The 144,179-nt window shown below is 35.4% G+C and overlaps 8 protein-coding genes and 1 non-coding gene across 12 annotated transcripts; 6 read left to right on the forward strand and 3 right to left on the reverse strand.

Moving 5' to 3' along the window:
- Positions 1-19,303: 19,303 nt before the first annotated feature.
- On the forward strand, positions 19,304-23,846 carry LOC145085996 (uncharacterized). The gene is made up of 11 exons (XM_079023705.1): positions 19,304-19,733; positions 20,472-20,529; positions 20,622-20,732; positions 20,872-21,009; positions 21,132-21,201; positions 21,282-21,337; positions 22,135-22,260; positions 22,483-22,622; positions 22,762-22,834; positions 23,123-23,197; positions 23,335-23,846. The coding sequence occupies exons 1-11, from the start codon at positions 19,585-19,587 to the stop codon at positions 23,641-23,643; spliced, it is 1,305 nt and encodes a 434-aa protein (XP_078879831.1). The 5' UTR covers positions 19,304-19,584; the 3' UTR covers positions 23,644-23,846.
- Positions 23,847-32,473: 8,627 nt separating this feature from the next.
- Positions 32,474-34,915, forward strand: LOC145085997 (DHHA1 domain protein). The gene is made up of 8 exons (XM_079023707.1): positions 32,474-32,665; positions 32,768-32,961; positions 33,375-33,473; positions 33,632-33,971; positions 34,046-34,180; positions 34,295-34,377; positions 34,479-34,584; positions 34,670-34,915. The coding sequence occupies exons 2-8, from the start codon at positions 32,822-32,824 to the stop codon at positions 34,778-34,780; spliced, it is 1,014 nt and encodes a 337-aa protein (XP_078879833.1). The 5' UTR covers positions 32,474-32,665; positions 32,768-32,821; the 3' UTR covers positions 34,781-34,915.
- An 18,081-nt stretch (positions 34,916-52,996) lies between these two features.
- On the forward strand, positions 52,997-60,016 carry LOC145085998 (pre-rRNA-processing TSR1-like protein). Its single transcript, XM_079023708.1, has 21 exons — positions 52,997-53,195; positions 53,920-53,996; positions 54,162-54,239; positions 54,334-54,465; positions 54,810-54,860; positions 54,964-55,107; positions 55,210-55,332; positions 55,616-55,693; positions 55,807-55,893; positions 55,999-56,121; positions 56,238-56,321; positions 56,881-56,979; positions 57,055-57,261; positions 57,723-57,798; positions 58,061-58,164; positions 58,246-58,505; positions 58,631-58,717; positions 58,840-59,070; positions 59,186-59,264; positions 59,338-59,401; positions 59,540-60,016. The coding sequence occupies exons 1-21, from the start codon at positions 53,102-53,104 to the stop codon at positions 59,653-59,655; spliced, it is 2,394 nt and encodes a 797-aa protein (XP_078879834.1). The 5' UTR covers positions 52,997-53,101; the 3' UTR covers positions 59,656-60,016.
- Positions 60,017-62,421: 2,405 nt separating this feature from the next.
- LOC145085999 (Tetratricopeptide repeat (TPR)-like superfamily protein) lies at positions 62,422-69,644 on the forward strand. Of its 2 annotated transcripts, XM_079023710.1 has the most exons (15): positions 62,422-62,631; positions 62,727-62,775; positions 63,030-63,096; positions 63,607-63,779; positions 64,190-64,297; positions 64,436-64,618; positions 64,857-65,348; positions 65,846-65,941; positions 66,056-66,229; positions 66,306-66,533; positions 66,738-66,869; positions 67,435-67,623; positions 67,720-67,839; positions 68,881-69,289; positions 69,376-69,644. In XM_079023710.1, exons 1-14 carry the CDS (start codon positions 62,612-62,614, stop codon positions 69,271-69,273), a joined length of 2,424 nt encoding a protein of 807 aa, XP_078879836.1. In that variant the 5' UTR covers positions 62,422-62,611; the 3' UTR covers positions 69,274-69,289; positions 69,376-69,644. The 2 variants fall into 2 exon arrangements, with proteins under 2 accessions (XP_078879836.1, XP_078879835.1); XM_079023709.1 differs by having other exon boundaries at positions 68,881-69,644.
- A 7,101-nt stretch (positions 69,645-76,745) lies between these two features.
- LOC145086000 (disease resistance protein Roq1-like) lies at positions 76,746-81,144 on the forward strand. Of its 3 annotated transcripts, XR_013700268.1 has the most exons (7): positions 76,746-77,079; positions 77,151-77,644; positions 77,885-78,977; positions 79,078-79,380; positions 79,454-80,484; positions 80,581-80,646; positions 80,726-81,144. XR_013700268.1 is itself a non-coding variant. In XM_079023711.1 (4 exons), the coding sequence occupies exons 1-4, from the start codon at positions 77,172-77,174 to the stop codon at positions 80,336-80,338; spliced, it is 2,754 nt and encodes a 917-aa protein (XP_078879837.1). In that variant the 5' UTR covers positions 76,746-77,171; the 3' UTR covers positions 80,339-81,144. The 3 variants fall into 3 exon arrangements, 1 of the variants encoding a protein (XP_078879837.1); XR_013700267.1 differs by having other exon boundaries at positions 76,746-77,644; XM_079023711.1 differs by having other exon boundaries at positions 76,746-77,644; positions 79,454-81,144.
- Positions 81,145-83,184: 2,040 nt separating this feature from the next.
- LOC145086001 (Vacuolar ATPase assembly integral membrane protein VMA21-like domain-containing protein) lies at positions 83,185-85,078 on the reverse strand. The gene is made up of 3 exons (XM_079023712.1): positions 84,755-85,078; positions 83,905-84,014; positions 83,185-83,699 (listed from the first exon to the last, which is right to left on the reverse strand). Exons 2-3 carry the CDS (start codon positions 83,999-84,001, stop codon positions 83,455-83,457), a joined length of 342 nt encoding a protein of 113 aa, XP_078879838.1. The 5' UTR covers positions 84,002-84,014; positions 84,755-85,078; the 3' UTR covers positions 83,185-83,454.
- Positions 85,079-87,890: 2,812 nt separating this feature from the next.
- Positions 87,891-89,141, reverse strand: LOC145089036 (disease resistance protein RUN1-like). Its single transcript, XM_079027535.1, has one exon. The coding sequence runs from the start codon at positions 89,139-89,141 to the stop codon at positions 87,891-87,893; it is 1,251 nt and encodes a 416-aa protein (XP_078883661.1).
- Positions 89,142-91,681: 2,540 nt separating this feature from the next.
- On the reverse strand, positions 91,682-96,298 carry LOC145086003 (uncharacterized). Its single transcript, XM_079023713.1, has 7 exons — positions 95,903-96,298; positions 94,788-94,874; positions 94,449-94,529; positions 93,580-93,717; positions 93,156-93,374; positions 92,363-92,455; positions 91,682-92,086 (listed from the first exon to the last, which is right to left on the reverse strand). Exons 1-7 carry the CDS (start codon positions 96,137-96,139, stop codon positions 91,925-91,927), a joined length of 1,017 nt encoding a protein of 338 aa, XP_078879839.1. The 5' UTR covers positions 96,140-96,298; the 3' UTR covers positions 91,682-91,924.
- A 9,982-nt stretch (positions 96,299-106,280) lies between these two features.
- Positions 106,281-106,387, forward strand: LOC145091116 (small nucleolar RNA R71). The gene has a single exon (XR_013702004.1). It is a non-coding gene; the product is annotated as a small nucleolar RNA R71 (small nucleolar RNA).
- The last annotated feature ends 37,792 nt before the right edge of the window (positions 106,388-144,179 follow it).

Here is a 144,179-nt window from a genome sequence, read left to right on the forward strand (position 1 = left end):
TTGCAGGGCACCAGATTATCATGGGGCTAGGGACCCCATTGCTAGCAGCAAGTGGTTGGCCGAGGTGGCCAACGCTTTTCGTTCGAGCAGGTGTCCCGAGGGGGACAAGGTCAGACTTGCCTCCTGTCTTCTGAAGGACAGAGCGAGGGATTGGTGGGAGGAGGTTGGACATTCCATTGGTGATGATGTCACGTTGGACGCGATGACATGGAGTGATTTCTCGGCCAGGTTCAGGGCTGAGTTTTCACCAATTATTGAGGTGCAACAGTTGGCACGGGAGTTTTAGGATTTGACACAGACTACTGAGACTGTGGCGGAGATCACTGCCAAGTTTAGAGAGAGGGCTCTTCTTGTTCCGCAGTATGTCGCGGATGAGGAGATGAAAAAGGCCTGGTATCATGAGATGTTGAGGGCTGACATCAGGGAGTTCGTGAGCAGGTCCGGCTGTAAGACGCTAGAAGACATGATTTCTCGGGTTAGGGAAAGGGAGATCGATTTGGAGCAGATCCGGAAGAGGAAGCCGGATGAAGTTCAGGTAGCTACAGGTTCGGGCAAAAGGCCCAAGGGGTCATATTCGAGATCAAGGGATTTTCAAAGCCGCAGCCGATGCCGGAAGTATGGCAGGACACACGAGGGAGCATGCAGGAGTGGTAGTGGTGGAGATTATGGCTGCTTCAAGTGTGGTCGGATTGGTCATTTTAGCAGAGATTGTACTACAACAACCACTTAGGGATCAGATCTGATATGTTTTCACTGCAGTCAGTGGGGCCACAAGAAGGCCCAATGTCCGAGTTTGCTTTCAGCAGTATGGGTGATAGCACCTACCCCTGCGACTTTGAGGATCACCGACGGCCGTCAGGGCCGCGCGGAGGCGCCTGCAGTGAGAAGCAGGGCTTTTCAGTTATCTACAGTGGAGCCGCGAGCAGCACCGGATGTTGTAGGTGCGTATCTTTTTCTATCCTGATAAATTTTATTCTTACATACATTTTATGGTACTGCATTGATGTTAGTAAGTGGATACTTTGGAGTATTATATTGCTTGTCTATGAGTGAGTTATATGCCATCTGCATGCCATGGATGATAGAGTAGCAGTCCGAAGATGGTTCCCTTAGGTCAGGTTTTCTGGATGCAGTCACTGTAGCAAATGCAATTGGGGATGGAGAGGTGCTCAGTTAGTGACAGTTTTGGTTTAGGTTTGGTAATATCTAGTTGGAGCAGCAGCAGAGGTAAACGTTGGGTGACAGTAGATCGACCCTTCAAATGATAGGAAGGATTGGGAATCCTTTTCAAGCTATGAACCATAAGGGATTAGCATGATTAAAGTGGGGGAGAACCCTTCAAGTATTCAGAGGCGGTAGCATGCTAAACTCAGAAGGATTAGCGACCTCTAAGAAGGAAGCGAAAGCAAACCAAGGGGTTGAGTGGGTTCAGGAGTACAGGAGTTGGGAATTTGGGGAAACTTCCCAACGTTGGGTTCATGTATTTGGGATTAGTAGACGATTGGGTTGGAAAACCAAGTTGAGGATTTTTCGACAGGACGCGGGTATAGCAAGGAAGTAAGACCACAAGGTGGTCGTAGCATGTGATGACTGAGGGCTAGTCGAAGGATCATTAGTAGGACTCGAGTGAGTCAGGGTTCCCTCATAATAGTATTTAGTGGTAGAGGCAGCATGGAGGGGGTAGCAGGATTGCAAGATAGCCGCAGCTTTCCCCGGCAGGGAGTTAGTGAGGGAAGTGATGTAAGACTGTGGGTAGGTCGTAGCATTCATTAGCAGTTTAGTTCGTGGAGTGTGGGCGGAGGCCCGTATCTCCTAGTTAGCGATAGGGATCAGGAAAGGCTAAGTCGTTGAGGTTTAGTATGGAGTTGGCCTGCATAGCCCTTGATAGGTGAGGCCACTCCAGTATGGTTTGGGTGAGACCTGTGGGCGAGGCCCATATGTTAGCAACAATATAGGTGAGACCTGGGAGCAGGATTGCTCAGTAGTATGGTTTGGGTGAGACCCGTGGGCGAGGCCTGTGCGGCATTAGTTACGCAGGTGAGACTAGAGGGGAGGACCGCTCTAGGATATAGTCGGGTGAGACCCATGGGCGAGGCCCGTGAGATTATAGCAGCATAGGTGGGACCTGGTAGGGACCTTAGGGTCAAGATAGGGGATCGAGGATCCCAAGACTTGTAGCGCTAGAGTGGCAGGATAGATAGAGCAATTTAGATAGCCGAAGTTTCTTCGAAAGTTGTTGGGAGCGACTAAGAGATTGTGCTAGTTGTAGTGACCGGTGAGTATCCGGTAATTCAGTTATCGGCAGAATCTGTAGAGGGACCAGGGTGGTCTCGGTCCATTCAGAAGGCAAATGAGAAACGACATGACTTTAAGGCAGGGAAGTGATGATAAGAGAAGTATGGTATGAGACAGCTGGTTGACCGAGGAGTGCTACGCCTCTCGCAGCAGGGTTGAATAATCTTAGAGGGAAGTATTTGACCCTGTTGTGCAGCTCTCGTATGAGTCTAACCGTTGCAGGGATGAATCTTTTACTCGAAGGATTATCTGATCCATTCGCTGGGATGGGTACTCAGCACTAAGTTATAGTAGTAAGAAGTATTCAGTATGTATCGGCAGTAGTGACCAGCACCGGGAGTGACTGGAGTAATGGATACCGCGAAGGATATGTCCTTCATAGTGATGGAGGAAATGATTAGTTATGGAACGTTGCCTTGGGAAGGCCAGTAAACGCGCAAGGAAAAAGGGGGTGAACCCCTAGGGTGTCCAACAGAGGTACTCGGGGAGTACCGGAAGGATTGTCAGTTGAGTAAGTTGTGTTCTCAGGATTAACGGGATCAGAGTGCACATGAGGATTGTTATTTACAAGGACTAGTGATAGTCTGAATGACTGGGCGGAAGGTCAATGGGAGTGGTCAGCAGGAGTTAGATTCATCGGGCAGGAAGGTTGAAAGTAGATTGCAGGACAGTTGGCCGTAGCGGACTTCGAGGACAAAGTCTAGTTTAAGTGGGGGAGAGTTGTAACACCCAGAATCAGGAAGACCAAGAAAAGAAAGGAAAATCTCTAAGTCAAGAGTCAACTCGTTGAGTCCAGGGAGGAAATCGACGAGTCGGAGCGGGATCCGGGGCATAGAGTAAGTGACCGACTCGGCGAGTTTGGTCTGGACGAGAAAAACCCTATTCTCGGGGGTTGTTCCATATTTAAAGAACATTACATCCCTTCCCCAACCTCTTTACTCTCCTTTTGAGATCCAGAAACCCTAAATCGTGAGTGAGAGCCCTTGGAAGCAAATTGGGACCTAGATAAGGGGGTTTTGTGAAGAGATATTGAAGATCAGGAAGCTTGGAGCAAGGGGCTTTGCAGAGATTTGGATTATTCTTCAGTGGGAGGTCATCATTGAGGTAATAAGTTGTTGCTTTGGCTTTATTGCAATTAGATCTATCTTATGTTTGAGATTTGGGGCATTTTAGGCATGATTGAGATCTATGTCGAGTTAGAGGCCTAGATCTGAGGTTGCTACCTTAGATCTAGACATGTGATGGTCCAGAAGGTCATAAAGCTTATGTCAATAAGTTGTTGGTGAAGCCCCTTTGTCATAAACCCTAGCCCTAGAGTGCTTTGGGCCTATAGCTCGTTGGTTTCACGTAAAGTTTGTCACTTTACGTGAGGGTTAGACTATAGAAGAGTGGATCTATGGATTGGAGCCCCTACATGGCTCAAAAAGCCACTGTATGGATTGAGATCTGAAGAGACTCGGCGAGTCACATGGGTGTACTCGGCGAGTTTTATGAACATGAGCATGGAATCGGCGAGTTGGAAGAACAACTCGGCGAGTCTGTTGAAGATTGCCAAGGACTCTACAAGTCTGTTCTTGGACTCGATGAGTCAGGTCGCAAAACCCCCCAACCTCTTCTGGTTAAGACGCAGATCAGTGAGTTGAGTGGTGACTCAGTGAGTTGGACAGGATGGGACTCAGAGATCGTTGAACTCGACCAGTCTTGGGGTGACTCGGCGAGTTGGGTCCTATTTTGAGAGTTTCTGAGTTTAAGAACTCGGCGAGTCTATGGGTTGACTCGGCGAGTCAAGTCAACTGGAAGGTTGACTTTGACCAGGACTTTGACCAGAGTTGGCTTAGTTTGACTTCTAGAGTTCAGTTTGGAACTAAGTGTTATATTGATATTAGTAGCTCGGGGAGCTAGTGGAGCAGCGGTTCAGAGAGTTGCGGACAGCAACCAGAGGGTTATCAGCAAAGTTCAGCAGTGCAGGTGTTTTCCCTTTGTGTGAATGGGTCTGCGGCCACAATGCCGGCCCATGTAGTTATGAGTAAGAAGACCCGGGGGTTAGCCCTAGGCACAGTATACTAGTATGGTATTCCGGACCAAGGTCCAATGACAGCGGGCGAGTGCCCCAGGAATGGTGTCACACCCCCAAAACCGATGAACGACAGAAACGTTCTGGGGTGGAGGACGTCAGGTATAGTATCACAACAATGCAAAGTAGTAAACAAGCAACAACATCATCCACTGCATTAATAGTATAATTTCATACAAGTGTGTTCTGTCAAGTTATATAGACACAAAAAATTATATACATCAAAATAAAAGAGGAGTCTTGAACGAGCTCCTTCTTCTCAAAACCCGGCACCTGTACCTGTCTACTGGCGACCTGAAAATACAAGTTATTTTGAAAGCGAGTATCAGCTTTAAAGCTGGTGAGATCATAAGTATATTAGTGTATGTGTTTGTATGAAATCATTTGTAAGATGTTTGTATAAGTTTTGTGAAGTTTGTATTTGTTTGAACTCACCTAGAAAACCCTATGTTTTCTACTAAAACTAGCCTTCTACCAAGGCATCTAGTATATGAGTGTTTCTCATGTAAGAGTGTGTATTTTCCCAACTCCGACTCTCATTACCCAAAAATATAGTTTTTACATTACCGTGCATCGTGTGCATATTCACGAAGTGAATGTAATGGGGAAATATTATAGTACTATAGTGTTTTATTAAGTAACTACTGCTGCACTAACTACCTTAAGCAATTGTAAATTTTAAGGTAACATGTGATCGGCCTGTATCTTGCTACCGACTCAATAGTAAAACGACAATGTAAGATGCCGTAAAAATGACGTTTGACACCCGTAGACTTGCAAGTCCCACTGTAGCGAGCAACAAGGTGTAGGATAATCAATCCAGTATAGATCTATACACAAACTCATACGCTCCCCAATTAAGGAGATTCTGATACAAAAACAGTCATGACAGGTAGTGCCATGCCCTGTTTAATGGCTCGCATAACTGTGTGAATGTATATGTAATGTATATGTGTGCTAGCTGTATTGTGTGTTCTTTCTCTGTCTAGCCTGAATGTTTGTTTCTCGTCATAGTGTCTATTGTTTGTTTCTCATCATAGTGTTAACATGTTTGTATACCCTTGCTACCCAAGGGCATTGTATCTCTTGACTCATGTATGAACTGACTCATCGTAGGTTTCATTGTTCTAGTAATAATATTAGTATCTTCCTAAACTACTCCTATAGTAGTTTACTAGCAATGTATGATCATGTTTGTGTACCCTTGCTACCCAAAGGTATAGAACTAATTGAAGGAACTTTTATGACTATATATGTATACATGATATACAACTAATATTTAAACAACCTTCGAACGGATAACCGATGCCCTAAAGCCACATCTAAACAAGGAAAAGGAATTAAAGCGAGCTGGCCTTCCTAAGGTGCTGTTTGTTTTTTCGAAGCGAAAATTCATTAAGTCTGCGGACCACCTCTGCAATCCTCTGTAGCAGAAGAGGTGGAACAAACGGCTGCAACCTATAATAAGAAGCATGTTTGTTTTTTAACATCTGCAGATTGCTACAGTAAACTGAAATTTAAATAAACTAATTTTATAAACTGAAAATAGTTCTCAACACCGAAATTTAATAATTCTAGTTTTAAAATATTGAAATAATAATAAAAAGAACATGTAAAAAACAAAAATATAAAACTTTTTTTCTTAAAAAAACTTTAAAAAATGTAAAAGAAGCTAATAGTTTTATTCTAGAAAAAAAAAACTAATTTTAAAAAACATTAAAAAAGAAAATAATAAAAAAATTAAGAAAGTATTGCAAACATTGTCTACAAAGTTCGTAAAAAATTACACACGTTAAAAAAGATGCAACTAAAATTGAAAAATTAATAAAACGGTAAAAAAATTAAAAAAATCATGTTAAAAAAACGTGGAAATTATAAAAATAAATTGTGTCACATCCGTAAATAAAAATTTAAGAAAATCAAAGTTAAAAAAAAAATTTTAAAAAAAGTTATACAAAAAATCTTAAAAAAACACTTAGAAAAAATGAAAGTTGAAGAGGTTAGAAGAGGCAAGTCAAGTGTTGCGCCACGCAGCACACGCGCAAAGGTTTTGTAGTCTGAAGTCTTCCAAAAAACAAACTGCTGCGAGAGGGAAAATGTTGCGCGTGTGCTGCGTCGCGCAGCAATAAGTGGTTTGAAGAGGTTTTTATAGAAAAACAAACAGCACCTACGTCTTTTAAACATCGCTTATATAACTATACATACATAGACATGCATTTGACAATATATAAGTATGAAAGAGTTTAAGTAAGAGTATTTGATAAGTAAAAGAGTTTGATTAACAGTTTGAACAGTAAGAAAATCAGTGGTTTTATAGTTATTAATCACATGTGATTGATGTAATAACTATAAGTATTCAACTTGTATTCCCCCCTCCCCCCATAAAAGTATTTAAAAACGTTTAAATCATTGATTAGGGGTATGAACTTACCTGTAGTGAGTGGTTCTGATGATAATGTTGGATCGGTTGCTAAGTGCCAAGTGGTTACTTGAGTACACACGCGAATCCTATTTAGCATATATTGATACATATATGAATATAATTAGTGCTATGAACAACTAATTATTGAATTGGGACCACCTTAAGGACTAGTAAACACTTATATTGAAGTGTTACAACCATATATGATTGTACGAAGGGTTATAAGGCTATACAAGAGAGTGTATGGCCAAAATACACACTATATGTGTGTGTGCGGCCAGGTGTGCTGCCAGCACGTGTATATGGCCATGTGTACGGCCAGAAGGCGTGTGCTGCCAGAACACATGGTGTTCTTGGTGAAAGATGTTACCTTTCCGGATGATACTTGAGAGGATTTTCGGGTCCTTGCTTTGTAGAAGTGTAAGAAATGATCAAAATGACCAAGGATAATATATATAGGAGGGTGAGTGCGGCTGGAGGGGTGTGCGGTTGGCCTGTGTGCGGCCGCACACACCTGGTTTGGTGTTTTTGGCCCGATTTTTCGATGCTACACCCAATCTAACCCATCCTCCGACACGTATCTCAATTATACTAAGCTTTAAGCACTCTTTTAGACCCAAAACTTCATTATAAAATAGCAAAATGAAGCTAACTTTGATAAAAATGAAGAATGTAAGCTAGAAATTTCGGGTTGTCACAAATGGTTTATATGATAGTTTATACGTGTTGTCTGTGTGATACATGTATGTGCCTGGTAGGGAGGTGAGTATGGGCGAGGTACCGTATCTCACCAATAGCAGAGTATGGACGGTGTTCCATATCTCCTTAGCAGCAGAGCAGGGGCGAGGCCCAAGTTAGGAAAGGAGTGAGTGGGGGTTGGGCCCGTATCTCACTATCAGAAGGAGTGTGGACGGGGTTCCACGACTCATCAGTAGCAGGACAAGGGCGAGGCCCAAGGTAGGCGAGGCCTTAGAACAAGATTCGGTAGTGTATGTTTAGTTATGTGTTGTAGTATGTTTATGTGTTAGTATATGTTAACGGGCGGGGCCCAGAGACAGGAGAGGCCTAAGAGAAACATATTTGTATCCGAGCGGGGCTCAAAGCCAGGCGGGGCCGTTGTAGCGGGCGAGGCCCGAGGTAGTGGGTGAGGCCCAAAGTAGTGGGCGTGGCCCAATATATGCAGTATGTGATTATGCAGGGTATGTGGTAGGTTGGGGAACTCACTAAGCTCTGTGCTTACAGTTTCCAGTTTTGGTTTCAGGTACTTCCGGTAGCGGAGGGAAGAGCTCGGGACGATCGCATGGCACACACCATAGTTAGTCAGCCTGGGATGTTTTAGTCTGATAATAAGAACATGTTTTGGAATTGATACTCCGAACTTATGTTATGACTTATAATATGGTTTTATAAATATGGTTTTAGTAATGTTTTAAAGGAAATTTTTAGTCGTGATTTTTGGGTCGTTACACCCGGATGTAAATGTCGGCCAACCTTTCGGCCGAAATACTTTCCTGAATCGGAATGAAATGGGCACTCTTGGTCAATCGATCAACGATGACCCAAATCGAATCCACCCCTCGCGCGGTCCTGGGAAGCTTCGTAACGAAGTCCATAGTAATATCATCCCACTTCCATAGCGGGATATCCAACAACTGGACCTTGTCGTGAGGTCTCTGGTGCTCAGCCTTGACCTTCCTGCAGGTCAGGCACCTCTCCACAAACCAAGCTATGTCCTTCTTCATGCAGGGCCACCAATAATCGAGTCGAAGATCCCTATACATCTTCGTCGCCCCAGGATGGATGGAGAACCTGCATTTGTGCGCCTCTGCCATCAGTACCTGGTGCACACCTCCATGATACGGGACCCACACCCTACGGTGAAGAGTCAACAATCCCTGACTATCATAGTCAAAGGAGGAAACCTGGCCCACAATTCGCTCGCTCTTCTAATGTTCCTCCTTTATGGCCTCTTGTTGGGCTTCCCGAATCTGCTCCAACAACGGAGTTACAACTGTCATCCTCAGACAAATGTCCCTGATCGGCGCTGCCTTGCGGCTAAGCGCATCGGCCACGACATTGGCCTTCCCCGGGTGGTAGAGGATCTCGCAATCATAATCCTTTACCACATCAAGCCACCGACGCTGCCTCATATTCAGATTTGGCTGGTCCATGAGATACCTCAGGCTCTTGTGGTTCGTGTAAATGGTACAAAGAACCCCATAGAGGTAATGGCGCCAAATATTGAGGGCGAAAACAACAGCCCCCAGATCCAAATCATGTGTCGGTTAATTCGCCTCATGAGGCTTCAACTACCTCGAAGCGTAAGCTATAACATACCCTCTCTGCATCAATATCGCGCCCAAACCTGAGATGGACGCATCGCAGTATACCACAAAGTCCTCCATGCCCTCTGGCAGGGCTAAGATTGGCGCCTCGCACAACCTCTGTCTCAACGTCTCAAATGTAGCCTGCTGCTCAGCCCCCCAGCGAAAAACCACAGATTTCCTTGTCAACCTGGTCAGGGGCACGACTATCTTAGAGAAGTCCCGATAGTCTATACACATCCGATGCGACCCGTCCTTCTTCTTCACAAACAAAATCGGGGCTCCCCAAGGTGAACTGCTCGGTCTAATGAATCCCTTGTCTAACAGCTCTTGCAGCTATGTAGACAACTCCTGCATCTCAAGAGGAGCCAACCGATATGATGCCTTGGCTATCGGAGCCGCACTAGGGACTAGGTCGATCCTGAACTCTACCTGCCTCTCTGGAGGTATCCCATGCAGCTCTTCAGGGAATACATCCGCAAACTCTCGCACCATGGGCACATCGCCCACCGCCGCCTTACCCGCCTCTCGAGTATCCATAACATAGGCGACAAATCCTGCGCAACCTTGTTAGAGGTAACGCCTAGCTCTCTCTGCTTAACATAAAGTTGGTCCTCGTTGTGGCCTCTCGCCCTGAATCACCAGCTCTCCCCCACTTGGGGTCCTGATCCGCACCAATTGTTGCGCGCAGTTAATCACTACCACATTAGGGCTTAGCCAATCCATACCAATAATAACCTTGTTCCCCGCAAAGGTATGGGAACCAGGTCTACCAGGTAACGCTCCTCGAACAACCTCAATACACAATATCGGTAGACATTTGATGCTCGTACTGACCGGTCGTCCGCAATCTCGACCTCCAAAGGGCAATCCAGCATGTCCGAAGACTCAGGAAACTTCTTGCCAAGCGCAAGAGAGACAAACGATCGGGTAGCACCCGAATCAAACAATACCTGAACTGGGATACCGTTCACATGGAATGATCCTAACAAAACACCTACATAACATATCAAAATCATCGCGACATAACATAAAAGCATAAGAAAGAAATCGTACCCGTCACCACATCGGTTGCAGCGCGTGCCTCCTCGGTTGTCAACTGAAATGCTCGGCTCCGTACCAATGGAGCCTCTACCTTGGCCTTCTGGCTATCCGTCACCCGTGCCGACGCTGGGGTCGGCACTGCCGCTGGCGCTGCTGCTGTCGCTGCTGACAATCTAGGGCAGTTGGCCTTTTTATGGCCCCTCTGATTGCAATGAAAGCAAATCATGTCTGATATCTGAACCGTGGGGGCAGGGGCAGTACAATCCCTGCCAAAATGTCCAATATGGTCGCACTTATAGTAGCCGGAACCCGGCCCAGTGCAGCAAACTCCCTCATGTGACCGACTGCACCTTCCACAGCGGTCCCACCCCTGCTGGCCCTTCGACCTTGTGTCGAATCCCTTGGGTTTCTTCCCTGAAACCCCCGCAACCTGCGCAGTCTCTGACTTCCTCTTCCTAATGTGCTCCAAATCGAGCTCCCTTTCCCGCGCCCTGGCAATCACGGACTCCAGGGTCGGGCAGGCTGAATAGCTGACATGCTCCTGGATATCAGCTCTCAACATATCATGGTAGCGGGTCTTCCGCATCTCCTCATCCCCTACATACTGAGGTACCAACAATGCTCTCTCTCGGAACTTGGTGGTGATCTCCGCCACAGTCTTCGTAGTCTGTCTCATATCCAAAAACTCTCTGGCCAGCTGCTGAAGCTCCACAGCTGGTGCAAACTCAGCCCTGAATCTGGTCACAAAATTTGACCAAGTCATAGCCTCGATGGCTAGGGCTCCCAACGAATCACCAACTAACTCCCACCAATCTTTGGCTATATCCTTCAGACATCCCGCAGCAAAGCGGACTTCGACCCTTCCGGGCAGAAGCTTGTCAACTGCACATACTCAATGTCTGTGATCCATCTCCTAGCAACAATGGGGTCCTTCACCCCATGAAAATCCGGCGCACCACTCCCTCTAAAGTCCTTAAAGGATAATGTGCGCGTACCCGCTTGGCCAGACGCCAAGTCACTCCTGAATGATCGTAGGCGATCCTCCATCAACTCGATAATCCCCTCCTTGATCAACCCGAAAATAACCGGGGTCGACTCAAGGATACCTCCTGCTCCATGTCGTGTAACCACCATACTGAAAACAAACACACAATCGTCAGGATCATACATACTCTTAAGAGGTCTTACACACTCTCCAAGTTTCATGGTTCCATCTCGGCCCTCCCTGGCTTGAGTACGGATCCTCTGCTTCCAGTAGTACGGGCTCATACTACCTTCCACATCTATTTGTACTTTCCTCAAGGATTGCCTCAACTTCGCCAAATCCCTCGACCAATATCTCTTTCCAACTAATCTCATCCTAGGCTTTCCTAGGGCACTCTCCGACCTACTCTCCGCCATCAGCTGCACTAGGAGTCCCTACCACCCTTCACTAACTAGCTTGCAGATACTGTTACATATCCGCTCACTAGTTAGTTAAAGTTAGTCAGGACCCCTATAACACAAAGCAAGCAGCATTCGTGCATTGAGTAACCACATCAAGCATAACCTAACCAGGCTATCCTACTGCTGACTAGATTGTCCTACATATAACTCATATAACAGGCATTCAAGGCATCCTCCTAGATCCTTAGCCCTAGTCTAGCATGCAGTTCTCAGAATCATATATCACATGTCATAACATAACAAGTATGGGTATCTTGGGGAAAACTTACTTGAGCTCGGCCGGTTGCACGCATCACACGCCTTGTTCTTTATCAAATTCCTTAACTTAAAATTTAGAAAACCGTTTCTTTGTGAAAAATCTTTTAATCCCTCGGTTTGAGTCCAGACACCCTTGAGGGTGTGTCCGAATCCCTCAAACCAGGGCTCCGATACCAACTTGTAACATCCCAAAAAAATCGAGATCAAAAATTTCATTTTAAATTAAGTAATTCATAACATAATTTTCCAAACATTGCCAATGTCATATCAATTTATAAAAACCATAACAACGTGTCTGAAAACCATATCATCGAAAGTAACAAAAACAGAGTACAATCCCAGAAAACGCCATGCGTAAATCATGTGTGTGATTCGCTGCTACACCGCCGGCTCCTTCCCCTTTGACAAAGAGGTACCTGAAACCACAACCAAAATCTGTAAGCACAAATCTTAGTGAGTTCCCCCATCACACCGCATACCATATAATATCGCCGGTATCTTTCAACCGGTAACTACCATCGGTATCTTTCAACCGATAACTATCATCGATATCTTTCAACCGGTAACCGTCATCGGTATCTTTCAACCGGTAACCGCCATCGGTATCTTTCAACCGGTAACCGCCATCGGTATCTTTCAACCGGTAATTGGGGACTATTTCACCCCTACCACTAGCATACAATAGCAAGATATAAACATACAGTCAGTCATATCGGGGTACTGACCTACCCATTGGTCCTAACGACCTATGCAAGGGAAAAACTATTCTCTGTCACTACCACTAACACAGATCTCATATTATGCAAGCATATCTCATGACCAAGTCACATAACCAAACCAAGATAATTATCACAAAGACAATTATCTACTAAATACACCTGTTGGTGGGTCGGCATTGTGGCCTTAGACCCACCCCTACTGGAAGGTAACTCACCTCGATGTCGTGTAGCGTCTGAACTGTCCTCGGCGTGAAGGTCGGATCCCCTCGACTCCTCAATCCCTACACGACAATCCTCAAGTCATCAAACAGAACATACGACCCTAACCAGGGTCAATACCATAACCAGACAAAGTCAACCTTGGTCAAAGTCAACATCCAGTTTGACCTTACTCGCAGAGTTGGCCCGCCAACTCGCCGAGTCCATACTCCACTAATCCGATACAACCTCGACTCCGCTCTTCGAGTCTAGCAAGAACTTCGACGAGTTCCTCTTCCTTTAAACTATCGGGACCATCTTCATCTGACTCGCCGAGTTCTTCCTTGAACTCGGCGAGTTCATCCCCTTCATAAGAACATGCCCAGTCTACAACTCGCCGAGTTGTATGAACAACTCGTCGAGTCAATCTTCAAAGGTTGGGAGATTGCCTTGGACTCGCCGAGTCTGTTCATACACTCGTCGAGCCCCATGATTCTTAGGTCCTTTTTCGCGTCTAAACATCTACAGGACTTTCCTCCCTAACAACTAGTCTATTCACATAATGGATTTGGTGGTCATTACTGATGGGTTTTGGACATAAGAACTTTCCCTATGTGCACATACAACCCTATAGTTTGGATCTAGGTTCACTAATTGAACATGCAACATATCCAAGACTTTCATGGCTAGATCTAATGTAAACAAACAATTAAAACATATGAAAACGGATCTAGAATGATACCTTGAGTTACTTGCTTGAAAACCTTCTTCTTCTTGGAGCTTAGAGTCACAAATGTCACTCCTCTAATGGCTTACAAACACCAACTAGCAAGAAGATGATTTGAGAGAGATGAGGAAGAGGGAAATCGGCTCTATAGTTACTCCAATCACAAGGTTGGCTGATTTCCTCAACCCTATGGGTCTATTTATACTGTGAGCTCCTAGGGTTTCACCCTTAAACCCTAATTGGATAACTTAGCCTCAAAGCAATCCAAATCCCTTCCTAGATAAGGCCTTGGACGATTTCTAGGTGATCCATATCCCTAAAATCGTCCAACCCTAAATCCATAAGGATTATCAGCTCAAAATACAACTTTCACACATTTGACAGTTTATACCACTTTATTCAATTAATCTCTTTAAGTCACCAAATTAATTCCTAATTAATTTATGACTTATATTAATCAAATAATATAATTATCCTTTTAACATATTATTCTTATAATACATTAATAATAATATCTCTTCTCTCTAAATCATCCTATCAAGTTGCTATGGTGAAGGCAACCCAAAAGGACCATGCACAACCGGGTCAAGTACTTACCAAATATAGTTACAGCCTTAGACACTAATCCAACAATTACACCTCGACTCGCCGAGTCCCAAGAACAACTTGGCGAGTCCATCCTTGACCATTACTATGCAGTCGATTTAAATGGGTCTTAACACACCTAAACCATAGATCTGGCCTCCTAATGTCCATTTTATACGTAAAGTTCCAAATTCGGTGCACATGCATGGGGTTTTTAGCTTAAAAATCCATAAAAGGTGATCTACAATGTGCATGAGGCTCTTTGGCACCTTTATGCCATGACTCCCCTCCAATAACTCAGCTCTGAAAGTAGAACTCCATGAATCACTTCACAAATTCGGAAATGGCTTAAAAAGCCCTAAATGCACCCAAAATCTAATCCCTAAAGATGAACAACCAAAAGAAAGACCAAAATAAGGAGCATTTACCTTGATTGAGCTTAAGATGGAATAAAATCTCTGGATCTACAAGCCCCAACTCGAATTCCCAAGCTTCCCCCTTCCTTCCAAGCCTCACAACCACCCAAAAGCACCAAAAATAGCCTTAGATCACTCAAAGCAGCTAGGGTTTTGATAAGAGGTGTTCTGGGAGCATAAGGGGCAATGGAGGCTGCAATAAGTCATTTAAATAGGGTGCAAACCCTCGAATTTAGGGTTTCCCTCAAACAACACCTACTCATCGAGTCAGTCTCCCGACCCGTCAAGTAGGTCACTTAAAATGCCTGCGGATCACGACCCTATTCGACGAGTTGGGCCACCAACTCGTCGAGTCCCAGAGAAATACAAAAATGTTTAAATTAAATGCGTACCGGGAATGAGGTGCTACAATATTCTACATATAACAAATAATTTAGTGGATCATTATTTTTTTTTAAATGTATAATATTAATTCTTTTTTAATTTTTTTGGTTCTACCTCAAAGTATTCAGAATACGCAAAAGCATTGCATCCCATTGTCGAAAATCGTCAGGACCACCGCTAATCACCTTCATCGGAGTTCCGACGGAAACACTAACAACCTATTTCACCCAACGCCACTATCCAGTAGCCACTTGCGACAACCTCTTCACAATCCGTCGAAATCCTTTATATTTGCCACTAAGTCGATCGTTTTCCACCAGAACCATCACTATTTGAACCACCAAGAAGTCCAACTCAAACACCCCTATCATTTCCTCCATTTGTTGCCTTTTACTAGCTTACGCCACAAAATCATACTACCTGGTTTGTTCCTCCATTCATTGCCTTCCACAACCTATGCATAATCTTATAACATCGAAGTTTCAAGTCTGTCATTTTCTGTTACAATCAATATTGTGTTTAGGAGGTCCGATCCAAACACCGATGGTCAGTTCCTTCATTCGTTACTTTCTATCACCTTGCGCCGCCACATCATCTTGTCATAAATCGTCGATCGTTGCCTACAATCCGTCATTCTCAACTAAAACCACATTAATTGACTACCCATACTGCCGTCAATGGTGACAATGTTAGATATAGGGTTTTCAAACCATCAGATCTACCGCTAGATCTTTTCAGGTAGTGCAGGCTTAATGTAACGACCCAATTTTCACGATTAAAAATTTCATTTTTGATTAAGTGATTTGCACAACATTTGTATCAAAATATCAACCGATCATATCATTTAATAAAAGCATGTCTTGTATCTGAAAACCGAATCGTAAAAACATAATAATGTCAGAGTACAAATCCCAGAATAACTCATAGTGCGGAAAACAAAGGGTGTGCGTATGATGTGTCGCTACCGCGCCAGCTCCTTCCCCTTCGTTGAAGAGGTACCTGAAACCAAAACTGTAAACTGTAAGCACGACGCTTAGTGAGTTCCCCCATCGTACCACATACCATACAATCACATAGCATACATACTGCCGGACAATTTTGGGGTACCCGACCTACCCGGTACGGCCATTCTGGGGTGCCGACCTACCCGTGTCAAGCCATTCTGGGGTGCCGACCTACCCATGTCAAGCCATTCTGGTGTGCTGACCTACCCATGTCAAGCCATTCTGGGGTGCTGACCTACCCGTCGGTCCTAACAACCGACCCTCGGGGACTAATCCACCCCTACTGCTGCTATCCCATATATCATAACATAAACATACTATCAGACATATCTGGGGTGTCCGAACTACCCTTCGGTCCTAACAACCGAACTTGGGGACTATTCCCCTCCTACTACCACTATCACATATAAGATATCATGTCAGCATATAAACATATCATCACATACTGTCAGACATATATGGGGTGTCCGAACTACCCTTCGGTCCTAACAACCGAACTCTACTACTATCACATATAACATATCATGTTAGCATATAACATATTAGGCAGTAGCAAAACTAGATGATATCACAAAGATAATCATGTAACATACAACTCCTACTGGTGAGCCGACATTGTGGCTGTAGACCCACCGCTACTGGAAGGTAACTCACCTTGTAGTAGCCGCTGATCTGTACGGAAATCCTTTGACTGCTGCCGCTGCTGCTCCGGAAATCCTCCGGCTATAATTCCCACAAAACACTTAGTCATACACCACTAACTGTTCTTAGGGTAAAATGACCATTTTACCCCTGACCAAGTCAAAGTCAAAGTCAACTTCCAGTTGACCTGACTCGTCGAGTTGGCTCGCCAACTCACCAAGTCCATATCCTTCCATTTGTCCTTATACCCGTCTCTACTCGTCGAGTTAGGCGATAACTCGACGAGTTTTCCTTCTAATTGAACATCGATTGAATCTTCATCTGACTCGCCGAGTTGTATGAACAACTCGTCAAGTTCAACTTCAACTGATACTCAGGTCCTGTCCTTGACTCGCCGAGTTGTATGAACAACTCGTCGAGTTCATCTTCATCCTCAAGAAGATTGCCTTGGACTCGCCGAGTCTGCTCGTGCACTCGCCGAGTTCCATGAATTTCCAGAACAATGGCTTAGTCCAGAATGTTTGGTCACTCCCCGGGACCCCCTAAAACCTTTCCACACTCAACTGGGTCCTTTTGACCCTCAACTGATATGGGACAGAAACCTTGGACTCGCTGAGTCCAAGAATGGACTCGCCGAGTCGGTCACATCCTCTCACTAAATCTTCGATTTATGATGTACAACCCTTGATCAAAAGATAGATCTATGCTTCTACAATCGATCTAGCACGTAAAGTTACAACCTTTACGTGCTTGCATGGGACTTTGAGCTCAAAAGGTCCTAAAACAAGCTCTTTCAATGCATGGGGCCTTCTTTGAGTGCAAGAGCCACTACTTTCTGCCTTGTAACCCCTCTAAGGACCTAGATCTGAAACATCAACCCCCTAACCATGCTTGCAATCATGGTTGGTGACCAAAATCGATTAGAAAAGCCCTAGAACTCCACAAAATGGGATCTATCAAAAGAATAAACAAGGTATAGACTTTATACCTTTTGTAGACTGCAAATGATGCTCAAAATCGGATCCTTCTAGCCTCCTCTTGATCCTTCAAGCTTTTCCTTCCTTCCTTGGATCACAAAAGCACCAAAATCACTCCAAATGCCTTGGATTGCTTCAATAACGGCTAGGGTTTGCTATGGGGGTCTTCTGGGAGCAAATGGGACGAAGGAGGCCGAGTTAAGGTGTTTAAATAGGGTGCAAACCCTCGGGTTAGGGTTTTTGTCCAGACAGGGCCTACTCGCCGAGTCCGGGACCCGACTCGTCGAGTCCACTGCTTAAACCCTGTGTCTCATCCCGCTTCTACTCGGCGAGTTGGTCCTTCAACTCGCCGAGTCCAAGGCCAAAATGCAAAACATTTTAAAGAATTAATAAAAGAATACGTACCAAGAACCAGATGCTACACTTAAAGCTTCGATGTTATAAGGTTGTGCATGGGTTGTGGAAGGCAAAGAATGGAGGAACTAACCAGGTAGTATGATTTTGTGGCTTAAGCTAGTAAAAGGCAACAAATGGGGGAACTGATAGGGGTGTTTGGGTTAGACTTCTTGGTGGTTCAAATAGTGATGGTTCTAGTGGAAAACGATCAGTTTAGTGGCAAATATAAAAGATTATGACGGATTGTGAAGAGATTGTTGCAGAGTGGCTATTGGATAGCAGTGTTGGGTGAAACATGTTGGTATTGTTTCCGTTGGACCTCCGATGAAGGTGATTAGCGGTGGTCCCGATCATTTTCGACATTGTGATGCGTTGCTTTTGCGTATTCCGAAGACTTTGTGGTAGAACCAATAAATTAAAAGAATTAATATTATACATTTAAAAAAAAATTAACGATCCACTAAAATATTATTTATTATATATAGAATATAATAAATTAAATGTAATAATACAATTAAAAAAATCTAATAAATACATTTTTTAAATAAGCCAATAAAAAATTTTAAAAAATAATTAAAAGAAATTAATAATATAATATTTATTAATATATAAATATTATATATTAAAAATAAAATTAACCGGTGTGGTAATCAGATAAAAATTAATCTAATAAAAACAAAATTGAAAAAAAAAATAATGTATAATAGTTCAATAAAATTAAAAAGACATAAGGATTAATATATAATAATTCAATAAATTTAACAAGAAGAATTGCATAAATGGTCCTTGTAATTTGGTAAAAAAAGATAACTTTAAAAATGGTCATTAAGGGTAAAATTATTATTTAAAAAAATCAACAACCAAATGTTAAGGCGAAATAGAGACCAAAACCACAGCTAAACTACTAAATAAAGACATTTTTTGCTAATAAATTTATTTTTAGACTTTACCCAAAGAAATTGGCAAACCACATGGACCATTTTTACAATTTTGACTCATTATAAATTAGGAAAGGGGTTAGGGTGTTTTTGGGTCTAAAAAATATAAATTAATAAAAAAAAATTAAAAAAAAAAATTATTAAGAGCAAAATAGTTATTTTATAATATAATATATTAACGTTTAGAATTAACTTTAAAAAATATAGATCGAACGTATAATTTAACATTTGAACCACGAAGGAATCTTATAATTTATTGGTTTGATTACATTACTCCATTTCCCACTTTTAAATATCATTTTAAAAATTATTAAATATTTACTCCGTCTTAATATTTCAATTAATCAGCCCATAATAACCTAGTAAAACATAGGAGTATCTTTCATTATTGATTTGGACGACAGTATATGGATTAAATAATACTACTTAACAACCCGGAGTAAATGAGAAAGAAACAAAACGCGTGTAACTAGGAAAGCCCACCCGATAAGTCACTTTGTCTGTTTTTCTCTCTCTAAGATCCCATCGCCATCGCCATCTTGCTCTGCAACTTATTTGTTGATTTCGTCGCTCCCCACACAATAACAACTTCGCAAAGTTTACAAGAAAAAAATATACAAATCTATTAGGAAGCTGACAGATGTCTGGAAGTCTTTGATTTAATTGCTAATAGCTATTCAAAGTTCCAATTGAGATCGGAATGAGAAGATTACACTGTTATTTTTGCTGATTCAGATGGCGTTCAACCTTCATCATAGTCGTCATTTCATTACTTTATCCTATCTGTTTTTTTTGTTATGCTCTTGTTTCTCGAGCATTTTCTGTAGCAGCGATAATGATTTCCCTCCTGTTACGCCTATCAATCGTGATCTCTACCGCACTAGGTAAACTCAGTAGTCTCTAAATACTTCTAGATTTGATATTGATTTCACTCGTTTCCGTGTTGTAATCTGTCTAATTTGATTTCGTGGTGCTGAATTTATTTTTATCTCATTTTCTATAACTTTTTGTTTGATTATAGAGGGATGTGATCTCATCCTAAAAACGGTAGTCAGGGATCTGTTTTGTAACCGTTAGAAAGTGTTAAAATAGAGGCAATTTGATCTGTATGTCAAAATGGTTTATGCGACTTAAAGATTTTGGGAGAATTTATTTGATAATTGGTTACTTACATCAGAAATTGGAAATTATTGGTATTAAAATGCACATTTTACATGTGTTGTTTCAGCTTCCCAATATAGATCTATTTTGTCATACCCTGTTCATGGATTACTCTCGTAAACAAGGCAAAGTAAGCAAACCAAGAACAATACATTAAGTTAATGCACTAGTATTACTGATTAGAGTGCTTACAAGAAGAGAAAACTGCATAAGTATAGAATAATTAGTTGATTACAAATTAAAATGGAAGGATCTATATCTATACATGAGGTGGTGTTCTTGCAATAACATAAATAAACACTATTTTTTGATCATTTACAATCACACAACTTGTACTTTTAGATCCTTCTAGCATCTTCTTATTCTCTCTTGAAAGTTCTTGATTCACATAGAACTTTCTGGAATTTTGAGTCAACCTTCGTGTTTATAAACCTTTTCATCTTGTTGCTTCTTTTTTTTAGTGACGCCTTAATGGAAGAGATAGAAGCATTGGTTAACCGACACCAAGATAGACTCCATGTAGGTGTACTTTGGATCTTTCTTTTTTTTTCTTTGTCCCCTGCTATCTGTTGTATATATTATGCTCATTTGATTCCATAATTTTTCAACAGATGGAGACGTTTCAAAGTACAAATAAAGGCTACCATGCTGAACTAAATGTAGTTACATATTGCCGGAATAGAACAGCCATTGAAGACAAATCAAAGTTTAGAATACTTCTTGTGAGTTCTTTCTTTCTCTTCAAACTGTTGCATCAAACGAAAGGAAAAAAATTGAAGAAAGTAATTTTTTTTTTTGCCATGTATTGTCTCATATTGTGATATTGCTGATTTTTTTGACAGATGATTACTTGTCTTCCAGAGTTTTGGGCAGCATGCACGGGAGCTTATTACAACCGAGCTTGCATTAAGGATCCTTTCCATCTTAAGTGAAGAGCAATTTTTACCTAAAATGGATCCACTGTTGCTGAACAAGACCCTTGAGAAGATTGTTATAAAGGTCATCTCTTTCATATTATATGCTTCTTAAAGTTATCTCTTTATCATTACATGAAAAGAAAACATACAAAATTATGATCAAATTAAGCTCATGATATTAACACACATATAGCAATCTCTCAGGTGGTGCCAATGGAAAATCTAAATGGACGCAAAAAAGTCGAAGCAGGAGATGTTTGTGAGAGAAGAAATGGTCTCATTTTTTTTTTAAATTTCCTTACTTGAAAATAAATGTGATATTTCTTGATTTCATGACTGTTTGTTTCTTTGCAGGAAGAGGAGTTGATCTCAATCGGAATTGGAGTGTAGATTGGGGGAAAAAAGAGAAGGTTAGTGACTAAAAAGAGGGAAAATACGTGTAACTTTCCCTCTTTTATAGCTACTTAACTATTTTCTATAGTGATCAAAACATTTCACTTTTTTCAACCCTTTACAATAACTATTTCCCTGGTTTTGATTTCAGGTTAAAATACAAAAAAGAACCTTCTTTCACTATTTTATCAATTCAGCCATTGAACTATTACTTTTTATCGATTAAGCCACTTAACTATTTTCTGTTGTGATAAAAATATAATACCTTTTATATTGTATTAAAAAAAATCCTGTTATTAGGGGATCATACCTATATATAGAAAAAGCACAACATACTTTCACCATTTTATCGATTTAGAGACTCAACTATATTTTTTATCGATTTAGCCACAGAACTATATGATAATAAGACTAAATTACAGAATTGGTCCATGTGGTTGGCATGATTTTGCAGTTTTAGTCCTAGTTTCTCGATTTTTTTCAAAAACGGTCCCTATTTCAGGTTTGGATTTCGCATTCAATCCCGGGCTCTGTTACCATTTAACCAGCTTCTGTTATCTACATATGAAATGATATTTTGTACTTTAACCTTTTTGAGAAAAATGTTTTTTTTAATGTTAAAAAAAAAATAAGTATAGAAAAGGGTTAAGTTACCAATAAAATGGTGAAAGTAGGTGGCTTTTTTTAGATTGTTTTGTTCTCCATCTCTACATTTTGTATAGCAATAATACCAGTTTTGTAGTTATGTTATGTAAATGTTACATATAACATACCTTGGCTTGTTGTTTATTATTATTATTATTATATGTTTCAGGACTTTGATCCTTATGAAGAGAATCCTGGAATTGGCCCATTTAGTGAACCTGAAGCTCAGCTAATGCGAAAGCTCTCAACATCATTTGAACCACACATTTGGGTCAATGTACATTCTGGAATGGAGGTGAGCACTAATCTTTGTTTTTCTTCCCAAAATACCCCTCATTACCCGCTTTTTGTTTCTGCAATTACTTATTTTGATGCCTTTAAATCTTTCGATGTTGCATACTATTACAAGATTAATTCCATTCCATGTCCAAAATTAATTGTTAATCAGTCATTCATTCATTGTTTTTTTACATAAATATATTTCCATATGATTAGTTTTATATTTAACTTTTTGTAGGCTCTTTTTATGCCATATGATCACAAAAACACAACTCCATCTGGAGTCGAATCACAGAAAATGAGATTGATGCTTGAAACATTAAACCACCTTCATTGTGGAGATCGTTGTGTGGTTGGATCTGGTGGTGGATCTGTTGGGTAAGTATTATTATTATTATTTATAATATATCTTCACTGTAAATTCAAATATATAGATTTTTTCAAAAAAAAAAAAATTAAATACAATGTTGTAGTAGGATGATGTTAATTTTATACAGAAATAAATGCATTTAAACAGGTATCTGGCACATGGTACAACTACGGATTACATGTTTGATGTGGCAAAGGTCCCCATGGCTTTCACCTTCGAGGTTTGTATATAAAAATAAAAATAAAAACATTTTGTTTTTTTTGCAATTTTGCTGTTTAACCATTTATATGTTTTTTCAATCAAACCATAAAAGTTCCATTCAGTTTAACCATTTTTTGACATGATATAACAGGTCATAATGGTTAATTTGGAAAAATGTTTGAAACTTTTATGGTTTGAATGGAAAAAATCCAAGTATTAGGGGTTAAACTGCAAAACTGCCCAAAATATAATGGTTTTCCTGTAAATTTCCCTCCCTTATTTTCAACTGAATTTGTTAATTTGGCAGATTTATGGAGATGAAAAAGCATCTTCAAGAGATTGCTTTAAAATGTTCAACCCTGTGGATCATCCCACATTTAATGTAAGTGAAATAAATTTAATCATATCCATTTTCTATTCTTTTCAATGGATAGCACATTACTTTGGATACAATTTTCAAACTATAATTTTTTAATGCTATTTCAAATTACTAAAAATCTACATTTTTTTTTACTCCAGAGAGTTCTGAACGAATGGTCAGCCACATTCTTTACAATGTTCAACATGGGAGCACATCAAATGAAAGATCCACAAGAGTCCACCCCATTTAACATGGACCATTTGATCTCAATAGATGATTATTTAAACGGATATTTAATCGAGAGAAAAAATAGATATGGTGAAAAGAAGGAATTTCTGGACCTTGGTTTGCAAGAAATCCGAACATATTTCAGGCTCTTTTTGCTATCTTCGGTTATGTTGATGTTCATGTTTTGTTCTAGAATTGCAAAGAGTAATAGATCACATTTGCCTTCAATTTCTCTATGAAATTGAATAAAAAGGTGTGTATTGTTTTAGTTATTTGTTACGAGTTTTCTCATTGATTCAAGGTTTTTAGGTTTTTTTTTAATGTAACGTGGAGATTGGGTTGGTATATTAGTGTGATTTTGTGTAACATTATTGACATGTCATGAACGATGATTTGTTTGTTATTTATTTGTGCACTAATAGAAAAATGAAGGTTTTTGTCTTTTTGATATGTATCCCATTTTTGCATTTTATAAGTTGATGGGGTTGGATGTATGATCAATGTAGATGAGGCAACCATATGTGTCTAATGCCACTGCAACTCCGTATATACTTTGTATGTGCGGTAGTGCTCTTTTTGTAGCTTAATTGATTTGTTGGAGATAAAAAGGTAAAATGGTCATTTATCTTTGTAATACTTGATAGGAAGAACATGGCTTTAGTTTAATAAGTTGTAAGCAATATATTGATGTTTTTAATGCAAAATAACAAATTAATTGAGATGGTTTGGAAAAGAAGGGTTTTTTTTTTTTGGTAAATGGCACAAAAAAACACTGTATTTACACAGAAATTCGATTTTGATACCATGTTTTTTTTTGTGTCAATTTTGACACTATGTTATTGATTTTTTACTAAATGTAACCATATGACTGGTTGCCTTTAGGTAAACCGGTTTGAATATTGGTGAGTCTGCCATTTGCTTATGTGGCATACACGTAAGATCCTACATGGCAGTTGAGCCTTTATAAAAGATCCCTAACGGCTTCAACACTTTAGAACCCTAGATCGATCTTCACTTTTTCTTCACTTTTTCATCTCAGTTATTCACGAGGATTGTGCAATGGTGTCTTCGTCTCGATCAGCTAGATCAACGAGTGGGGTAAACAAGTCAAACAATGGTCCCTCTAGGACGTGCTACTGTGGAGTAATTGCCCCCTTGAAGATATCAACGAGTGAGAAGAATCCTGGAAGAAGATACTTTGGGTGCAGGTACTGGCCCGATGAAGTTGAAGATTGTGGCTACTTTGAATGGTATGACGGTGAAGTAAGTCCATGGTATAAGGAACTTCTGTTTGAAGTTATGGCAAAGAAGAAAAAAAAGCACTGGACAGGAAAAAGGGAACCCTCATCATGGTGAAATAAGTTTGATGGATCTTGTTAGGGTTGTGATTGGTTTGCTTGTTATTTTAGTAGTCATGGTAGGGATTTTGATGTGGATGGTGTACAAGGGTTAAGTAGGAAGAGGTTGTGGTAGGTCTTTAAGTATGAATTAATGCCAATTAAGGTCTAGTGTTGACCATTTTTGTGTCTGGATGTATTGATGTACCACCTTTACGTTTATATGTTCCAATGTTGACCAATATTGATATATATGGTGAAGTGTATATGTTTGTGATTGTGAATTGGAAGTTTAATGCTAGTGGACCAAACTACCCTTTAGTTATGGAAGTATGATGTTATATGTTGGAAGTAGACCAAACTACCCTTTACTTATGGAAGTATGATGCTATATGTTGGAAGTGGACCAAACTACCCTTTAATTATGGAAGTATGATGGTATATGTTAGAAGTGGACCAAACTACTCTTTACTTATTGAACAAACCAGTAAGCAAAAAAGAAAGGACCTAAATACCCTTACCTTATGTAACTGTTGGGATTATAAAAGATAAAAATGATTTACCATAAACACTATACCAACACTACCCTTTACTTATGTAACAAAAACACCATAACAAGGATAACACTTACAAAAGATAATTGACCATTTTGGCTTATTTACCCATCCCATTTACAAAAGGGTAGTAATGTTTGGGTATACAATATACAAAAGATAATTACAGTCAAAGGGGATTACTTAAGGGTCCATTACTTAATACAAAAAAGGATAACACAAATCATGCCCATCAACCCCTAACCTTCTGCACCCTAATCTACTCCAAATAAACAGGGTTCAACCTACTTCGACCTGGTCCAACAACCTTCTTTCCAACAGCCTTCATTTCAGTCTGAATTTTAGTAATTCTCTCTGAAGGCCTCCTTGTTCTCATCAACCTTTGGGATGGTGGTGTCTCAGCAATGCCTTCATCCTCTGTTTCTGGTACAATGTCAACTTCAGCCAAAACTTCAACATGTGGAACTTCTTCTTGCACAGTTTCAAGAACAGGTGGAACTTCAGCCAAAACTTCAACATCTAAATCTTCTTCATATAGTAGATGATACACCTCATCCTCTGAGTATCATGATGCAAGCAAATCTGTAGCATGTGCATCCCCCTTCAAATCCTGTACCAACATAACATCTTTCAGCCCTTCATCATGTGGAACTTCTTCTTGCACAGTTTCATGTATCCCTTTAACAGATTGAGATGCCTTTGCTTTACCCTGTTAATAAAATAGTAAGTGTTACCAATAGTAGACACTAAATATTTGACTTTGAAAATCATAAAGCTTACCTTTTTTTTACTGTTACACCTTGCATGTCCATCCATTTGCCCATCCATTTCCTGAGTTTGTTGACTCTTTTGACTTGTGGATGCTGTTGTTTTTTTCATTGTCACATCCCTAGTCATTGGCCTACTCTTTCTTTTCTTTTCGTTTGGAGGTTGGGGCTTAGTTGGATTCTTGCAGGTTCTTTTGTTATGTCCTTCCTCCCAACAGTTCTGGCATATCTTTTTACCTCCAATAGACTTTATCTTCCTGTACTCTCCATCCTTCTCTGTGACATGTTTCCTTTTTCTGGTTTTAGGTCTTCCTGGCATCCTCCTTGCAGGTGGTGGTAGTGGCTTGGCATATGGTGTCCTGGCCCATATTTTACTACCATTTAGAGGCCTGATATTTCCTTTGTAAGTCTCTGCAAACTTTTCTTTGGAAAACCATGAGCTGATCAGTGTTTCAGGTTGTTGTTGTGTGTGGTTCATAGCTGCATGTGCATGGATACATGGAATCCCAGATATTTCCCATATTCTACAAGTGCATAATTGTTCTCCTAAGTCCACCTGAAAAGACTCAAATCCTAGTCTCACTTCAAATACATTTATGTCACTAGCTACAACACTCCACAACCTGTAATTCATGCTATACATGTTAGTGAATAATCTTAATGAATACTGAATAATTATAGTCAATAATGTTACCTCATATCTGTACACCAGTCATCCAACTTTGTCAATATTGTAGGGCATACATCTCCCCTCCATGTTAAATGTATTGTAGACATCCTATAAAACCTCTCCATAACATACATTCTGAGCTCCTCCAACATAGTAAGAAGTGGCTTAGTCCTTGCCTCCAGAATTACTAAATTGAAGCTCTCTGATATACCATTTTCTACTGCTTCACATGCTCTACCTTCCTTATAAAATGCTCCGCTCCAACTCTCTAGGTTCCTTGCCATGAGATGGTCATAAGCACCCCCATTCATTTCTTTGATTTCCTCCATTGTCTCGAGAAAAGATGACTCTGTGGTTGACATTGAAGTTGCCCAAAAATGTCTCTTGTAATCAATCCCATTGTACACCTTTTTAAAGTTGACATACACATGTCTGGCACACTGCCTATGCTCAACTAATGGTAACTTCTCCTTTACAACCTCTACTAAGCCCTACATTCATACAAAAAAACTATTAAGATACAAAAAAGACTAACCGTATATAAAAGAGTAAACAAACAAAAAAGAGTAAACATACCTTATGCTGATCAGAAATAACTGCCAGCCCTTCACCTAACTCTAAGCCAAGGTCTTCCACAAGCAACTTAATAAACCACTCCCAGTTGTCCTTGTTTTCAACATCAACCGCATCCTAGGCTATTGGATATACCCAGTTATTCCCATCCCTACCTATTGCAGTGAGTAACTCCCCTTTGCTTGCCCTTTTAGAAAACAACCATCTAGTCCAATGACTCTCCTGCAACCCCTAATCCACCCATCCTTTATAGCCTTAAAACATACATAGAATCTTTTAAAAACACTGCTACCATCTTCTTTGATATCAGCTCCAACCTTTGCTGTACTACTAGGGTTTGATCTGATGATCTCTCCTCCATATTCCCATATACGAACATAATGCTCTGATAACTTTCCAGTTAAAATCTCCTGTGCTTTCCTCTTAGCCCTATAGCATTGTCCCTTAGATACAATGCATAAAAATTTCTTCTTAATTTCTTCTTTCATCTCCCTGGCTTTCATTTTTGGTCTAACACACAATTTTTTCAAGAACTGTTTGGCTATCCAGTCAGGATTAACCAATGTGGCATGCTTGTACTCCCTAACACAAGTATGTTTATTATTAAGTCCCTTAATTTGAAATGTTTTCTCTTTGTTCATCCAGTCAGGATTAACCACAGTTTGAAGGTACATCTTTTGACTTTATTGTCTAAACCACATTTTGCTTGAAGCCTTGTACTAGAAGATTTGGTCACCTTAATTGGATAACCATTGTGAACTGCATAGTTAATCAGGCAGAACCTTAACTTAGTCTGATTAGCATACTTTTCACCTAAATGTGGTTTCATTTTCTTCCACTGAACAGAAGGGTCATGAACACTATATTTGGTTGGTTTTTGATCAACCTCATCCTCGTCATCTTCAATTTCATTATTAGAATGACCTTCTCTAATGACTTCATCATCAACATTTTCCCTCTTATTGTAAACAGAAACATTGCAGAAATCATAAAGAAAGGCATCAAAAGGTACCTTCAACTGTGGAAAAATGGTGTCTTCATTTGCATCATAGTCACCAAATTCTTTATCGACAACAAATGCCCTTTCTGATTCACTCTCCGATTCCGACTCTAATTCACTTTCTTCAAAATCAGAGTCGTAATATGGTCCCTTTTCCATTTCATCAAACGGTTGTGCTCTCCTTATCTTACGTCGTGGGTTCCTCATGGTAAGCTTTCACCTTTCTTCGAAGTTACAGACGGTAGAAACCCTAGTTAACGAGGGTAGAAACTTTTTCTCCTTTTTTTTTGCGTAGGATAATAAATGAGGGGATGAGGGGGATGACATGTTAAATTAGGGGAAAGGGGGTGACATGGACGATGCCACGAAGACGTATTAAGGGCAAGTAACCGGTTAACCGACTCTAGTAGGTCATATGGTTACATTTAGTAAAAAATCAATAACACAATGTCAAAATTGACACAAAAAAACACGGTGTCAAAATCGAATTTCTGTGTAAATACAGTGTTTTTTGTGTCATTCACCTTTTTTTTTCACTAAACTCTTTATAATTTGAATTTAGTTCTCCAAGTTTGTACTGATCTCCTCAAATGTTTTTATATCACTTGTCTTGACGCCCATCTTCCAATTTTGAAATTTCAACATATTTTGGGCTTTTTCGATTCATATGGTCGTAAATTTTTTTATATATATTAAACAACGAGCCTAGAAAGTAAAATATGTTAAAATTTTCTTTTGTTACTTTGATTTGCATGCAAATTGAAAGAAAGAAAAAGACTTTATTCTTCAGATCAATTGCTTCATACGATATATATATATATATATATATATATATATATATATATATATATATATATATATATATATATATATATATATAGGTTCAGGTTCATTTGAGACCATTCTAATTTTGTGAGACCGTGAGACGAAATCTAAAAATAATTTTAAAATGTAAAATAAATGGAAAAATCCAAAAATTCTTTTTTTAAATATTATTTTCGGAACTTGAATTAACTAAAAAAATAAAAATAAATAAAAATAAAAATAAATAAAAAATAATCCCGTTTTTTTTTTGAAAAATATGTGAAATATTCTAATTACACTGACATATTCTAAAAAATAATTTTAAAATACAAAATAAATGGAAAAATCTAAAAATTCTTTTTTTAAATATTATTTTCGGAACTTGAATTAACTAAAAAAAATAAAAAATAATTAAAAAAAAATGAAAAAAATCCCGTTTTTTTTTTTTTGAAAAATATGTGAAATATTCTAATAGAATATTACACTGTACATATTCTAAAAAATAATTTTAAAATGCAAAATAAATGGAAAAATCCAAAAATTCTTTTTTTAAATCCAAAAATAATTTTATTTATTTTTATTTTTTTAGTTAATTCAAGTTTCGAAAATAATATTTAAAAAAAGAATTTTTGGATTTTTCCATTTATTTTGCATTTTAAAATTATTTTTTAGAATATGTACAGTATAAAATTCTATTAGAATATTTCACGTATTTTTCAAAAAAAAAGGGATTTTTTTTATTTTATTTTATTTAGTTAATTCAAGTTCCGAAAATAATATTTAAAAAAAGAATTTTTAGATTTTTCCATTTATTTTGCATTTTAAAATTATTTTTTACAATATGTCAGTGTAATATTCTATTAGAATATTTCACGTATTTTTCAAAAAAAAAAAGGGTTTTTTTTATATTTTTTTTATTTAATTCAAGTTCCGAAAATAATATTTAAAAAAGAATTTTTGGATTTTTCCATTTATTTTGCATTTTAAAATTATTTTTAGATTTGGTCTCACGGTTTCACAAAATTAGAATGGTCTCAAATGAACCTGAATATATATATATATATATATATATATATATATATATATATATATATATATATAGAGAGAGAGAGAGAGAGAGAGAGATTTTTCTTGAAAAGTTTATATGGTTTTTAATTTTCAGTTTTCAGTTTTAGCTCTTAGCTAGACTAATTCTTACTAATTCTTATTACATAATAAATGGTAGTGCCATCAATTTGTTTAACGTGATCTTGATATAGATTAATTCTTGATGCATAATGAAATGCTAACATGGTTTTTTTCGTTGAATGAAACAATATTAATTAAGTTGATGGTGCAAATATTATTTGTCAAGTCGTTTAGTATGCTAAAAGGCTTCTAGCCCAACGGTATTAGGTGTTGTCTTCTCTCTTTGAGGTCAAGGGTTCAAGTCCTTTTGTAGACATAAGTGAAATTAAGGAGTAATTTAGGAGTAGATTAGATTTGTCGCTCAAAAAAACAAAACTATATTTTGAATTTGGGAGGTACGAAATGCATCTCACACTACCAAAATTACTTGTCTTCCTCATATAATATTATGGTTTCAGTTTTGCAGACTTCTACTTTTTCTTTATGTTGTTTTATCTGTAATTTATTGTTTTGAAAAGACAAAACAAGTATTTTGTGTTTTCTATGTCAAATTTTACCTAAAATCAATATGATAATTATTTTTTGAATTATGCTAAATCTGATTTCATATCACCTCTGAGATCGAAATTACAAATTTTAAAAATTAATATATACACTCTAAAAGTATCCAAGCCCATTTGATATTCTTTACCTTGTTATATACATTAACATTTACCAAATATTTGACATTGTTTCCAAAATCACATTATTTATAATGTCTTTTCCTTTTGGTCATTATAGCTTTCAAAGAGACAATGACCCTGAGAAAAAATTACAAAAATAAATTTTGTTTGTTTATTATTTTTTGAATTCACATCCGTGGTACCCCACCCACCTTTTAAAATTTTCATTTTTATCCTTTTTTTAATATTTTTTCCCCAAATTTGGTCCAAAGTTAAATTTCCAATTTTATTTTTATATGTTTTCTAAACTTAGTTTGTTTTGAAAAATAATTTTGTCAACTTCTTTTACAACTATGTTTTTTACAAAATTGTTTTTTTTTTTACAAAATTACTATTTTTATATATTTGATTTTATGTATATCCTTATTTAGATTTTTCTTTTTTCAAAGTTTTTTTTTTTCAAATTCGGTTCTATTTTTTTGACATATTCGTTTTCATGTATGTAGGTTGTAAAAAAGTATAAAGATTGGTTTCTTTTAAACATTTATAGGTGGAGATAAGACTATTGAGCGCATTGTTGGGCCGAATCGGACGACTAATGATTAGCTCTTTCAGAGAAGATGAGCTTGTATAGGAAACTATGAAGACTTATAATCAAGGCATCTGTCTGGTATTGAAGTAATATAGGGTCTAGCTCCCTTTTTAGTGGTAGTGCTTTCTAGTCAATACTCACCTTATTTGTATTCTCCTTTTTAATTACAACATGTGTAACTAGTATATGCTTAATGCTCTTAAGAACTTTATATCTACATCCACTACTTGAGTATTCATTCATGGTTGACCCTTTCCCATCTTTATGTGTAAATTTTATTGGTCTATTCTTTTAGACATTGAACACTTTATCTTTCATCATGAGTTTTATGTGCAGAAATCTTATGCATGGATACTCCAAATGTAAGCACGATGACAAAACTTTCACTTTTATACATTTATTTGTATTTTTTTTTCTTTTGTTAGAGGTCTTCTATGGTCTATGGAAGCAGAATCTCAATCTTACAGTGTGAAATGATAACCATCATACATCCCCCTTACATTGTTTGGATGGAGATAGAGTAATGTTGTTTGTTGTTATTGTAGTTACTCGTAATCCTACTTCAAATTATGTTGTGATATAGTTAGTGGAATTTTCAAAATACAATTTTATAATTGTATGTGTTTGTGGTTAGGTATGATTGCATATGATATAGTTTTGACTTTGTCGGTGTATGGTTGTGTATGTGAGCGACAAAAATAGGAGGTGTATCGATATTTTGTTTTTACAACACATTCTTTATATCTTTCCAACAAATATCAGAAGATGTAGATACAATACCTCTCGACGTTTGAATGATGATGAGCAAACTTATGTTTATTAAATCATTGATATTGTTAACTGTTAAGTAAATGCTTGAAAATGTTTTTTAACAAATTACACATTATTACACATATACCTGTTATTAACACTTAAATCTACATCCATGCAACCAAACCCTAAAAAAAATAGAAAGTGAGTGTTCGGTTTATAAATCCCACTCTCAAAAGAAAAGAACAAAAAAAAATCCTAAGTGCACCACGTGTGTAACACGTCACTACTTCTATTCAAACCCTAGTTCTTCTTTGCCTTAATCTCCGGCCCCAAATCCCAACTGTATAATCTCAAAATTGAAACCCTAAAATTGTTCGTCTCATCAATTTCAACTTACAGGCGTAGCTCTTCTTCGTTCACGGTAGCGTTTAATCAACCCTATTATTCAATTTCGATTGTTTGATCATATTTCATACACGTGAGTTATAATTTTAATCCTTTTGGATTACTTGGATTCATCCAGAATGCTTGTGATTATGTGACTGTAAACGTTAAGAGAACAATATCTATCGATAGAATGGCGTTGAAGCAAACAGCAGTGCTCTACCATTATCCATGTCCTGATGGTGCATTTGCTGCTTTGGCAGCTCATATTTACTTCACTGCTTCCTCTGTTCCAGCTCTCTTCTTTCCCAACACTGTTTATTCCCCAATCAAGTAATTTCTCAATTACTTTTTCTTGCTTTACAGAAAACAATGGGACTAACTGAAAAAGATGCAATCAACTGTGTTCCAATTTCTAATTTGGTTGCCATAGGTTTGAAAATCAATAAAAAAATGTTTGGAATTTGCTAAAAGTTTGATTTTGGGTAATTTGGGCTAAGGTGGCAGCATTTTTTGCATCTTATTAGCACCTAGAGTTCAACATGAAACTTTTTGCAAAGTTCAAATTTTTATGGTTTTAGTGATTTCATGAACTTTAATCACCAAATTAGCAATTATGACAAAGTTAGCTGTCATTATTTGAATTTGATTCAAAACCAGTGATATATTTCTAAACTATGCCTGACTTTAGTCAATTGATTATCTTATTCTCATTCTAATTTCCCAAGTTGTAATAATCATATCAGAGTCGAAGACCTTCCTCTTGATCAAATCGGTGATGCTTATCTCCTTGATTTTGTTGGGCCTCCGGGTTTTGTTCAGCAACTCTCTCCCAAAGTTGACCGGTTTGTTTCCCATTTCTATGGCTTTCTCTATTAAGTCCATTTTTCTACATTAAGTCAAAATGCAAATGAGGTTGTAATGAAGATAGATCTACCAGTCTAAACATATGCTTATGTCTGTAATTCTGTATCATTCATGTCTTTTGTTTTAATTTGTGTAGTGTGATAATATTAGATCATCATAAAACAGCACTCAAGATGCTTGATGAAGGTGAATTTTCCTATAAGAATGTGACAAAAGTGATAGATATGGGAAGGAGTGGGGCCACCATTGCGTATGATTATTTCAAGGAAAAAACCCTAGCTCTAAAAAATGGAAACAGTTTGAGTAATCATGAATTGGGTGTTCATAATTTTGAAAGCTCTCGAAGGATATTTGAATATATTGAAGATGCAGATCTATGGAGGTGGCGTCTTGACAACAGCAAAGCTTTCAGCAGTGGTCTTAAAGATATGAACTTTGAATTCAACATAAGATTGAACCCCTTGTTATTTCAGCAGGTAAATCTTTATAAATGGGGATGTATTTTAAATTTTTTAAATACTAAAGGTTACTATTGGTTTTTTATTTGTAGTTGCTATCTTTGGATCTGGAACATGTTATAAATCAAGGCAATCAGAGTTTATCACAGAAGCAAACTTTGATAGATGAAGTTCTTGAGCAATCATATGAGATTGTTCTTGATGATGGAGCATCTGGACATTGTCTGGTAAATTTCACTTATAAATCTTTAAGTTTATTCTGTTCTTTTTTTGTAATTGTTTTTGAAGAGATAAAAAGGCTATTCTGATTCTAATGACTAATGCTATTCCATTCCTGTCAGGCTGTTAATGCTGATTCCGTTTCCGATCTAAGAAGTGAACTTGGCCACCAATTAGCTGAAAAAAGCCGGAATCAGAACTTAAGGTTTGTCATACCTCCATTATTGACAAGATTTTTAGGGTTATTTTCAAGAGTGAAGGTGGGAAAAAGGAATTACAATTCTTGTCCCATTTATTTTGGTGTAGGGGGATAGGTGCAGTGGTTTACAGAGTACCGGAGCTTAAAGATGATGAAATTTTAAAAATAAGCCTAAGAAGTATAGAAGATGAAGATACAACAGTTATATCACAGGTTTTGTTCTTCTTCATTCAATTCCTTATTTGTGAACATTGTGAGTTTTGAAACTGAAGATAAAACCCTTTTTTAATTTTTGCAGAAACATGGAGGTGGTGGCCATCGAAATGCAAGTTCATTCATGCTAAAATGTGGGGAATTTGAGCAATGGAAGGTAGGATCTAATGACTCTTGGGATGTAAAGCAAAAATAGTTAGCAAGCTTAACAAAAAATGGTGGTAGATTAATGTATTTTATTTATTTTTAGTGGTTTTGAATAATCTTACATGTTAAATTAATGGTAGTAAGTTAATGTAAACTGATCTATATTAGACAAAAATATTAAATATGTTTTTACTAACGAAATAATCATTTGAACTTGCCCAAGATTGCTTATTATGTTTAGCATTTTTGTAGTATGTTGGAGTGATCCTTTGTTGTGAAGGTAGACTAGTTTTTTTTTTCTTGTAATATTTATTTCTTTACTAATTTATAACCCGTGGGAACCACGGTTACAAAATGAATTAAATTTTTATAGTAAAAACTCAAAATTACTAATCAATTATTTTAAATAAATTATTAATTAAGAGATTTTTTTAGTTATATAAATTTTAATCATTGATTGAAATATGTGAAATTATATCACTTTATAATTTGTATTAATTTTATTTTAATTTTTATTCCAATGTTATTAATTTAATTTAATTAGAGTGGAAATTTAAAATTTAAAATTTAAATTGGAGAATCGATAGGTTGACAAGTGACATACATTAATTATAAACATAATATGGTGACACGTGTCAAAAAGAGAATAAAATATGCATTAATTAGGAGGCATAATAAAGTGACACATATCAAAAGAAGAATAAAACTATTCTTTTATTAGAATAGAGAAGAGATTAGGATAGTTTTGATGATGAGGATACGGAGGGTATTTACGTCTTTTGAAAAAAATGCAATATGGAAGCAAAAAAATATGTCCATGTCCTACCTTATTTCACCATTGTTTTTAATAGAGAAAAAAAAATCAAATTTTGTTGTATTAACATTGAACTTAGTCCATATGAATAAATGGGAAATCCGAAAATTATATCTTGCATTTGAAAGTGAGGTTTAACCCTCAATTTATATACAAAATGATTACCTAAACATGAAACTAGATAAAAGCTACTTCAAAAACTAATAAAACCATTTACTGCTTATATCTTAACACTCCCTCTCAAGTTGGAGCATCAATAATGTCCGACTTGACTGTGAGAGTCTTGAAGTTGAAGTTAGAAAATGATTTGGACCAACTACAACTGAAACAAAAATCTTGATGTGGAATGTCATCGAAGCAGAAACGTATATATGAGTTGAAATCTGGTATAGGAAACAATAAAGCAAAGCATATAAAAGAACTCATGCAAAACTTCTAGTGAGATCTAGAACTGGAGACAGTAACGACAGCAAGATCTGAGGGCAAGCAAGCGGGAAGAAAGGGTTTCAGGAGAACAAATTTGGAATTCTAATGAAGTCGGTGTCGGAGGGTGCTAAGGTTTTGGCCAGATGTCGACAACCATGGCCAGGCGAATAAGGGGAGCTAGAGCACGACTCGACAAACATTTTATGGTGCTGAAGGTTTCAAGAACGAGAGTCCAAAGGTAACTCCAAAGCCAACAAGGGTGCCGACTTGGTCAAGACTAATGGGTAACTCCAGAGCTAACTAGGGTACCGACTAGGTCAAGACTAATGTCTAGTTCCCAAGTTTTAGCAAAGAAAATAAAAAGAAAGGGAGAGAGAAGATGAGAAATGAAAGTGCAATAAAATTGTAATAAAATTGTATTTTGTGTTTCTGAGTTTGAGAGAATTGAAAGGAAAGTTAAACATTTTGTTAATTTCTCTTTAAATCCTTCCAGATTGGAAGGAACGTTATGAGGGAAAGTTTTCCTTTCATTTCTTTCCACTTCTTTCATTTAATGAAACTTAGGAACACCAATGTCTTTTACTATCTTCTCACTTTCATCAGTTTTCCTTCTGTTCCCTCGTTAAGTTGAACTTAGGGACAAGGTGTTTCATACCATGTCAATAAACTAGAAATCTAAAAATCATATCTTGGATTTGATAGTGAGGTTTAACTAACAAATTATATACAAAAAAGGACTACCTACATAAGAAAATAGATAAAAGCTACATCAAGAACTAATAAAACCATATATTATTTGTATCTTAAAACTCCCCTTAAGTTGGAGTGATAGTTTGTTTTGTTTACTTCTTTTTATAGTTTATTTTAGCATATTTCATTCATAATTTAGATAATTTTCATGCATATTTTCCGTTTTGTTATTTTATGACTATTTCGGGTACTTTCGAACCTTGTGAGCATGATTGCAGGCTTTCGGGTCTAGCGGAGCGGGAGTGTTCGGGACGTATGGAAATTGATGGGAGTTGGTAGACAACAAGGATCTTAGGCTTGATGGGTAGTGGAGATGATGCATGGAGCGAGCTTGATGATTATTTGAAGGCTTGGAGAGAAATAAACTTTAAATTTGCAAGATGCGGGAGTATATTCAAGCGTGCATAGATTATTAATCGGGCGAGTTTACAAGCTGTGAATCATTTGGAGAAGCCAAATTGGGCTTAAACTGAAGAAAACTTGAAGAAAAATGGGCTAGGAGCTGATTGGACTCGAACTGGGCCAAGTGGGCTAAGCTATGGAGGCCCAAAACCTCAAAGATGCTACATCCAGGGACCACCCGCGCAACAGCACGCGGGTCGCGCAACCTCCTGCAGGGGCAGTTTCGGAAATTCTTCTTTTGAGCTATTTAAGGAAGGTTGGTGCCCATCTTTTGCATACTCTTGGACATCCGATTTTTGGAGATTCTCTCTGGAGTTTTGAAGACTTTTGAAGGCCAAGAACACCTTAAGAACATCATCTTTTTACCTCTTGATTCTTGCTTAATGTTTGGTACAATCTTCTCTAACTTTGTTTCTTTGGGTTTAGCCATGCTTGGCTAAACTAATCTTGGTTGACTTTTGGTTAATCCTTTGAACTTTTGTTGAATGTTGAAGAATCCATGAACATGTTCTCAAATCTTTATGCGAATGTTTTGTGTTTTAACATCTTATCACTACTTGTATGTTTTAGTTCATGAGTTTAAATGTGTTTGTGGTGATTAGTTGGCTAATTTCTTGATTAAGTAAAGGATCCTCAAATTAGCAAGCAACAAATGATTTTTGTGTTGTTTTTGCTTCACACGATCATAAAAACATTTCCTCCAACATGGTGGTGAAAGCATTTGACCCCTCTTGGATTTGGTGACTTTTTGGTTCTTAATGCTAGTTGACTTTCACTAATTACATGCTTAATGGAAATTGTGACTTTAACTAAGGAAATTGTTATGATCTTCTCTAACCATTTTAACAATTAAGAAAAGTCTAAGTAATCTCAAGCTTCTTGGATTACTATAGCCAATTTAAGGATTTAAATCAAGTATTGCACCATTGGATTCTAATGATATGTTCTTCAAAAGTCAAAATGAGGAAACCTTAAGTCAACCATCCTTCTTTTATTGATTTACATCAAATCTTGTTTTTGTTAAATTGTCAATTTAAATCATAGTTTAATTCTAGTTTGTTTCAAGTACTTCAAAACACCAAAACCCCCATTTTTAATTTATTGTCATTTAGCAAGTATTTTCACAAAAAGATCTTTCATAGAGTTATAAATTGAACCAATCTCCGTGGATTCGATCCCTTTACCACTATCACTATTCTAGTGTGTAATATTTAGGGTTAATAATGTTCAGCTTAATTATGAAAGTCTTGAAGCGGAGGCTAGAAAATGGCCAAGAGTTACTAGTAGTAACTAAACAAGAATCTTGGTATGCAATGAGACCGAAAAAGGAACATATACAAAAATTGGAATTTGGTACAGGAAACTAGATAAAAGGTGAACTTAGGGACAATATGTTTCGTACCATGTCAATAAACTAGAAATCTGAAAATCATATCTTGCATTTGATAGTGAGGTTTAACCAACAATTTATATACAAAAGGACTACCTACACAAGAAACTAGATAAAAGCTATATCAAAAACTAATAAAACCATATATTATTTGTATCTTAAAACTCCCCTTAAGTTGGAGCATCAATAATGTTCAACTTGATTATGAAAGTCTTGAAGCGGAGGCTAGAAAATGGCCAAGAGTTACTAGTAGTAACTGAAACATAAACAAGAATCTTGGTATGCAATGAGACCGAAAACGGAACATATACAAAAATTGGAATTTGGTATAGGAAACGAGAATGCAACGCATATAGAAGAACTCAGACAGACTTTTAGTGAGATATGAAACTTAAAGCAGCGACAATGACAATATGTGATGGAACAAACATGCGAGATGAAGGGGTTTCAAGAGAGCATATATGGACAATCAATAGAGCATATATGGACAATCAAGAGACCATAAAGGGTGAAATAGACCCAATATAACCTTTTGCTGACATATGAGTTGAAATAGACACGCGGGTGAAATTGACCCGATACAACCTTGAGCTGACATATATGTATGGTATGCGGTATTTTGGGAAACTCATTAAGCTTTGTGCTCATGGTTTTGTGGTTTAATCATTTTCAAGTACTTCGAGTTTTAAAAAGAAGAGTCTGGCTTGATCGCACTGCATCCCCTGAAGATTTATTCCACAATGATTATTTAAGATTTTACTATGATGTTTTGAGAATACTTTTACTTTAATCGTCTTTTGAGATAATGTATGAATGGTTTGGACTTATTTAAAATAAAAATTTTACTCGGTATTTTTGGGATGTTACATATATGCATGTGTCTTGTATTTGTTCTTCTATTTGCATCTGCTTATTCACCCTATTATCTCCCTTGTACACATTCATGTATTCATATGATAGAGGTCATTAATATGAAATAGTTTCTCCTAGGGATGTCAAAAAGTCGTGTGGGACCCCGATCCCACATTGGGGATATTTGTTAAAATAATCGGGACGGGGGCAGGGGCAAGGTTAATCCCCATTTTATTTTGGGGGGGGGGGGCAGGGACAGGGATAGGCAGTCTCATCCCGAACCCCCATGGGGGCCCGTTAATATTATATATATATATATATATATATATATATATATATATATATGTGTGTGTGTGTGTGTGTGTGTGAATAGGATCAATTGAGAACACCAAAAAGGTTGAGAACGCGATAACAGATCCGAATCATCTACAAATTTAAATCTAAGGTTATTATCAAATGGACCATTTATGTCAATTCAAAACTATTGGCATTAAAGTATAACTTTAAAATGTTAAGAAGGGCATATTAGTAATTGCAACTTTAGCTAATCCTACAATTTCTCACTCTCTACCGATTTACTTCCCATTTCCCGTATTTCTCTTCATCTCTCTATATACTTAGGGTTTCTTCAATAAAATAACATCATCTGCACACCAACATTTTCGTCCACCATCATAATCAAACATCGGAACCACGAAAGTCGCATTCAACACTGATTAAGAGCTACGAACGAAGATGATTGTGAAGAAGGCGATGACGGGGCTATCACCGTGATTAAAGCAATGAATCTCTTTTATATTTCTCACCCTTTTTTTTACAATATTTTCATTGATGTTTCCAACAAAACTTGCAACTCAATTTCAAGATCTGGAAGTCGATCTCGTGTAACTCAATCCTCGCTCAACTGTTTTCTTTGTACCTACAAACTCGATTTCAATCAAGATTGGACGGGTCTCTATTTTTCTTGAGATTACTTGAGGTGCGTATGATGCTCAGACATGTGAACCTCTTAGAGTGGTTGCTAGAGGATCTACAAGTCAAAGTCAAAGGAAGATATAAAGAGTAAGAAGGAAATATGGTATGTGGTTGCGTTATTCTCCTTCCAATGAGGTAAACTTCCATTTTTCCTTTACTGCCTATAATATTATAATAGAAGAAAGAATTAGTGATTAGACATTGTTGAATAAAAAATAATTATAATGATAAATGTTGGAATGCTAGCATTAGGTTCTTAAATGATTTCATATTGTATATATTTAAAAAAAAAAAAAAAAGTTGGACCACTGCAATTTAGAAAAATCTATATAGGTTACGGCTATTGAAATATTTATAATGACCAAGATTATATGATGATTTAATTAATATCTTATAAATATTAAGAGAGGAAAGATGATGAAATTATTAGCGATTAATTTTCTAAAATTCTTAGATATCTTGTTTTTTTTTGTTTCTACGGTGATTATTAATTTCTCATAATGATTTCTGAAATGTTTAATCATTTATGACTATAATTATTGAATTTATTTATTATGATTAATCATTCATGATTATAAGTATTAAATTTATTTCTTATGTTTAATCATACATGATTACAAGTATTGAGTTTATTTATTTGCTATTATAACTTGCATTTATGTTTTAATTTTTGTAGGTTTCGCGACAACAAAAGAGCTCAAGTTCATATAAAGGCAATACGTTTCAAGTCAAAAGATTGAACGCAAGAGCAATACATTTTAAGTCAAAAGCTTGGATGTGAAAAAAAGGGACCGTGAAAATCGTTTGTGTGTTTTTGATTGTAACATGCCACTGGTTTAGATGGTCATCTCCAGATGTTATAACGATTTTTTTTCTCTTTTACCATTGTACTTTTCATTTATAATTACAATTGCACTGTCTACATTGTAACGTCCGTAAATCCGGACTAGTCAATTTAGAGACGATAAACGTCAAATATGACTTTTTGATGGAAGAGTGATTAGAATGAATAAGCATAACCAAGTTGTAGTATATGTCACAAGGTTTCCGTGCATATAAAGAACGCCGAAATCCGAGTTATAACGAAGAAGTTATGACCTGTCGAAGTTTCGCGACAGAACCGGCACGACACAGCGCGATGTAAATAGTGATTAGTGAATTTACATTAGAGCGATATTTGGCCTTAACGATCTAAATGAAAGTCGTATAATACGTTAAACCGAGAGCGTGCATGAAAAGAACGCCCAAATCTGACTTCGTATGAGGAAGTTATGATTTTTCGAAGTTTCGGCTTAGCAGTGTACAACCCGAAATTCAAATATTAGATCGAGCGATATTTAGCCAAAATAATATAAATGAGAATTGAAGATCTCATCGATAGTAGTACAATGACGGAAAGACAGACGAAAACGGACGTCAGACGAAGGAGTTATAAGTTTATAACGGAGTTTTCCTGTCCCGTCCTACTAAAAATAATATAATAAAAATAAAGTCAAAATTAGCTGACGGAGTCTAAATGAAAGTTATAGATCTTGTCTTTACCTATGCATGGATATAAAGAACGTCGAAAACGGAGCTCGTATGCGAAAGTTATGAAACTCTGAAGTTCAGGGCGTGAACCCCAAGGTTGTGTCAGAGCTCACGAGGTGAACATATGTAGTTCACGAGGTGAGCATTAGTGGCTCACGAGGTGAACAGATGATGGACGTCTTCCAGGGCAAGTGTCCATGATGAACGCAATGACGTATCGAGCTCACGAGGTGGGCATATGTAGCTCACGAGGTGAATATTAAATATTCACGAGGTGAACCCAGAAAATTCACCCTATAAATAGAAATCAATGGTCAACCGAGTTTGGTTGCTCATCTCTTACTCTCCCACTCCCGATACCCTCTCTAAGCCCTATTTTAACCTCCTGAAGCCCCGATATCATCCCGAGACCCGAAGCGAGTCCCGAATCCCCGAAGATCCCAAGGAGAAATGAGTTTCCGAGTCGAAGCTTTGCGTGCGAGGAGCTAGGTATTTGAAGATATTCTAGTTTCACTGAAGAGCTATTACTCTTAGAGCCGTAGTGTTGTCCGATCATCTTTTGATCAAGTGAGTGTATAGTCCCTTTCATAACACGATTTTAATACAAGTATTGAATGTATTAAGTATATGTTTTGTGTGAGTGTATAGTCCCTTTCATAAACACGATTTTAATACAAGTATTGTTTGAATGTATTAAGTATATGTTTGGTGTGAGTGTGTGGTTACTTTCTTCTAACACACACACACACACACATATATATATATATATATATATATATATATATATATATATGAAGTATTTGCTATGAAATACGTGCTATGTGTTTATACATTGTTTGTTTACTTGAGATGGATGCTGAATGAATGTTTTATACGAGTTTTTAAATAGTTTTAAACTGTATATGTAATTTATATCAACAAATATGTTGGGTAGAACATGGGTAGATGAAATAGTTGGTGTGTGATGAAATAATGTGATAAGAGATAGGTGAGGATATAATGGTGATGATAATTAGGTGATGATAGATAGGTGATGAGTTATGAGTCCAGGCGATGTTGTGGCTGCGTATTCATGCGATGATAGTCTAACCCTTATTATGAATTACAAGTCCAGGCGATGTTGTGACTGCGTATTCATGCGATGATAGTCTAACCCTTATTATGAATTACGAATCTAGGTGATGTTGTGGCTGCGTATTCATGCAATGATAGTCTAACCCTTATAATGATTTACAAGTCCAGACGATGTTGTGGCTGCGAAATCATGCGATGACACCCTAATCCTTACTAGACACATATTGAGGGAGTGATCCCCGAATTAGTATTGTCTATGCAATGTAGGCGATGATCCTTAGGAAAAGTTCTTAGGAACAAACATATAAGGAAATAAGATGTAAGGAGATAAGAGGTAAATATGATATAGGAGATGACCCTTAGGATAATATCTTTAGGAAAGATTAAATGAAGATAATGGGGATGGGTAATTGGGTTGATTGTTTGATGATTAAAACTAATATAATATTTTATTGTGGGTTGAAAACCCTATATGCTCACCAGGCTCTCAAGCCTGACCCACTAAATTTTCTTTGCATTACAGGTAATGACACAAGAGTATAGGTTGGTTGACTTGATGAGAGATTATGGATTATAGACCAGTAGTTATAAATAACTGTTGACAAATAATATCTTTTTTTTATTCATTCATGTTTATACCTTTAATCATTTTACCATTTAATTTAAACTTAACCAATCTAACAAATTATGGTTATCCGTGTTTATACCATTATACTCAACCTACCAATAAATCTAAAATCTTTTATGAGTAAACCATGCTTATACCTTTAAACACATTTATACACTATTATATACTTTCAATTCCTTATTCATTGTCATTCCTTTATAAATGCATATTCATCTGTGATTAACACTTTCATATACTTACATGGCTACACGTTAACACTTCTAATTATATAATCTTATATGATTAACTGATGTTTATACATTTATACTCAACATACCACTTTTAAAAACTACTTATTAATCATTTAAAAAAAACACAAATGATTAATTGACCCATGTATATACGATTATACACAACATACCACTTTAATATACTCACCCATACACCGTATTCATTAAGATTAACCCATGAATATACCATTACATACAACAAATAAAAGTAATACATACTCGTTTTTCATTAACCAATGCATACACCATTAACCACTTTCTATTCCATATTCATTTATAAATAACCAATGTTTATACTACTATACTAAACCTATCAAAAATCCTAATAATTATTTATGATTAACCCATATGTATACATTTAAACACATTCCTAAAAATATATATTTTCAATTCCTTACTCGTTGACAAGTAAATCATGTACATACTATTACTCACAACTAACTGCATCTTCATATTGTCGTTGATTTATGAATAGCAAACTGCATACAAATATCAAAGTTAATTAGATACCAAAACACCATTATGTTACTCTTTAATTAAAAAAAACAATTACCAAAAACCAAAGGTCACTAATTCTTTTTGAATTTACTATTCCTTATTCATTTATGCTTCTTCTCGTTCAATTCTTGTTCTACAACTTAAGCACTTCGGTATTCGTTAATGATTCATGACTTATAATTAACTATTCATAGACGATTAAAGTAAAAATACCCCATCAACTTTTATCGTAAAAAGAACATATGACATTCATTCTTCATTTTTATTACTAATTCATAAATGATTACACCAAAAAAAAATCTCTTTTTTTCCAACATAAAATCGGAGTAAACAAAATCAAAGTAAAAAAATATCAAATTTCTTTTTCCTTAACAAAGTCCAATATATGAGTAAGCAAAAATATAATCAATTTAACCTATCATGATCACATTCATATTCTTAAGATACTAAAAATTAATAACTTATTTTAATTATCCGATTCACTGTATTGTACCCTTCCATTGATTTTCCAATTACACGCTCTCATTATTACTATCACCATTATTTTTCATTTGCATTATGAATTACAAAAATCCAAATCATGAAGAGTGACTTGATCGAGAGCACTTCAGTCCCTAATTTTACTTCTATGGTGATCGTTTAATGTAAATCCCTTGTCGAGGGATTACTGGTTCAATCGTGAAGACTACTTAATCGATTTTCTGCTTCAATTTCGATCATGCTATGTAACCGTGTTTTGTTTTTGTTTGTTTTTTTTCTTTTGATCATGATTAATGGAATTATGGAAAGTGGTTGTTAGGACCCCATGATTATAGGCATAAAATAATCACCAAATGTTATTTATTAATTAGTATTAAAATGACATAATTACTAATACACTCTTATAAAATGATTGGTCCATAATTGTTCTTGCATTCTCAACCTTTTAAGTGTTCTCAATTGATCATTTCTCTCTCTCTCTCTCTCTCTCTCTCTCTCTCTTTATATATATATATATATATATATATATATATATATATATACACACACACTAGTCGTTTACCCGCGCAAAGCGACGGGTACGGATCAACAAAATGACATAAAAAATTTGTTAAACAAAATGATGAACAGATAGAGATTTCTTATACCTAGGCTAGGATTAAATGTAAGATATTTTTGGGCTTATTCGATTTTAATAGAAAGAAAAACAAAGGATGAGGTAGTGAGCATGAGAGAGAACCAAAGTTTTGCGGTCAATGGCAAGGCATTCATGATAGACGAATGCTAGATCAATGCGCCTCTTCCAGTTTATATGAAATGTTTTATAACGTGTACATCGTATTAGACCGATTCAAATGGATATGAAGAACACTTGGTCAAACTTTGACCCATTCAAAATCTTATCATCATCTTATTTGACTTTTTTATTATTATTGACAGATTCAGTATTTAGCGATTCAATTGGATATGAGGAACATTTGGTCAAAGTTTGACCCATTCAAAATCTTATCATCATCATCTTATTTGACTTTTTCATAAATGTTGACCGAATAAGATTTAGTATGTGACATCCCCAAAATCACGGCCTATAAGGCCGGTTTTGTTAATACTTTATTTCAAAATCAGAGTAATCTTTTAATAAAAGAGTTGCGGAATTTGTCCCAAAGCAATATTATGATAAAGATTTATCAAAAGCATTTCCTTAGAAATGTATTTCATTAAAAGACTCGGGATGCCATGTTCGATACAATACATAAGTATAAACAATACAGTATAAGCCTTACTACATTATTTCATATCTACAGGCCTATATCCGTAATCCCTCGTCCAAAACATCACATCTATGCTCATGCACCACTACCTGTAATACAAGAAACTGAGTGGGTCAAACTTGGGAGCCTGGTGAGCACATAGGGTTTTCAACCCACAATAAATAATTTTATTAACTTTATCAAACCAATCAAACCCGATTACCCATTCCCGTTATCCTCACTTTACGTCCCTAAGACATCTAACACAAGGGACCTAGTCTAAGGACTATCATCGGGATGGACACTACTGGTAAGGGGATTCCTCAGCAATAAATGTCCTTAAGGCAACCATGTGGGAGATGGAGTACATCTGTTGAGCACACAGTTCAAATAAACACACAGTTCGAATAAACACCTACAGGTTGCGAGCCTGCTAGTGTTCCACTGGACTGTCTAGAATAGTCTGTGGTCGTCATTTATACTCCGCTAGATGACTAGATGATCAATAACATCTATAATAAGGCCTCTCATTATTTTATTTTGTCACACAGCAACTAATACATCTACCCATGTTTTACCCCCAACATTTTCGTAGATATAAAATACATATACAGTTTAAATCATTGAAAACATGTATAAAAATGTTCATCCAGCATAGATAGCAAGTATTCAGATAGTATGCACACATAGCACATAATTTATATAAAATACTTCATATCTATGTGTAAGCTGAAAGTAACTATGCACTCACCTGAAAGGTGGTGACTCAGCACTCGGACAGCGCTTGGGTACTCTCAAACGATTTTCCTTCGATAAAACCTAGTACCAATACCACTAGGGTTTAGTCTAACGATAACCGCGATTAATTAATAGTCTAGCTATTATTATTATATAAGCATTAAACGATACTTATATAACCCATAATAATTGCCCAAGTACTTATTATAAGGTTCTAATAACATTACTATATTTAAACGTAAGCTAAACTAAAGATAGGTTAGGCGTAGCTTACTTACAACGGGTTTTCTCGAAAATCGGGCTTCACTGGAGCAGCGTTCCCGAGCCGAAAGACTCTTTTCTCGGGACTTCGGGAGCCTCGGGGCTTCCTTCGGGTGCTAGGGGGTTTACCTAGGCTTTTAGGGGGGTTAGGGGGCTAGAGAGAGAGTCTAAAGAAAGAAAGAATACTTTAGGAAGGTGTGAAGAATGAGGGAACCCGACACCTCTATTTATAGGGGTGCTGACTGACCTACTCGCCGAGTAAGAGGGCCTACTCGCCGAGTTGGTGCATGTGGCAAACTTCTGGTGGTGCCACGTGTCCAATTCTAGTGGTGCCACGTCACCCCTTATCGCGTATCAGCCTTCAAACTTAGAAAAATCATAACTCTCGCATACGAGCTCCGTTTTCGACGTTCTTTATATCCACGCGTAGGTAAAATCAAGATCTACAACTTTCGTTTAGACTATGTTGGTGAATTCTAGACCGATCTTAAATTTAACAGTAGGAGGCGTTTAGACTGTTAAATGACCGCGAAGAATTCGTAACTCCTTTGTAACGACCCAAAATTCAAGACCAAAAATTTCTTTCAATAAAACATTACTTTAAGCAAAGTCATCATTCCAAAACATAATCTGAGTATAAGTTTTCAAAACACATGTTCATTATCAGAGTAAACATTCCCAAGCTGTCTAATCTACGGTGTGTGCCATGCGATCACCCCGAGCTCTTCCCTCCGCTACCGGAAGTACCTGAAACCAAAACTGAAAACCGTAAGCACGAAGCTTAGTGAGTTCCCCACCCTACCACATACCATGCATAGCACATAATGCACATACTGGGCCACGCCCGCTATCTTGGGCCTCGCCCCCTACCTCGGGCCTCGCCCGATACAACGGCCCCGCCACTCCAGGCCCCGCCTGGCTTCGAGCCCCGCTCGGTTACAGATCTGTTTCCCTTAGGCCTCGCCTGTCACAGGGCCTCGCACGCTAACATATAATAGCACATATTCATACTGCAAAACATAAGCTAAAACATATACAATGGATCATGTCCTAAGGCCTCGCCTATCCCGGGCCTCGCCCTTGTCCTGCTACTGACGAGACATGGAACCCCGCCCATGCTCCTACTGATAGTGAGATATGGGTCCAGCCCACACTCACTCCTTCCCTAACTTGGGCCTCGCCCTTACTTTGCTGCTAATGATATGTGGAACACCATCCACACTCTGCTATTGGTGAGATACGGGACCTCGCCCACACTCACCTCCCTACCAAGCACATACATGTATCACACAAACAACAAGTATAAATTATCATATAAACAAATCCTTGGGCACCCGCCCGCTATCATTGGACCTCGTCCTAAATATCATACTAGCATACTGTGCCTAGGGCTAACCCTCGGGTCTTCTACTCATAGCTACATGGGCCGGCATTGTGGCCTTAGACCTATTCACACAAAGGGAAACTCACATGCACCGGCTGAACTTGCTGATGATCCCACTAGCTGCTGCCCGGCAACTCTCTGAACTCCTGCTCCACTCGCTCCCCGAGCTACCAATATCAATGCAACACTGAGTGTAACTGACCCCCGAAAGACTACCAAGTCAATTCTGGTCTAAGTCAAAGTCTTGGTCAAAGTCAACCTTTCCAGGTCAACCCTACTCGCTGAGTCCACTTACTGACTCGCCGAGTTCATATACTCAGGGTCCTTCCATTCGCGACATGACTTGCCGAGTCCAACGATTTCCGAGTCCTGACCTATCCAACACGCTGAGTCTCCATCCGACTCACTGATTCGAGTCTCAACTCGAAGGGTTTGGGGCTTCGCGACCTGACTCGCCTAGTCCAAGAGCAGACTCGCCGAGTACCAGGCAATCTTCATCCAACTCGCCGAGTTGTTCTTCCAACTCGCCGAGTTCATGCCCAACTTCATCCAACTCGACGAGTTGTTCATCCCACTCGTCGAGTTCCTCATCATCTTCATGCTACTCGTCGAGTCCACTCAAAGGACTCGTCGAGTCCATTCAGATCTCCAACATGCAGAGGGCTTTTGAGTCATGCAGGGACTCCAAACCATAGATCCATACTTCCAAAGCTCAATCCCCATGTAAAGTTGCAAACTTTACGTATAACTAAAGAGATCTAGGCTCAAAACATACTAGGGTTTGGTTTAAGGACAAAAGGGCTTCACCGACTACTCATCTCCTGATGCTTTATGACATATTGGACCATCCCAACAATAGATCTGAAGTGGCAACAACATATCTAAGCCCCTAACTCGATTTGGGTCTCAATCAACCATAAAACCCCCAAATCTCATGAAAAATAGATCTAGATGCAAAGAAGGGAAAATGGTAGCTTAATACCTCCAAGATGAACACAAACTGAAGTAGATCTCGGGTATACACCTCTCCTTTGAAGCAACCTTCTTGATCTTCAAGTTCCTTTCCAAAGTTTCCTTCCTCCAAATCTATTTCTCTCAAATGATGGAAGCTCACACGAAATATAGGGTTTACAAGTTCTCTGGGATGATATGGGGGCTGAGGGAGGGACATAACACCCTTTATATAGGATACAACTCCCGGAATTTGGGTTTTCCTCGCACAGACCAGACTCGCCGAGTCGGTCACTTACTCCTCGACCCGGATCCCGCTCGGACTCGCCGAGTCCTTCCTTGGACTCGCAGAGTCGACCCCTAAAGTTAGGGTTTTCTTTCCTTTCTTGGTTTTCAAAACTTTGGGTGTTAAATCCTTCATATGAACTCCGTTTTCGTCCATCTTTTTACCTTTGAGTTCCTATTAATGAGATCTTCAACTCTCATTTAGTTCGCGTAAGCCAAAAACCGCTCGAATTAAAATTCGAGTTTCGGGCCGTGCACTGCTAAGCCGAATCTTAGAAAAATCATAACTTCCTCATACGAAGTCAGATTTGGGCGTTCTTTTTATCGACGCTCTTAGTTTAACATATTCTACAACTTTTTTTAGATTGTTAGGCTAAATCTCGCTCTATCGTAAATTCACTATTTACGCTTCCCGGTGTCGTGCCGGTTTTGCCGTAAAACTTCGACGGGTCATAACTTCTTCGTTATAACTCGGATTTCGGCGTTCTTTATATGTATGGAAACCTCGTGACATATACTACAACTTGGTTAAAATTATTTATTCTAAATAATCTTTTGTCGAAAAGTCATTTTCGACCCCTATTGCCTCTAAATTGACTAGCCCGGATTTGCGGGCGTTACATAGTATTTACCGATTCAACTGGATATGGGGAACACTTGGTCAAACTTTGACCCATTCAAAATCTTATCATCATCATCTTATTTAGCTTTTTCATAAATGTTGACCGGATAAGATTTAGTATTTACCGATTCAATTGGATATGAGGAACACTTGGTCAAAATTTGACCCATTCAAAATCTTATCATCATCATCATCTTATTTGACTTTTTCATATTTAACCCATTTAATTTGAAGATAAGCTTAGAAGACCTATTCAAAATCTGTTTTTGACCGGATAAGATTTATTATTCTCCGATGCATAAAATTATTGTATATGATGCTTAAAAGCTTGCACCTCTTAAAATTCAGCAAAATCTTGTAAATGTTTTTTATCATCATCTTATTTGACTTTTTTCATTATTATTGACAGATTCAGTATTTAGTGATTCAATTGGATATGAGGAACACTTTGTCAAAGTTTGACCCATTCAAAATCTTATCATCATCATCTTATTTGATTTTTTCATAAATGTTGACCGGATAAGATTTAGTATTACCGATTCAATTGGATATGAGGAACACTTGGTCAAAGTTTGACCCATTCAAAATCTTATCATCATCATCTTATTTGACTTTTTCATAAATGTTGACCGGATAAGATTTAGTATTTACCGATTTAATTGGATATGAGGAACACTTGGTCAAACTTTGACCCATTCAAAATCTTATCATCATCATCTTATTTGACTTTTTCATATTTAACCCATTCAATTTGAAGATAAGCTTAGAAGACCTATTCAAAATCTGTCTTTGACTGAATAAAATTTATTATTCTCCGATGCATAAAATTATTGTATATGATGCTTAAAAGCTTGTACCTCTTAAAATTCAGCAAAATCTTGTAAATGCTTTTTAAGGTATATATATATATATATATATATATATATATATATATATATATATATATATATATATATATATATATATATATCAATGATTTTGGGTTTCCAAAAATCAACAAAAAAATTATGTTTTTAATTTGTTAGTATAACGTTTTTGAGATGCGATAACATTTTTATTTTTAACATTTAAAATTATGTTATAAATAACTATTTTTAACCCAAAAAACAACTTATTTTAGCCCAATAAAAAATATCCCAAAATCAATCAGGTGATAATCTAGGAATTCGGGGTCAAGGCTGGGGAGGCTCGAAATTTTGGGGGCGAGGGAATAGAGAAATTTCGGGGGTGGGGCGGAGGATGCAATGTTCGTCCCGTTTGCTCCCGTTAATATTGTTAGGTGACATTTGGTTCGCAAAATGTTTTTGATGGAATTGGAATTTGTTAATGAATTGAAATCTGTCAGGAATTGCAATCCAATTCTATATTCCGTTTGGTTGGCAGAAATGAAATTTAAATCCAATTCCATATTATGTATGGTTGGCAAAAACTGGACTGAAATAATATAAAATAACAAGAATTCCTTTTTTCTTTTTTTTACTTTGTTTTATAACTTATATGTAAAAGTGTATTATATAAATTATAAAATTAGTAAATGATGGTGATGGTGCCAATGATGTTGATGGTGGAAATAGTGGTGATGATGACAACAAAGGTGATGGTGGGTAGTGGCGGATGTGATGACGGTGATGGTGGTAGTAATTGTGATGGTGATGGTGGCAGTCATAAGTAGTGGCGGAGGTGGTGGATGGTGTAGTGATAGAGGTGGAAATGGTGGTGGAGGTGATGATGGTGGTGGTGGTAGTGATGTTATGGTCATGGTGATGAGTGGTGGTGGCAGTGATGGTATGGTCATGGTGATGAGTGGTGGTAGAGGTGGAAGGTAGTGTGGTGGTAGAGGTGGTGGAGGTGGAGATTGATGGTGATAGTGGTGGTGTTGGGTGGTTCTGACGGTGGTGGGTGGTGGGTGTGTAGCGGGTGGTAACAATGGTGATGTGTGGTGGTCGTGGCGGAGGTGGTGGGTAGCGGTGGTAGTGGTCGACAGTAGTAGAGGAGACGATACTAGTGGGTGGATAGTGGTGGTAACGGAGGTACCGGTGGTGGTGATTGTGGGTGGTGGTGGTGGGTGGTGGAGGAGGTGGCGGTGGTGGCGATAATAGAGAAATTTCATATGTAGTGTTAAAAGTAAAATGGGTAATATGGTAACACTCAACATTCTCATTTGAAATGAATTTTAATTCATTAAGTTTTTGGATGAATTTTATTTTCCCTCATTGGAAGGAAAATTTGATTCATTTAGGAATCCAACTCCTTTCGAAAGCCTGAACAAAACAAAGGAGAGTGATGAAATTAGATTCCAATTTCATCTAATTCCAATGGATTCCAACAAACCAAACGACACATTAGTTTCTCCACCGCCTCATATTTTTTTTTAGAGATACATAATTATCAACATCGATATATCTCTCATTTATCCTATTATAATGGAATTATGGGTTGTTGAAGTCTATTCATACTTATTAAATACAGAACTGTCGGTCGAAATATTTCTCATTAAATCATTCCATTTTTATAAACTTGTAGTTACACTTTTTTTTTTTTTTTTTTTTTTTTTTTTTTTTTTTTTGTAAATATACTATTATATATGTAAAAGAAGAAAACAACTCGAGACCGGTAAGTTCTGCGGGCTAATTGATGTGGGTCTTAGCCCGGCCCATCCTATAAATACTTATACGAACATGCTTTCCGTCTCTAAAATCCCAGTTAGGGTTTATTGCCCCCCTTCACTTATTTCTTAGTTCGAAGTTCGAACAAGACAAACACCCAGACGTGTTCTTCAGCAGGAGCAACAATGGCGGGTGGTTCTCGAGCTCAAGTCAATAAGTCGCATAAGACTCGTTTTGCTTCGAAATCCTCTCGCAATGTTCACAAAACATCCGTCAAAGGTTCGAAGTTTTTTCGCACCTATTTGTGTCTTATTAATTTGCTTTTTTGATACAACACACCTAAATATGGAATTACTGCAAGATGTTAAATAATTAAGTGTTTGTTTGAAACATTACTACCCCCTTGGTTGCAAATATAAACGAGCTACACTATTGATTTCGGAATTTGGAATGTTGTTTCGGTGTGCATAAAAGTAGAGCTATACTTTGAAATTGGTTCATTCATCTTTAGAAAGTTGATTGTGATTTTGAAACTTCAAAATATTATATGAATTTTTCTAACGTTGTAACAAGTTTTACACTAGGAATGGTTGTGGTAGCATCCAAGTCCGGGTAGCTACTGTAATGTACCAAGTTCGATAGGCATATTTCATAATCTAGCTCTTTGAACCTCATCTAGCTCTCTTTTCTGGACCACCTGTTACTAAATTTAATAGCGTTTTGTTGAAAGTTATTGGAAACTAGCAAGTAAGGCTTATAAGGAGCTCACTTTCTCACAATCTTGGCTGTATTGAGATAGGATGCTACATTTGTTTAAAGTTGTAACAACATCCATATCAACATTGCATTTGGAAACTACATTTGACACTAAGAGTATGTGTAGCTTTGTTCGTTGGAGCAAATCTGCAAATGCAATATGATCTTAGAATAAGGATTAAGGAATTGTGTGTATTATTGAAATATTTATTCACCACATGTTTTTGATTATTTGACTGGATATTAGATAAAAGCAAGATCAACAAGCCTGATCGCAATGCCATGAAGGGAGCTCGGGCTGCTCGATTACAACGTAACAAAATGGTAATTTGATTATCTTACTGGAACTTGCCATATATTAATGTTCCTTTTTGAATTGTATCATAAAGAATGACTTAATAAAGAAAGTCTGGGAAATTACGCTTTACCCATTAATTTCTGACTTTTTACATATTTGCCCCCATTGATCGTTTGGTTTGAATGATGTAGATGAGAGAGCAGAAGAGAGCTGCCCTTTTGAAAGAGAAAAGAACTACAAGTGCAACAACTAGTGCTCCTCGTGTTATTGTGAGTATTTTCCATGTTGAATTTACTTTATCGACCTTGTGCAACTTTATTTATTTTGGCATTGAGTTTTCCCATCTGTTTTTATACATTTCAGGTTTTATTTGGTCTATCTGCTTCTACAAATGTAAGCTCACTAGCAGGAGATCTTTCTGCATTATTGTCAAATGAGAATAATACAACTCAATTTCCAGCAGTTGCATCATCCGAGTACAGGCTAAGAGCAACGGTAGGTCCCACATTAAGTTACCTCCTCATTTAGCCCTATCATGATATTAAGTTTTTAAATTTTGAATGTTTTAACATTTGAATGGATGATAAACAATATAAGATACAAATAAATAAAAGTACTCTGCTATTTCTTGCATTTAGCTTTATCTTGATATTAGGCCTTATAAACCATCTGAATGGATGATAGGACTTATAAAACCCGAAAGTTTTAACATCTGGGTGAATGATGGGCCTTATAAAACTTTGAGGTTCTTTAAGTTATTTGATTGATGAAGGCTACATTGAGCTTTAAAGGTGAAAGTTTAGGTGTATAAGTGTATCTTAATTTTCTTGTTTCTATAGGTTGTAGAAGCACCTCATGGTGATCTTATGGCATGCATGGAAATGGCCAAGGTACTTCAATTTCATTGGTTGAAACATAATCATTTTATTCCTTTTCTTTTTTTGGTTAATTTATATTGATGTCCAAGTAACAAATTGTCAAATTCAATCATAGGTTGCAGATTTGATTGTTTTTGTGGCTTCTGGTAACTGTTCAAGTGAAAAAGATAGTTCCAATTATTACATGGATGAATTCGGCTCTCAATGTCTATCTGTTTTTAGAGTTCTTGGTTTACCAAGTTCTGCTGTTTTCATTAGAGTGAGTATCTATGAAAATTCTTTGTCTCTTAAAGGTAAGTATTTAGTTTTTATTGACAGTGGAATAACTTTTTTTTTTTTTTTTGTATATCCATCACTGCAGAATTTACCTTCTGATTTAAAAAAAAGAAATGATATTAAGAAGACATGCATTTCTAGCCTTTCTTCTGAATTCCCTGAAGATTGCAAGTTTTACCCTGCAGACACAAAAGATGACTTACACAAGGTATGTCCCCCAAATCCCAATGAACAACTTAGGGGCTGTTTTTTTTTCAAACCATTTGAATGAGCCTAAGTTACTATTTTACCCTTACATATCAAACCACATTTCACAATATTCATCAATTTTAACACGAGGGGAGTTTGGAGCCATGTATAGCTGTCCAGATTAAGTGCTGAAGTTCATAATTCAGAAATAAACAGCTCTCTCTTAATATGCTTTGAGTTAAAGCATGATAAATGTCAGATTTATGTGGCTTAACTCTTAATTTGACATGGCTTGTATGTAGTTCATGATGCTTTTTAAGGAGCAAAGGCTTGTGATACCTCATTGGCGTACCCAACGACCTTACATCATGGCTCAGAAGGTAATCTCTCTTTGCTTTTATAGTCATAATAATGAGCAAATCCTTCACTTTTTTTTATTTGAAACAATATCTATCTTTGTAGTATGGTAGCTTATGTAATAATACCATGGCAGGTTGACATGGTGGCTGATGAGTTTGGAAAAAGTACACTTCTTATTACTGGTTATGTTCGTGCTCGTAATCTCTCAGTGAATCAGCTGGTATTTGTTTTTTTTTCTTATATATATATATATATATATATATATATATATTGTTATTTTGTGGGTTGATATATTTGATTGAGTGGCTAACCTATTTTTCATCAGGTTCATGTATCGGGTGCTGGTGATTTTCAATTGGGCAAGATTGAAGTTCTCAAGGATCCATGTTCATTGAATTTGAAAAAAGAAGGTGATTTTATGGATGCGGATGAGATAAATGACTCACAGGTATCTACTATTTTTTGTATGAATAATGTTCAATGAATATTCGATTAGTTTGTATACTTCTAAATTTTAATATCTGCCAGCTGATTTACTTGATATTGCAATATGAAATGTTACAGGTCATCAAAACTTTAGTCCCAGATCCTATGAAGCAAGAGCCTTTACTTGTTGAAAATATACCTGATCCTCTTGAAGGCGAACAGGTAACTTTTACATAGGACTGTTTGCTTTTCTTATTTATAATAATTCTCCCTTGTTTTTTTTATAGAGTACTTTATCTAATCTGTTAACTTTACTTTCTTTCTTTTTATATTCACTCTCCTTTGGAGAAAGATTTTTGGTGAAGTTGATATTCGTTAAATGAGCTAAATGCAAGTTTTCCTTTATTTGTCTATTATGTTTTGTAGCATCATATTTTCAATTCTTTCTATTACGACATTGTGCTTTCATTATTTTTCTCATTAAGGCATTGTGCTTTCAGTATTTTTCTTATTAAGGCATTGTACTTTGAAAAACCTACCCAATTGTAGCAATGTACTTTTAATTATTTTCTTTTGAAGTCATTCTACTTTAGAAAAATTAACCCAATTATAGCTTTCTACCTTCAACTATTTTCTTGTTAGGGCATTATATACTGAAAAATGGTATATTATTGTAGCAGTGAAAACAGTTTCTTATTTGGATGACGTTTCTATAATGAGTGAAATTTTCAATTAATTTGTATTTGACATGGTGGAAGTTCATATTTTGTTATTTTTTTAGACATGGCCAACAGAGGCAGAGATGGCTGATGCTGATAGAGTACAGAAGGAAAAGAAGCAGAAAAAGAGGTCTCTTCCTCGGGGTACTTCTGAATACCAGGTAAGCAGTTTTCTCAACATTACAACTGTCTTTTTTTTTATATAAAAATAAATAATATAATTTTTAATTTTACAGGCAGCTTGGATTGTGGATGATTCTGATGTATCTGGTACAGATAGTGATGATGATTCAGAGAATGGTAATGGCATGGTAGTTGATGAAGGAGGAGAGTATGACATCCCTGGTCAAGGTGGTAGTAGGAAGTTTGACCTTGATGATGACCAAGCTTCACTCAAGCTTAGGGATTCTGATGATGAAACCGAAGCTGATTCCATGATGATGGTATTTTTACATATTATATATATATATATATATATATATATATATATATATATGTGTGTGTGTGTGTGTGTGTGTGTGTGTGTGTTTCATAGTATCTTTGGTATGTCATGCTAAGAATTGCAACTGGTAGTGTTTGGTATGATGGAATCAGGGAACACATGGAATGAAAAAAAAAGTTGTTTTGTTTTGTTCCATGGTATTAAATAGGAGCATTCATGAAGGAATGTGATCCATTTTGTTATTTTTTTAAACTGCATGAGTTAGCTAAATTTGAGTATCATTTTCTAAATTCATGAAGGAATGTGATCCATTTTGTTATTTTTTAAAATTAGCTTTTTGGCATGTCTATTTTTAAATTTCGTAAATGAAAAATAATTAAATATAAGTGTAAGTTACACAAAAACATATACTTTATTTCACCCTTTACCTAAAAATGATGTGTATTTTATTTATGGTTGCAGGATAATGACAACTTGACAAAGGAGCAGATAGAAGAAGATATTCGAAAAATAAAAGAAGCACATGCTGAAGATGAAGGTATTCACTGATTCCTTGTCAAAGAAAACATCTGCACAAATTATGATGAAGAATTCTTTCCATTAAGTGTTGTCCAATAACTGATGTTTATGAATCATTTGAGAAAAAATACATAAGGCGAAATTTGCAAAAAAAAAAAAATTAGGACTTATTGAGGAATGTCTCTTAACCCTGACTCATTCTATTAAGTCAAAAAAGTAAATAAGGGCAAATTTGTAAAAAGTTTAGTTGTTAATCCTATTGGTTGTTAATTTGGTTTCAGAGTTCCCAGATGAAGTTGATGCTCCTGTAGATATTCCTGCAAGGAAACGATTTGCTAAATACAGAGGCCTAAAGTCATTTAGGACTTCCACATGGGACCCTAAAGTAAGTCCCTCTTTTTTATTCCTCATTTATGATTGAACTCAATGATTTTTGGTTAACAATTTTTTTTTTTTAATATTTCAGGAATCTTTACCTCAAGAATATGCAAAAATCTTTGCATTCGATAATTTCAATAGAACACAGAAGCATGTTCTTAAAAAAGCTCTGGACATGGAACAAGGAAGTGTAGATGAATGTGTAGTTGCAAATTCTTATGTCACACTTCACATCACACAAGTCCCCATCCACATTGCTTCAAAACTTTGCATTTTGGGAAAGACTATGCCAGTTGTCGCATGTGGGCTCTTGCAACACGAGTCAAAGATTTCTGTCCTTCACTTCAGGTATCTTTCTAATTAAATGCACACCTTCCTATTTTACCCTTAATAGCAACATTCTTATATTTCCTTACCAACAATAGTAATATGTTAAGTCTTTAAGAGTTTTGAATAATTTTTTGTTTGTGTAGGTTAAAGAAACACGAGACATACAGTGAGCCCATAAAAGCCAAAGAAGAACTAATATTTCATGTTGGATTCAGACAGTTTGTCACAAGGTAGCATCCATGTCCTTTTTTGTAATTTTTACAACTACCCTTCATATATATATTTATTTAAAACAATTTACATATTTCATATGATCATATCAGATCTTGACCACTGATTAAAAATTTTGCAGGCCGACTTTTGCAACTGACAGTTTCAATTCAGAGAAACACAAGATGGAAAGATTTCTTCATGCAGGACGCTTTTCTATTGCTTCAGTATATGCTCCAATCACTTTTCCTCCTCTTCCATTAATTGTTATGAAGAGTAGAGGTGATTTTTCCACACCTGTCCTTGCTGCTGTTGGCTCATTAAAAAGTATTGATCCTGATAAAATCATTCTCAAAAAGATCATTTTGACCGGGTAAGAAACACACTTGATATCTCGATGGTTGTCAAATGACTAAACTACCCTTCCTCAATGACGAAATAGTAACTGTTTATATAAGTATTTGTGTTATTCATTGTGTATGATGCAGATATCCTCAACGTGTTTCAAAGTCAAAAGCTGCAGTCAGATATATGTTCCATAACCCTGAGGATGTCAAATGGTTCAAGGTACATACATAAAAGCAAATAAAAAAAGACGTAAATGCCCTCGGTATTATATTAATTTTATAATTTTATACAGCCCGTGGAAGTTTGGACAAAATTGGGTCGCCGTGGACGCATCAAAGAGCCCGTTGGTACACATGGTATGTTCTTTTTCATATTGCTATAAATAATTTAGTAGTACATGTTCCAAAAAATAACTAAAAATAAATTCTGCAATAGTAAGAAATGAAAGCAGGAGATTATTATATTTTATGATGTTTTTATTTGTAATTTTGTAGGTGCGATGAAATGCATATTAAATGGTGTGCTACAACAAAATGACACGGTGTGCATGAGTTTATTCAAGCGAACATACCCCAAATGGCCCCAACATTGGTTCCCAATGTCGGCTTGAGTTTGATGTGTGAGTGTCAGAGTCACGTTCATAAAGGTTCCTCCTCCTCTTCCTCTGTAATGCATTACAGAGAGAGGGGAGGGACAAGTGTGAGTGTTCCAACACAACCATGGGAATGAAGCTTTGGTTCAGATTGTTTTCCTGCTAAGTGCTAATCATAGCGGGTGACAAAAAAAAGTTTTGCTTGTCTTGTATATATATACACTACTCTGCATTCTCTCTTTATTGTATGCGGTTTCAAAACTAAGATGATAGTGTTTACGGATTATGATTGATTCATGTAAGTTGGGTGTTTTTCAGGTTCAAAATTGATTGTAATTGAATGGTTTATAATTTATTTCATTATGTTCTTTTACTTTTAGGATTTTTTTTGTTACATGGATTGGTGTATTACTTTTTCGATCATCATAACTTGTAACTTCAATTACAAATGTGGTATGTGATGAGCCTTGACATACAACGACCGATATGCATTCTAAATGTCAGACAAGCTATACTAATCCGTAACCAATTTAGATTTATAGATTACCAGTTCTTTGCATTGACAAACTACTACCAAGTGTCCTCATCAAATCTGACATAGATTTTGGAACTAACAAGTAGGGGTGTAAGTGAGTCGAGCACTCATGAGCTACTCATGATTGACTCGTTAAAAGCTTGACTCGAGATCGAATTAAACAAGCTTGAGCCAAGCTCGAGCCTAAATATTAAACGAGCTCGAGTTGAGCTCTGTGTAAGTAAATATAGTGTATAAATAAATATTATCAATTTATTTAATTTATTATCAATGATGACATGGAGAGAAAAGACTTTAGAAGATGCTCTATGATGACATGTTTTATCATAAGAAGATGGTCAATGATTATAATCGACAATTTTTTCAAAAGATGAGTGATAACCATTTATTTAATTTATTATCAATGATGAATGTTTTATCATAAGATGGTCATTGATTATAATTGATAATTTTTTCAAAAGATGAGTGACAATCAATTATTTCTATTGATTGCCTATTTGATCATATGACAAATATCACTAGAAGATTTCAAGACTTTGAAGACCTTAAGATCTTTATAAATAGATATTATGTTTTAGTAGAGAGGAGCAAGAAAAATATTCATTCTCTAAAAATGTTCATCTCATTTCTAAAAAATCTCCAAGAGTTTCTCTTTTTACTAATTAATGTTCGAAAGTATTTAGATTTTCAAATAATCATTTCTACATATGTATGTATTGATTGTAATTCAAGCTTAATTAAAGAAGCTACTATCTAGTATTTATTCAATTATTGTTATTAAATTTATTTCTTCATGATAATTTCATTTCGAGTTATTCTAACTATCAATTCTACAAGATTTGAAATTTTTGTTAAAATAGTGCTCGTTTTTAATAATCAAGCTAACCAAACTCATGCTTGAATTATTTAATTATGTTTAACAAAATCTTGATGAATTGTATCCCTAATAGAGATATTTTATTAACCAAACAGCTCTGGTATCTGCCCCCGGACAATGGTAACAACCTCTTCATGGATAATCTCCGTGATCCGGTCCTCAGTCACTGTTGGCCTATCCTAACTACCCGCTCCCGACCCTGAACCAGATCCTACCTCAAACCGTCTAGTCATCACCATACTGAAATAAACCAGGAAGATATTAGATAACACACATATCATACCAGGGGAACCACCTCCCAACAAAGCCCTAGGGGTTGCGACTTCCCTGCTACACGTATGGGTCCTGTGCTTCCAACAATACAGACTCATACTACCTTCCACACCTACCCCTATTTGTCTCAGAGGATCATCACAAGCTCAAAAGGGAAGAGTCCGACTTGCACCGAATCCACCCATGTTTTCCGCACTATGTGATTTTAGGATTTGTATTATGATATTATTATTATTCACTATGATACACTTTCAGTTCTTTTAATATGATTATTGGATGTTTGAAATGATTTAAAAGTAAAATTTTGCCTGGAATTTTTGAGATGTTGTAAATTTTTTACATATACATGTTGAAAATAATAAACATTAACAATAAAATAATAACTCTTATACTAATTTGATATATAATATTGTAATTATTTGAACTATATTATAAAATATACATCTATCAAAATTATATTATTCAATAGCACTTGCCCGCGGTTTGTGTTTAAATAAAATTAAAGATGGTTTTCTATTTAGTACTATAACTTAATGTTATGGCCAATTAATTTAGAAATGGCTAATCTATTGATTTTTTTTAAAATTTTTTTTCAATCATAATGGATAATTGATATATAAACCGTTATTTGATAGTTAATGCAATATTAATTTTTATTTTTATTTTGTTAATTAATTAAAAACTACTTATTTGGAAAATTTTGAACTATAATAAAAATAATATTTTGATATTTTTTATTTAGTTTGATTTGTCTTCTACATTTACAATATTTTGTTTTTTTCTAATCTATTTTGAAAATAGTATTTGAATATATATTTTAAGTTTATTTGATATTTGATTTATATTTGGAGTTAACATAAATTTAAATCAACAAATAAATGTTCTATAATAATCATTTTAAAAATCTACCAATAATAAATAATATTTTATATTTAATAACATATTTTAAATTAATAAATTGATATTGTAGATTTTGAATGTATACGGTGATAAGAAAAATGCATAGTATGAATAAATATAGATGTAAATAAGTAAAGTTTTAGGGGTGATCTGGCTACAGACAAGAGTATAAGGGCTTAAATTGCGATATGCAAATTCAAGAAATAAAGTTCAAGCATCAAATTTGGGAGGAATTTACAGAGATTATGCGAAGAAGCTATCGGCAGCTCCGGCGACCACCTTTGCAGCTCCGGTTGAAACCTTCTATCTTGACTTTCCACCCTTCAGTTATGCTTCCGGCGAAGACTCTTTATTTCTGGTGAACAGGTCCTCCACAGTAGAGATTTGTCATGTGTACTAGGGTTTCCATGTAAGTATATAATTCAATATCTGCACATTACTCCTTATCAATCTAAATGAATCAAATGCTTACCTTGTGTATTAAAATATGATTATTTTGAGCAGCAAGAAGCTATTTGCTCCGTCGTTTCGGAAGTCATCTGCAACTGAATTCGTACGATTCTACTCCTACTGATATAATATTTAAGGCAGATATGCAATTTTTGCCATTAGTTTTAAAGTTTCTTTTTTCACAGTTTTCTTCTGAAATTTTAAGAAGACATCAAAATTTGAAGTAAACAGGGTATTTTGACCTCAAAAGTCAAAGTTGTTTTCAACATCCAAATTAATTTGAATTTTAAGTTCTTTTAAGGAAAATGTGTAGAATGTTATGAACTTTATTGACTTATGAGCACTGTTGATATGTAGGGAAGAAAAGAAATACTGAAGGAATGGAGACTTGGTATTACAGTCATCAAAGAAATGAAAGAAGAAGGTTAGCGTGATCATCTTTATCTTTTGGAGAATTATTATGACTTTATTTGATCTCAAAATTACAGACTTTTTTTGGTCATAGTTTTTCATTTCTAGATCTAAATGCAAGAAATACCAATGCACTTTCATTTATTTGTGTATTATAGCATCCCACTCTTCTTTCTTTCCATCACGACATTGTACTTTAACTTTTATTCTTATTAGGGCATTGCACTCTGACAAAATTACAAACTTTAATTTTTTTTTTTTTAATTAGAATATTATACTTTACAAAATCTATCCAATTATAGCATTCAAAATTGCTCTGTATTTGAATTATATTTCTATCATTGGGTAGTTTTTCCAAAGGTCAATGCTGTAATAGGAAGAAATGAAAATAAGATGCTATAGTGAACAAATCAGTGAAACCGTGTTGCTATTTCTTGCATTTAACTCTTAATTCCATCACTAAACTACTATCTAATAACTTTTAATGATAATTCTATTACTAAATTAAACCAATGTGGTTTAGGCTATCCAGTGAATCCGAGATCAGTGCAGAAGCAAATCATGAATGCACTTCACTTGGGAGAAAGAGAAAGGGCTTCCAGTCTGCTGTCTCATATTGGCTACAACAATCATCTGTTGAAACCTAACAATTTTCTTAGAATTCTTGAATATTGTGCATCCTCACCTGATCCACCGGTAGGCCTCAGAATGAATTTACTCAAGATTATATTTTAATTAGGAAATTTTGAAGTAACTAGATGTAAAGCAGCCTATTATAAATCTGCAAATAGTTGACTAGGTTACATGCAAATTTATGCAACAAAGTGATTTTAATGCTGAATATACGTTCATGTTTCATTCTAGGACCAAAATATGAAACCATGTGTCATTCCATAAATTCTTATTTATGCAAACATTGTTTTACCTTTTTAAATATTTCTGTAACTGACACGAATTATGCATTTTTGTTTCAGCTGGTTTAACAGATCATTGGTAAAATATTGCATCTTTTGGTCATAAAACTAAATGTTGTTGCATATTTTGTATGAACTTGTAATTGAGTCCTGTGTCATTAAGGTGTTACATGAATTTATTCTTCTGTGTAGTTTGTTTTGGAGATTTGGAAAACAATGGAGGAAAAAGGAGTTGACATCAACAATGAATGCCACATTCTTATGATCCAAGCCCTCTGCAAAGGAGGTTACATAGAGGAGGTATAAACCTTTTATACACAGTTGTTCATATATCATTAACCTTATTATTCTTGCTGATGTCATTCTACTTACTTTAATGTCTTGTGCTCATGAAAAAAGACAGTTGTTAATCTGTTTTTTTTGGATTATTTTATGTAGGCATTCAACTTGATGAGTAATTTTGAGGAAAGTCCAGATCTTTATCCTTCTCTTAACAAATATAACACCATTCTGGAAGCTTCTGCTAAACTAAAGAGTGCAACTCATGCCAGTAAATGTTTGGATCTAATGGATCATGACATGGTGGGAAAGAATGAAGCAACATATATTGAGCTTCTCAAGGTATGTAAAGCCCTTAATCATCATCATGTCAAAACATGATTAAATACTAAAGGGCTAAGTACTTTCATTCTTCTTGTGATATCATTGCACTTTTTCATTATTAATTATCAGGCGAATATTAAATTCAGAATCTAATTTGGCTACGTTGAATGCTAATTTCTCTCTTTGTTGTCTTCAAGTTTCTATTCTAAAAAATTGGTGTTATATAAGTGAGTCTATTCTAAATTTATTCTTTCAGCTTGCAGTTTTACAGAAAAATTTGCCATATGTCCATAACATTTGGAAGGAGCACGCCAAATATTACAATTTCAACTTCATTTCTCTAAGAGAGTTCATATGGGCCTTCACAAGGTTGGGAGACGTGGGGTCCGCATGTGAAGCTTTACGACATCTAGTGGATTTAGTGTTCAGGGGAGGATTCACTATCAAGGAAAATGCCGAGGGTAAATTGGGCATTTCAAGATTAGATGTACCGATACCTTTCTACAGTAATCTAGAATGGGACAGATGTCAGACTGTTAGTAATGTAACTTCAGTTCCTTCCATATATGAAAATAATAATAAAGACCATATAAAGATTGGTGGGTTTGACTTGAAAGAAGTCAAACATGTTGGAAGAAATTCAAATATTGGTGTTGTTATGAGGATCTTGAGGTTGTCATTTGCTGATGTTATACAAGCTTGTGCACGGGAGAAAAACCATGAGCTGGCAGAGCAGTTATTTGTTCAGGTACTAATATCATTTTGTATGTTCTTTAGTTACAAAAAAAATTACATATTATTAGATTTTAGATTGTATTTTCTCTTTAGGCAAAATACAAAAAAAGTACTTATACTTTCAACATTTTTGTTGATTTAGCACTTCGCTCTTTTCAGTACTGATTAAACCATTATACGCCTTTTCCCACTTAAAAGAACACCGTTTTTCCATTACCTGTTTTTGATATACTTATTTGATTTTATCACTAAATTATTATAATAATCATAGAAAAGAAGTTAAGTGGCTAAACCCGATAAAATGGTGAAAGTTTGTTGTGCTTATCTTTATTTTAACCTTTTTCAAAACCAGGTAACTGGAAAAAAAATGTTTTTTCAATGGTAAAAGAAGGTATAATTGTTTAATCACTGACAAAATCGATATTGGTGAAAGTACATTGTGTTTTGTTGTATTTTTACCAAAGTTGACAACTTGTCATTTTTTGATTTAATTTGTTGTAAATGTTTTAGATGCAAAATCTTGGCATCAAACCATCACGAGGTGCATATGATGGCCTTATTAGAGTGCTTCTTCAGGAGAAAGGCTTCCATGATGGCATGAAAGTGGTATTAAGTACTTCCATTCTTATTATAGACAGTATACCCCTCACATTTTCCCAAATTACCCCTTCCTTGATAAACACATTGCTTGTTTTTGTTTTTGGGTATTTTGTGCATCAGGTAAAGTTGATGCAGGAAAGGAATATGAAGCCACTTGATTCAACTCTTGCATCATTATCAGCAAGATGCAGTAAAGACTTGGAGTTGAATTTGGCTGAGTCATTCTTGAGTGAGATGAGTCAATGTACAACTGCTTATCCTTATAATCAGCTGCTTGGAGCATGTGACACACTGGTTAGTAATCGATTTACATTAATTATTCATTATAGTATCATTAATTATCTTGAGAAATTTCTGTTTAATCTTGCAGGATGAACCTGAACGTGGGATTCAGGTTTTTGGTAAAATGAAGAAGCTGAAAGTGGCTCCAAATATTACAACATACGAGTTGCTATTTTCATTGTTTGGAAATGTGAATGCTCCTTATGAAGATGGAAATAAAGAGTCACGAGCAGAAGCTGCTAAAAGAATAAATGCTATAGAGAATGATATGATCAGAAATGGCATTCAACATAGTTATGTATCCATAAGGAACTTGGTAAGTCAATCAGTGACTGGCCTTTTTCTTTTATTTAAGTTTTAGGGATAGGTAGGTCATTTTACATTCATAAATGCTAAATATGATCAGAAAAAGCTATATTATAAAAGTAAAAGTAAAGCAACAATCCAGTTGTTTAGTTAAAGAAATTAAGAGGGATATAAATAGTTAAAAATATGGTTTTGTTTGATGTACAAATTACAGCTGAAAGCACTTGGATCAGAAGGGATGATAAGTGAGATTGAACATTACTTGCATGTGGCAGAAAACCAATTAACTACTCCAGGAGCTCCAATTTACAACATAGTCTTGCATTCACTTGTTGAGGCTAAAGAGGTAAATTCTACCTGCAAAATATTATCCGATTATACAAACCATTTTTCACTTGTCTTTCCCATTGGGTAGATTTTCAAAAGTATAAAATGTCTTAATAAAAAATAAATTGGAAGTACAATTCCGTAACTAGTTAGTTAGATATATCAAAGAAGGACAAGTGCTCAAACAGAGTAATCTCAGTTTTGACCATCTTTGACTTGGTGATTTTTGACCTTAATTCCTCTCCTCTCCATTTTGACTCTTCGTAATCAAGTTGACTCAACCTCATCTTTGGCTTTCCTAAAATGAACAAATTGCCCCTGCAGGGCTAGTCCAACATGAAAATTCACATAAAAAAAATGACCAAATCACCCTCGGTGCTAATCCTTCCTGCAAATTTACATCAGAAACACAGAAAATGTCTCTTATGTAAAAGATTCATGCTTTTTACTACAAATATTACAAATTAGAAACAAAATAATATAAAGAAAGCAGCAAACAATAAAATATGCTTAATGAAAGTAGGTTGCTATATATCTTGTATGTTGTTTAAGTAATAACATGTTGTGTTGCAATGTGAAAACAGGGTCAGAAGGCAATAAATGAATTCAAAACATTGATGTCACATGGGTATCATCCAAATGATGTGACTTATAATATCATGATTGACTGCTGCACTATTACAGGCTCTTTAAAATCTGCTCAGGCTTTTATTGCCATGATGTTTCATCATGGCTATCCACCACAAACACAAACTTATACATCTCTTATAAAGGTACTTTATTTATTTAACATTATTTATACAAAATTGCTTATTCATTAATCATTATCATCACTTGGTTTGTTGACTTTAATGATCAATCTGTTTCAGCTTGTGTTGGAATTGGGAGATTTTGATGAAGCATTGGTTCTTCTTAATCAAGCCTGTTTAGAAGGAATTGAACTTGATGCTCTGTTGTTCAACACCATTCTCAGAGTAGCAAACTGGAAGGTGTTATCCTAAACATATACTTACTTTAAACACTAAAAATCAAATGATGTTTATTGAATATTTCAGAAAAAATAAATGATTTGCCTAATTTGTAAAAAAGTTAACTTAGTGTGGTAAATCTTTTGTCATTTGAGAAATCTACCAAGTAGCTATAATTGGGTTGATCTTTCAAAGCTTAATGTCCACATAAAAGAAAGAATAAGTTGCAAAATTGGTCCCTGTGGTATCCCAAAAGGTGCAGTTTGAGTCCATTTTTTTTCATTCCAAAACTGAAACTTCCATGCATATTTGGTCCCTGTGGTATCCTAAAAAGTGCAGTTTGAGCCCTTTTTTTAGACGGCAGTTAACTCAAGGGACAAAATCTGCATGGAAGTTTCAATTTTTGACTGACCATGCGAATGAAAAAAAAATGTACTCAAACTGCACTTTTTTGGGATACCACAGGGACCAATTTTGCAATTTAGTCATAAAAAATGAAGGGTTAATTTCATAAAAAACCTTATAGTTTGTGTTTTTTTCCGGATTAAACCTCAACTTCATTTTTTTCTTGAAAAAGACCTTGCATTTTTTTCGATCCGGCCCTTTTAGTCATTTTTTTTCCGAAAAAACTTGTACAATGTGAGGGTTTTTTAGGAAAAAAACTAAAAAGGTTGAGGGTTTAAAAAGACAGTTGAGGGTTTTTCGTGGGAAAAAAAAAAAGACAAGGTTGAGGATTTTTCTGAAAAAATGAAAAAATACAAGGACTTTTTCAGGAAAAAAATAAATTGAGGTCTAATCCGGAAAAAACACAAAATATAAGATCTTGTATGAGATTAACCCAAAAAATGAAAGTACCTTTCTATAATTGGGTAGATTATTCAAAGTACAATGCGATGATAGTAAAAAAAAAAAGAACAATATTGTAATTTGTAATAGAAATAAATGAAAGTAGGATGCTATACCACAAACAAAATCATGTTCATTATTTTTGTCATTTCTACTAATCCATTGAGAAAAAAAATAGAACTTATAAATTGTTATTTGTAAAAACTTATTTTACAGGATAGAATAGACATAATCGAGTATGTAATGGATCGTATGCACCAAGAGCGGGTCCCACCAGACCCCGACACCTGTGCTCATGTCTTCTCAGCATACGTAAACCGTGATTGCTTCACCACAGCTATGGAAGCATTACAAGTTATGAGCATAAACATGTTGCCCCAACAAGATATCCATAAATACAAAACGATTTTCGAACAGGATTTCATCTATGCAGAAGATTCAGAAGCCGATTTAAGAGCTTTAAACCTCTTCAAAGATTCCAATGAAATTCATGCGGTTGCCCTTTTCAACCTCAGATGGTGTGCCATGGCTGGGAACCAGATCTCCTGGTTGACCGGTCAAAGCCACTGGGTCCAGCAGCTCGCGGCTACAAACCGATCTTCTACATGAAGGGGCGGGCAATAAGGTAATTTTGCCATCCAACTCGTAATTCTCGAAGAAGCATCAGTTAATGTAATTTACTACCTGACTGAGGGTTAACATTGGTTTTAGGTGGTAAAGAAGTAGAATTCACTTCTTTAATGGTTCGGAAGTCACCCACATGGTTTGGGTATTTTACGTTTACAAAGTGTGTTAAGGGGCAATAATGTAATTTTACCACCTGACTTGGGGGGATTTTGGTTTTAGTTATAGCAAAGTAGTGGAATTTTGAGGTCTTGTTTACAAAAGCATCCTTGGCCATGATGTTGGTGATGCTTAGTTGTGTTTTGTTGATGAACCAATTTTTTTGTAGTTAATACCAAGATATACTTTTATTTTTATTTTGTTTATTATATCATCTTATTTTCATCTCTTTTATTATAGTATTACATTTTTTTTTGTTTTGTTATTAGTAAGGTATTGTACTTTAAGAGATCTGCTTAATTATGGCATGGCACTTTTAGTATTTTTCCTGTTAGGACATTGCACGTTGGTAAATCTGTCAAATTAAAACAATTTGTTTTGTATTTGGATGATATTTGCTATAAAAGGTAAAATTTTCAATGCACCACAATGTAATAAAAAATGATAGTCCAATGCTATAATAAACAAGTCAATGGAAGTGTTTTTTTGAACGGTAGAAAATAACTAAAACTAGCAAGAAGCTAACAAAAAAGAAATTACAAAGTCAAAGAAGCCATTGCTGGATTTTTCAGCCACCCAATCCAGTTGAAATTACATATTTTAGATCTATTTTTAATCCAAAAATACAAAAAAGAAACTATTTTGTTGAAAATCACTGCATTTTTAGCAGACAACGTCAATGGCTTGCTGGGGTGGCTGGTGGTGGTTTGGAGGCGATGTTGGTAGATTGGAGGCGAGGCCGATGGTGGTTTGAGGGGGAAAATGACTACAACTATGCCATCCTGTTATCTCTTCATATCTTTTGATATCACATCAGCACATACACACACATGTATGTGTGTCTCCCATCAGCCGTCTTGAAGGTTAGGAAATGAAGGGGTGGGCCGGTGGGGAAAGTGAAGGTGGAGGTTGGTGTAGTGGATTTTTTTATAATTGGGAAGTAATAATAAAAAAAATAAAATTAATTGAAACATAAAAATACAAAGGTATTATGGTCATTTTAATTATGGCATGGACTAAGTATGCAAAAAAATCGTCTTCCAAATTCCAATGATGAAATGTGCAAGTTTAAATAAAACGAGGGATGGTCCGAGAGAATTATGAAAATAGGATCCAAGATAATTTTATGAAAATAGGGAGTGAATGTGCTTTTTGGCACGTGCTGCATGAGAGAGATTTGTGCAATTTACTATTAATTTATTAAATTTGAGTTCCTAAAAAGAATACCATAATCAATCAAATAACTAAAAATGGGACGTTACATTTGTTTATAGATATTATATTAAATACTTTTACTGTAAAAACAATCAAATTTTTATTCACGATGAAAAAAATAAATATAAAAGATAGTTGATACTCGAGTAATGTTGTTATCACAAGGTCTTGAACATCATTGAAAGTATGACAAACATATTTATTGTTACAAGTATAAAATAGGAAGAAAAAATATACATAACATTCTTAGAATGGGAGTGTACTCCCCTCATGCCCTCACTTTTACTTTGTCATGTCATACCTCACCTCCCCTACCCCCACACACACTCCTTTAACCTAGGAACATAGTGTCCATCATTAAATTTTCTCCCTTGGCCATCTCTGCCCGTCCCTTCCAATCTACATCGATTCTTTGTTATCGGTATTTGGTTTGACAATGTTGCCCATCTCTAAGCTCAGTCCGTTTCGTATTAGGATTGAGAATACTTGGATTACTGAGAGCTGTGAGAACACTTTCAAATCAAAGTATTTCGATGGTAGTCTCGAAATCTTCAATTGGATAAACTCAGTACAAGAGAAAGAATTGAGAATGGTGATTGTTATTATTCGTGTTGTACCAAATCAATTCGAAAATGACCAATAATAAGGAAATAATCTCTTGTCCAATAACTACCAAATGGATAGTTACAGAAATAACTTCCTATCTCAAAACTGACATAAAACTGTCATTAACAACCTTAAAACCGTGTGTAGAATCAAGATCATAAAATTGGGTTCATTTTCATAGAATTAGCTTTACCCAGCCAGGGGCTCTGTCCATTGGACGTCGTCGGGGGTTGTCACCCCTTGGACCCCGCTTCGAGGGGCGTTGCCCCCGAACCACCGTCAGTTAAGGGAAAAAATAACAATATACTTTCAACCAAGACAAACTTAAACAAATATGCACTCTGCACCACCCTAACTTGTTTACTATTTATCAATACAACATTAATCAATAAATTAATCTCATTACACTTAAATAATATCAATCAAACTGCTTGCTTCTCCATTTTCTCTAGTGAGCTCTCACCTACGATCTCTTTTATCTTTTAAGTCGAATGTCTGACTTTGTTTTCTTTATGGTTGTAATCTCTTAATCTATGTGTGAAGATATAAATTAATTGTAACTTACAAGACAAACTCTATTAGTAGCCTAGGAATTATTGAATTAGTATCACATAAAAGTTATTACTCTTCAACCTTTTTTTTTTTAAATTTGGCATACTTCATAAAAAAATAAACAAATAAACAATTAATTTCTTTATTCTTTTGGTTTCATATTTTATTTCATGAAACATTTGTTTGCTTTATAATATATTTATAGTTTGAATCAAATAATTTATAATAAGAGTTTTGTTTTCTTATTTGATTATTAATTTAATATATTTTGAGGTGTAAGATAAATGCTTAATTTGTTATTGATTATTTAGTACCATGTATTGAGACAGAGAAATTAAATATAATTATACATTTTTTTCCTATCTATCCTCCTATCACTTTTAGATGATGACAAATGTAATAAAAATTTATTAATTTCATTAGATATGACAAGTGTGACAATCTTAAGTATGTAGAAAGATGGTAAGAAATAATAGAATGATATGTAGAAAGATGGTAAAAAGAAAAAGTATGAGGATATTTAATTTCTAACATACATGTGTAATATAGTAGCAATGCTGTATTTATAAGACAACTAGGCAAATGCCAGCGCGTTGCGCAGAAACACTTATATAGTTGAAGTCTTTACAAATATATGTTTTTTTAAATATAACAATAGTTTTTAAATTTGATATAATAATTTTTATACTCAATTGATATAATATATTCATTATTTTGAATTATATGATAATATATACATCTATTATAATTTCATAATATCAATCGTTTGAATGACTTCTACCCGCGAGTTACATATGAATAAAATTAAATATAATATATGTTTAATGTTATTTATAGCTGTTGTTATTATTAATTAGTTTTTTAAAATTTATTTGCTTAATTTTTTAATTTCTAACATTATAATTATTTAGACATCAAACATTAATTTTTAATTTTAAAGGTAACAATATAATCATTTGTTATACATTTATTTTTAACTATTGTTATTGTAAGTTATTTTAAGCTACTTATTTAAAAACTTTTAACGATTATAAAAAATATATTTAGGAAATATTTTAGTTAAATTGAGATTACATTTTAGTTTTTTGCATTTATCACTACAATTTATCAATTTTAACTATTTACAAAATATTCTTTGGTTTTTAAAAGGAACTGAAATTTATATTTAGGTTGACATTGTAATGTTATATTTAAGTTAACAATTTAAGTATTTTGTCAAAACTGTTCAAAAGTTGTAGCTTTAAACTGACAATGGTTTACATATAACGACATATTAAATCTAATAAATTAAGTATAATATGTTAGAAGTTAAACACATAACTTTATAAGTAGAAGTAAATATATTATTTTAAAATTAAAATTTAGTTTATTTATGATTACACTTTAGGTTTGATATTTGTTTAACCTTATTAACTAACTTATAATCATTATTAGAAAGACGCTACAATTTAACACTTTTAATTATTTACAAAATATTGTTTGGATTTGTTTGAGTTAAACCAAAATTTATATTTAAGTTGACCATGTAATTTTATATTTAAATTAATAATTTAAGTATTATATACAAATTGTTCCAATATTGTATCTTTAAAATGATAATAGTTTACATATAACAATATATTAAAACTAATAAATTAAGTATAATATGTTAAAAGTTAAAAAAAAAAACTTGATAAGTAGAAGTAAATATATTATTTTAATATTGAAATTTAATTTATATATGATTACACTTTAGGTTTGATATTTATTTAACCTAATTAACTAAATTATAATTATTATTAGAAAGAAATTGAAAAGTCATGAGAGTTTCAAATGAATGTGGTGAAAGTAAAAATACATGGGAGTTTCAAATGAATGTGGTGAAAGGAAAAATGTTTCCTTTATAAGTATATAATGATACTAGTATTTATAATATTTTGCTTGATATTCGTTATTAAAGATACTACTATATTTTCATATTATTAACAACCCAATTTGAGAAAAACTGATATCAACCCCCTTAAGTTGTTACTGTTAGATTAAGGTGTCTAGATTCATAATTAAATTGGTATATTCTTATAATTAGAAGCAAAATCTTTTTTGGGTTGCTCTCATAACTAGAACTTAATTAGAATGACATTTATAGAGAGATGATGATTTATTATATTATTATATGATTAATAAACTAATTATAAATTATGAGGACATGATTTGTTAATATATTGTATGATTAATATATTAATTGGAAATATATAGTTGATTTGTTAATTTATTATGTGATTAATAAATTAATATGAGATCAACTGTTAAAATAATTGATTTTTTTAATTTATATGACTGATAAGTTAATATGACATCAATTAGAATTGATTAATTATTAATCAAAATTAACTTGGGATTAATTGAAATTAATTAGAAATACAAGGGGTGAATTGTAATTGTTCAATAGTTGAACAAAAGAGACAATCCAAGAACTATCCAATGGTGGAAGGTTTGGGAGTTCTTCTAAGGTTTCTAGAAGCCTCCTAGATGCTAATAAGGAAATGATTTGGATTGGAATTAAATTCATTATTTAATTATTCAAATCTTGTTTTGTCCCTTAGTTACCTAAATTATAAATAAGATCCATTAGACATCAAATTTGATGGATACTCTTACCAAAGAGCATATGAATGAAATTTATACCTCTCCTCCTCTCTCCTCAACTGTCTTATAGTTCTAAGGTTTGAGTGTGATCCATTAGAGACATCATCATTTTGGTGCTAACTTTCCAAACTCTTTAATGGAAGGAGTCAAGCAACTTGTTCGATATAACAAGTTTGAGGTATGTAACCTTGATTTCTTAAATTCGAAATTGCTAGGGTTTATGTTAGTTTTGTTATTCAAAGTATGTTGTCTTTAAAGTGAAAGACATAAATCCTTTTAGGTTGTATGTGCCTTTTTATTAATTGTTAAGTGTTTTTTCGCATTGAGTATTTTGTTATAACCTAATAAACCCATTGGTTACTCATTTGAATTGGACATCTGTGATTTTTAATCATAGATTCGTCATTGCCTAGGAAATGATAACCTCTTATTTCCCCTAGTTTTTTATAAAAAAAATAATTATAATACTACAATTTAAGAAATATATAAAATTAATAAAATTTATCTTAATAAATATAAAAAACGTCTTGAATTATATTTACTTTGACCCTTTTTACCAGGTCAACAGGTCACCCACTTTCAAATTTTACATTTTTGGCACATATTTTAATTTTTGTTACAAATTTGTTCCAAAATTTACATTTTTGGCCAAGATTCCAAATTTTCTTTCAAATTCATCCTAAACTTAGTATTTTTACGTATTATTTTTTTCAAAATTTACTTTGGAATATGTTTTTTTCTTTATAAAATCATATTTATACAAAAAAAAATCACATAAAAAACCTTCTTTTTCTATATAAAAACATTTTCTAAAAAAGTTTTTTTGTTAAAAAAAAGGTTTTTATATGTGAAAAATATGTTAAAATATTAAAAAAAAAAAAAAACTATAAGAAAAAAACTGTGGTCATATACTGTTTTATTAACATCATCATATTTGTTATTATTTTTGTTAAAACTTATAAAAATCATAACCTCTTCATACAAACTCTATTTTCAACGTTCTTTATATTCACGCGTTCATCTTGACGACTACTACAACTTTCATGTTGAACATTTTAGCCAAAAAAAATATATTTTCACTTTTATTTTTATAAACAAGCTTTATATTTATTAACTTTTATAAGTGAAAATGGGTATTACAATTTATTAACTTCTATATTTTGCTTAAAACTAAAAAACATATTTTCTATAAAAAAAACCAAGATATTTACTAAAACAAAAAATATATTTTCATATAAAAAACCAAGATATTTATAAAAATAATTTTTTACATGTATTCATTTTCGAATTATACAGGTGCACAATCAAAAATAATTTTGTCATCTTATGTGAAAATTTGTGAGATTTTTTTTTCATCCTATGTAAAATAATTTTTTTATCCATGGTTGAACAATAAAAAAATGTTGAACGTGGTTATGTTTATTTAGATTTTGCTTAAAAACTAAAAAATATATTTTCGAATAAAAAAATAATATTTACTGAAATAAATAACATATTTTCATATAAAAAACCAAAATATTTACTGAAATAAATAACATATTTTCATATAAAAAACCAAAATATTTACTAAAATAAATAACATGTTATTCATTTTCGAATTATATAAGTGCACAAACAAAAATATGTATTTTATGTGAAAAAATGTTTTTTTAAAAATGTTTTTTAAGTGATTTTTTTTTATTAAAACATATTTTCACATAAAAAACTTTCTATGCGAAAACCTTTCGAACCAAATTTATACAAAGAAACATATTTTTTACATATAAATTTTTTTTAACAAAAATGTTTGTAATAAAAGGTTTTTATACAGAAAAAAGAAGGGCTTTATGTGAAAATATGTATTTGTTGTATAATTATGATTTTATAAAGCAAAAATAACGTATTTGAAACAAAATTTTGGAAAAAAAGATATACAAAAAAACTAAATTTATGATGAACTTGTAACAAATTTTTGAAATTTGGACCAATAGTGTAAATTTTGGATTAAGTTTATAATAAAATTTAAAATTTAGGCCAAAAGTATAATTTTTGAAAGTGGGAGACAACCAGAAAAAAAGGATGAAAATAAATACAATTTCCGGTATTCGGGACTAATATATATATATAATTGAATATGATATTAAAATGTAGTAACTTTATATAGATTTTCCTTTATCAAGATAGATAATGTTTTCCTAATAATTCAGCATTAAGACAAATACATTTTTGCTTGTTTTGGAAATAACGAAGCTTGTACAAAGTATGTCGACCAACGCTCTGCATGGGCGATAATAATTAAGACACGTTATGGCCAGAGAAAAGAATCAAATGGCATGAGAGGCTCACGTGAGAGAAGGCTTCATGATTCATGAAGATTATGTGCATTATTAATTAGCTGGTACATCTTGCCTTATTGAAAATACTTTCATGAAAGTAATATGTGGATGGAAACAACGTCGTGTGCATATGACCATTTTGCCCCCCAAAAAAGAAACTATTCGCCCCCTCCCCTACACCATAAACCCACATGTTGAGCTTTAGGTGATTAATTTTTGTCAAATTATTGACCCCATCTTGGTGTTGCACTGCAATTGCTTAGTTCACGAGGCCCCAAAACACATCACGTTGACTTATATTTAAATACAGATCTTTGAGGTATATGCATATGATCCCTTGATTCTTTTCAATCTTTCATAATTTCCTTCAACAGATATTTTATTTAATAGGATCTGTCAAGCACACCTTCAATGGCATGTTCAACATCATCCACTCATAAAAGCCATAAGTATGATGTATTCTTGAGCTTTAGAGGTGAAGACACCCGTAAGAATTTCGTTGATCATCTTTATGTTGCTCTTCAACGTCAAGGAATTCATACTTTTAAGGATGATGAGAGACTCGAGAAAGGAAAAAAGATGAACGATGAGCTCTTGAAATCCATTGAAGAGTCAAAATTCTTCGTCATTATATTTTCTAAGAACTATGCATCTTCGTCATGGTGCTTGGATGAGCTTGTGAAGATTATGGAGTGCCAGAAGGAGACTGAGCAGATTGCTTACCCTGTGTTCTATGATGTTGATCCCTCAGAAGTTCGTCAGCAGCTTGATCCAGTTGGAGAAGCTTTTCCCAGACAAAACAAAGGAGAGGTTGGGAAGTGGAGAGAGGCTCTGAAAGAAGCAGCCAATCTGGCTGGGTGGGATTTGAGGAAAACTTCTGATGGGTAAAATTTTCGTCATTTTGAGCAATATTCTTTTGTTTGTTTCTTTTCTAATCTATATGCAATTAAACTGGTATTTTCATCATGAACGTTGTATTGTGGAATTCTATATGAAATTTGAATCTTGTCAAAGATGAAAGATGTATAGTACGCAATATAAGTTTGTATGTTCTAACGTACACTAAACTAACTACTCATGTGGAAAATTGGTGAAGCTAATCGTACGTTTTAATTATTCTACAGGCATGAAGCTAAAGTCATCAATAAAATTGTTGAAAAGATTTCACTAGAGCTACGTTTCTTTAATTTAAAAGTCGATGAAAAACTAGTAGGCATGAAGAGCCGGATAAAGGATATTGTTTCATCTTTGGAAATTGATGTTGAAGATGTTCGTATGATAGGTATCAAGGGGATTGGAGGCGGTGGAAAAACGACTTTAGCCAGAGCTATATTTGAAAAGATATGCTTTCAGTTTCAAGGTAAAAGCTTTGTTGCCAACGTCAGGGAAATTTCAAAACTATCATTGTCCGGGTTGCAAGAACAAGTAATTTCCAATGTGTTAAATGATAAAAGAACCACAATAGGGAATGTTCATGATGGGAAAAACATACTGAAAAAAATCTTGTGTAGTAAAAAGGTTCTTGTCGTTATAGATGATGTGGACCATTTAGACCAGTTAGATGCATTAGCTGGTGGGTTTAATTGGTTTAAACCAGGAAGCAGAGTTATAATTACAACAAGAGATGAACAAGTGCTCATAGCACACGGAGTGAAATGGATTCATGATGTCAATCTTTTATCAGATGAGGAAGCGATTTGCCTCTTTAGTAGGTATGCATTTGGTAGAGATATTCCAATTCAAACCTACAAATCGCTATCACTCCAAGTTGTACATTATGCTGCAGGTCTTCCCTTAACAATCCGGGTTTTGGGTTCATTTCTCTGTGGTAAAAATAAACCCGAATGGAAAGATGCACTAGAAAGACTAAAATCAATTCCGTTGAAAGAAACATTGGTAAAATTGGAATTAAGCTACACTTGTCTAGAGGATGATTACAAGGAAATATTCCTAGATGTTGCATGCTTACTAAAAGGTTGGCTGAAAGACGATGCAATTACAGCACTTGAAAGTTGTGGATTTCATGCTAGGAATGGCTTAAGAGTTCTAGAGCAAAAATCTCTTATAACTATTTCTCCTGATCAACGATTAGGCATGCATGACCATATAGAAGAAATGGGTCGGAATATTGTTCGTCGTTCGTATCCTGATGAGCCCATAAGGCATAGCCGATTGTGGATTGGAGAGGAGATTAAAGATGTGTTGGTTGATGACTTGGTAAGGACGAAAATGTTTACTTACATTAATATCGAAAAAACTAACGAACTTTCATAATTAAGTTGACCCTAGTTTCTTTATCTCTATTCTTGGATTACAGGTTACAGGAGCAATAAGAGCTATAGCAACAAACACATCGACATGGTTTGACGATGAGAAACTCTGTTCTACGATTCTTATAAATGGTTTTGGAAACTTGAAGAAACTTAGATTTCTTCACGTGGTTTCTGGGAGCAGTTGTTCGTTTGAAATTGGCCAAAATTTCCCAAATGTGTTAAGGTTTCTGAGTTGGCACTGTTACCCTCATTACTGTTTACCTAAAACATTCCAACCAAATCATCTCGTCGCACTTGAAATGCCTAACAGTAGAATTAAACAGCTGTGGCACGAAGGAGAAAGAAAGGTAGAATACTTGATTTCTTCTTTTGCATAATTCATTTCACTAATCTTTTTTTTTTCTTTCTTGCTTATGACAGGTCCTTAAAAACCTTAGATTCCTTGACCTAAGTAATTCAAAATTGACGACAATTGATTGTGGTTTACTTCCAAATCTTGAGACATTAAAACTTGAAAAATGTCGTCATCTGGTAGAACCACATACACCCATCGGATGCCTAAGAAAACTCGTCTTGTTAAACTTAAATGGTTGTGTAGGATTCAAATCTCTTTCATTTATCAAACCACTGAAATCACTTCAGGTCCTTGATCTAAGTAATTTATATCTGACGAAGTTCCCAGATATACTTCCAGAGCATTCCAACTATAGTTTACTGGCGATTTACTTTTCAAAGAACAATATCCAAGAGCTACCCTCATCGATTGGAAACCTTGAGAAGCCTGTTTATCTAGATCTCAGTGGGTGCCACAGGCTCAAGAGTCTGCCACAAAGCATATGCACTCTACGAAGTCTAAAAAACCTTGACCTTGTAAATTGCGCCATAGAGGAATTACCAGAGGATCTTGGCCATTTAGAAAGTTTAGAATGGCTAAATTTAGGAGGTACACGAGTCGAACATCTCCCTAATAGCATTTGTATGTTGAAAAATCTGAAAACTCTACTTCTTACAAGTTGTAAAGTTCTTATGAATTTACCCGAAGATATTGGTATGTTAGAATCTTTGGAGGAACTAAGTCTAGCGTTTTGCAAGATAAGAGATGTTCCTAGTAGCATCTGTAAGTTGACACATCTCAGAGAGTTTGATCTTGGCTTTTGTGATCAACTTGAGAGATTGCCCGAAAAATTAGGAGACTTAAAATGTTTAGAAGAGTTAAACGTACAAGGTACATGCATAAGTCTACTTCCGCAGAGCATTTTTTTATTGAAAGATCTCAAAATCATTGGATTTAAATCAGTAGATTGATTGATATATCCCTTTGGTCTCAAAAGAAAACAACCAATTACACAAACGCCCAAAAGGAGTTTTGGTCTACCTGTCTATCACGCACCACAGATGATTCTGAGAAGCGAGCCCATTCACAAAGAACCATCATAGAATTTGCATTCCAGGTTCTTTAATAATTTCCTTACTCTGTATTGAATTTTTTGGAATTGATTCCGATTTCGGGATTAAACCTCAAGTTATTTTTTGGAAATGGTTTCTAGAGCTCTTAGTTGACGAGTTTGACTACAAGATGGTGGATGACTTAAACTAATACAAGCCAACATAAGGTCATCCCAAATATCCTGTATTACCTAACATTTTTTTTTTCATACTTAGCATATATACTAACTACACTTTACTCACAAGGTTTGTTTGAAGTTGTGAAAGAGGTTCTTTCGAGAACAAGCAATGTTCTAAGCATACATATATGCCAATTTTAAAAAGAGTTACAAAGGACTTTGAATGATGTAAATGTGGAAGTAGAGAATTTGATTGATGTACCGGTGAATGAGGTTGAAGATGATGATGATGAAGAAGGAACTAAAGAATTTGGTGGATGGGGATTTATTTGTGCTTTTGTTTCCTTTTCGTTGCTACTATATTGGCCATTTGTAATTGTTTGTATGATCACGTAGATTCACACCCACACATTTAACTTTTGCCTTTTTAAGCTAGTATAGCTTCACACCCAATGGTTTTGAATACCATGTTTAGGAATTTTGTAAATGGTGGTACTTATGGTATGTTACCAACTATACTCATGAATGGAAAATTTTAGTTTTTAATGATATGTTGTTTGTCAAACATTGGTCACCATGCAAAGTACATTACCAGAAGTCATAATTATTTCTTTTTTTTTTTTTTTGGTAAGGGATGGCGGCACCTCCATTAGAATTTTATTAATAAAAAGAATAAATACAATAGTAGGCTGGTGACTCCCCCGCCTATGGAAAATAAAAAGGATCCTAAGACAACCCCAAGGACCAAAACAACCTAACTAACAAAAGACCAATTAAAAGGGGAAAAGAACATGCTCTAAACCTTAATACAAAGCATAACCAACCACAAATAAAAAGAACATAAGAAACAAACTTTGGTCACAAAGTCAAGGTGTGTATTGAGTGGCGATATCTTCATTCTTCATAGGAAGCCTCCAAATGATCTTAACTTTATTAAAATTTGGGGAGGTCTTGGGAGTAAAGCTTAGGATCTCGAGCGGACTTCATTAGTAATAGTCGTGACCATAGTTTCATAGGGTCTTCTCTTATTCTTGAAGGTCTTATTGTTTCTTTCGATCCAAATATAGTAGACAGTCCCTGCAAGAACTAAACGATGAATAATAGACCAAATGGACTTACCCTTGTGGCCTGCTTGAGGAGGTCGATGATGTTGATCCACTTGCTAGGAACTTTGTTGAGATTTATCAAGGATGTCATCTCCATATCTAAGATGGATATGAACACTCGAAGAAGAATAGGTGGTTGAAAGAGTCACGACAAAGATGGCATAAGCTGCAAATCATAAATATTTTAAAAGTACATTACCAAAAATGTTAACATTCTCAAAGTAAATTACTAAAAACATAAATATTTTGAAATTACATTACCAAAAACGTTAACATTCAGAAAGTACATTGCCAAAAACATAAATATTTTGAAAGTACATTTACTAAAAATCTTCATTCTCAAAGTACATCACCAAAAACATAAATATTTTGAAAGTACATAAATTAAAACTCCAACGAAGGCAAAGCCAACAAACTTTTTTTTTTCTTTGACAAACATGACAAATCCTAAAAGAGCCATTGACAAAATAACAACTACCAACTCTATGACAACCCTAAGATATACATACTAAATTTTTGTCTTCAAACTTCATTTTTTTTTATTCACACTAAACACAAGTCTTTTCTTTTTCTTTTTTCTTTTTTGCTTCAACTTCAATTTCAAAAACTCGCTCATGAGTCTAAAATCCTGATAAAAACGGAAAATCAAAAGCTAGTCATAATGTAACCTTTTTCGGGGAAAAATACTTGATGTTTAATCGGATTAAAACCCAAAATATAAGGATTTTTATGATATTAACCCTTTGTTATTAAATTAAGATGTACTAAATAAATCAATATTTATAACATCTAACCACCAAACTCCATTTACCCCGTTTGTTATGAGAATAGATGTAATAGAATTCATATCTTCTATTCTTCAAAAATCATATACAAGACACAAAATAAAAACTATAGAAGGACAAATAAGATCAAAGCTCTTAAGGCTTGTTTGTTGCATGTTTTCAATGACAGGAATGAAGTCATTCATATATTTTGCATAGGCCAAAGATCTAAAGCGTATCTATATCCCATCTTTTTTGTTACAGTCCCGTATGCACGTCAAACTTGGGGAAACGAAAAGAAAATATTAAGTTGTTATAATAAACAAATCAATGAAAAGTACATTGTTATTTCTTGTATGTAACCTTTATACTGCAACTATTTTGAGACATAAACTTGTAATATTATGTTTTTTAAAGTAGCATCAATTTGTGAATGTTTTCTGTAAACGATTACCGAAGATTTGGTTTGCGCCAAAAATATTTTGTAGATCTTGTCCACATGAAAATGTGATGAGAATTGTTGCGTGTTGAGGGGCAATAATGTAATTAACTACCTCACTTATGGTTAAGATTGGTTAGTAAGCTAGTAGAATTAAGTTATTTTATAACATCCAGCCACCAACCTCCACTGACCCCGTTTGTTATGAAAATGATGTAATAAAATTTCTTTTACTCTTTAAAAATCATACACAAGACACAAAATAAAAACAATAGAATGACAAATAAGATCAAAGCTATTAAGGCTTCGATTGTTTCATGTTTTCAATGATGAGAATGAAGTCATTCATATCCTATCTCTCATGTCAAACACAGTACAATCTGCTATGTCATGTTGTGCCTTTAATCCAGGAAAACAATTAATACGAAATTACTAACAAAAAGAATCCTTTAAAGATCCACGGCATATAAAAATAAAAATGTACAAGAATGCATATAGATAGTATGACAACCGAAAAGCACGTGCTAAATCATCAAATACTCTCTTTTTACTCTTCTTTCTTACGAGTCGACTCACTTTCCTGAGTTGACTCAGTTTCCTGTGTTTGATTGGGTACTACCAGATGTTTGACACTCGCCTCAGCTTCTGAAACAAACTTAGGATCAGGCTCGTGTTTCTCTGAAGGCTCTTTCATTGCCAAGTAAATGTAGAATGCTATTACGATATTAACCGATACAACAGCAAGAAATCCACTTATTAGTGTCACTGAATATGGAGACATGTCAGCAGAACCTGTTGAAATTTAAAAAAAGGCAATGTAATGGAAGTTAGGATTTGTTTCTTTTCCACTTAATGGGTTCAGAAGTTGATAATCCGGTAAGTTGCATATGGGTGTTCCTTTTGACTGAATGCACAAAGGAAGACTTAATAGAAAAAGTATGAGAAAAGAAGTCGATATCTATACAAAAGAATATTGGGAAATTCAAATGAAACTTACCAGGAAATAGATTGTTGTTGAAGGCGTACAAAATTGCAATAGGAACAGCCCACATCAACATAGATGTTACAAAGAACTTCTCTATAACTTTTGCCATTGATACCTTCAAACTGTGATAATTCAAAAATCATAAGTTATTCATGTTGATAACTTTGATAGATGTAAACTATCTGATCACATTTAAGTAATAATATCAATGGAACTATGAAGCCGATAAACAAGAATCAAAACTAAAGGCGTGGATGTTTATGAAGCCGAAATATCCCTATTTAAAAAGGAGCTAGGGCTGTGGATATTATACAACATAATATCTTGAGATTTGGATCTTCTATTATCAACATAAAGCAAATAGATATTGTACAAAATAATTTAAGACATTTGGATCTTCCATGGTCAACATAAAGCACACAGATTACACACAATATTAACACAGAAATGATATATATATACAGAGGACAAAATGTAATTCAAACAAAGAAACGGATACCAGATGCAATCCTCCACAAAACCTAATCCATTCAAAACAAATATTCTATAAAACGATGATTAGGGCTTCTCATTCTAGATATCCACACTACTATAGAATAGATTCAGTTTCATTAAAAACACAATCTATATCATATTAGTTGAATCATAATAAAGTCAAAGAAACCACACGACTCTATACCCTTTTCTAACACAAATTCTGAGGAGTATACAAATCTTCAGATAAAACCTAATACATGCAGTAACAACTCAATGAGAAACTTGTTTAAGAGACTAAATTACTAATAACATGTAATCATCGAATGAAACCTATATATAAAAACAAAATACAAGTCCTTGAAGCGATGTAATTGAAGAACTTTACCTAGAAAGAGATGGAAGGCGAGATTGATTTAAACTGGAATCAAAACTTAAACCCAGAACCGTTTGTTAGTTCTTCTTCTGATGTAAACAACATAAAGCACATAGGAGGTCTAAAACGAGGAGATCGGACAAGCATACTCTGTACCAGGAGATCGGAAAAAGGCGATACAGTAGCTAGCGTCGCCGGGAATCGGAGGTCTAACAAGGTCTGGTGACGCAGGCGATCGGAGATCGGAGGTGGGAGAGAAATTAACTGTGGAGTTATCGTGAAAAAGTGTGGAGGATGCTTTGAACGAGTGGGGAGCTGTGAACTGAGGCATAGGTTTCGGGGGGTATTAATGTCATTTTACCTTAATAAGTTAGAAGCTCCTCAAAAAGTTAAGTCCCCTTAACTATTCAAAATCTGGGTTTTGAGGGGTTTGAAAAAGAATGAACTATTTCAAAACTCAATCCGAAGGTCGAGGAGAAAGAGAATTTTGATTTTGATCACTGTTCCAAAGTTTTTTAATAATATGAAGTAACAGTTTTATCATTCATAAAAAGATAAAAACAATAAATTTATGCTAAAAAGTATATGATGTATTAATTTACAAAATTGTGAAAATATGATTTAATTCTTTTGTAATGCACATAAGAAAATGCGTACTAATTGAACTTGTTTTCTTTACTTGTGATAATTCGTAGCATTTTGTTTAACATAAAAGCTAAAAGCTTAAGCCATCCAACAAAGGTTTTTTTTTTTGAGCTTCTTTTTAAAAACTAAAAGCTCTCAAAATCTTCATATCAAACACGCCCAAATCATTTTACAAGCTATAACAAAAAATTTATATTTTTGTAGTTAGCATTGTCGGACCACCACCGATGATGACATGCGTTGCTGTTTTTTACATTTAAAATATCTGTGTATTTTTATTTACCCATCTGTAATTACGATATTTGACTATTTTGATCTATGTTTAATAAGTGCTACTGTAAATAGGTCAATATTACATCATGTCAAGTTAATTATTAGTTGTTGAAAGTTCTGAAGCATTCTAAACCAGTTCGACATTTGAGATAGTCTAATGCACATATAACTTCAAATTTTATTTTGTTCATCGATTATTAAATTCATATTCAGTTCCGTATTTGCTATGATTTAGTATTTGCTATGATTCAGGCTCAAATAAATATGTTAATGATGCCTTTATTACAGAGGAAGCATCTCTTGACTCCGACCCGAAAAATCTTTTTCGCCCCGCCCTGGATTCCCCGGTTTCCTCACCATCGAAATACCCCTATTACCCTTGTTCCCCCTCATTTTCTCTCTTTCCCTTGAATCCACCGTTAACCTTGAAATTCTCCGTTGGCCAAGTTTAATCTCTTTTGTTTCATATAACATTACATATTACACTCTCTTTGATTACTATAAATATATTACACTGGGGTCATTTTATTTTTAATATTTTTTAATATTAAAAATAATTAGATAAAAGATAATTTTTCGTAGTCCCCCGAGCTATTAAGATGGGGCTCCCTAACCCTCGTAAAAATTAAACGAGAGTAAAATATGTCTTTGCCCTCAATAACGAACTAAAAAATTGTAAAATTTCTCCGTCTAGGACCGGCCCTCCATAGATGTCGGGCCAAACTTTATTTTTGACACTCCAAGCATGGAACTTTCAAGTTGAAACAATAATAACTTTTGATGGTGTCTAAGTATTATTTATTTAATAAAAAAATAGAAGAATATAATGGCACCTAAGTATTAGTTATTTAATAAACAATAATAATTTTTTGATTGATGTGGTATTTGACGATTTCATTTGTTGTAACTTGTATTAGTTTACGACTTGAGTTAGTCCGTTTAGAGATGGTGCCATATTTGACAATTACATTTGGTGTAACTATTATTTGTTTATGGTTTGATTTGGTTGATTTAGAGGGGAGTTTTTTTGGCCCAAATCATTAATCTTGTCCTCTTGGGTAACAAAATCTCAAATCAAACTAGCTGAAGGATTTAATCAAATTGAACAACATTTGGTTTGACAATTACATTTGGTGTAACTATTATTTGTTTATGGTTTGATTTGGTTGATTTAGAGGGGAATTTTTTTGGCCCAAATCATTAATCTTGGCATCTTGGATAACAAAATCTCAAATCAAACTGGCCGAAGGACTTGAATCAAATCGAAACAACATTTGTTTTGATTTAGTTGTTTGAGTAGTGCTTTTCACATTTAATAAATAATGTTAAAGTTTAAAAGTACAACTCAACGTTATAAGTCATATAAATATACATATTAGTGATATAACTAATACAACCATAACTCGTTGGTATTTATTCGTTCTTAGTTGATATGGGAATTGGAAATGGGGGTCTAAGAATAACGCATTCTATAATCAAGTCCTCGTTCCTGAAATTGTATTCTCGAAAAAGAATTTGATCAAATCACTATACAAAGTGTTCTAACCACGATAGATTGTGAATTTCAGATATAGTTCGGTGTATTCAGGAATCATATGAAATGGTATAACAGCATGAACATACCAGTAACTAGAATTATTATTTTTGTTTGAAACATACATTAATTATCTCTCAAGTCACAGTTAGCCGTGATATTTAAATTGATCGTTGCAAAAATTGAATGATTTGCTCTAAAAGAGTAAATACTGATAATTTTCAACTTGAGAGTACTAACACTTGGTTGTATAGGGGAAAGCATATCAACATACAATAAATAGGAAATTGTTTGTAAACCTACTTCAAGTTTGAAATAAGAATAATAATTGGTTTTTTCGCTTGACTATCCAGTATATTATAAGAAATAACAACATACTTTACTTTATATAGCAACAAAAAGAGCAATGTATTCACATTTCTTTACCATAATAGCAACATATATACTTGCATCGTAGTATGTGACCTATAATTGCAACGTATGTGCCATTCCTAACATGTAGGATTTCTTTACTATAATAGCAATATCAATATGTAACAAAATACAACACATTGAACATGTCAGTAAGTATGTTGTTATTATTGTTGAAGAAAATTTAAGTACGAGAGTAAATAACCAATTTACCTTTATCTAACAAAAGAAAAAACCTCAACCTTGTGAAGACAGAAAATACCAAACACGAGTAATGCAATCTTTTCATTTCTTTTTTGAAGAAAACCGTGATATCAACACTTGAATGTCATAAATCGGATACATTCGAAACCGATCTAATTCATTTTCCCATTCACGAACCGTCTTCCCAAAAAGAAAACAACCCAAAACTTTAAGAGCCAACGGGTGACCCTTCACATATCGAACCACTCGTTCACAAAGCCATTTAAACTCCTCTTTAGGATCCTTTTGCTTAAATGCATACAAACAAAAAAGTTCCATACCTTCATCATAATCCAAAACCTCAACATCATAAATCTTTTCAACTCCATGAGCAACCAACAACTGTCGATCTTTACCCGTTACCACAATCAAACTACCCGCCCCAAACCAACACCGAGAACCCGCTAAACATTCCAACGGGTCCAAATGATCCACACCATCAAGAACCAACAAGACCCTTTTAGAACCCATGACCCGTTTCATCACACTACTTCCCTCACCAACACTCCTTATTTTCATTTCTTCTTTAGTAATATCCTCAATTACTTGCCTTTGAAGCGGAATCATCCCGTTTTGTTTCACAAACTTGTCCACATCTTCACAAAAGCTTGAACTCTCGAAATGGAGATACAATCGGTTGTAAATGGATTTCGCAATTGAAGTCTTTCCGATTCCCTCGGAACCATAGATTCCAATCATATGAACGTCATTTGACTCGGTGAATTCCAACAAGTTCATTCGGTCTACACGGGAATGTAATCCAATGAGATTCTCACCAACATGTAATGGTCCGTTGTTTAGTTCATTGAAGATATGATTCGAGATCATTTCAATAAACTTTGACTCATACCCGTTGACCAGATCTTCAAGATCCCATCCAGGTAGCTTTGCAGCCATGGTCAGAGCTTCTTTCCATTCAAACACCTCTGGTTCGATTCCATTAAGCTTGAAATTGTGGAAAATGATTCGGATTTGATGTTTTTCGGGGTTCGTGTTCTTGCATTCGAGGATTTTTATAAGTTCCTTTAAACAAGATGGTGAAGAAGTGAAGCTTTTGGAGAATATGACTAAAAGAAACCTTGATTGTTCGATGGCTGTGTAGATTTGTGGAGATCTGTCTTCTCCTTTAAGAAGATGATTGTCTTCATTAAAAGCATGAATTCCTTTTCGTTTGAAGTCACTGAAGAGATGATTCACGAAGTTTTGGATGATATTGTCGTCTCCAAAACTTATGAACACATCGTATGAGAGCTTATGGTTAGCAACGGATTGATCAAAAGATGAATTCGCCATTGCAATTGTTGTTAGCTGCTTGAAAAAATGAAGATAAAAGTGATCAAGGAATAAAGAGAGATTCTATTCTTCTTTTCTTAAAGTCATAACTCAATGTTAGAATGTCGAAATCAAGAGAGAATCTATTGACCCATCATTTACGTGAATGCTAGATAAGTAACTGCAAGTTGATTGGTCTCTTCAGTCTTGAATTTTAAATTCCGTACACTAGATGAAAGAAGCATGAATATGGCCATCAAAATATTTCGATGAATCTAGAAGATGACGTCATGTGATTGAAACGAGGGATATCACTATTCAAATTATCAGCGATCAGCCCACAGAAAATGATAATAAAGTCGCCTCTTAATGACTTATTTATGCAAAGGGTGGCATTAATTTATAAAAAATAAAATAAAATAAAATCCAATTCATTGCATATTTTTGGTAAAAGATGTGCAAGTAGGTTGCATAAATAAGTCATTAAATCTTCGATACATTAAAAAGGTCCCACTTCGATCAAACTTTTACAAAAATTACATTTGATTTAACTTAACTAGCTTGACCAATCAATTACCTAACTTAGATATCCTAAACTATGATACGAAGAGAAGAATATAGGAAAAATCGCAAAGACTTAATATACAAGAATCAATGGATGAATGGAAGACAATACTTCCCAATCAACGGTGGAGGACAAATTCTATTTTTCTGATGTGATTGGCCCACTTAGTAATCAAACCTTATTTTCTTTTCTTACTTTTATGGTTTATGTATTAAAATTCAAATTCAACTTAATTATTATATAAAATGATATCTTTGAGGATGTTCATTAATTGGAATTTTCGGTTAAGCCTTGATAAAATATGTAGAAATCACAAAAATACCAAATTTGGAGGAGTTTTCTTTTTAACAATATGACACTCTTTTTACTTTTAATTTCATTAACAACATATTTTGTTAGGAACCCCATTGATATCACTTCATACAGAAACATGTCATCACCACAAAACAAGAAAAGAGATTCGTTAAAAATCATGTATTTCATTATATATATATATATATATATATATATATATATATATATATATATATATATATATATATATATATATATATATATATATATATACTTTTTTTACCATAAGATTTTTTATGATGAAGAACCATTTTGCAATGGCAATTGATATTATTACAAAATTTGCTTTCATTTGTGCAAAAAGAGAACATAAAGTTGGTTATTTTATACAATTCTATAAACATGTATTTATAAATTATAATTTGCATGCATCTCGGTTTCACAAAACAAATATAAAACTCACCTTTCTCCTATGCTATTCCAATAACTTTATATATATCGACATTTAAAATGTTGACTTGCTTCTATATATGCTTACCCCTCCTTGCTTTCCTCGTACTTTCCAACTAATTAGTTCGCTTTTTAATGTGCTTCATGAATTAAATGGAGACCTGGTTTTAAGGATTCTTTATATGCATAATAATATCTTAATCCATAAGAAAAACTTACTTTCCAACGTTTATTACACCACAAACTCACTTACAATTCAAACACAACGTTTATTTCACCACAAATATCCACTACAACTCAATTCCATTTGTCACATTCTCCAACTTAATCCTAAGAAATGGCAACATACTTACATTTATTTTTGTATTACAACATCGTACTTTTATTTCTTTCTATTTCAACATTATATTTATCATTATTTTTTTTTATTGAGACATTGTACTTTCAGCTTATTTCTTACTAGAAGTCTAGAACACTATAAGATTTGTTTATTTACCATAAGATTTATTTATTTATAGTTAGATAGATTTTTAAAAATACAATGTTGTAATAGGAAGAAATAAAAGCAAGATGTTATAATAAATTAATAATCAAATTAATGAAAGTATATTGTTACTTTTTGCATTTAACCTAAAATTTATGTCAAACCGTGGCAATAAGTGGCGGAACATAGTGTAAACAATCATCTTTTAAAGTTACAAGACCATAATCATAAGGTTTTGTTTGTTACACTAGACGATATGACACAACAAACATTTTAAGTTTATTTTCAATGATAGAGAATGAAAATGCTTTGTTTGAACAAACTAGCAATTGAGAGCGATCCCTATGCCTCCTTTTTCGACTTTTTTTCAGTGAACAAAAAATTACACGACATCATTATGTCAAACACAATTGGGGAAGGGGAAACTAGGGAAATCTTAGTGAACGTGTTGTTGAGTTTTTTTAAGGAACGAAAGGGAAGGGAAGGAAAAATAAAGTACAAAACCATCCGCCCAATTTTGGGAGAGGTGAAAGAAATGTGTAGAAATTACATGTTTGACCCTACAACAAGTCTCCTTTCCTTCCAAAGAAGGGCATAAATGTAAAAATGTTGGTTTCCTTCCCTTCCCTTGTAACTTGAGATCACCCATTTCCTTCAATTAAAAAAAAGGTGCAAATACGATGTGTTGAATCTGATTTGCCTGGTTGAGCTAACAACCAAAACCACCAAAATAACATTGGCGAGGTGAGAGAATGATGCAAAAGAAAATATAAAGGAGCTTTGAATCGGCATAGGCATATATAGCTACGGGATACAATCATGCAACCTTAAGAATGAAATGTTATCTCCTAATATAACAATAAGAAATACCCTAAAAAGTTACAATACTCCAACAACAAAACTTAAGTCAGTTCCTTCGTTACCCACCGACCATTTTCGGTTTTTTTATAAAATGCGAAAAATCTTGGGTGGGTTGAATAAGTAAAAAAGGAGTTATTATTATTATTATTATTAGATGTTTTCAGCCGGAGGTAGTTCTTGACGCTTAGGTGGACTTCCAAGAACTCTTTCCATATCAAAACGGACTTCAATGTTTCGTATGCTGTATCCCACCACCATTAACCAATAAAGCAGCTTCGCAAGTTCCGGAGCACTCGTTTCTGTCACACTAGTCTGCCAATTTATAAAGGACATTACTTTACTTTTTACTTTTTTTTTTTACTCATACTAACATTATAGCAACATACTTACATTTTACTAAAAATATGGGCAATGTAGATTATTTGTTATTTATCGGTAAAGAATGGTTTTTAACTATGCATGGAACCAATATATCACTTCACTTCAATTCATGGGAATATATATATATATATATATATATATATATATATATATATATATATATATATATATATATATATATAACTAATACTCAAGCAAATTATATACCTTCATTTGAGTAGGATCAGAAACAGCCAACAGACGTTTTATAAATGTGTTCATGGCAACCACAACATCCTCCCCAGCACTACTTGTCAAATCCTGCATTATATCATTTACTTATATTAATATTAGACACATTAATTAATAGTATCAAACACAACTTAATCTAGTAAGCTATAGCCTACAGATTGAATGTTTTCTTTTGACTTAATGCACAAACAATGACTTAATAGAGAGAGAGAGAGAGAGAGAGGATTTTCACCCATTATTTAAGTCCTAGTTGTTTACGAAATTCTCCTTGTTTATCATTTATACACACAACATTTTATCAAGACTTGTGTACTCAATGAAAAAAAAAGGAGTTATATTATATGTAGGAATAGCAAGTTGAGAGAGAAAACTTAAGAATAATTAGATTTAGGGTTGAATGTAAGCCAAGAACCTATAAAGAATCACATTCTTTAATCATTCATTGTTTTTGATTAATTAATCTGAAGCCATTAAGCTTGGTGGAAATGGAAATGGGATTAGCACTTTATTAACCAATTGACAAATGCAAGAAATAGCAATGTACTTTGATTTATTTGTTTATTAAAACACCCTACTTTCATTTTTTCCTATTACAACATTGTGCTTTAAAAAACATAACCAATTATAGCAATGTCATCTAAATACAAAGCATAAAAACTGGAAGTACAATGCCTTAATAAGAAAAAAAAAACTGAATGTACTATGTTGTAATGGAAAGAAATATATGAAAGTAGATTGTTTGTTATTGAATGTATTTTAAGTTGCTAACCTTAAGATTTTGGGGCTCAAGAGACTTGAGATAATCCAACAATTCATTGGATCCATTTGCAGATATTCTTTCTACTTGACGATTGAGTTCCTCAACTTCAGCTTCAAGTAACTCAATGTATTTGATTGCATCTATTTTCTCAGGACCTGAAACATTATTCCACCTGATAACTTCCCCACTCACCTTCTTCTGTGTCCCTGGTGCAAAATCTGCTGCATCCTGTAAAATTTGTAAAATTGTAAAATCAATGCAACAATAAAAAAGAATGTCATTACTCATTACTATGTTTAGTTCTATTCTAAGAGATCATGTTTCTATTGGCCCAAAAGATATAAAAAAACAATTAACTGGTAAAGAGAGAAAAGAATGGCAACGATTGAGATCATGAAATTAATATTTTTTTAAAAAAATAAAAAAAAGGTACCTTTCTCTCTTGTGATGATGTATCAGGGAGTGCAACTTGCTCCAAACTTTGTTGTAATTCAAGGCGATATTGTGCATTTCTGAACATATATCCAGTCATCAATACACTGTACATGAGCTGTGCTAGATTCTCAGCAACCTATTAACAATACAATACAATAATACAACACAGTGTAAGGTCTTGCTTTTTATTTTTTACTTAATGTAAAAAAGATGTTTCTTTTTACTTGAATGTAAAAAGATGTTTCTTTTTAATGCTGCAAAAAGATGTTTCTTTTTACTTGAATATAAAAAGATGTTTCTTTTTAATGCTGCAAAAAGATGTTCCTTTTTACTTGATGCAAAAAGGTGTTTATTATTTACTTTATTAAAAAAAAAGATGTTTATTATTTACTTGATGAAAAAAGATGTTTCTTATTTACTTGATGTAAAAGGTGTTTCTTATTTAACTTGATGTAAAAGGTGTTTCTTATTTACTTGATGCAAAAAAAAAAAAAAAAAATGTTTCCTATTTACTTGATGTAAAAAGGTGTTTCTTATTTAGTTGATGCAAAAAAAAGGATATTTCTTATTTACTTGATGCAAAAAGAAAAAGATGTTTCTTATTTACTTGATGTAAAAGGTGTTTCTTATTTAACTTGATGCAAAAAGATGTTGTACTTGTACACTGATACTGAAATTCAATTGATAGAAAAAAATTGAAAGATTGGGCTAGAAAAAGAATGAATTACAAGAATCGTAACCCTAGCTTTTGAGATAGAATTTAGTGAAGAAAAAAAAGGGAACAGGGTATAAAAGACTTCATGATTTTAATAAATAAGAAGAAAAAGATTTCGCCATTACCTAAATGTATGAACTTTTTATACTTACAGTTGTAACAGTTACAGCAAAAAACTGAGGGGGCAGTGTCCCGATCATGTTTGTTACAGTTTGGCGCATGGCATCTACAACCTAACACAAATAAGATTAACAAAGATGCCTTGTATATACTATACACAAGGGTTAAATGCAAGAAAATTACAATGTATTTTCATTAATTTTCTTATTATAGCATCTTGCTTTAGTTTTTTCTTATCATGAAAATCAACTCAATTATAGCAATCTCATCCAATCAAAGCAATTTACACATATAAATGAAAGTATGTTGATATCTCTTGCATTTATCCCTTTATAAAACACAGGCAATACAATACAGGGAAAACAGATTACCTGCTGTGGAGCTCTTTTAACAAACAACTCCATAAATTCGGGCTGAACATTTTTCACATACTCCAATAGAATATCCCTCCTGCTTGTCTGTAGATTCAATAAATAGTCAAGAAAATACAAGTTCATGATCAATATCAGCATAAAGAACATTTATTCAAAAGCAAAATTCTCTTAGAAGTTAAAATGAAATATAATCAAGGTTCTGCTAGGCCATGAATCATGATGTTCTGTTCAGAAATGGAAATCAAAATGGAAGAGAAAGAAGCACCACAAAAACAATGAACTATAAACAAAGCAGAAGAAGCTCATATATAGCTTATTGGATTAAGTTCTATCTCCAATAAGTCTGTTAGGTCAAGAAAAAATGATACCTAAGTCAACAATGGATCTGAGTAGATGACTTAACTATTTGGGATTTAGGGTAAGTAAGTCAAACAGGTCATCATAGCTCAGAGTCAGACATCATAAAAGTTTGTGGCATCAGCCTTTATTTCTCATAATGGTAACTTTGCAATATTACAAGAAATAAAGCAAGAGGATATGCCCCAAAAGCCCATGTCTTACCATTAAAGCAAACATCTCATAACATCTTCCACCCCACCTACATTTTACTTACTGAAAAGCATAAGGAGAAATCATAAAGGGCACCAGATTTTTCAAGCATTTATAACATTTCAGTTTTCATTAGCTTAGAAAGTATCTTCACATGCTTTTCTTCCCATTTGTTTTGCTCACGAATTATAATTTCCACAAAGTAACAATTATTCAATGTGTACATGTGACTCTTAAATTAGAATTGATTTCTTCCCAATCGAGAACTTTCTCTCTTTTACAACAATATTTCTTTTCCAAACTCATATGGACTTTTTGAATCTTACACAGCAATCTGATCTCATATCTGTAAGAAATTACAGAAAATTTGTTCTGCTGCTCTGCACAATCGTATATGTAAGAAATGCATACCAGATTTTGGACTTCATAACAATAAGTTTGACCTCGAAAATCAAAATTATATACAATTCGAGTAAAAGTAGTATGCAGTAACTGATTGCTACTTGCTACCAGCTAACACGAAAACTATTTCCGAAACTAAAGGAAAATTCTATTGTTTTTACCACGGAACCGTTGGGTTGTTTTGAATCACTACTGTTGCTGTTTTGCGAAGAATCCTGTTGTTGAGATTCGGCTCTCCATCTTAACTTCCCTCGACTAAACGTCCGCTTTCTAGCAACGTAAAGTGACGAAGAAGAACACAATCGCAGGAGCTGATTACTTTGACATGATGCGAGAACAGAAGATGATGAAGAAGAATGTGAAGATATAAATGGAGTTTTCAATGTCAAAAACGACATTTGCAGTGTCCTTGAGCAACGATTTTGGTATGAATTTGAAAAGCTTTCCTAGATAAAAACCCTAGTAATTAGGATTTGTCTACAACTCCATTGACGATACTATAAACCCCAGGTATGGAAATGAGAGGAGTTTTGGTAATGGAGGTACGGATTAGGTGTGGAGTAAACCGTCTATTTTTTATTGGCTAAAATACTTTTACCTTTTTTGTGTTTTTATATTTTAAATTTTGATTATACACAAAATTATGTCAAAGTTACCTGAATTATTATTTAATGAATAACTATTGAATTATTTATATTTTATCATTATTCTTTATAATTAGTGAGCATTATAGCAAATACTATTATGAGTTTTATAAATGTAATTATACACCATTATAATGAACATTCATAACATACATCACCTTTCAATCTTTCATCTTCTTTGTCTAGTATAAATAATGAATATTATGTATTGTAAAGTTTGATGATTTCATCACAAATATTGGAATAAAAGTTCTTTTTCACTCTCATGTTTTTATTTACTCTGTAATTTATCTTATTATTTGATCATATTTTATATCATAGAGCTCTAACTCTTTATTACTCTTGTCATTTTCAGGTATGTATTTTTTTATAAGTTTACATGTACAATGCTTACAACTTATTTTATGGAATTTCTTAACTAATAATTACTTAACATACAAATCTTTATTTTGATTAGTATTTTCACTATGGAAAACCATGATAGAGAAAAATTTATCTACTTTTCATGTCACTAACATGCTCATGCAGTAGCAATATCGTGAGAAAGGTTTAAAAACAAATCTGAATTAATCTCATGTCTTCTAGTGGCTAAACAAAATGGAGAATATCATTGTAGCTCCACGAACTTACATGTTTTGGTTTAAAAGGTCTCTTATGTTATTTTTTTGGTTTTATAAGGGCATGAGCTCACATTTTACCGATAAATTAGAGATTTTGACCGGTTTCCTTGCTTAGTCATCACCCAACTCAGTTAGCAAGTCAACTCACCCAACTCGGATTACACGTCACCGACTCACAAACGAGTTGGCTTGCTTGGGCCCTAAGGGTTTGGTGGTCCTTAATATATAATTGAAGGGTCTGATGGACAAAACACTAAATTTTTGTTACCATTTCCGGCCAAACACTAGCCGACAACCATTCGACAATACTCCATTTTCCCTTTACTGTCTTCCATGGATCCTGCCCCACCACCATCACCAGATACCATGAACTCCAAAAACTCGATAAGCTCAACAGACAAGCTTAAATTGAATGATTTGCACACAATCTTCTGTGATTGTTGTGAAAAGATAGCTGAGAAGCAAGGTCATGTCGAACGTATGAAGGAGGAGATGGGTCACGAATACCTGTTGGATTAGTGTCTAGGTCCATAACTATAATTGGTATGTACTGGACCCAATTGGCATAGTCCATTTGGGTTACATGGCATCGGAACATTTGGGTAGACTTTTGTGAGAAAAGGTTATCTATGATTTATATTAATATATTATAAGTTCTAATATATATTAATATGAAATCATATTATTTAATTAGTATTGATCAAGAATTATATGGAATGGGCCAAGGTTTATTTAGGATGGGCTAAGAGTGTATGGAAATCCATGGATAGTCCATGGAGCTTTTAACCCATGGATCCTATGTAAATGAAAGGTCATGGGTATTAGGGTTTACATGGATGTAACCCTAATCCTCCATAGTATATAAAGGAGTCCTTGGTTCACAAAATTGGCACAAGTGATATACATGTATTAGGGCTAGCTGATTTGAGCATGAGAACCTTTTCTCTTAAGTTATTCCAAATGTTGGTGATGTTGTGTGAACCATTTGAGGTGTCACGCTTGGGGCACTAGGCTCTTAAGCTCCATGGAATCAAGCTACAACAAAGAGGTATGTTATTCTACTAGATTTTATATTACTTGTACTTCATAATATGCTAGTTAGGATAATACCTTAGAAAGTTGATATTTGCATGTATAATAAAGAAAACATAGATCCAAGGTATTTAGGGTTGGATATACATCTTAGGAGTGTTAGAATGCTCAAAACTCATCAGTAGTATCAGATCCTAGGCTTGTTTTCATGTTATACTTGCTGAAACTTGCTGAAAAATCGATTTTTTGTTGTCTGGACAGCAGACTCGACGAGTCCATGAGTAAATTCACCCAACTCGTCGAGTTAGTTCATGCACTCGACGAGTTGGACCCCCAGACAACATATCTTCGAGGTTTTTGGTTGGAATTGGACTAGGAACATTACCCTAAGCTGTTTTTAAATTGATAAACCTGTTTTTGATGTGGTAATGTTCATGCTAATCCAATTTCAAAGATAATTGTCAATAGATTCATGTTATGTATTAGTTTAATGGTTAGGCTAATTTCATGAAAATGTTTGATTTGAAATATCTTGTTCTTATGAGTTAGCTTAGATTAATAGAAAAGTTATGAGATAATGTGTTTTCAATCCAAATTAATCTAAGAGTTGTTCATAAAATGTGTTTTTGTAACTTGTCCTCAAGTTATATGAAAAGTCACATTTAAGTTTTTTAAAACTCATAAAAATTTCCATAAGTTATGAATAAGGAAGAGTCTCATTCTTTAAGTGGTTTAAAGTCTTCCATAACTTGTCTTCAGGTTATGGAACTTGAAGAGTTTTTCATTAAACCACTTTAAACTCATAAGTTATGGGATTGAAAAGTTTTTTGAATAGTTCAAAACTTGCCCTCAAGTTTTGGAATTTGTAAAGTTTTCCCATGAATACTTTAATTCCAAGTTAAGCCCTTAGAATTTTAAAAGTTAAAATTCAACCTTTATACTATTATAATTGTAGCACCTGGTTCTTGGTACGCAATTCTTTTTATTTTTATATAAGTACTTTGCATTTTTGGCCGTGGACTCGGCGAGTTGTAGGACCAAATCGCCGAGTAGAAGTGGGATGGGACGCGGTATTTAAGCGATGGACTCGACGAGTCGGGTTCCGGACTCAACGAGTAGACGTTGTATGGACATATAACCCTAATCCGAGGGTTTACACCCTATTTAAACAATGTTATGTTGAACAAAACGTCCCTTATGCTCCCAAAACACCTCTCATTGAAACCCTAGTCGTTATTGAAGCAATCTAAGCCTTGTTGGTGGATTTTGGTGCTTGTGGTCTGATGTGCACAAAAGTACCCACTAATTTTAATATTTATAACCTAACAAACTTAGACTATCTATGCACTTATAGGCAGTGTACCTAGTCAGATTACAGTATAGCTTAGGTAAGTCGGGCGTCGATCACAGGGAACGGTGTTCTAATTAATTTACTTACTATTAAATTAACCTAATTTATTTAACAAGTTTAATAAGGGTTTTTATCTGGTTTTACAAGATCAGATGAACTTAAATCAAATTCAATAAGTAAAAACACACTATTGCTTAGTTTGAATCCACTTCTCCCTTATGGCTAGCTAACAATTACGGATTACTAAGTTGGTTTTTAGTTATATTAGTAATTTAGTTCTATCTTACCAATACTTAACTAATTCATGTCAAACCATGTATGTTCACACATAATTAAACACAAAACTAATTCTAGATGTAAATATGTTATGTAAGATTTGTTGTGTAAACGCAATTATGATCACAATTCACGTTCTCTAGCACAGCTAAACTTTATTTATTCTAATTACTAACTAAGATTGGTCAATCCTAGCTCTAACAATTCAATGTTCACTAAATTATTAGGTAAACAGGTTCATGCAGTTTAATGGTCACTAAGCTACACAGAACATGCAAATAAGCAATTAGATAAACAAACAATAACATGCTAGGTCATACAAATCAAACACAAGCAAATTTTTACCAACTAAGCTCAATCCATAATCATATAACTATTCATAAGTTTAAAGCTTCATCTAGCTAAACAAGAGTAGCTAGATTCAGCTGCTCATTATAGTAATTAAACTAACACAGCTAAAACTAATAAAAGACATGTTCTAAAAATAAACCTTTACTTCTTTTGGTATTGAAAACCCTCTTCAGAACCTTTCTTTCGCTCTGAAACGTCTCCTGGAACTCTTTTTCTTCTGCCAAAAGCTCCACTTTTCGTAATAATCAGAAGGACTTATATAATACTCAAAAAACCCGCGCCACGTCGGGGCCAGATGCGCCACGTCGTGGGCTTCAAGCAATCCGTATCCTTCAAGGAAATCCTCCGCGTCGTGATGTTTATCTTCTGGAACACCCGTGCCACGTCGTGGGCTTCATCGCCACGTCGTGAATTGAGCTTTTATCGTGAATTTATTATTTTCTTGTCTTCCAAGCCTCCCATGTTCCCCATTTTGTCACCTTTGGTCCCTCTCTTCGAAAATCCTTTATATTGACTGAAAATAACAATTTAAACTCATAAGTATCATTATTCTAAACATATTATCAATTTATTACTAAAAATGTACTTAAATATCGCCTAAAAATAAGTATAAATATGGCAATATCAAAATACCCCACACTTAGGCTTTGCTTGCCCTCAAGCAAATTTAAACTTAATTCTTAATTACTAACACTACACAGAACAATCCGACTCTAGTTCAACCATTATGCCAAAACCTCAACGCATCCATTTGTGTCTAAAATTCTCCTAAAGTACCCCCCCTACTTTAAATACTCACAATCTTCATAAACACTCGCCCACTTTTTCCGAACAATGCTCATTTTATGCAACCTTCCGAATCCATCCGCAGAAAACCTCCCAATCTCAAGGTATTTTTAGTTGAGCAACCTAAGCATACATAAACTAGAATTACAATCATTGATACCACTATGGAGCTCTTTTTGAATTCTTCATTTCTTTGACATTTGATCTTTGATTTCTTTGAATTCACCACCTTTATTTATTTGATTTCTGGTATCTTCAACTTTTTGGATTTCTTCAGAATTTTGATCTTTTGATCTTCACTTTATTTGCTCCAAATTTCTTACAAATTTTCTTGTAATTCTCTCTCTGTTTTTTTTTAACATGTAACTCACTTTTTTCACTCAAAACCTACATGCTTAAGCAAAGGCGCTCAACCTCAACCTTTATTGGCTAACGATAATAATTTTCCTGGATACATTTCAGGTTTAGGCTGCTAAACATATTGCATCCCTCAAACCAAGCGGGGTTGTGTTTTTGTTCCATGATTTCACTAAAATAAGGGAGGCCACAAATGCACTATAACGTATATTGGCTCAACTAAACATTTGAACTTTCATCGGATCATCCCACATAATATTAGCAATTATAGCTCAAATTATTATTACTAGATTCAATTATTAAAAATGTAAATTTTCAAAATTTTCTAGCAATTTACTTTTTCTACCCCTACCCCACACTTATTTCATACAATGCCCTCATTGTATGTAAAAAAAAAAAAAACAAATCAAAATTAAAGACAAGGGAGAAAAAGGAACAGACTCCCCTGGGATAGTGGCGTGAGCATCTCCAAAAGTGTGGAAAATGTGCAATTGGACTTCGAAAAATAGAAACTCGGTGTAGAACTGGTTGAATACGTAAATAAACCACGAACATGACTCGAAACTTCAATTCGTCAAAGTGGATATTTGTGAGGAAAAATGTGGCAATGATAATTGGATCACGTCGTGACATATATCTGGACACGTCGTGATATGGGTTGAAACCGCGAACACCAAAAAGTTGAAATACTACAAACTGCAAGAGCGCCACGACGTGGCATAAGGACTCCACGTCATGGAAACTGAGCATCAGCAGAAAATGACTTGTTTGCTTTATTTACTCTAGCAGCTTTGACCAATGGATAACTGGTTTCCGACGCTTCTATGCAAATATATTTCCCAACTATAACCTCTCTCCTAAAATACCCCACACTTATCTTGAATTGTGGGTCCCGACTCACGACTCTAAGCTTCCTTGACTAGACAAACACGACTCGAAAGTTAACCTTCTATGCTCCTTAGAATTCCAACGCTAATCTGAAAAATTAGATCAACCCAAAAGAAACAAAGAGTAACATCATAGTCTTAATAAAGTTTTACATCACACACCAAAGTCAAAATAAATAAATAAATAAATAAAATAAAATAAAATCAATCATCATCTTGATCTTGTGCTCCACTTGGCCCTGCCCCATCATTTTGCGGACGCCATAGATCCTCCCATGTCGGAAAATATGGATACTGTGGTGGCATAGAAGGTGGTCGGACCACACCCAAATGCGAATAAATACCCTCAGTAAGCTGGGTATGGTAAATAGCATGCCCCCGTATATTATCCAAATATGTTCCCACCCGACTTTAAAAAGAGTCGGCGGGCACTCCCTGCACATACTGCGAAGCAGCACGCTCTCTCTCGACTTCTCCTCTAGCCCGCACATTCCGACGCCTCGGCCTAGTTGGTGGTTGCTGTCCCGGCTGCACCTCTTCCTGCTCGTCATCAATCGGCGGTATAACAAAACGACCCCCAATATTCACCACCGCTCGCATCACACCCAAGACTTGAATGGTCAAGTCTGTGTCCGGGAATCGAGTAAGATTCCTCACAAAGTCATGGGTCAAAATATGGTATGACCTAGCCAGGCGAGTAACCAAATGCCCCCCAATAATCGGGCTCCCAGGCCTAGAATTGGCCGCTTTCTTCCCCATAAACCTCGCCAACATATAATCGGGAACCTTATCACCATGATGCTTGTGATTTATTGAAAAAGTAATAAGGCGGTGTAAAAATCGGAAAACAGGATTTCGAATTTGCGACTCACTCGAGTCACGAGTGTTGTACTCATGATTAGAAATGCCCCACCAAAACTGCACATCCATAATACCCGGAACAAAATCCCGAACACATCCAAGCATAAACGGAATGAAAAACGGAGATTGCGTCTCCACTTCCGTATAGAGCCCCATACGCTAAGCAAATTCTCGAAGACTACACTCACGATATACACCACCCAAACGAAACACAAGTGCCCGGTTGTAGGTGAAATCAAGGGTGCGTTCCTCGAAGCATACGGTAGAGAAAAACTCTACCGATAATTCTCGGTACACGGGTTCTTGAATAGCGAATAAATTCCTCCACCCATGACAAGTGAACGAAAATTGATCTCCAACATAAGTCTTCGACCAATAACGTTCCAACTCCGCTACCATTCCCACTCCACCAAGCCATCCCCAATCGATAATTGGGGCTATTGCAAACTCCCGATTGTATAACCATCCAAGCCGATTCTCGTAGGTTGTTAGCAACGGTCGGGGAATGTTTTGAGGAAACTGGTATAAGGGATGTATGATTGCCACATCTATCAGGTTTTCCTCCTGCTGAACAGCTCGTCGTGGTCCCATTTCTGCAAACAAAAGCAAACCAAAGCAGCAAACAACCAACACATTAAAACATATTAAACTGGTCTGCCAGAAGTCACGACGTGGCCAGGCTATGCCACGTCGTGGGCCGTATCGCACACAGTTTCTGAATCGGTCTTTTTTACAAGCGATTTCCACAAAAATAATGCTTGGGGTTTGTTCATATGGACGTTTAAATGTCATGCAATCTAAAATCAGCCACTATATTCAACCAATTTCGTGAATCATTCAAACCCTAATCACGAAAACTTGAAATTGGAAGAAATAATTACAAAATAATGAATAAAACACATACCAAATGGATTAATTAGCAAGATCTTGCAAAGAAATTGGAAGTATAATAAGAAATTAGCTGTGGGGTTGTGATGTTCCCGTGAGTGCGGCAGTCTCCAAGTGGGGGATGAGGTTTCTCGGTCAAAGGGTTTTAAGCAATTGGTCCCCCCCTGTTTTTTAAAGGCCACGACGTGGCTGGCTATGCCCACGTCGTGGACCTTAAATCTTTCTTAAGATCGCGCATTCTAATTTAACCCACGACGTGGCTGGGCTATGCCCACGTCGTGGAAACTGCCAGATGCAAAATTTTATTTATCATATTGACTAATTTCTTTGCATATCATTCATTATTTAAAGTTCCCTACAGTTAATTCTCTACTTATTACTGGTTTTTAGATGATGAATTGATGTCTTTCCTAATTAAAAATAAAGAAAAGAAAAAATTGCAAACCAAACTCGGGTTGCCTCCCGAGAAGCGCTTCTTTTTTTTCTTGGAGTCTTGAGCTGGACTCCGTGCCTTCTACGTTGAATATTCGGAAGAGTCCACCATTAAGATCTTTTGTTCCTTGAACCGCTGCTTGTAAGCTTGAACTCGTCTTTTATACGCTTTCTTGGAATTCTCCTTTTTAGCCTTTCCTTCTTCTTCAAGCTTGCGTTTTGTGCCCTTTGTTTGTTCCTTGCACTCCATAGCATTCTCCTCTTCTTTCACCCCCGGCTTTGTGACTCTTGAAGTGACCTCCTCTTCATCACTTGTCATTTCCTCGTCCTCTTTGCTCACCCAAGAAGGCGGACTCTTGTAAGCTATGACTTCAATCAAATACGGAACAGATGCCCTTGGTTTTGTCCTTTTGTCTTGATGAACTGCCTTTATCTCTTCTTCCATAAGCTTTTCCAGCTCTTCTAGTTCATTCTCCTCATTAATTGTGAACACCTCTTCTTTATCTTCTTGAAAGTCATCTCTTATCCCGAAGACTTCTTGTTCATCCCCAACCCTCAAAGTGAGCTTGGACTCGCGGATATCAACAAGGGCACCAGCAGTGTTAAGCAATGGCCGACCAAGGATTATCGGAACATCCGTGTCTTCTTTCATGTCCAAGACTACAAAATCTATTGGAAAAACAAATTTTCCAATTTTCACCAAAATATCCTCCACTATGCCTCGGGGTTGTGTCACCGATCGGTTCGCCATGTGAATCTTCATTCTTGTAGCCTTCATCTTCTGAATCTCCAATTTTTGATAAAATGAAAAAGGCATTAGATTAATGCTAGCCCCAGAATCGGCTAAAGCATTAACCTTCATTTTATTCCCAAACTCGCATGGAAGAGTGAGGCGTCCAGGATCCCCCATCTTTTCTGGTGTTTCTCCCATCACAGCTTTTGAAGTTTGCTCACTTAGAATCACTATAGACTGCTTCTTTAATTGCCTTCGCGTATCTATCAAGTCTTGCAGTAATTTCTGGTTCTCGGGAGCTTTGGATAAGGACTCAACAAAGGGAGTATTAATTGGAATCCCTTTCACATGCTTCACAAACTCTAAATGTTCCTTCTCCAGTTGACTAAGTGTTGTGCGGGTGGGAAATGGCATAGGTGGATGATAATCTGCAATAGGCTCAAAAGATTTTTGTTCAGACTTGCGCCACGTCGTGGCCAGAGGAGTGCTACGTCGTGGCGCTCCTGGTTCAGCACTTGATTTCTTGGGCTGCTGCGGTTCTTCTTCCAACGCCTCCAGGAACTCAGATATTGTATCTTCTTCAGTATCGATGGCCATTACGTGAGATTGGGCTTTTACTTCGGGATTCTTCGGGGACAATTTTTCATGAACTAAAGTGGCTAGTTGACCAAATTGTACTTTAAGGTTATGGATGGAGGCTTGCTGGTTCTTTATCAATGTTTGTTGTTCCATGATAGCGGAATCCGTGGCATCATGTCTTTTTTCCGAAGCCTCCATAAACTTCATCAAAATGGTCTCTAGGTCGGGTTTCTTCTCAATTGGTGGCTGCTCCTTTTGGTAAAAGCCTCGACCTGTCTGCCTAAACTTCTCTTCTTTTTGCTTCTTATACTCTTCATATGGCAGCCACTCCCTCTTTGGTTTTCTCCAGTCCTCATCAAGCTTATCCCCACTAGAGTAGCACACTTGAGCTTTTCTGTTCCCAAATTCATCCACATTGCAGTCCTTGGTCAAGTGTGGACCACTGCATCGCTCGCACCCCACTCTTATGGCATGTATCAACTGGTCCATTTGTGTTATCCTGTGATCCATGTTATTTAGCATGGCCATGACAGCTGCAATTTCTTCCGTTTGGGCCCCTCCACCGCCTTTGCTTCCGTCTTGCCTCGGGTTATGGTATTCGCGGGAGTGTTTCGCGAATTCTTCAATTAGCTCCTTGACCTCCCTTGGATTTTTCTTTGTCAACGGTCCTTGAGAATCAAGGAGTTGTCTTGTCATCACATTGACCCCATCATAAAAGATTGACATCTCTTGCTGCACATTTAGGTCATGTTGCGGGCAATTTCTGAGTAAGCCCTTGTACCGCTCCCATGCTTCGTATAGTGACTCCCCCGGTTGTTGCTCGAAGTTGGCTATCGCCTTCTTGAGTTTGGCTATCTTGGATGGCGGGCAGAACTGGTCCAGGAATTGCTCACGCATTTGAGCCCAAGTGGTGATTGTACCCGGTGGGAGTGCTTTTAACCACTCCTTAGCAGCTCCTTTGAAAGTGATGGGAAGCATCCTAAGCAAGACTGTATTTCTGGTGACATTTGGGACATTGAAGTAATCCGCAATGTCGCTGACTTCGTCTAGATGCTTAAAAGCATCCTCATGGTCCTTCCCGAAAAATGGGATGTCCTTCAGTGCTGTCAATATGTGTCCCTTCAGCTCGAATGTGGCAGTGGCAGGAATTTCGGGTTGGACTAAACCGGGACCCACATCTTCTCGGATCCGCTTCTTGTATGCTCCCATGGTCATTTCTTCAATTGTTGCCATCTCGTTCCTTGTCTCGTTCTCGGGTTCACTTGTGTGTTCTTCAAATTCTGGCTCGGTATCGTATTCGGACTCGGTTTGCACGGGTGTATGGTCCAGGTGCTCAATATTGCTCTTGTGCTTCGCTGATGAACTTGACTCTCTTGTCTTCTTCCCTGACTTCCTAGAAAAGGTTGACTTCAATTCTTGTAAGGGCGACTTTTTCTTGTGAAGTGCAGACTCTGGATCTTCAAGTGGTGGCACCAAGTGTGTGTTTGAGCTTCTGGTCATGAACTCCTGCAACTTGCTAAACTAAAAACGTAAAACTGAACTAAAATAAGAAAAACTAAATACAAACTAAAATTAAAAAATTTGGCTGTCCACGTCGTGGCAAGTGTATGGCCACGTCGTGGACTCTGTGATTAACAGAAAATTATTTTATTTTGCTGAAAAATTAACTTTTTGTGGCTTTGACTCCACAAGAAGGATCGATTAGTTTAATGCAAATAAATAAGCTAAAAACTAAGCCGTTCCCCGGCAACGGTGCCAAAAACTTGATGTGCACAAAAGTACCCACTAATTTTAATATTTATAACCTAACAAACTTAGACTATCTATGCACTTATAGGCAGTGTACCTAGTCAGATTACAGTATAGCTTAGGTAAGTCGGGTGTCGATCACAGGGAACGGTGTTCTAATTAATTTACTTACTATTAAATTAACCTAATTTATTTAACAAGTTTAATAAGGGTTTTTATCTGGTTTTACAAGATCAGATGAACTTAAATCAAATTCAATAAGTAAAAATACACTCTTGCTTAGTTTGAATCCACTTCTCCCTTATGGCTAGCTAACAATTACGGATTACTAAGTTGGTTTTTAGTTATATTAGTAATTTAGTTCTATCTTACCAATACTTAACTAATTCATGTCAAACCATGTATGTTCACACATAATTAAACACAAAACTAATTATAGATGTAAATATGCTATGTAAGATTTGTTGTGTAAACGCAATTATGATCACAATTCACGTTCTCTAGCACATCTAAACTTTATTTATTCTAATTACTAACTAAGATTGGTCAATCCTAGCTCTAACAATTCAATGTTCACTAAATTATTAGGTAAACAGGTTCATGCAGTTTAATGGTCACTAAGCTACACAGAACATGCAAATAAGCAATTAGATAAACAAACAATAACATGCTAGGTCATACAAATCAAACACAAGCAAATTTTTACCAACTAAGCTCAATCCATAATCATATAACTATTCATAAGTTTAAAGCTTCATCTAGCTAAACAAGAGTAGCTAGATTCAGCTGCTCATTATAGTAATTAAACTAACACAACTAAAACTAATAAAAGACATGTTCTAAAAGTAAACCTTTACTTCTTTTGGTATTGAAAACCCTCTTCAGAACCTTTCTTTCGCTCTGAAACGTCTCCTGGAACTCTTTTTCTTCTGCCAAAAGCTCCACTTTTCGTAATAATCAGGACTTATATAATACTCAAAAAACCCGCGCCACGTCGGGGCCAGATGCGCCACGTCGTGGGCTTCAAGCAATCCGTATCCTTCAAGGAAATCCTCCGCGTCGCGATGTTTATCTTCTGGAACACCCGTGCCACGTCGTGGGCTTCATCGCCACGTCGTGAATTGAGCTTTTATCGTGAATTTATTATTTTCTTGTCTTCCAAGCCTCCCATGTTCCCCATTTTGTCACCTTTTGTCCCTCTCTTCGAAAATCCTTTATATTGACTGAAAATAACAATTTAAACTCATAAGTATCATTATTCTAAACATATTATCAATTTATTACTAAAAATGTACTTAAATATCGCCTAAAAATAAGTATAAATATGGCAATATCATGGTCTTAAGAAGGAAGGAGAAAAGCTTGAGGAAGCAAGTAGAGACCAAAGGAACCCGAGTTTGTGCACCTTCTACAGCTCATTGAAGATAAAAAGTTGTAACCTTGCTCATTCATTTGTCAGATCCCTCTTTGGGGAGATTTAGGGATTTTATAAGCCATTTTTGGTGGCCAATCATGTTTGCAAACATGGTTGGGGGTTAAAGCTTCTGAATCACATCATTTTAGGGGTCACTAGGCAGATTTGAGTTGCTTTTGCACCCATGAAAGGCCCCATGCATCTTAAGAGCTTGTTTTATGTCTTTTTGAGCTCAAAGTCCCATGCAAGCACGTAAAGTTTGTAACTTTACGTGCTAGATTGATTGTAGAAGCTTGGATCTATCTTTTGATCAAAGGTTGTACATCAAAAATCAAGGATTTAGAGTGTGGACGTGACCGACTCGGTTAATCCGTTCTTGGACTCGACGAGTCCGAGGCTTTGAGCCCTATATCTGTTGAGGGTCAAAGGAACCCAGTTGAGTGTTAGAAGGGTTGTAACCAGACAGGAAGAGATACCCAATGCATTGGACGTGATTTTAGACCCGGAGTTCATGGGACTCGGTGAGTGCTAGAACAGACTCGGCGAGTCCAAGGCAATCTCCTTAAGTTTGGAGATGAACTCGACGAGTTATTCATCAACTTAGCGAGTCGAGGACAGGACTTATTCATCAGATGAAGGTGGACTCGACGAGTGTTCATACAACTCAGCGAGTCGGATGAGGTTCATGCGATGTTCATAGGAGAGAGTAACTTGTCGAGTTGACGGCCCAACTCGAAGAGTTAGGTCATTGATGAGGACGAGTAAAGGGTGAGGGACTCGGCAAGTTGACGGCCCAACTCGGCGAGTCGGGTCAACTTGAAGTTGACTTTGACTGGACTTGGATTGACCCTGTTTAGGGTTGTACGTGTTGTGTGTTGACTTGAAGGTTGTTGTGTAGGGATTGAGGAGTCGGAGGGAGTCGACTTGTGCGCCAAGGATAATTCAAACACTGCACGACACTGAGGTGGGTTGCCTTTCCAGTAAGGGTGGGTCTAAGGCCACAATGTCGTCCCACCAAAAAGGGGTATTTAGAAGATAATGGTCTTTGTGATAATTATCTTGGTCTGGTTATGTGTTGGATATGAGATTTATCTGGATGATATGTTATGTGTATAGTAGGGATTAGTTTCCCTAACAGTAGTCCTTAGGACCCAAGGGTAGGTCAGTACCCGGATATGCCTGACTGTATGTTTATATCTGTTGATTGTATGCTAGTGGTAGGGGTGAAATAGTTTCCAGTTACCGGTTGAAAGATACTGATGACGGATACCGGTTGAAAGATACTGATGTTGATTATCGGTTGCAAGATACCGATGATGGTTACCGGTTGAAAGATACCGATGAAGGTTACCGGTTGAAAGATACCGACGATATTGTATGGTATGTGGTATGATGGGGGAACTCACTAAGCTTTGTCCTTACAGTTTTGGTTTTGGTTTCAGGTACCTCTTCATCGAAGGGGAAGGAGCCAGCGGTGTAGCATCGCATCACACACACACTCATGGTTTCCACAAGGAGTTTTTGGGACTATACTCTGATTTTCATTACTTTTGATGTTATGGTTTGGGACACAACAATATGATTTCGTGAAGTGTTGTTTATTTGACAATATTTTGGTAAAAATGTTTATGGAATTGTTAATTCAAAATGATATTTTCGGGATTGAATGTTGGGATGTTACGATAATATTGATAGTTAATAGTGTTATATATATATATATATATATATATATATATATATATATATATATATATATGTATGTATAAGAGTAAAATCAGGTTTACTGTTAGTAGGCCTCATTCACGAAGCCGGTCTATAAGGGGGTATAAGGTTACTGCTTATAAAATGGCAGTTTAATGGGTGTCAACTATCACCCGCCGCTTCCTTGACTGGTAGAGGGTCGTTAGCCGAACGGGTTTGACAGGACTCTAATTCTCCCTTCATTATAACTATAATGATAAATATAAAGTAACTAAACCTCTTATAAATTCACAATCTTAGTTACTTAGGAAAATGTGAATTTGGTGCTAACCCACGAAATTCACACTTTGTACCTTACCAAGTCGTTGGTGGAGCGTGTGTTGGTAACCGGCACATTGATTAGGTGATAATATCAAGGGTACCAAGTGAATTCACATGGTTATTCACACCTTGTTTTGTGATCCTCGGCATCCCAGTCACAAAATTTGAGAGGGCACAATCGAGATTGAAACATGCCATTGAAAATTCCAATGAATCTCAAAAGATCTAGGAGTTTCAAATCCAACTAAAACCTAATAAATTACTTCATTTTTCATGGTGGAAATTGATGAATCGTCATTCGCCTACCTTCAAATATCCTATAGCTTGGATTACGGCATCCCTCTTCCAAGTTATAAAATATTGTGTTGGGTCCTAGCCTTAATATTTCATATTGGGTGTTATATTAAGGATTTAAAAATCAATTAACTTGAATATCTCCCATTGTAGATGTCTGGTTCAGACAACTATGATCTTCCCAAATCCCTTGTAACAAGCTTTCCTAATGAAGACTGTAATGACGTGAAAATTTAAAACAATTTTTCATTTTTAAAACAAAACATATCTCACATAAATCATCCCAAAACTCAATGTATCAAATGTTATCACAATAAATGTAATGCCCCAAAATACGGGCCAAAATTTTTATTTTTAATTAAGTGATTTGCAAAACGTTTGTAACAAAATATCATTCGACCATATCATTTAATAAAACATGTCTCGTGTCTGTAAACCAAAACGTAAATAATAATAATATCAGAGTATAAAACCCAGAATGTCTCATAGTGCGGAAAAACAAGAGCGTGTGTATGATATGCCGCTACCGCGCCAGCTCCTTCCCCTTGGCTGAAGTGGTACCTGAAACAACAACTAAAAACAGTAAGCACGAAGCTTAGTGAGTTCCCCCACTGTACCACATACCATATAACCACATATCATACATATATTGCCAGGCATATCTGGGTGCCCGACCTACCCCTTCGGTCCTCTCGACCGGATATTAGCTAGCATATCTGGGTGCTGGCCTCCCCTTCGGTCCTCTCGACCGGATACTAACTAGCATATCTGGGTGCTGATCTCCCCTTCGGTCCTCTCGACCGGATGTTGGGGACTATTTCACCCCCTACTACTACCATATAACACATATCACATAATCTATCTAGCATGGTTGGGCATGACTGCCCCTTTGGCCCTATCGACCGGTAAACCGGGGACTATCTCCCCTACTGTCACTAGCACATAGCATTATATCATACAAGCACATAAACATAACACAGGTGGTAGCAACCCTAGATGAATATCACAGATACAATCATCTAATCATACAACTCCTACTAGTGGGCCGACATTGTGGTCGTAGACCCACTGCTACTGGAAGGTAACTTACCTCGAAAGTAGCTGCTGAAAGTCTGCTTGCTGAGCGCCTGACTGCTGAACCGGTAATCCTCTGGCTATAAATCATGAACATAGATTAGTCACTCATAAATACCCTTAGGTCAAATGACTGACCCTCCCTTGGTCCAAGGTCAACTCCTTGGTCAAAGTCAACGTCCAGTTGACTGGACTCGCCGATTCCTTCTCCTACTAACCCGGTCCTACTCGACAAGTCCTTCTTCCCACTCACTGATTCACCCTTAACTCACTACTTGGGATGATTGAACCGACTCGTGATCCGACTCGCCGAGTCCAGGAACAACTCGCCGAGTCCCCACGAGCAGATCTCCTGCTCACTCCAAATCCTCACCAGAGCATTTTTTTGAGGATTTGGGTTTCTGGGACTACTTCTACACGCTAAATTGCTAATTCCGCGTGTAGATACGAAGGGTTGGACTTCCAACAATTAAACCCCTCTCACTCAGTAACAGTTCATCTGACTCGCCGAGTTTGAAGAACAACTCGTCGAGTACCAGGCAATCTTCATAGAACTCGCCGAGTTGTTCCTCCAACTCGCCGAGTCTAAGGCCATCTTCATAAAACTCGCCGAGTTCCGCTTTGGGACTCGCCGAGTCCCTTCAACCCACTTCCCATACAGACCAAATATGAGACATGCAACGCTTCCAAACCATAGATCTATGTTCCTAGGGCATGCTTATCACGTAAAGTTGCAAACTTTACGTGCATGCATGGCCCTACAAGCTCCAAAAGGAAAATCCAAGCTTTTATGAGGTCATACACTAAATGGGGACCTCAATCACTCCAACCATAGAGACTTTATACTCCTAGTACGTCCATATAGTCTAGATCTAAAGTCCTTTCGGATCATTAAGCACAAACACAAGGAGTATGGTGTTTTAGGGCTTGAAAACCACCATTTTATGGACAAAAAGGGGATCTAATGAACTAGTGATCAAGGTAGGAACTTTTCTACCTGAATGGAAGCCTCTTGCAGGGTAGATGTTGGATCTACTTCCCCTCCTTGCACTCCTCCACCTCCTTCTTCTTCTCTTAAGCTTCAAACTTCCTTCACAAGGCCAAAATCACTCACAAGGACAAAAAGGGGCTAGGGTTTCGCTCTTTAGCTCTCTGGAAGTGTTAGGGACAAAGGAGGCCAAGTTAGAGCGTTTAAATAGGGTGAAAACACCCGAATTAGGGTTTTTGCCCAAACAGGGTTTACACGCCGAGTCCAAAATTCAGTCCCCGCGTCTTATCCCGCTCCTACTCGGCGAGTTGGTCCATCAACTCGCCGAGTCCAAGACCAAAAATGCATTATTTTAAAAATATTAGTTACAAGGAGTATGTACTGGGAACCAGGTGCTACAAATCTCCCCCACTTATCTTAGACTTCATCCTCGAAGTCTGCTGCTCGATCCTGAAACAGCTCAGGGTAGTGCTCCATCATCTCTTCCACCGGCTCCCAAGTCCACTCCGATCCCTTCCAATGCTGCCATTGCACCTTCACGAGTTCCACCCTTTTGTTCCTCAGATCCTTCGACTTCTTGTCGAGGATTGCCACAGGCCGTTCGATGTAATTCAGGCTGTCATCGACCTGAATATCCTCCAAAGGCACCACTGCCGAGTCGTCCACCAAACACTTCCGCAACTGAGAGACGTGGAAAGTGATGTGGATCTGGCTGAGTTCGGCTGGCAGGTCCAACCTATACACCACCTTCCCACCCGGGCTACAACCCTGAATGGCCCGATGTACCTTGGGCCTAAATTTCCTCTCTTTCTGAATCGGATGACGCCTTTCCATGACGACACCTTCAGAAGAACCATATCCCCGACTTGGAATTCCAAGTCTGAACGGCGCTTGTCGGCATAACTTTTCTGCCGACTCTGAGTAGTCTGAAGCCTGCTCCAGACCTGCTGAATCTTCTCTGTCGTCTGGAGCACCACTTCAGTGCTTCCCATGACCCTCTGGCCAACCTCTCCCCAACATATCGGGGTCCTGCATCTCCGTCCGTACAACATCTCGAAGGGAGGACGGTCAATACTCACGTGGTAGTTGTTGTTGTATGAGAACTCAGCTAAAGGAAGATAGGTATCACAACTACCACCGAAATCTAACACACATGCCCACAACATATCCTCAAGAGTCTGGATGGTCTGCTCACTCTGACCATCCGTCTGCAGGTGAAAGGCAGTGCTAAAATGCAGATGAGTGCCGAGCTCATCATGAAACTTCTTCCAAAACCTGGAAGTAAAACACACACCTCTGTCTGAAAACCATTAATACTGGCACCCCGTACCGCGCCACTATCTCCCTGATATAGATGTCGACCAACTTCTCGGCCGAGATGCTCTTCTGAATCGGGATAAAATGGGCGCTCTTGGTCAATCGATCCACGATGACCGATATAGAATCCACTCCTCGTGCGGTCCTGGGAAGCTTCGTGATAAAATCCATCGTAATATCTTCCCATTTCCACAACGGGATATCCAACGGATGCATCTTTCCGTACGGTCTCTGATGCTCGGCCTCGACCTTCCTGCAGGTCAAGCACCGCTCGATGTACCAATCCAGATCCCGCTTCATGCAGGGCCACCAATAGTCCAGACGAAGATCCCTATACATCTTTGTCGCCCCGGGATGAATGGAGAATCGGGATTTGTGCGCCTCCTCCATCAAGATCTGGCGCATGCCTCTGAGGTATGGCACCCACACCCTGCGGTGTAATGTCAATAATCCCCTGCTGTCATAGTCGAAGGAGGAAACCTAACCCACTATGCGCTCACTCTTCCGATGTTCCGCCTTCAGGGCCTCCTGCTGGGCCTCCTGAATCCGCTCCAAAAGCGGAGTCACCACTGTCATCCGCATGCAAATATCCCTGATCGGCGTCGCCTTACGGCTAAGCGCATCGGCCACCACATTGGCCTTCCCCGGTTGGTAAAGGATCTCACAATCATAATCCTTCACCACATCAAGCCACCGACGCTGCCTCATGTTCAAATTCGGTTGATCCATGAGGTACCTCAAACTCTTGTGGTCCGTGTAAATGGTACACCGAACCCCGTATAGGTAATGTCGCCAAATCTTGAGGGCAAAGACCACCGCCCCCAACTCTAAATCATGCGTCGGGTAGTTCGCCTCGTGAGGCTTCAGCTGCCTCGAAGCGTAGGCAATGACGTGCCCTCTCTGCATCAGTACCGCGCCCAACCCCGAAATGGACGCGTCACAATATACCACAAAATCCTCTACGCCCTCGGGCAAAGCTAAGATTGACGCCTCACACAATCTCTGTCTCAGAACCTCGAACGCTGCCTGCTGCTCAGGCCCCCATCGAAAGACCACAACTTTCTTAGTCAACCGTGTCAGGGGTACGACTATCTTGGAGAAGTCCTAAATGAATCTCCGATAGTAGCCTGCTAAACCCAGGAAACTCTGAATCTCAGATGGAGACTTCGGAACCTCCCATCTCATCACGGCCTCTATCTTGGCCGGGTCAACCAGTATACCATTCTGGTTGACAAGGTGCCCCAGGAATTGCACCTCGCGCAACCAAAACTCGCACTTGGAGAACTTGGCGTACAAGCTCTCCCTCCTCATGGTCTCCAAAACCTCTCTCAGATGCTCCTCGTGCTCCTCCTGCATCTTGGAATAAACCAAGATGTCATAAACAATTTTGAACTTAAAATATTGATCTAGCCTCCGCTTAACCACATAAACAATTTCCTCAAATAAATAATGGCTCTCAAAGGCTAGATTAATCCCTTCCTATAATCCCTCAGAAGGGTAAAAGACCATTTTACCCCTCCAAGGCCCAAAGGTCCAAATGTTGACCAAAACCCTAAAAGTCAACGAAAGTCAACAGAAGGCAGTACGCGGGGCGTACCAACTCTGTACGGGGGGCTTACTCCGGCTATCCAGAATCGGGGATCTCGACCCTTACGCGGCGCGTTCTGGGATTTACACCCAGCGTAAGTCCTAGTTTCATGCTCTTAATGGTTTTGGTATGAATCGGCTAAGACACAAACTCATATTCCAGATCTAGCCCTTCTAATGCCTCTTAACCCATAAAGTCGAAACCTTTAAGCCTTTGCATGGCTGTAAAGGTCACCAATCACTCCAAACTCTTATCCTCTTTTCTCATTAAGACCTTAACTCATGCATGACTCAAGATTAACGATCAAGATTGGGTTTTTATGGATCTACAACACATTTTATACTGAAATGGGGTAGATCAAGGCTTATGGAGACCATTTACTTATAAAGTCTCCATCTTTGGACAAAACCCTAAAAAATTGGTCCATAATGCACAAATCCAAAATGATGAAGAAATTTTTGAGCTTTTTACCTCCAAGTGGTGCTCCAACCTCTGTAAAGCTCATATCCAAAGCTTGCACTCCAACTCTAGCTTCCACAATGGCCCTCTCTTCTTCTTCACAAACACACAATGAAACTTTCAAGCTCAAAAGCACGCACACAGGCTTAAAACGAAGGTTAGCTCTCTCTTTGGGTTTCACTCTCTGAAAATGGTGGCTAAGGTGAAGGCCATAACATTCCTTTTATAGTGCTCATGCCTCATTTAGGGTTTTGAGTCTAGACCCACTACGCCCAGCGTACTGGGTAGAGTCCACATCCAATGCACGCTCATGAGTACGCGCATCGTACTCTTTAGTACGCCCAGTGTACTCATTTGCTACACTTTTCTTTTTGGGCTAAATTTGACAACTTTGAAAAAGAAGAAGGGTTAGAGAGATATTCCTAAATATCGGGGTGTTACAATTCTCCCCCACTAGAATCAGACTTCACCCTCGAAGTCTCAAGCCGCAAATAACTCCGGATGCTGCTCCCGCATCTCCGACTCCGACTCCCAAGTCAGCTCGAACCCTCTTCGATGTTGCCACTGGACCTGAACCAGAGGCACCTCTTTATTCCTCAAAACCTTGATCTTCCAATCCAAGATCGCAATCGGCCTCTTAATGTAATTCAGGCTCGTGTCCACCTAAATGTCCTCTAGTGGTACCACTGCTGTCTCATCGGCCACACACTTCCTTAACTGGGATACGTGGAAGGTATCATGGATTTGAATCAACTCCTCGGGTAGCTCCAAACGGTATGCTACCTTACCCACCCTAGCGATCACCCTGAAAGGTCCAATGTATCGGGGTCCCAACTTTCCCCTCTTCCTGAATCGGATCACTCCCTTCCAAGGAGATACCTTCAGGAGTACAAGGTCTCCAACTTGGAACTCAAGCTCAGATCGTCGCCTATCCGCGTAACTCTTCTGGCGAATCTGGGCTGTCAGTAACCTCTGTCTGACCTGCTGAATCTGCTCAGTCGTCTTAAGCACTATCTCAGTGCTACCCATCACTCGTTGTCCCACCTCTCCCCAACAGATGGGGGTCCTACACCTCCTCCCATATAACAACTCAAAGGGAGGCATACCAATACTTGAGTGGTGGTTGTTGTTGTAGGAAATCTCAGCCAAAGGTAGGTATGTATCCCAACTTCCACGGAAGTCCATGACACATGCTCGAAGCATGTCCTCAAGCGTCTGTATCGTCCGCTCACTCAGTCCGTCTGCTTGTAGGTGATAAGCGGTACTCAAGTGCAACCTCGTACCCAACTCCTCATGAAACTTCTTCCAGAACCTGGAAGTGAAACGTACATCTCGGTCTGACACAATTAAGATCGGCACCCCATGCCGTGACACCACCTCCCTCACATATATCTCTGCCAGCCTCTCTGCATAAGAGCCCACACTAATAGTAAGGAAGTGAGCGCTCTTTGTCAGTCGATCCACAATCACCCAAAGTGCACCAACATCCCTCGCGGTCCTCAACAATTTGGTGATGAAATCCATAGAAATATGTTCCCACTTCCACTGGGGAACCTCTAGTGGCTGCAACTTTCCACGCGAATGCTGGTGCTCGGCCTTAACCCGGCGACAGGTCAAGCACCTCTCTACTACCCATGCAACATCCCTCTTCATGTAGGGCCACCCGTAATCTCTATTCAGGTCCAAATACATCTTAGTGGCCTCGGGATGGATCGATAATCTCGATCTGTGCGCCTCATCCATCAATATGTTATGTGCCCCGCCCATAAACGACACCCATATCCGATTGTGAAAGGTCATAAGCCCTCGGCTATCGGTAACAAACTCGGATACCTGCCCAATCACCTGCTCTCTCTTACGGTTCTCCGGTCTCACAGCCTCTGCCTGGGCCTCTCGGATGGTATCCAATATCGGAGTCATCACCGTCATCATCATGCATATATCTCGAATCGGGGCACTCTCCGCCTTGCGGCTCAAAGCATCGGCTACTACGTTAGCCTTGCCCGGGTGGTACAGGATCTCACAGTCATAATTCTTTACCACATCCAACCATCTCCTCTGGCTCATGTTCAGGTTGGTCTGATCCATCAGATACTTCAAACTCTTGTGGTCCGTGTATATGGTACACCGAACCCTATACAAACATACTAGTAAACTTTAATGGGTATAGTTTAGAGGATCAATACTTACTATTTTCTAGAACAGAGAAATATACATGAGTCAGTACATTCATACTACTACTACTTAATACAAAAGTATACTACTCAAATACTAGAATGAGAAGAAACTTACATACTATAACAAGAAAAAGATAACTAAAATGTGAGCTACTTCATGGCATAGCAATATACTTGCTATGTCACGTTTTGTAACTAGAGTCTCCTGGAGGGAGAGCATGAGTTTGTGTATAGATCTATACGGGACCGACAATCCCACATCCTGACTGTTAGCTACAGTTTGGCCTGCAGGCCAAGGGGTAACAAATGTCATACCATTTTTGACGTCTAAAGAACATCGTGTCTTATACTAGTCTATCAAGTATTGTTACAACCTTATCACATTTTAAACCTAAATTAACCAGTTTGGTTTTAAATGTAGTTAATGCATTAGTAGTGTATTTTATACAAAAGTACTATACATCTTCATTATTTTCCTTTACATTCATTTATATGAGATATGCATACTATTTTTCTAGTAAAGATAGTTCATAATTACGGAAAACAATACAGTTTATACTATTTCAAGTACAAATATACACTTTACACTATTTTCAAAAAGAACAAAACATACGAATAGTTTGGTCTTGGGAAAAAGACTACTTTTTTCATTTAAGCAGAAAATATAGGATTTTCTGGGAGGAATACAAACATTTTATGATACAAATGCAAACACTTGACACTAAAATACTTATGAACTCACCAACTTAAATGTTGATACTCTCTTTCAAAATAACTTGTATTCTCAGGAAACCAGTAGACAGGTACACTAGCAGATTTTGAGAAGACGGAGCATATTCAAGACTCGTCTTTTATTTCTGATTATACATTTTTGGTGTCTTGCAAACTGTACAAAGAACACACATGTATTTAACTATTCTATTAATGCAATGAATGTTGTTGCTTGTTTTACTATTATGCATTGTTATGATCCCGTACATGACGTCCTCCACCCCTGGATGTTTCCGCCAATCCGATTTGGGGGTGTGACACTTGTATTCTCAAGGACTCAGTGAACAGTTACTCGAGCCTTGGATCAAGATTATTTTACTACCTTTTGAGCAACCATACTTTATGTTATTTTTGTAATCGTTAAACAAGTACAATTTGTAAAACAATGAATGTTGGTATATTGTAATGTATGATGTTTGGTTGCTATGTTTCATTCATATTCAATTGTTATGATATTGTACATGAAGTCATCCGCCCCCAGACGTTTCCGCCGTTCTGGTTTGGGGGTGTGACAAATTGTTATGAGCTTCTCTAACAATTTTAACAACTAAGAAAAGTCTAGGTAATCTCAAGCTTCTTGGATTACTATAGCCAAATTAAAGGTTTAAAACAAGTATTGCACAATTGGATTCTAATTATATATTCACCAAATGTTCAAATGAGGAAACCTTAAGTCAACCACTTTTTCTCATATTGATTTTGCATCAAATTCTTGTTTTTGTTGAATTGTCCATTTAAGTTTTAGTTTAATTCTAGTTTTAATTTAAGTATTTCAAAAGACTATAACCCTCATTTTTACTTTTATTATAAAACACAAGTTTATTTTTTATTTTTATTATTATTATTTTTTTTTACAAAGAGTTTTTCATAGAGTTATAAAATTGAACCAATCTCTGCAGATTCGACCCCTTTACAACTATACACTATTCTAGTGTAAAAGATTAGGGTTATTAATTTTGTTGGTCTCAACAACCACCATCGTTATATCAAAAGCTAAATCTTTAGGATTTGAAGGCTACTAGAATGACCATTCACATGACTAATCGTTCAGTGACTCATCCTCGATGTATAGTTGAGGACATATTGGTAAAAAATGGGAAATTTGTTTTTCCAATTGATTTTTGCGTATTGGATATGAAAGAAGATAAAATGTCCCAATAATACTTGGACAACCTTTACTCAATACTGCTCGAGCCTTGGTAGACATTCGTGAGTTTAAGCTTACGTTGAGAGTTGGAGATGAAGAAGTTACTTTTGGAGTGACAAATGGATTTCAAAATAATTATGCTCAAGGAGAAGTTTTTAACATTGATGAAGAAAACGAGCTTGAAGAGTTGGAAAAATTAATCGAAGAAGAAATTCAGTCAATTCAACAAGTCAAGCGTACTAAGCCAAGAGCATCTATTCTAATAGTTTTGAAGTCTTTGCGTATAAAACTCCAACGTCTTTAGTAAGCGAGGAAAGTGACGAAGATATGGTATCGAGTGATGAAGAAGAAGATACCCAAGTTTTGGAACTGCTAACCTTTGTTGATGAGAAGGTTTCCACTATTAAACTAAAAAGTGAAGAAAAAGAGCAACCGAAACTTGTAGCAAATAAGGGAGTGAAAAGAAAGCTTGAAGAGGGTGATGCTAAGGTTAAAAAGGAGAATTCTAAAAAGGATCATATTAGGAGGCTGCAAGCGTACAAGAAGCGTTGGAAGGAACAAAAGGTGCAATTGCTGATTGAAAATCCTAAAGATTCAACGTGAGACGGCACAGAGTCTGGCTCACGACTCCAACAAAAAGAAGCGCTTATCGGGAGGCAACCTGAGTTCGATTTGCGATTTTCTTTTAGTTTTTTGCATTTTTAGTTAATTTTTTAGGTAATAATCATGAAAGCCATCTAAGCTTTTAAAAAAATAGCAAAAATCAAGTGTAGGGTTCATAAATATTGAGTGGTTAACTTTTATTTAGAAAGAAATGGAAGTTTTAAGAAAAAAAATGGAATTTTTGACAAATAAACTCGATAACACGTCGTGGTCTAAATACCACTTCGTGTTCATTTAATTTGGCCCGAACTACCAGCCCTAGCCCTGTCGAAAATACCCGATACCCGAATTACCCGCCCGATTTTTTCGGGTATCGGGTAAATTTTTTCGGGTAATTGGGTAACCCGATTTTTTTTCAAGTCGGGTATGATGAGATTTGGAATCGAGTTTGAATCTAATTCAAATATGAATCTAGAAATAGTAATAACAATGAACACGAGAGTAAATAAAATCTTTGTTCAGCTCGTATTATGCTTTTGAGTTTACAGATTACAATGATTAATTTGTAAAGACTGAAAGAAAGTCCTTTTACATCACTTAGTACAGACCCCTATTTATAGGTAAACAAAAGCATAACAGTACTAAGGACTAGACATTAAGACTACTCGTTATAATGCCTTAGTACTAATAACATTACATCCGAAGACTCCTCCTTACGAAGACATAATATCCTTCGTAACAATCTAACTGACTCTTCGACTTATTACAACATTTAAGTCCTAACAATCTCCCCCTTTGGAATCAAGGTCGAAGTCTTCAAGCCGTCAGTGATTGAACGGCATACATCAGCATTCTTCGGATTTCCACATACCACGAGATAACTTTCTTTATCTCTTTCTGATCTTCTACATTGTTGATGCCATTGGTACAAATATGTCGATGCCTTAGGGACCTTTTTTGAAAATTCTGCCCTTTTTCACAAACATACGAAGAGTAGGATACTTTCTCTCTCCTTTTCGTAAATGTATACCCTTCGAAAAATACACCCAAAAATATAACCCTTCGCTTTTAAACCCTTCGTTCTTGCTGCCTTTGTTTTTCCCAATTATACTAAAACGAAGCATACGAAGAGTTAATAGTGAACAGTAACTTCCCTCGTAAGAATTTCCAATACACACCCTTCGTATATTCAGTCATTTTCTTTCAACCCTTCGTATGAAGACCCTTTCTTTCTCCCTTAAAAAAATAACCCTTCGTTTAAATCCAAAACAACTTTGTACCCTTCGAATTTGGACTCCAAACTCTTCGTTTTTCACTTCATCCATATAACCTTCGAATTTTATTCCAAAACTTCCCAGACTTCGTAAATCAACCATTCAAAATTAACAACCATCCGAAAAAAAAATTATTCTTCATTCCAAACATACGAAGACATTAAGCAAAAGATACGAATACTTGTTCTTTCTTTCTCCTCTTCGTATGAAAATCGTCTTCCCAATATTTTTTTTCAAACACACGAATGCGAAGCATACGAAGACTGATATATGAACAGTAACTCTCTTCGTTCAATCATAGACCTTTCGTATGAAGTCACAAACAACCCTTCGTAACAAATCAAAACATCTCTTCGTATCTTCACAATCCAAACTCTTCCCAAACCAACACCAACTTAGTCTTCAAAAATTAGTAACCCAAACCAATTCTTCGCTTTTTGGTGTAAACTCAGTTCTTCGTATCAAAATCACAAACACAGGAACCCTTCGTAAATCAACGATCAAAATCATTACGACTCCAAACATCTATTCTTCTCTTTTTAATCTAACCCAAAACGAATGAAATCGATTCTTCGTTTCTTACAGTTCTTCCCAAACTCAACACAAGTATTACTACTTTCGAAGAGTATACTTTTCCAACTACCTTCATATCTTCAGTTTTCTTCATTTGTTCCCCAGCCTTTGTATAATCAATCTTTTCTCCCCCTTGCACCCCTGTGAAAAGAGGAGGGGCATACGAGACAATTGGTAAAAGGCTTCGAAATGCGAAGTAGTGGAACCAAATGCTTGTGTAAGATGGCTTTGAATTGAGAAAATTTTTGAGACAGGATTTCTTGAGAAATAATCGAAGAAACATTCTGCAAATACAAGTCTTCGAAATCATATGCCAGATGCCTTCGAAATCACACAGCCATACATCACCAAGAAACAAAACTGTTTGATATTCCCCAATAGAAGTATAACCGTCAGATTCCTTCGAATAGAGGTAAGGCTCATTCGCTTTTGGGTTAAAAAACGAAGTCATATGCCAGAGATTTGAAATCATCAGATTGAGTTGGTAATACTCAAACCTCAAGGATTTCGTGTGTGCTGTGTTCCAAAAAATTAGAGAAGAATCAAAATAATTTTTTTTTTTGAAATCTGTGATGTCAAAAATTTAATTTGACACAAAACAATTGAATCCCGGGCAAAGATTTCTTCGAAAATTATCAAGAGAGATAATTAACAGCTTGCTTGGTTTCCCGTGAATTACAATCGATAACTTGTAGAGAAGTTTCGAAGGGTTTCTTTTATAGGACACAAGGGTGGCTTCGAAAATTTCATTACATATCAGCCTTAACATAAGGTGAGAAATTGTAAATGAAATTATTTGTGTGACCAATGTAGTCAGTGACAAATTGGTTTTGAATGATATTCAAAGTGACTAGGATTTTCAAAATATACTCACACAGAAATCATATTCATAAAAAATTTTTATGCTGGATCTTGCTGGGAACAAACATCGTGGCTTTCGAATGTTTGATTAAGACCACTCAAAAGAATGAATATGATTTTGAGTATAGAAGGTACAGAAACAAATGTTTCGTAAGTTTTGGAACATAGTTCCCTGTCAATTCCTTAAGGTTTACGATATTTGGGTTTCACCACCATCACGGACTCATGATGTTAGATCATAAACACAGAATTGTGACTTGTCTAAGTTTTGATTGGTTTGATCAAAGACTTCAAGGACAAATCTCTTAAAAAAATTTTGGATTAAAAGAATTGTTTGGTATAAAAAGATTGGATAAGAATCGAAGTGTACCTCTGTTATAATGGACAAAACAGAAAACTCTTAACTCATTTGAGAAGAGTAAGGTAGCTCTTGTTGACTAATGCGAATACAAGCCTTGTTGGGAAGAAATTTTCATGAGAAAATTTCATCAAGACTTTCATTTCCCACACATAGAGTCATATGAGGCTTGAGGCAACATGCAGCAACATGCTTCTAGGGACGTCCTAACTAGTACACAATTTATCAAAATCATACCTTCCCTTAGAAGACGCAAATATGAACTCTTCGCATTTTAGCATGAACTCTTTGCATTTTAGCCCTGAACACTTCGCATGTTAGCCCTGAACACTTCGCATGTTAGCCCTGAATTCTTAGCATTTTAGCCCTGTATTAAATTCTCAGCACACAAAATTGAAAGAACAAAGAAAACAAAATAAAATCTTTTTGGATTTTTAATTTTTCAAAATTAAGAACATAACAAAATAAAATCTTTTTGGATTTTTGATTTTTCAAAATTAAGAACATAACAATATATATATATATATATATATATATATATATATATATATATATATATATATATATTTTAAGATATGAACGTTTCGTACATTTAGACACAAAACACACAAATATTTTTCACCCAAACATACGAATGCGAAGCATACGAAGACTCTGAATGTACAGTAACCTCTTAATCGTCCCTCTGAATCAACTTTATTCGCTTCGTACATTCAACCCAAAAAAAAAAACTTTGTTCTTCATCACTCTGTCCGGCAGTTCACCAAATCATTCTTCGCATCAACAAATCAACTTTATCACAAAATGCGAAATCCAATCCATAAATGCGAACCCTTCGTATTTTAATCCACATACCCTTCGCATCTTTCAGCCAATATCACCAACTAAACAAATATGTGAAATTGATTGTGATCTAAATGCGAACTGAACAAACTTTCTGTTTGTCTTCCAAAATGCGAACTATTTCACAATCTCATATGTGAACTTCAAAGAATGCGAACTACCCAGATGCGAACTTGCACAAATCAATCACAAAATTTTCTTCAACAAATGCGAACTGAATATCACCATTAAATTCTCTTCGCATTCTGTAGATGCGAACACAATTGAGATACTTTCGCAAAATTAACATCAACAACTCCAAAATCGAGTTTTCATTCTTTTGCAAACATCGATTTCCCAGTCCTTCTTGACTTTGCATTCTCCTTCACGAATCGTCCTTCAATCATCTCGTTCCCAAAATTTATTGTTCCTCCAGTTTGTCTTCTCGAAATCAAAGTACAAGAAACACTGTATTCATGAGTCTATCACCCTTCGCTTTTATCACTTGTGAGTGAATTTCTATCAAGCATACCCAATCCTTCTAAGATACGAAGAAATGATTTTTCATCCAGTGCCTTTGTAAAAATATCTGCCAACTGCTCCGTTGTTTTCATAAAATGAACTTCAATATTTCCTTCTTCAACATGATCTTTGATGAAATGATATCGGAGAGCAATGTGCTTAGTCTTCGAATGCTGCACAGGATTATGACAAATTCTTATTGCACTTTGTGAATCACAATATAAAGGAATCTTTTTCATATTAATAGCATAATCACGTAATTGACTTTGAATCCAAATTATTTGTGATGTACACGTAGCTGCAGCAACATATTCAGCCTCGGCCGTAGATATCGAAACACATGTTTGCTTCTTCGATTGCCAACTGACCAATTTTCCATCTAGTAATTGACATCCACCAGTTGTGCTTTTTCGATCAAGACTGCATCCTCCAAGATCCGCATCTGAATATGCTTGTACAAAGAACCCTGTTTTCGAAGGATACCACAAACCTAACGAAGTAGTGCCTTTTAGATATCGAAAAACATTCTTCACTGTTGTTAGATGTGGTTCACGTGGATTCGATTGATACCTTGCACAATTACAAACAGAAAACATAATATCAGGTCTACTTGCAGTTAAGTACAATAAAGACCCTATCATGCTTCGATACAAAGTGATATCAACAGCAGATTTATCTAACGAAGGAGTTAGCTTTATGCCCGTTGCCAATGGTATTCGTAACCTTGTGCTATTCGTCATTCCAAACTTTTCTAACAAATTCTTCGTATATTTCTCCTGATTAATGAAGATGCCTTCCCTGTTTTGACGAATATTCAAACCCAAAAAGTTATTAATTTTGCCCATCATACTCATTTCGAATTTGCTTTTCATCAAGTCTTCGAATTCTTTGGATAAAGCAGGGTCAGTAGAGCCAAAAATTATATCATCAACATAAATTTGAACAAGCATCAGGTGATTCCCAATTTTCTTTCGAAATAAAGTAGGATCAACTGATCCTTGTTTAAATTTAGATTGTTTAAAAAATGATGTTAAAGTTGCATACCATGCTCTTGGTGCTTGTTTTAACCCATACACAACTTTATCTAAAATATAAACATGATCAGGATGTTCGGTATTTATAAAACCTGGAGGTTGTTCAACATATACCGTTTCTTCGAGTTCGCCATTTAGGAATGCACACTTTACATCCATTTGATAAACGTCGAAATCTTTATGAGCTGCATAAGCCAGAAAAATACGAACAGCCTCGAGTCTCGCGACAGGGGCAAATGTTTCTTCATAATCAATTCCTTCTTGTTGAGAATATCCTTTAACAACAAGTCTGGCCTTATTTCGAATAATGTTTCCATCCTTGTCAGTTTTGTTTTTAAAAATCCATTTAAGTCCAACAATAGAAACATCAACAGGTTTAGGAATTAATCTCCAAACTTTGTTTCTTTCAAATTCAGACAATTCAGCTTGCATAGCAACAACTCAATCAGAGTGTTCCATTGCAACCTTAACTGTCTTTGGTTCAATTTTGGAAATAAAAACATTAAACATGCACAACTCTTGATGAGTATTTAATACCTCATTCCGTGCATGAAGTTGAGCCCTTGTTAATACTCCCTCTTGTGGATCTCCAAGTATTTGTTCTTTTGGATGATTTCTTGTCCATTTATCTAATGGTGGATAATCAGGATCAAAATCCAAAGGTGCATCTTCAAACATCGCATCATTTTCTGATCCATTTATGGAACTTGCATCCTCAGCATCATCGAAATGTTCTTCTTCAAGAATGACATTCGTCTCAAGTATTGGCTCCTCTTCGTGTATTGGCTCGGCTTCGATATTTATCTCCTCTTCGATAATTGGCTCTTCTTCAATTATTGGCTCCCCCTCAACATTAACATTGGTTGACATGTTATCACTTTTGCAAGAATGTTCCCCCTCAACAAAACTGTTCGAATCCAAGTGCTCCCCCTCGACTGGACCACTAGTTAGTTCATTTGTGATATCATTGTCATGCTTCGAATTTTCTGATTGTTGATTATCCGGTGCATTATTCTCTGCTTCAATTGCTTGATCTGAAATACCAAAAATCGATTCATAATTAGCATCATCCATTTCAATTGGCTCATTAATGATCATCGAATGTCAAATTAAAAGTTTCTTCCACTTTGCGAGTTCGCTTATTTAACACTCTATAAGCAACAGAATTGTGTGAATATCCCAAGAAAATTCCTTCATTAGCTTTTGTTTGAAACTTTGAAAGATTATCCTTAAGATTCTTATGAAACACCTGCATCCAAAAACATGGAAAATTTTGACATTAGGTTTTCGATTATTGATGATTTCATAAGGAGTAACATTAAACCGTCTATGAATGAATGATCTATTCTGAGTAAAACAAGCAGTCGAAACGGCTTCAGCCTAAAGATATTGAGGTAAATTCGAATATGCCAACATTGTTCTTGCAGCTTCACATAATGATCGATTTCTTCGTTCAACTACACCATTTTGTTGTGGTGTATATGGAGATGAAAAATTATGTGAAATGCCTTTCTCTACCAAAAACGAATCTAAAACCCGATTTTTGAATTCAGTTCCATGATCACTTTTAATTTTTCGAACTGGCTTCTTCAATGAAATTTCCATTTTCTTGATAAAATCAATCATCATTTGTGGAACTTCGGATTTTAACCTGAGAAAATAAACCCACGTAAATCTTGAAAAATCATCCACAATAACTAGAATGTACCTTTTCTTGTTAAGAGTAGCAACTGTCGAAGGACCACATAAATCAATATGCAAAAGTTCGAGAGGTTCAACAATCTTCGAATCTATTGTGATTGGATGACCTTGTTTGTGTTGTTTTCCTACTTCGCATGTTGCACACAAACTGTCATTATCATATTTAAGAATGGGTAAACCTCTTACCAGTTCTTGTACAACAAGTTTGTTGATGTTTCGAAAATTGAGATGTGATAACCTCCTGTGCCATAACCAGCTAACATTGGCAGCAGCCTTCGAAAGTAAACACACAACGGGTTTGCCAACAATGAGAACAATATCCAATGTAAACATATCACCTTCTCGTTTTGACTTGAGTAAAACTTCATTTATCTCAACCTTCGAAATGACACTGCCTTCTTCATTAAAAAGAACTTGATTTCCAGTGCCCACAACAAGTTGTGAAACACTTATCAAATTATTTTTTAAGCCTTCGACAAATGCAACTCGATTAATAGTGAATGTTCTATTTGTTATCTTTCCATAACCTTTGACTTTGCACTTGTGATTATTGCCAAACTTAACCACTCCACCATTCTCTAGACGTCAAAAATCTCGTAAGTTTTCCTTCTTCCCAGTCATGTGACGTGAGAAACCACTATCTATATACCACTTGTTATCATATTGTTCGTCACAAAGTACCTGCGATTATTGAAAAATTTTAGGTACCCAAAACTTGTTGGGTCCATTCATATTAGATGTCTTTTTCAATTGTAAAGTACAACCATTAACCCAATCACAAACTCTTGTTTTGAAACTGTCAACAAATTTAACATTTTCATTCAAAGGGTCAGATATATGAGTTTTTATTGTGTTCGAATTTTCACTGATATACCCCTTCGCATGTTGAGTTTGTGATATGTTGCTTTTCACTTTTATGGCTGGCTGCCAAACTTTAACTGAAATGTTTGATTCTTTGGATGACGAACTACCATTCGTTGAAGGATTTGCATACTTGTCATACGCCTCATGTATCTGTTCTTTCGAAAACTTACTTGATTGATACATTTTTCCCTTTCCTTCCAACCAATGATCAATATTTCTTTTCGTTGTTATACCCTTCGCATATGAGAATTTGTCAGCTTGTTTCTTCGAAGGATTATAACATTTTGCTGAACTTGGAACATAATCCACTTTTGGTTTTGAAAGATATGATTCATGATAAGACGTATTGATTTGTGATTTTGAAATCTGTTTTTCAACCTTTTTCTGAAAACTTTTTCTTGAAAATGTTGTTTTTGTTCCATTTGAAACGTTTGTTTTAATATTTGAAAATGAAGCATTTTTCTTTTCAAAAATTTGAGTCTTCGATTTTTCTCTAAAAACTTTTTCCTCCTTTTGAAAAATTTATTGATGTCATATTTAATGACTCAATAGTTTGCCAAAAAATTGTTTTTCTTGCTTGACGTTTTGAAATATTATTTTCCTTTGAAAATTTTTCAACTTGAGCTTTAAACTCTTTTGAATTCAATTTTATTGCTTTGTTGACTGCTTTAACTTCTGTTTTAACACCTTCTTGCTTCATGAACACATTTGCAGTTGTGTTAACTATCTTCTTTTCAACTTTCGACTTTTCAACCCATATTCTTTTTGGTTTTTGACGTTGAAATATATATGAATTCTTTGTAAGATTGTTTTCAACTGTATTTTGATTAAAAAAGAAACCTTCATTGGAAGTTTGTTTATTGTCTTCCTCAACCAACTTTTTGAATTCAGGCTTTATATTTTCAACATTGCCTGTTGTTACGAAGACTTGATTTGGAAACAAAATATCATCAGTGCATTTGAAGATTGGATAAACAACAGTATTCGATTCAAGATAATGAGCACCTTTTTCACTAAGAATTTTCTCAAATTCTTGTGTATCCAAATAAACTTGATCAACAACCACTCGAGGAATTTCAATTTCTTTCGAACTTTGAATTGTCTTCGAATTTGTGTTTTCTTCCTCATTATCACTATCATCGGTTTGACTATCATGTATTTCCACAAACTCCATATCACAAACTTTCGAGGATGAGGGTTCATCAGTGTCAATTTTTATGAATAAATCTTCACATTTTTCTTTCCCTTTAAAAGAATTTGCTACATTTATGACAGACAATTGAGAACAATCTACATCCTCTAAATCACTAATTTCACTAATATTATCAGAATTATCTTCAATATCAGCAAAATCAGTTTGACAATTAGATGTAGAATTCTCAGTCTTTTTCAAAATTCGAAGTTGTTCTGATTTAGATAAGGTCTCATTTACAATTTTTACTAGATCATTAGCATCAAGATAATCTTCGACTTTAGTAATTCCATATCTATACCTATCATCTGGAACTTTGTTAAAATCAGAAATTTCTTTTTCACAATCATATGAAACACAATCTACCTTAGCTCTATCATATGCTAAAAATGGTAGCAATTTTCTGTGTTGTTCCTTACTTATCTCACTCGAATGATGTAATTCAGTTAATTTTCCAAACAATCTTTTCGCAGAATTACAAAAAATATTTCTCTGTGCTAACAACAAGTTTATTTCTTTTGCTAAACTCTCCCTATCCTCCATAATATTTGACACTTGCAATTCTAAATAATCAACTCTAGTGACTTTTGATTCTAACTTCTTTCTTGTCTCTAGTAATTGATCATTTAACTTTTTAGCTTCATTGCTAGCAAACACAATAATTGAATCAAAGTAAGTAACAGTTTCATCAAAAGATACTAACTCAGAATTATATGCAGAAACTGGAATATTAAAGGATTCAAGAAGTTTACGTACCTTGGTAGTCATGGGCGACCTGTCGGTAGTCTTCGAAACGAAGCACTGCCCACGTACTTCGTAAGTCTCTTCTTCATCGAAATCTTCTTCAACTTTTGCATACATGGCCCCGTGTGTTGGATTCTTCATTTCTTCATCGTCTGAACCTGAGGACCAAATTTGATATGTGCCATCCGATTCAGTCTCTCCATGAGCCACCAACGACAAATTCTTTGCCTTCGACTTTACTTCCTCTAGTTTCTCAGTGTAATATGCTTCATCCTTTATTTTATTTTTCTTTTCATCCTTCTTTCTCAACAAGCAATCTACTGCCAAATGATTTGCACCATAGCAATAATGACACTTAATTCCTGTATCACCTTTTAACATCTTCTTCATTTGCTCCATTTCACTCTTCGAATCCATCTCCACTTCTTTCTTCTTTTCATCCACTCTATTTTTGTTCTCAAAACTCCCCTTCGAATCTGGTGACTTGTTCTTTGGATTAAAAGGTTTCTTAAAAAATTTCTTGACTCTATTGTTTGAGTAAAATGCAACAGCCTCATCATCAGAATTCATCAGAAAACCTTCTTCTTCATCAGACTTCGATTTTTCATTCCCTCTTTCTGAAACCTTCGAAACGAGTGCCAATGGTCCACCAAGACTTGCTAACGCTTCCTCAGCTATTTCATTAACCTCATTTTCATGAGATTTCAATTGATTGTACAAGTCATTCAAAGTCGAAGTATCAAAACTCTGTTGGTTTTTCACCATCGTACTCACACTCCTCCACTCCTTTCGAAGACCCATTACAAATATCAAGTTGTACTCCATTGATGACCTTGTAATACCACAACGATTACAACGATATATTAACTCGTTGAACCGATCATAGTATACTTCAATGGAATCAGATTCTTTTTGTTTGAAATCTTTGAGTTCCACCAGGCATTGTTTCACAGAAGTGATCTTCGTCTTTTCACTTCCTTGAAATTTGTATTTGAGATTGTTCCAGATTTCTTTAGCTGTTGTGCATGTTCTGACATAATTGTACACAACAGGAGGCAAGGCACCTCTTAATTCTCTCATACATTTCTTCTCCAGTTGTTGTAAACGATTGGATTGACTGTCAACTTCCGAACTGCTTGAAGACGCACCGATTGGCTGAATTGTTGCAGGTTGATTGATTTCTCCTGAAATGCACTTCCATAATTCTTCATCCAATCCGTTCAAGTAATCTTGCATACGATCTGCCCACTGATCGTAATATTCTGGAATAAGCATTGGAATTTTTGTGGATGAACCAAGCAAATGAGAAAATGATGTCATGGAATTCAGATTGAATGACGCCATTGTTGTACGGACAAAAACTTCAAGATGATACAAAAACTTTGAAAATTTTGAAATCAAATTGTATATTTCAAATCAGAATCACACAAAGAACACTCGATTCACAAATATGTTCGCAGAATCAAATCCTAGATATAGATCAAGAAGAATTCTTCACACTAAAAAAGAACGGAAACTTTTTGAATCAAACAATATATTCAAAAATCTTTTTTTTTTGAACGTATGAAAATCGGATTACAGAAAGGATTCCTGCTCTGATACCAATTGATGAGATTTGGAATCGAGTTTGAATCTAATTCAAATATGAATTTAGAAATAGTAATAACAATGAACACGAGAGTAAATAAAATCTTTGTTCAGCTCGTATTATTCTTTTGAGTTTACAGATTACAATGATTAATATGTAAAGACTGAAAGAAAGTCCTTTTACATCACTTAGTACATACCCCTATTTATAGGTAAACAAAAGCATAACAGTACTAAGGACTAGACATTAACACTACTCGTTATAATGCCTTAGTACTAATAACATTACATCCGAAGACTCCTCCTTACGAAGACATAATATCCTTCGTAACAATCTAACTGACTCTTCGATTTATTACAACATTTAAGTCCTAACAGGGTAAATGGTACGTTTGTTGGGTTTCGGGTATACTTAATTACCCGAATAATTTTTTTTCGTAAAGCTTATACTCTGTAGCATGTATTTGATTACGTTTAAACTAACTATCATTATTGTAAAACATGAATCTCTTTTATTATGACAATATGACACTAACAATATTAAAAGTAATTGTTTATATATTATCATGTTCTTTAACTATTTTCTAAATTATAGTTTTTATTGCAACTAATAAACTCATTATCTTGACGAAACTTCGGAACATGACAAAACTTATGACTACAATTATCTTAAACATTTTAAACTTTTTAATTACGATCTTTAAGTATTTGTTTTTTTAACATCTTATTAGATTAGATTAAGTTGTTAAAAAATTACTTGATATCTTAGGTATTATTGACTAAAAAATATCAATGTTCAAAGTTTGAGCAACTCCGTTTATGCCAAATTTATTTATATAAACAAGACTAATAAAGGATGACGTATTTATTTCATTAAATTTATTTTCAGGTGAAATTCAATATATATATATATATATATATATATATATATATATATATATATATATATATATATATATATATATATATATCGGGTAATACCCGAATTAACCAAACCCGACCCGATACCCGAATTACACAAATTTAATTTGGGTATGGTAACAACTATTTTTTTAACATGAAAACTCGAATTACCCGAAACCCAAAAAAATTATCTGATTAACACCGCTAACCAGCCTATTTTGGTGAGTATTCAAAAAATAGTACGGACTGCGAGGACAATTCTTCACTATCTATTTTGTCAAAAGCACAAACGTCAAACTTAATATTTGGTCATGGTGCTTTCGCATGTTACCAAGTCCATGGTAACAAATACGGACCGGAGGATTTAATCACATGCGACGAACGTCTATGGAACGTCATTTAAGTGAGTTTTATTATTTATTTTCGTTTATTTTTTAATTTTTTTAATTTAAAAAAATCAAAAACTTAACAAATATATGCTCGATTTTAACGTTTTTTTATTGGTTTTTTTTTTCGTTTTTTAATTCCTTATTTTGTTTTTTTTAAATCTTTACTACATACTTGAATATACTAGTGTTATTGTTTATTTTTTGATTTTTTTAAACTAAATATCGGTTTGAAATTTTTTTTACCAATTATAAAATTTTAAATAATAAGAATATTAATAATTATAATATTTTTCATTCATATTTTTTTGAATCGTATTATTTTTTAATCATAAAATTTCGAATCAAATTATCTTGAATCATATTATTTTAAATCATTTTTGAATCATATGATTCTGAATCAATAATATATTCAATTAAATAAAGTTTTTGTTCAAAAAGTTTTTATAGATCATTATATATTTTGAATCATAAAAGATATAAGTAAACATTATAAAATATTTGAGTCTAAATATTTTTAGATCATAACAAATTAAGGATCATAAACAAATTGAATCAAAAGTTTTTTTTAATCCTACATATTTTGAATCATCACATTTTGGATTATATTAAGTTCAATATTTTTTTTAATTAATATTTCTTAAAAGTAAAAATAAATATTTTAAAAACTTATATTTGAAATAATCTTTTTACAAAGTCACTAGTACATTTAGTAGAAGGTATCCCTTAAAGTTTTATGATTTTTGGAGATTTTTTTGTCGAGTTTTTTTATAAAAAAATATTATATTTTTTTTTCAAATTTCCATGATTATGCTCATTTTGTAGAAAATTAAATTTAAAAACTTTGATTTTTTCATATTTTTTATAGACATTAATGGAACATAAAAAGAAATATTATAGGGATCAACCAAAGAATCCTCAAACGAGACGGTAAACCAAAGTCGTGAAAAATAGGGATTAATAGTAGCATCGTCAAACGAGACTGAAACGAAAAATTTCACACATAGCTCTTGAAAAACCAGCTTGCTTATAGCAAATAAATTCTTCCACCCATTACAAGTGAAAGAAAAATCATCCATAATAAATGTTTTCGTCAAGTAAGGAACCATTCTTTCCATAAGCTTAACTTCCCCAGTTTCCCCCTTATTATGAAGTCAACCCAACTTTTTTGTAAAATTCATAACCATGCCTTGTGACATGTTAACCGGTAATTGGTACAACGGGTGGCGGTCAAAGACATTTCCTAAGAACTGCACATGTGCCCTTCTTGAAGCCATTTCCTGCAAAATAATAGACAAGAAACAAACCAAAAAGAATTACCAACAATTAAATAGATAAGTAACAAAAAGGAAATCTGGGAACCAGGTCTCACGTCGTGAGCCTGGTACGTCATGAGCCCCAAGCTCATGTCGTAAGTTTGTTAACTGGCAGATTTGAATCGGGGATATCAGGATCAAAATCAAACTCAAAGTAAGGTTGGGGTTTGCTTAAAACTCGATTCAAGGTACTTTTAAGTAGCATGCAACATTTAAATCGCATTATTGTGGAATCTATTTCAACATTTTGACTTAACACAAACCCTAACTCTAAATGTATAAAATTAGAACAAATGATGTTACTATTCACTATTTAATAATCATTTTTTTTATTAAAATGTGAATATTATAACATAATATTTTGTTTGATGTAAGATTATTAATATTAAAAACTTAATAAAATTCAATGTATTTTAGATAATAAAGAAGTGTTAATGTACAAAAGGAAAAAAAAATATATTATTATCAAATTATGAGCTAAAAAGTTATAAAAAAGTAACGAACTATGAAAAATGTTTCAAAAATATCATTGAACTAAATAGATATGAAAATGTAACATACTATATTTTTGTTTTTAAAATATCAATATGACTGTGAGAAAAAGCTAGTGCATGTCATAATGATATTTAAAAACAAAAGTTAAACTTTGTTACCTTTTGTGTGGATGTTTTTTTAGTTTAATGTTATTTTTAAAACACTTTGTATAGTTATTTACCTTATTATGATATTAACTTTTTTTAAACCTAACATTTTTTACAATTAAAACCATTTTTTTATAAAAAAAATTAACTGTCTTTTATAAAATTCAAATTGTCATACTTTTTTCCCACTACTATAAATACATAAACCTTCACATTTGACCTTAGGCCAATTTTCGAAAAAAAGACTCTTTGCTTTAGTTACATTTCATTGTATTTTCAGTTTGTTAATCATGTCTCTAATCATTAAACCATGTTTTTATGTTTTAAGTGATATTTTTATGTTTTAAATCATTTATTAAGTTATGTTTTAAGTTTAGTATTAAGTGATGCTTTGTAACTCAAGTATTTTAACATTAAAGTGTTTGTGTTTTTAATTATTAGTTGTTAAACAAGTAAACAAAATTAATACTGATTTATTTATAAAAAATGATGTGGCATGTGAAGACACACACTACTTGTAACGCCCGTAGATCCGGGCTAGTCAATTTAGAGGCAATAAGTGTCGAAAACGACTTTTCGGCAAAATATTATTTAGAATAAATAATCTTAACCAAGTTTTAGTATATGTTACAAGGTTTCCGTACATATAAAGAACGTCAAAATCCGAGTTATAACGAAGAAGTTATGACCCGCCGAAATTTTACGGCAAAACCGGCACGACACCGGGAGACGTAAATAGTGAATTTACGATGGAGGACTTTTTAGCCTTAGTGATCTAAACGAAATTCGTAGAATATGTTAAACTGAGAAAATCCATAAAAAGAACGCCCAAATCTGACTTCGTATGAAGAAGTTATGATTTTTCTAAGATTCCGCTTAGCAGTGCATGGCCCGAAACTCGAATTTTAGTTCGAGCAGTTTTTGGCTTACGCGACCTAAATGAGAGTTGAAGATCTCATTAATAGGAACTCAACGGTAAAAAGATAGACGAAAACGGAGTCCGTATGAAGGAGTTACGAATTATTCGCGGTCATTTAACAGTCTAAATGCCTCCTACTGTTAAATTTGAGATCGATCGAGAATTAGCCGATGGAGTCTAAATAAAAGTTGTAGATCTTGATTTTAACTACGCGTTGAAAAAAATAACGTCGAAAACAGAGCTCGTATGCGAGAGTTATGATTTTTCTAAGTTTGAGGGCTGATACGCGATAGGGGGTGACGTGCACCACCAGAATTGGACACGTGGCACCACCAGAAGGCCACCACATGCACCAAATCGGCGAGTAGGTCCCCCTACTCGGCGAGTCCATCAGATATTTTCACTATAAATAGAGGTGTCGGGTCTAGCCTCTTCCTCACACTTTCAAACCCTTCTTTCTCTCTCTAGTTTCTCTCTCTAAAGCCCCAAACCCCCCTAAAAGCCTAGGTAAACCCCCTAGCACCCGAAGAAGCCCCGAGGCTCCCGGAGTCCCGAGAAAAAGGGTCTTTTGGATCAGGAACGTTGTTCCGTGTAAATCCCGATTTTCTTTAAAATCTGCTGTAAGTGAGATTTTCTTAGGGTCCGATGTAATTGGGTTGATTGTTTGATTAATTAAACATAATAATTATATTATTGTGGGTTCAAAATCCTATGTACTCACCAGGTTTCCCAACCTGACCACTCAGTTTATTTATGTCACAGGTGTTGATATGAAGTGACATTACACTGAGAGATTAAAGAGATGTAGATTACTAGTGTAAATAAATGTAAGTTTTGTTTATGCTTATGTTTCTGTATTGACGATGACATCCCAAATGTTTTAAAACGAATTAAAAATATTTTTCTTCGGAAATGCTTTGATAACGTATTTATCATGTTTTATTGGGAACAAATTTCGCAACATTTTTATTAAAAGAAGTACTCTGATTTTTATAAAGAATAAACAAAATCGGTCTTTTCTGGCCGTAAAAAATGGGGATGTCACACTACTCCCTAGTTTCATGCTATACTTAGGTTAGATGGTATGGATCGGGGAAGGAGTGAGGTTCCCTCACCTCATAACACCCTGCCGAGGGTGAAGAAAGATAGGTGCGGGAAAAGAGTGAGGGAAGTTTATTCCTCACTTTCTCTTCTCGTGTGATTGGTCATTATTTTTTTTTAGTTTTTTAATATTTATTAAATTATATACCTACTAAAAATCATCAAATATATATCAAAAGTCATGGTTTTTAATTCCATATAAATGAATATAATATATATATATATATATATATATATATATATATATATTAAAAATAAAAAATAACGAAAGGTGACAATTTCCTGTCTTTTGGTGAAAAAAATAAGAATAAGAGAAAACTCACGTAACACTCAAAAAGTGAAAGATCTTTCCAATATCATACATACTTATAAAGCTAGCATTTTTTCTTGAATTTCATGCATTTGAAACCCTAATTATTTTTTCTTTTCACTACATTCATTTGAAACTCCCATGACTTTTCAATTTCTTTATAATAATAATTATAATTTGCTAACTAGGTTAAATAAATATCAAATCTAAAGTGTATTCATATATAAACTAAATTTCTATATTAAAATAATATCTTTAATTCTACTTATAAAATTATGTTTTTTAACTTTTAACATATTATAAATAATTTATTAGTTTTAATATATTGTTGGATGTAAACCATTATCGTTTTAAAGGTATAATATTTGAACAATTTGTATAAAATACTTAAATTATTAATTAAAATATAACATTATAGGCTCAACTTAAATATATATTTTATTTAACTTAAACAACCCAAATATTATTTTATAAATAGTTAAAAGTGATAAATTGTCTTTCTAATAATGATTGTAAGTTGGTTAATAAGGTTAAATAAATATCATACCTAAAGTGTAATCATAAATAGACTAAAATTCAATTTTAAAATAATATATTTACTTCTATTTATAAAGTTATATCTTTAAATTTTAACATATTATACTTAATTTATTAGATTTAAAATGTTGTTGCATTTAAACCATTATCAGTTTAAAGCTATAATTTTTGAACAGTTTGAACAAAATACTTACATTGTTATTTTAAATATAACATTACAGTGTCAACTCGAATATAAATTTCAGTTCCACTAAAAAACCAAATAATATTTTGTAAATAGTTAAAAGTGATAAATTATAGTGATAAATACAAAAACTAAATTGTAATATCAGTTTAACTAAAATATTTCCTAAATATATTTATATAATCATTAAAAACTTTCAAATAAGTAGCTTAAAATAATTTATAATAATAATAGTTAAAAATAACTCTATATAAATGATTATATTGTTACCTTTAAAATCAAAAAATAATGTTTGATGTTTTAAATAATTATAGTGATAGAAATTAAAACATTAAGCTAATAAATTTAAAAAATTTAGTTAAAAATAACAACTATAAATAATATTAAACCATTATAATATTTAATTTTATTGATAAGTAACTCGCGAGTAGAAGTCATTCAAACGATTGAGATTATGACGTTATAATAGATTTATATATTATCATATAATTCAAAATAGTCAATATATTATATCAAATTAATATACAAATTATTATATCAAATTTAACAACAATGTTAGTGTTATATTTTAAAAAATATATATTTGTAAAGACTTCAACTATATAGGTGTTTCTGCGCATTATAATGTCAACTCAAATATAAATTTCAGTTCCATTTAAAAAAACTAAAGAATATTTTGTAAATAGTTAAAAGTGATAAATTGTAGTGATAAAAACAAAAAAACTAAATTGTAATTTCAATTTAACTAAAATATTTCTTAAATATATTTTTATAATCGTTAAAAATTCTAAATAAGTAGCTTAAAATAACTTACAATAACAATAGTTAAAAACAACTCTATATAAATGATTATATTGTTAGCTTTAAAATAAAAAAAAATAATGTTTGATGTTTTAAATAATTATAATGATAGGAATTAAAACATTAAGCAAATAAATTTTAAAAAATTAATTAACAATAAAAACAACTATAAATAACATCAAATCATATATATTATATTTAATTTTATTCATGTGCAACTCGTGGGTAGAAGACATTCAAACGATTGAGATTATGAAGTTATAATAAATGTATATATTATCATATAATTCAAAATAATCAATATATTATATCAATTTAGTATATACAAATTATTATATCTGTAACACTCTAAAAATTTCAAACAATTTAAACTTTTCAAAAACAACCCAGTTTCATAAAGTTATTACAAAAAGGTTTTCAATACAATTATTATCAGAGTCTCCCCAGAACCACTTCATAAAACATAATCATGGGGAGCGATACAATCACGCCTTTGCCTTGCCACGGTTTCCTGAAGAACCTGAAAAACATTAAACCACAACTGTAAGCCTGAAAGCTTAGTGAGATACCCCCAAAATACCAACCACATACAAACATAACGATATCATATAACCGATACAAAACAGCCATGCACTTCGGGTCTACTGTGTGACTGGTCCGCCGCACCGGCCAACAGTCCACCTGGTCCACCCTCCGAGTCTAGCCATATACATCGAGTCTACAGTGTGATTGGTCCGCCCGCACCAGGCCTTCAATCCACCTGGTCCACTCTCTGAGTCTACAGTATGACTGGTCCGCCCGCACTGGGCCTTCAGTCGGCCTGGTCCACTCTCCGAGCCTCGACACGTCTGGTCCGCCCTCTTGGGGCCGGCAGCCTATCCGGACCGCTCGCTGGGCCTTCAGGATAACCGGTCCGCCCTGGGTATGTTGACCTACAACACAAAGCAGGACCCGCCTCAACCCAGCCCCAGTCCAACAACCATGTGCACATAAACATTCAATCATATAACAATTCACATTCAATCAAGCCGATCTAGCAGATCACATAACATAACATCATCCTAACCAGGATACCGACCTAACCGGTCACTAGCATAACATTATCCTATATACCAGGATACCGACCTCAACCAGGTCTCTAACATATACCATCCTAACTACCAGGATCCAAACATAACAAAACAACAATATAACAACCATACCCGGATTACAATCCGATAAAGGGTCGGCCTTGGTGCCTTAGACCCTGTTGATATAGTGAGGATAACTCACCTGCAACTGCTGACTGAAGATATAAGACCAAGCTGCTCCGACCACTGACACGATCACCACCACTAGCCAAACACCAAAACACTGAACTCAAAACAAAAGCCAACAATTACCAAAATGCGCCTGGAAGTCAACCGGTTAACCCTTGGTGAAAGTCAAAGTCGACCTCCTGACTGACTCTACTCGCCGAGTCAACCCGATGACTCGTCGAGTCCCCATGCTCAGAACTTTCCCAATCCGCGACTCAACTCGCCGAGTCACCCCGAGACTCGCCGAGTCCCACAAATCTGAGTCCCCTCGCACTCAACTCACCGAGTCCTCCCTTAACTCACCGATTCACGGCTCGATCAGAAGAAGGTTAGGACCTCATGACCAGACTCGTCGAGTCCAAGAACAGACTTGCCGAGTCCAAGGCTATCTTCAACCAACTCGCCGAGTTGTTCTTCCAACTCGTCGAGTTCCTGCCCATCTTCAAGCAACTCGTCGAGTACATCCTTGTGACTCGCCGAGTACCCCTAGATCTTAATCCATACAGAAGCTTTCCAGGCCATGCAGATGATCCAAACCATAGATCTACCCTTCTACAACCCATCCATCACGTAAAGTGGCAAACTTTACGTGAATCCAAAGAGTTCTAAGCATATAACACTCTAGGGTTAGGGTTTGGGATAAGATGGATTCACTAATCACTCAAGAACAGGGACTTTAATGCACTCTAGACCATCTCCATTCCAGATCTGAGGTAGCAACCTCAGATCTAACCTCCAAACTCAAAATACCACAAGCTATTCTTTCCAAATACTCCAAAATGATGAATCTAGAAGAATAATAGCCCAAGCAACGAAATAATACCTCAAAAGAAAGCTCCAACAGAAGAGAAATCCGAATCCTTTCAAAGCCCCTTGCTTCAAGCCTCTTAACTCTCCAAGATCTCTTTCAAAATCTCTTCTCCAAGGTTCAAATGCTCTCAAATCACTCACAAACGCGCATTAGGGTTTTCTGGACTTCAAGAGAGGGTAAAGAGGCTGAGGAGAGGGTATAATGTCCTTTATGTTGGAATAGTGTCTAAGCCCGTAACTATATTTGGTATGTACTTGACCCGGTTGTGCATGGTCCTTTTGGGTTGCCTTCTCCAAAGCAACTTGACAAGGTAATTTAAGAGAAAGAGAGAGTATTATGATTTATTAATATATATTATAAGAATAATATATTAAAGGAGAAATCATATTTATTTAATTAGTAATGGTCATGAATTAATTAGGAATTAATTTGGTGCCCAAAAGAGATTAATTGAATAAAGGGGTATAAACTGTTAAATGTATGATAGTTAAGTTTTGGGTTAAGGAAACCTAAAGGCTTAAGGGGGAACGAAATTATGATGGGTATCTATCATATTTTCGTCCAAGGCCTTATTCCAGAAGGTTCCTTGGGCTGCTTGGTGGCTAAGCTGTCCATTAGGGTTTAGACTGAAACCCTAGTAGCCTGTAAGTATAAATATGACCCCTAGGGCATTGAATTCGGCTACCACTTGATTCTAAGAGTACCCTAGGCTTATTTCTAGCCTCTTTTACCCTCTCTCATATTGCCTTCTTGCTTGTGGGGTTTGTGAACCATTAGAGGAGTTGCATTTGTGACTCTAAGCTCAAGAGAAGAAGAAAGAGAAGATCTAAGCCAACAATTGAAGAGGTAAACATCTAGATCTGATTCTATATGTTATTTTTGTTGTTTATATGCTAGATTAAGGTTTATAAGTCTTGGAATCAAAGCATGTTCAATAGTGAAACCTAGATCCAAGCATTAGGGTCTGTATGAGCACATAGGAATGTTTCTTATGTATAAAAACCATCAGTGGTATCAGAGCTTTGACTGGTTTCAGTTGTATGTGATGCTTAACTATTTTGTTTGCTAAAAAATCGAGTTTTTGGCCTCTACCCGACTCAACTCGGCGAGTCAGTATCTGGACTCGGCGAGTTGGCTCCTACTCGACGAGTTCGAGCGTCAGACAGAGGGTATTTCAGGATTTAGCTGCTGTTTTGACTTAGATTTAATGCCTAATTCATTTTTGAAGTTAAAATCCGATTTTTATCTTAAATTACTGATTATCCTTGCCAAAATAATAGACAATTTCAAATATTTTGAATATTGGTTATTTATATGATAAATATGGATTATTTTTAAATTATTTGGTAATTATCTAGTGACTAAAATAAGATTAGGTCAAATATAGATAATTATGAATTTAATTGGCTGATTTGAATTATTTGTTATTTGATCCCTTATGTTTTGAAAAGTTCAAAACTTGCCCTCAAGTTTTGAAATTTGAATTTTGTAATTAAAAGTTTAATTTTGAATAATTTAAATTTCAAACCCTTAGAATTTTACAAGTTTAAAATTCAACCCTATACTATTATATATAATTACAAGCTTAATTAATTTATATATATATATATATATATATATATATATATATATATATATATATGTATGTATAACTAAAATGCTAGTCTTACCGTTAGTAGGCCTCATTCACGAAGCCGGTCTATAAGGTGGGTATAAGGTTGCTGCCTATAAAATGACGCTTAATGGGTGTACACTCACACCTACCGCTTGCTTGACTGGTGGAGGGTCGTTAGCCGAACGGGTAGGATAGGGCAACCCTTTCCTCATTAAAAGTATAATGTTCAATATAAAGTAACTACATGTTTTACAAATTCCCATTCCTAGTTACTTTAGGGTAAAATGTGAAAATGATGCTAATCCATGGAATTACACTTCGTACCTTTGTCAAACGTTGATGGAGCGCGTGTGGTTAACCGACACATCAATTTGGGGGTGACATTGGTAGCGAAGGGTGACTCGATGTTTGTCATAGATCAATGGAGCGTGTGTGGTTTACCGGCACATTGATTAGGTGATAGTGACATTGAGTGCACCAAGTTAATTCACATGGTTATTCACAAATTTGTTTGTGATCCTCGGTATCCCAGTCGCAAATTTGAAATGCATATCGAGATTTAAACATGCCATTGAAAAGTTCAATGAATCTCAAAGATCTAGGAGTTTTCAATACATTTAAAACCTAAATTGCTTTTTCATTTTTCATGGTGAGAATTAGTGAATCGTCATTCACTTACCTTCA

The sequence above is a fragment of the Lactuca serriola genome, chromosome 2 (assembly GCF_051521515.1).
Source record: "Lactuca serriola cultivar US96UC23 chromosome 2, Lser_US96UC23_V15, whole genome shotgun sequence".
In the NCBI taxonomy this organism is placed as follows: Eukaryota; Viridiplantae; Streptophyta; class Magnoliopsida; order Asterales; family Asteraceae; genus Lactuca; species Lactuca serriola.

What these genes read in the sequence shown, in the direction of transcription:
- LOC145085996 (XM_079023705.1), top strand. Translation starts at nt 19,585, where the DNA reads ATGGCGTTCAACCTTCATCATAGTCGTCATTTCATTACTTTATCCTAT. An exon ending in GACACCAAGATAGACTCCAT is followed by an intron (nt 20,530 to 20,621) that starts GTAGGTGTACTT and finishes ATTTTTCAACAG; the next exon opens with ATGGAGACGTTTCAAAGTAC. An exon ending in ATTGGGGGAAAAAAGAGAAG is followed by an intron (nt 21,338 to 22,134) that starts GTTAGTGACTAA and finishes TATATGTTTCAG; the next exon opens with GACTTTGATCCTTATGAAGA.
- LOC145085997 (XM_079023707.1), top strand. Translation starts at nt 32,822, where the DNA reads ATGGCGTTGAAGCAAACAGCAGTGCTCTACCATTATCCATGTCCTGAT. An exon ending in GAGCATCTGGACATTGTCTG is followed by an intron (nt 34,181 to 34,294) that starts GTAAATTTCACT and finishes CATTCCTGTCAG; the next exon opens with GCTGTTAATGCTGATTCCGT. An exon ending in AGCCGGAATCAGAACTTAAG is followed by an intron (nt 34,378 to 34,478) that starts GTTTGTCATACC and finishes ATTTTGGTGTAG; the next exon opens with GGGGATAGGTGCAGTGGTTT.
- LOC145085998 (XM_079023708.1), top strand. Translation starts at nt 53,102, where the DNA reads ATGGCGGGTGGTTCTCGAGCTCAAGTCAATAAGTCGCATAAGACTCGT. An exon ending in GATTACAACGTAACAAAATG is followed by an intron (nt 53,997 to 54,161) that starts GTAATTTGATTA and finishes TGAATGATGTAG; the next exon opens with ATGAGAGAGCAGAAGAGAGC. An exon ending in AGGATGTCAAATGGTTCAAG is followed by an intron (nt 59,265 to 59,337) that starts GTACATACATAA and finishes AATTTTATACAG; the next exon opens with CCCGTGGAAGTTTGGACAAA.
- LOC145085999 (XM_079023709.1), top strand. Translation starts at nt 62,612, where the DNA reads ATGTGTACTAGGGTTTCCAT. An exon ending in AGTCATCTGCAACTGAATTC is followed by an intron (nt 62,776 to 63,029) that starts GTACGATTCTAC and finishes GTTGATATGTAG; the next exon opens with GGAAGAAAAGAAATACTGAA. An exon ending in TCCATGATGGCATGAAAGTG is followed by an intron (nt 65,942 to 66,055) that starts GTATTAAGTACT and finishes TTTGTGCATCAG; the next exon opens with GTAAAGTTGATGCAGGAAAG.
- LOC145086000 (XM_079023711.1), top strand. Translation starts at nt 77,172, where the DNA reads ATGGCATGTTCAACATCATCCACTCATAAAAGCCATAAGTATGATGTA. An exon ending in TTGAGGAAAACTTCTGATGG is followed by an intron (nt 77,645 to 77,884) that starts GTAAAATTTTCG and finishes ATTATTCTACAG; the next exon opens with GCATGAAGCTAAAGTCATCA. An exon ending in ATGTGTTGGTTGATGACTTG is followed by an intron (nt 78,978 to 79,077) that starts GTAAGGACGAAA and finishes CTTGGATTACAG; the next exon opens with GTTACAGGAGCAATAAGAGC.
- LOC145086001 (XM_079023712.1), bottom strand. Translation starts at nt 84,001, where the DNA reads ATGGCAAAAGTTATAGAGAAGTTCTTTGTAACATCTATGTTGATGTGG. An exon ending in CAACAACAATCTATTTCCTG is followed by an intron (nt 83,700 to 83,904) that starts GTAAGTTTCATT and finishes AAATTTCAACAG; the next exon opens with GTTCTGCTGACATGTCTCCA.
- LOC145089036 (XM_079027535.1), bottom strand. Translation starts at nt 89,141, where the DNA reads ATGGCGAATTCATCTTTTGATCAATCCGTTGCTAACCATAAGCTCTCA.
- LOC145086003 (XM_079023713.1), bottom strand. Translation starts at nt 96,139, where the DNA reads ATGTCGTTTTTGACATTGAAAACTCCATTTATATCTTCACATTCTTCT. An exon ending in AACAACCCAACGGTTCCGTG is followed by an intron (nt 94,875 to 95,902) that starts GTAAAAACAATA and finishes TTGAATCTACAG; the next exon opens with ACAAGCAGGAGGGATATTCT. An exon ending in TTGCTGTAACTGTTACAACT is followed by an intron (nt 93,718 to 94,448) that starts GTAAGTATAAAA and finishes TATTGTTAATAG; the next exon opens with GTTGCTGAGAATCTAGCACA.